The sequence below is a fragment of the Lithobates pipiens genome, unplaced genomic scaffold (assembly GCF_037356315.1).
Source record: "Lithobates pipiens isolate NorthernLeopardFrog02 unplaced genomic scaffold, aLitPip1_a1.2 Scaffold_19, whole genome shotgun sequence".
Taxonomy (NCBI): Eukaryota; Metazoa; Chordata; class Amphibia; order Anura; family Ranidae; genus Lithobates; species Lithobates pipiens.
The window spans coordinates 553,979,935-554,124,113 of record NW_027507764.1 but is presented as its reverse complement, the minus strand read 5'-3'; the positions used below and the strand labels follow the sequence as shown (position 1 = coordinate 554,124,113).

Here is a 144,179-nt window from a genome sequence, read left to right as displayed (position 1 = left end):
CAAACTATTAGGGAACCCAATGTTTAAATGCAGAAAGGCATTAGAACAAGTAGTACACCTGGGAGTAAAGAAAAATATCTTGAATAAAAAGGAGGCTAGATATCTAATACCCGACTCATGTCGTACACCAATTATATATTCGCTCCCGAAAAGTACACAAAAGTAAAACAAAACCACCCTTTAGGCCAATAGTGAATGGAATCGATTCTCTAACATCAAGGATGGGCCAATACATAGATTCCTTCTTGCAACCTGCGGTTCAAAAAACAGAAGCTTACCTGAGGGATACAAAACCGATGCTTCAAACCCTTGATAATATCTCGGAGAAACAAGGTCAATGGACTATGGCCACTGCGGATGTATCCTCCCTTTACACAATCAACCCCCATCATGAAGCATATGAAGCCACCAAATGGGGCCTGAGGACACATACTCAATTACCATGTACACAAAGAAAATTATTTTTAAAATGCCTAGACTTTTGCTTAAAGAACAACTACTTTTGGTATGATAGAAGAAAATTATCACCAACAAACGGGAGTTGCGATGGGGGCCAAGTTCGTTCCGAGCGTAGCAGGCCTATTTATGGCTAAATGGGAAGAAGAAGCAGTTTTTAGTGATAAACCTCCTGAATTGATAATTTACAAAAGATACATCGATGATATCTTTATATTATGGAAGGGTGATCAAGATAATTTGAGAATATTTTTAGAAAAACTTAATCGGAATGAAAAAAATATAAAGCTATCATGGGAGATAAGTAAAGAAAAAGTGACATTCTTAGATTTGGAAATTCTACAAGAAGGAACCAAACTAAGAACAAAAATACATTTTAAAAACGTAGCTTCCCACTAAAAGCTGTCTTCACAAGAACTGGATTTGTAACATACCAAAAGGACAATTTATGCGATTAAGACGGAACTGCTCAAATATTGATACATTTTTAGACTAAGCAGAGTCAATGGGAGAAAGATTCATCTCCAAAGGCTATGACAAAGAATTTATAAAGAACAAGATTGAAGAAGTACAGAAAATGGACCGCGCAATTTTAATCCAAGATAAGAAGAAGGAGAAACCCGAAAGAAAAAAATAACAATCACCAATTATTTTAGACTTTAATATACAATATAAGAAAGTGGAAAGAATAATAAGAAAACATTGGCACATACTATTGGCGGATAAAGAATTGAGTGGGAATCTACCAGAACATCCAAAATGTATATATAAAAAAGCACCGACGATACGGGATAAATTAGTAAAGAATATACCAGACCCCCCAAAGAAGCTATTTACTTTTTTCCCTGGAGGTGTTTTTTTCCCTTGCAAAAGGCGTTACGCCTGTACGAGAACAAAATACCCGAAAGAAAATAAGTTTGAATTTAGCTCAGCAAGCACAGGAGACACATATAAGATAAAAAATTTCATCTGCTGCAATACAGAGGGAGCAGTGTATGTGTTAAAATGTAGTTGTGGCTTACAATATGCGGGTCGAACGAAACGGCCCCTTAGGGTACGCATTAAGGAGCATGTCCAGAATATTCAGAAAGGATATGACAAACATAGCGTATATAAACATTTCCTTTTGCACCATAACAAGAATCCCTCAGATCTAAAATTTGGGGGAATAGAACCGTATATTAAACATTGGAGAGGGGGACATAAGGTGAGGACATTAAGTCAGTTAGAATCAAGGTGGATTTTTACATTAGATACTTTCTCACCTAGAGGTTTAACCACTTGCTTACTGGGCACTTAAACCCCCCTCAGTCCCAGACCAATTTTCAGCTTTCAGCGCTGATGCACTTTGAATGACAATTGCGCGGGCATACAACACTGTACCCAATTGAAATTTTTATCATTTTTTTCCCACAAATAGAGCTTTCTTTTGGTGGTATTTAGTTACAGCTCGGAGTTTTATTTTTTGCTAAACAAACAAAAAAAGATGCAAAAAAAAAAAATCATGTTTTAATAGTTTGTTATAAAATTTTGCAAACGGGTCATTTTTCTCCTTCATTGAAGTGCGCTGATTAGGCGGCACTGATGGCTGCATTGGTGGGCACTGATGGGCTGCATTGGTGGGCACTGATAGGCTGCATTGGTGGGCACTGATAGGCTGCACTGGTGGGCACTGATAGGCATAGTTAAGGCGGCACTAATAGGCACAGATAAGGCGGCACCGATGGGCACAGATAAGGCGGCACTGATGGGCAAAGATGGGCACAGATAAGATGGCATGGATGGGTGGCACGGATAAGTGGCACGGATGGGTGGCACGGATGGGCACTGATAGGTACCACTGATAGATGGGACTGATGGGCACTGATAGGTGGCACTGATAGGTGGCTCTGATAGGTGGCACTGCTGGGCACTGATGGGCGGCACTGCTGGGCACTGATGGGCGGCACTGCTGGGCACTGATGGGCGGCACTGGGGTGCAGCACCTTTGAGGCACATTGTGGGCACATTGTGGGCACTGTGGGTGGCACTGTTGGTGGCACTGCTGGATGGCACTGTGGGTGGCACTGTGGGTGGCACTGTGGGCACTATGGGCACTGCTGGGTGGCACTGCTGGGGGGCACTTACTTTTATTCAGGATGGCACTGCGGTGGGCAGGTGGGCACTGGCAGGGGGCAGTTGGTCAGCTGTATTGCTGGCCGTGATCGGGACTGATGTCCCGATCACGGCCGCCGGTGATCGGCTTTTTTTTTCTCTCCTCGCGCTGTCAGCGCGAGGAGGAATAATAGCCGATTACCGACTCCGTTCTATCACATGATCAGCTGTCATTGGCTGACAGCTGATCACGTGATAAGGGGTCGGGATCGACCCCTTGCACGGATCGGTGATCAGGCGAGTCTCACGGACTCGCCGATCACAGAGCGCGCCGCGCGCGCCCCTCAGGGCGCGCGCAGGCCGCTCGTACCCGGAACGACGTCAATAGACGTAGTCCCGGAAAAGTAGATCCGCGCTAATGCCGTCATTTGTCAATAGCGCGGATCCCAAGTGGTTAAATATAGAATTTGATCTTAATTGTTTCCTTAGCGATTTTTAATAGATTGTAAAGATATACAGTGCCTTGCGAAAGTATTCGGCCCCCTTGAACTTTTCAACCTTTTGCCACATTTCAGGCTTCAAACATAAAGATAAAAAATTTAAATTTTTTGTGAAGAATCACCAACAAGTGGGACACAATTGTGAAGTGGAACGAAATCTATTGGATAATTTAAACTTTTTTAGGAAATAAAAAACTGAAAAGTGGTGCATGCAAAATTATTCGGCCCCTTTACTTTCAGTGCAGCAAACTCACTCCAGAAGTTCAGCGAGGATCTCTGAATGTTCCAATGTTGTCCTAAATGACTGATGGTGATAAATAGAATCCACCTGTGTGTAATCAAGTCTCTGTATAAATGCACCTGCTCTGTGATAGTCTCAGGGTTCTGTTGAAAGCGCAGAGAGCATCATGAAGACCAAGGAACACACCAGGCAGGTCCGTAATACTGTTGTGGAGAAGTTTAAAGCCCGGATTTGGATACAAAAAGATTTCCCAAGCTTTAAACATCCCAAGGAGCACTGTGCAAGCGATCATTTTGAAATGGAAGGAGTATCAGACCACTGCAAATCTACCAAGACCTGGCTGTCCCTCTAAACTTTCAGCTCAGACAAGGAGAAGACTGATCAGAGATGTAGCCAAGAGGCCCATGATCACTCTGGATGAACTGCAGAGAACTACAGCTGAGGTGGGAGAGTCTGTCCATAGGACAACAATCAGTCGTACACTGCACAAATCTGGCCTTTATGGAAGAGTGGCAAGAAGAAAGCCATTTCTCAAAGATATCCATAAAAAGTCTCGTCTAAAGTTTGCCACAAGCCACCTGGGAGACACACCAAACATGTGGAAGAAGGTGCTCTGGTCAGATGAAACCAAAATAAAACTTTTTGCCCACAATGCAAAACGATATGTTTGGCGTAAAAGCAACACAGCTCATCACCCTCAACACACCATCCCCACTGTCAAACATGGTGGTGGCAGCATCATGGTTTGGGCCTGCTTTTCTTCAGCAGGGACAGGGAAGATGGTTAAAATTGAGGGGAAGATGGATGCAGCCAAATACAGGATCATTCTGGATGAAAACCTGTTGGAGTCTGCAAAAGACCTGAAACTGTAACGGAGATTTATCTTCCAACAAGACAATGATCCCAAACATACAGCAAAATCTACAAAGGAATGGTTCACAAATAAACATATCCAGGTGTTAGAATGGCCAAGTCAAAGTCCAGACCTGAATCCAATCGAGAATCTGTGGAAAGAGCTGAAAACTGCTGTTCACAAACGCACTCCATCCAACCTCACTGAGCTCGAGCTGTTTTGCAAGGAAGAATGGGCAAGAATTTCAGTCTCTCGATGTGCAAAACTGATAGAGACATATCCCAAGTGACTTGCAGCTGTAATCGCAGCAAAAGGTGGCTCTACAAAGTATTAACGCAAGTGGGCCGAATAATTTTGCACGCCCCACTTTTCATTTTTTTATTAGTTAAAAAAGTTTCAAAAATCCAATAGATTTCATTCCACTTCACAATTGTGTCCCACTTGTTGGTGATTCTTCACAAAAAATAAAAATTTTATATCTTTATGTTTGAAGCCTGAAATGTGGCAAAAGGTTGAAAAGTTCAAGGGGGCCGAATACTTTCGCAAGTCACTGTATGTTAGGACTATATAAATATCGACAATCTCCATTAATATCCTCATTAACTTACTTTTGAATCAAGTTTGAATTAGTTATATTAAGTTTTTCTAAAAATATTCTCAAATTATCTTGATCACCCTTCCATAATATAAAGATATCATCGATGTATCTTTTGTAAATTATCAATTCAGGGGGTTTATCACTAAAAACTGCTTCTTCTTCCCATTTAGCCATAAATAGGCTAATATAATATAGAATATGGCCGCCTTTTTCTTGAAGCCTGAGTCAGCGGTGTATCAATTGAAATACTAAATTTTATCGAATAATTCTGAGATTTTTAACTTTTTTTTTTTTTACATTTTTCTAGATGTGTTCTTTTATCTTATTTTAAAAATTATATTTTTAGTTATTTAATGTATGCACCAGCATGGGCATCCTTCCACCCCCTAAGTTTTATACTTATCTCTCTTTTTAAAAAATAAAACCCTGCTTTGATACCAACTCAGCTTGAGCAGAAACATTATAGGCTCATCTGACCCAGTACTTGATTCAAAATGCTCATTTATTTTTAGCTTTGCAAAATTTCTATCTTATGATAACCAAAAAGATGGGGCGTCCTTAGTGGCAACGGGTCCGGTGGGAACACGCCCTCCTTATGTGGGATGCTCATTTATTTTTAGCTTTAAAAAGTTCTCTATTTTCATGATAACCAAAAAGATGGCGGCGTCCCTAGTGGCGACGGGTCCGGCGGGAACCCGTCCCCCTTACGTGGGATGGGCGTCTCTGAGAAGGGACTACCTACAGAACAATTGGTTTTACCCTGAGAGACAACCTGACATTAAAAAGGATAAATACCATCGGTTGCGCTCTATAGACGGAATGTATTAGGGGGCTTAATTCTCTGTTATCTGTGATAGCGGAAAAGTGATGCCCGTGACGGCGGTATGCAAACTAGGAGCCTGCTCGGCAGACAGAAGGGGCGGTGCTCTGAATGAGAGTCTATTTTGCCTAGTGATATACTGAGACCAGCGGCGTTTGAGGGACATCACATACACCGCTGACTCAGGCTTCAAGAAAATGGCGGCCATAGACATGTGTATTGGTATAACACAAAATGGCCGACCAATATTTATTTACTCATTGATAGACTATGTATATGTAAATTACGTCCTTTCCCAGCATCCCCTGATGAAGTCACGAGGTGTGACGTCACGCGTAGGGACAGGGAAGGATGCGGTATGCTGATTTTCATCACACGAGTTCGCTACTCGTTGGATATATGTTGTTTTAAAGAGACCTCTTTTGTGAGTACCTTATGCTTATTGTTAATAAAATTGGATATTTTTTAAAAACCTACTACACTATGGTCTGATTTAAATGGGCTCTATGGAGATAAATTAAAGGAGAGTGGAGCTGGAGAGAGGAGCCTTAAAGGGACCTGCACCTGTGCTGTGACCATCCTCTTACCATATGTGTTTGTATAAAGAAAGTGAAAGAAAAGTGTGGATCCAGAAAGAGGAGCCTCATTTATACGCTCCTGTCCCCTTGCCTTGAGGTAAGGGGCCATTACTTACTTAAGTGTGTGGACACAGTGAAGAGAACACTGGGAAGTGGTTACTGGATTCGCATGCACATTGGTTATCACAGAAAAGCACGTGCACTTTAAGGGACGCTCTTCCCCTTCCTTTTATTTGAACTTTGGTTTCTATTTTACATTTTTTTACACACCCCTGTTTTTCACTGGCTCTGTAGTGTGTTTATTTATATATTTTTTCATATAATTTATAACAGATATTTTTTGGACTTTTATTAATATTTTTAACATATCAGATGTTTTTCAGTTTATGATCAGCACATTGGACCATTTTATACTCACCATTGAAGTTTTCACATATACAATTTGTCTTTGGAGTGCATTCACTTTTGTTTCAATTTTCCTTTTTAAAATATTTGATATATTTTTTTTTATGTAGATCACTTTATGGGACTTCTATTTTGAGTTTGATACTTAATATTTCACATTAATATATCTTTAGGATCATCTAATACTTTTGTGTGTTAACACCTCTGTAGGGTGTTTACAATCTGTCACTTTGAACTTTATATTTATTTTTGGCACTTTATTTATTTATTTTGAATGCTGCTATATACCACTATTGTTTACATTATTAGCCAATACTAGGCAATATAGCATGTAAGCAGAAAGTCTCGGGTTTTGTCTAGTTGATTGAAGCAGCTGCACCCACCATATGAGCACTTGGTATCTTCTTTCACGGGATATTAATGTTATTGAAACACACATAGTTTAACACTTATAGTGTCATATACATACTTAGACCGCCTCTGTGGTGTGTTTATTTATGTATATTCGTTTATTGTCTATATATATTGTTTTTGCCTTTTTTTGTTTCCTTTGGATTTCAATGTGATAATATTTAATACTAATACAGCCTTTGGGAATTCGCATACACCCAGCAATATTGGGGGTTAGTACCTCTGCAGGTGTGTTTACAGATTCTCATAGTGGATTTTACTATCCTTATTTTTCTGGCACCTGATTTTATGATATTTCCTTTATTAAATATCCGCACTAGAATTATTTTTTAATCAGATAGAACCCTCAAGAGTTGATTGCAGACTCAAATATTATATTTGCCTTATATACTATTTGAGGGTTATTTTTATTAGATAGAGCAGAAGGTGTAATAGCCCCTCTCCTACAACATAGTAAGAATATCGCGACACCAACCAAACCAAGCTTTGAACTTCTCATGAAGCTCTGTTCAATTTATCCTCCAAAAATGGAAAGAGTATGGCACAACTGTAAACCTACCAAGACATGGCCGTCCACCTAAACTGACCGGGCAAGGAGAGCATTAATCAGAGAAGCAGCCAAGAGGTCCATGGTAACTCTGGAGGAGCGGCAGAGATCCACAGCTCAGGTGGGAGAGTCTGTCCACAGGACAACCATTAGTCGTGCACTTCACAAATCTGACCTTTATGGAAGAGTGGCAAAAAGAAAGTCATTGTTGAAAGAAAGCCATAAGAAGTCCTGTTTGGTCAGATGAGACCAAAATTGAAATTTTTAGCCTAAAAGCAAAACACTATGGTGTCCGTTTATGAAGGAGTGATCAGTGGAGATCCAGAGGATCGCCGCTGATCACAGCCCATAAACAGTATATAAACCAGAGATAATCGGGGGAGAAGTGTTTGAACTTGTTCTCCCGCCAATTTTCTCCACACACTGAGAATCCTCATAGACTGACACAGTAACGGTCACTTTATGAAGCTGTGATCTCAGCGCTTCACTGGTGATCTGTGTCAGAATTCACATTCCCCAATTCACCAACTCAGAGGTGGAGAACCGGGGAGTGAAGAGGGAATGTGGGGGGATCTGAGGAGGAAAGAGGAAGATAATTAACTTCCTTATGCCTCGTTCAGACCCCCCAACACTGTAACCATGTCCCCCTGTCATATGTATGTGTATACATATATATACATATATATATATAATGTGTATATGTATATATATATATATATATATAATGTGTGTGTATATACATGTATATATAATGTCTGTGTGTGTATACATGTATATATTATGTAGGGGGACGCTTTATTTCACTAACATTAATCACACCGCGTGTCAGTGTATTGAGCTGTGATAATTTATCACTGCTTAATAAATTGACATCTGTGTGTATCTGTGAATTTCTAGTACTGTAATCTCGTAAAGTCTCACGAGATTCCAGTATTAGGGGCCGTTCTCCAGTGTTAGAAGCGTTTGTAGATCGCTTCACACCTCCAAGGGTGAAGCGATCTACTCCGCTTCATAAAGTGGCACACAGAGGAGAAAGATCTCCTATGTGAATGCCGGAGAATGAAGCAGTGAATAGATTTCACTGCTTCATAAAAGGACACCTATGTGTGGTAGAAAACTAACACTGCACATCACCATGAACACACCATCCCCACCGTGAAACATTATGGTGTCAGCATCATGTTGTGGGGATGCTTTTCTTCAGCAGGGACAGGGAAGCTGGTCAGAGTTAATGAAAAGATGGGTGGAGCCAAATACATGGCAATCTTAGAAGAAAACCTGTTATGGGTCTGCAAAAGACTTGTGGGTGGAGGTTTACCTTCCAGCAGGACAATGGTCCTAAACATACAGCCTATCTGTGTCGAAAGAGTGGAGGGGTGGATTTTACTCAGTGAATGTTGCACTATTCACAGCGATCATGTAATTGGGAGTCAGGCTTCTCCTAAACCTTGTGGACAGCCTTTCCAGAAGAGTTGAAGCTGTTATAGCTGCAAAGGGTAGGCCAACTCAATATTTAACACTACGGACTAATGCCGCGTACACACGACCGGTCTTTTCGCCGGACAAGGTCCAACAGACTTTCAGTGAAGTTCCGATGGACTTTCCAAATGAACGGACTTGGCCACACACAATCACACCAAAGTCCCACGGATTCGAACGTGACGACGTCCGAGCGGACTAGAATAAGGAAGTTCATAGCCAGTAGCAAATAGCTGCCCTAGCGTTGGTTTTTGTCCGTCGGACTAGCATACACACGAGCGGATTTTTCGATAAGAACTGGGTGCGGCAGAGTTCTGGCGAAAAAATTTGAAACATGTTCTATTTCTAAAGTCCGTCAGATTTTTGGACAGCAAAGGTTCGATGGGCCCACACACGATCAAATTGTCCGACGGATTCGTTCTATCAGACCTTTGCTGACGAAAGGTCCGGTCGTGTGTACGCGGCATAAGACGCCATTAAAGTTTATGTGTGTGTAAAGGCAGGTGTCTCAATACTTTTGACAATATAGTTTATATGCAGTGTCTCAAAAGAAAGGCCCACCTCCATGATGCCGCACACAGTGCTCACAACCTGGAATTAACATGAATTGTTTGAGGATTTGCATCATTTAATTTACAGAACATGCCCACAACTTTGAATATTTTTTTCTTTTTTTAATGTGAAGCAAACAACAAATTTACATTTACATTTACATTTTTCCCCTTAAACCGCTAAAGTGTTGCTTTAGTAGTGTGTTTGGGGTCATTGTCCTGCTGGAAGGTGAACCCCCGTCCTAGCCTCAAATCACACAGAGTGGTACAGGTTTTGCTCAATAATATCCCTGTATTTAGCGCCATCCATCTTTCCCTCAACTCTGATTAGTTTCCCATTCCCGAATACTGAAAAACATCCCCACAGCATGATGTTGCCACCACCATGTTTCACTGTGTTCTTTGGGTGATGTGATGTGTTGGGTTTGCGCCAGACATAGTGTTTGCAAAAGAACTCAAATACCGATTGTTCAGCAGAGGTACCTTAAGGAATTACTCCAGTTTGCCACAAAGCACAATTACTTCTGGTTCAACAATCAGTACTTTCTGCAACAGAAGGGAGTGGCAACGGGGGCGAGGTTTGCCCCCAGCCTTGCCAATTTATTTATGGCTTTATGGGAGGAGGATGTCGTCTATGCCCTACAAAGGTGCGAACTGGCCCTGTGGGCTAGATACATTGATGGCATCCTCTTCCTATGGAAAGGGGATGAAGAGTCCTTACATGATTTTATGGCCACCCTTAATGATAATGAGAGAGGCATTAAGCTAAGCTATGAGACTAGAGAGACTTCAATACACTTCCTTGATTTGGAAATTTCTATTATCGACCATAGGCTTACCACTTAGCCCTTGTACACACGGTCGGAGATTCCGACGGAATGTTTCCTATCGGAGCGTTTTTGTCGGATATTCCGGCTGTGTGTGGTCTGCATCGGACTGTTTCCGTCGGAGTATCCGATGGACCAACTGTTCCAACTTGCCGGTAAAATTTTCCGACAAAATGCTCCGATCGGACATACTCCGATCATGTGTAGCCTACTCCGACGGACAAGGTGCCACGCATGCTCACAATCAAATTTGGACACGGAAGTGCTCGCTTAGGTAAAACTACTGCTCGTAATCGATATAGCACATTCGTCATGCTGCAATGTTAAAAATTCTTTCATGAAGCGCATTCTCTTGTTCTTTACAATGCTGCAAGAATGAACTTCTTTTGATGCTCATAGTCACACACACTTCTCCCGAACGTATTTCTTGAGTCTTTTTTACTCATTTCAGCAATACAATATTTTAAATCGTCCCATCTACACATTTTTTTTTTTGTTTGTTTGTTTTTTTTGGGGAATTTTGTGGTTGGTTTTTTTCATCAACATCTACTTTTTTGGCTGATTGCTCATCTTTGCATTTTTTGGGGTGTGTTTTGGGTTTCAACTTACCACAACACCATTATTATCTTTTTTGGATTTTCTTTTTTAATCTACAGGAGGTTGTTTAGTGTTGGTGCCCCTTGTTATTCATTTCACTTTGTATTTTTGAAATGTACCTGCCTGCTCACAAATAAACTGTCCTTTTTGAAGTAAAACACATACGCAAGTATTTCTTCAAACAAAAAAAAACTTTATTTAGGTCTCAAACAACTAAAAAGAGGAAGGCAGCGCTGGAGAAACTTGTCAATTTGGCGAAGCCTTTGGCCCCCCAGGCCAGACATGAACTAATTCGAAAAAGAAAAATTGGTGGCCTGAGGAGTACATATCTCAGGGAGAGAAGTCTGGTCCAGAAGTCCTAGAGATCAGGAAAAGCAGATGCCATCTATGTCCCCAGGATGTGGTTCTTCAAGAGGCTGCATCTTCTGTCAGACCAGACTGAACCCAGGCCATCACTCTCTCGTCTTCCTTAGGCACTTCCCGCCAGGCATCCTTCGAGGCTGTGGCTGGGCTCCTGTAGTTGTGGCAGGAGGAGGAGAAGGAGGGCGATGGTCGACCTCCTGGCTGCCACTTGCCACAGCCTCCCCCCCGGCTGAGGTCTTCCTGTGTATGAAAATGGGATATAGTTTTAGTTTTTTGTTTTGTGCTCATCAATCACACCATTTTGAGCTCATGACTGTTGCAAATTGAATGTTACCAAATAGAACAGACTATCATTCTTTGCTCACTACTGTCTATTGAGATGTAAACCACTTTGTTAAATCACAACTTACTGATCAATAAGAACATCTAGTTAACATCATTAAATGTACGACAAGAAATATGTTCAACAATGCAATACCTGTCTCAAGCTGGGCCCCTCCACATGTTGTTGCCTGGAAGGCCCAGGTTGGACGTTGGAAGCCTCAGCTGGGGGTGAAGGAAGTCTTGAAGGAAGACGGTCGAGTGGTGGCCTGGGTTCTCCCTGATCTACCAGAAAATGCAGCCTCTCGAAGTACAACATCCTGGGGTAAAAAATGGCATCTTGATCTCCTGATCTCAGGAACTCCAGGTGCTTCTTTCTCTCCCTGAGATATGTAATCTTCATGGCACCAATTTTAAACTTCACATAGGTCATGTCAACTTTTGTCTTTTACAAAAAGCCAAATTTGGAAGATGCACAGAGTGTGTAAACATGCGCTATCTCCCATCATGGGGGATCAATGTACGTGTTTTGTGGAAAGTGGCTGAGTTGAAGGGGTTGCAGCCCCAAAACATGTACATTGATCCCCCATGATGGGAGATAGCACATGTTGACACACTGTGTGCATCTTCCAATTTTGGCTTTTCCAGGGGTGACACCCCATGTGATGAAGGCAATATCAGCCCAGTTTGTACATACTCATGTCTGATATTGTCTTCACTTTTCAAAGTTGAACTTTGTAAGTTCCTGTGTTCTGTATGTTACGCTTTGATACATGCCTGTTTACACAAAAACACCAAGTTACCCAAAAATTACCTTAAATAATGTTTTTGATACACCCAATATGTTGGTTTGTTGTAAACCCCTTTTCTAAATGCACATGTGAATGTGCTTTGATTAAAAAGTGAAATTATTAAAAATGTGTGGCTTCCTTTTTCAATGCGCAAAAGCAGTATTTGGAGTAAAATTGTTGTTTTCGGTGACAATGGGTGTTATTTACTAAAGGCAACTCCACTTTGCACTCCAAGTGCAGTTTCAGGTGCACTTTTGCAGTGCACTTGTAGTGCCTTTAGTAAATAACACCCACAGTGATGTGTTAATTTTCACAATCATGCCATTTTCCTGACCTCACATATTTCTGCCATGGTGCTGAAAATGAGCAAGATTTTGGTCAGTAATGCACTACATACATTAGTTAACAAAAACAAGGTGTGTGTGTGTAGCAGACCCACAACATAATAAGATTATCTGAAGAAAAGACTGTCCCCTCATCTCGCTCAGAACTTGGGTTTGCACTGTTGTAGAAAAAAGCACAACAAAAAACAAAAATTTACCTAGGAGACACCTAAAACCAAGCCAAGCAGTATATGAAAACAAAGATTATTGGAGTTTCAAAGAAAAATGTATTACAAAAATGCGGCTCAGACATTATCTGGCATATCAATGGCCCCCCTACCCACAAAGTACTCCATGTATTGGGTTCGGACCTCACGGGCGCCTTGGGGGGGCAAGCCAGGATGAGCAGCTTCAAGGCCCGTGAGGTTCTCATTTTCAAGCAAATCTGCATCTTGGCCAACTGAGACCGCATAGTTTGCTGAATGTCTTTTTAAGAAATTGTGCAGAACACAGCAGGCAAGCACTATGTGCTTTATTTTATATTCCGCCATGTGTATAGGCGTTAAAAAAAGGCGGAACCGGCTGGCCAGTATTCCAAAAGTGTTTTTCACCACTCTTCTGGCTCTGGACAGCCGGAAATTAAAAATCCTCTGGTCCGGGGTGAGGGTCCTCATCGGGAAAGGCCGCATCAGATGGTTTGCCAGGGCAAACGCCTCATCCGCGACGAAGACGAACGGGAGTCCTTCCTGATTCTCCTCTGGGGGTGGCAAGCCCAGACTGCCCTGTGGAGACGCCAGTAGAATTCCGTCCGTGCGAACACTCCACCATCTGACATCTGGCCATTTTGCCCCAGGTCCACATACAAGAAGTCATAGGTCGCAGACACCACCGCCAACATCACGATACTATTAAACCCCTTGTAGTTAAAATAGTACGACCCCGAGTTGGGGGGTGGGACGATGCGGACATGTTTCCCATCAATTGCACCTCCACAATTGGGAAAGTCCCAACGACTGGCAAAGTGGGAGGCCACAGTCTGACATTCCTGTGGCGTTGAAGGAAACTGTGGAGTGAAACAAGACAAAAAATTTGTAATTTTGCAAATCAACATTGCAAGCAGATTAGACACCAACATTTTTGGCCAAGATCAGTATATGACTATTTAAAGCCTAAAGTATAAGGTCCCCTTATCAGAGTCACCCCCCCCCCCCCCATCTGATGGGCCCTTGCTAAAAATGAGAGGGGGGATGTTTGGGAATTGGGACAGGTAATCCTCTCCACTTGATTGAGAGCTGAATGCCTAAATAATGTGTGATACTTTGGGAAGCCCCTCCTTACTTACACTATTGGCAGCCCACCGGACAGGTCAGAAGTGTCATAATACCAAAAATTTTAAAAAATTGAAGCACATTTTGACATTCTGCTGATACATATCAAGATAATAAGAGGGAAAAAAAATAATTATAGCATTTGAAAGTTTTGAGGCAGGCCCTTGCACTACATGCTTTGGTGAACTCGTCCATAAATGTGACCATCAAAAAGGTAGGTAGAGTGTGTATTGGGTTTGGTAAAGTCAGCAGATAGAGGATTGCTAGAAGCTGACCTAGCAGTTGGGGGGAGGGGGGTTCCTAATGAGTTTGGCATAACCAAAAAAAAAAGTCACTCTGCATGAATTGAAGCACACACATAACATTTGTAGACATTTTAGGGGGTGTTTAGGGGAAAGCAATACTATGGAGCTGACAAAAGACATTGGTAAGTGACTAGACTATAGTTTTATGGGCCAAGAAGAGCATGGTGGAGAAGTTAGTGAGGCAAATCTGCATGAGGACAAAGGGACAGAGTATATGAATTAGAGCATATTGCAATCATGGTAATTAGGGAAGGAGGAAAGAAATGCAAGACATTAGCAATCATTAAATACATAGAATGTGATGTTAAAGGATAAAACTTACCTTCATATAGTCCTTCTGCAGGACCTGAATGATGGCAGAACAGGTCTCTGGAATATTGATCCCCAGAGCCTGGGAGTAGATGCCTGTAGAGAACTTCAGGTCCTGAAGGCTTCTCCCTGTCGCCAAGTAGCGCAACGTGGCGATGAGCCTCTGCTCCGGAGTGATGGCTTGCCGCATGCAGGTATCCTGCCTGGTGATATAAGGGGACAGCAAAGCCAGGAGACGGTGAAAAACGGGGTTCCATCATCCGGAGAAAATTCCTGAAATCATCAGGATTATTCTCCCGGATCTCACGGAGCAAAGGCATGTGCGAGAACTGGTCACACTGGAGCAACCAATTCTTGGTCCACAAACGCCTCCCCTCCCTGTTCATGGACTGGGCTTGTGTCAAAGTAAGAACCCCAACATGAAGCCCCTGCACAGCACAAACTCTACGACGAGTACGTAGACGAAACATGGTTTGAAAACGGTCGGCTGGTCAGAACGGACAACAGAAAGCACCGATAAACAGCAAGGCCTGAAAGAACGACCTGAATAGCAGAAACAAGCAGACAATAAGCAATGCAAAGAAAAGCGTACTATACCAAGATATAGTCCACAATGAGAAACTAATGCTTACTGACTACACGCACTGATTATCAGATACGCAAAGACAAGCAGAAACTGAAGAGTAGGGATGAGCCGAACACCCCCCGGTTCGGTTCGCACCAGAACTTGCGAACGACCCCCGCGTTCGGTACGAACGTTAGAACCCCATTGAAGTCTATGGGACTCGAACGTTCGAATTGGAAAGTGCTAATTTTAACGGCTAATATGCAAGATAGTGTCCTAAAAAGGGTTTGGCGACCTGCCTCCTGCCTCAGGGGACATGGGTCACTGCAAAAAAAAGTTTTAAAAACTACCGTTTTGGTGGGAGTACTTATTTTAATGACGATTAAAGTGAAAAAAAAAAAGTGAAATATTCCTTTAAATATGGTGCCTGGTGGGTGTCTGTAGTATGCCTGTGAAGTGCCACGTGTTTCCCGTGTTTAGAACAGTCCCTGCACAAAATGACATTAAGCGGAAATAATACCATTTAAAACTGCTTGCGGTTTTAATGTTATATCTGGTTCCTGCAATATGGTTGCAAATCATTCAGAAAAATGGCATGGGTAGCCCTCCCTGCCCATTACCAGCCTATTTGGGTCTTGTACGCATATTAAGGGGAACCCTGTACCCATATTAAAAAAAGGAAATGCGTGTGGCCCCCAGGCCCTATATACTCAGAACAGCAGTATACAGGCGGTGCAAACAAGACAGGGACTGTGTAGGTTTGTTGTGTTAAGTTGAATCTGTTTGTAATTTTCAACTGGTACATTTTTAAAGTGTAGCTCCAGTCAAAAAAAATATTTTTACGTTTTTTGGAAAACATAGGGAAGGGTTATCACCCCTGTATAATTTGTTTTGTCGTCCATCTTTTTTCATCTCACTTGCTGTTGTCTCCTTCCGTTTGCAAGTAGGAGATGTTTGTAAGTTGGATGTTTGAAAGTAGGGGCCTGCCCTATATGCTCTGCAGAAATGGCGGAACAAGGTGTTGGTTTTGCAACAACATTGTAAGCCCTCAAAGTGACTCTTGGTGGGCGCTGGAGCGCCCTGCTGTGAACGATTATATCAATAATTGTAATTACATGCCATTGTTGAACAGTGGTAGAAAAATTGACCTTTGGTGGTTGTGGTGCTGGTGCCACAACACTATAAGTCCTCACAGTTACTCTGGGTGGGCACAGGAAGGGGCCCTCCTGTGAAATATTATATCAAGAATTGTAATTACATGTCCCTGTTAAACAGGGGCAGAAAAATTGGGCCTTAGGCACTGGTGCCATCACACTGCAACCTCTGCCATACACTATAGTTTTATTGCAGGAATTAGCCCTGCTGCAAAGCATTGCATCAAAAATTGTACTTAAACGCCCCTGTTAAACAGGGGCAGAAAAATTGGGCCTTAGGCACTGGTGCCATCACACTGCAACCTCTGCCATACACTCTAGTTTTTTTGCAGGAATTAGCCCTGCTGCAAAGCATTGCATCAAAAATTGTACTTAAACGCCCCTGTTAAACAGGGGCAGAAAAATTGGGCCTTAGGCACTGGTGCCATCACACTGCAACCTCTGCCATACACTCTAGTTTTTTTGCAGGAATTAGCCCTGCTGCAAAGCATTGCATCAAAAATTGTACTTAAACGCCCCTGTTAAACAGGGGCAGAAAAATTGGGCCTTAGGCACTGGTGCCATCACACTGCAACCTCTGCCATACACTCTAGTTTTTTTGCAGGAATTAGCCCTGCTGCAAAGCATTGCATCAAAAATTGTACTTAAACGCCCCTGTTAAACAGGGGCAGAAAAATTGGGCCTTAGGCACTGGTGCCATCACACTGCAACCTCTGCCATACACTCTAGTTTTTTTGCAGGAATTAGCCCTGCTGCAAAGCATTGCATCAAAAATTGTACTTAAACGCCCCTGTTAAACAGGGGCAGAAAAATTGGGCCTTAGGCACTGGTGCCATCACACTGCAACCTCTGCCATACACTCTAGTTTTTTTGCAGGAATTAGCCCTGCTGCAAAGCATTGCATCAAAAATTGTACTTAAACGCCCCTGTTAAACAGGGGCAGAAAAATTGGGCTGCTGGCATCACCCAGAACCAAAAATGTTCTTCCAACATATCAGCGGAGGAGGATAGACAATCAACATAACAGGACAGTCACTCAGCATCAGCATAGGCAGTCTTGAAGGGATGTGGTATTTCAAAAAAAAATTATTCGGTTACATCAGCTTCAGGTGCTTGGTAGCTGTGGGTGATCCAAGACTGATTCATCTTGATGAAGGTCAGTCGATCAACTGATTCGGTGGACAAGCGCACCCTGTGATCGGTAACAAAGCCACCAGCAGCACTGAAGGTGCGTTCCGAAAGAACGCTGGATGCAGGACAGGCCAGTAGCTCAATTGCATACTGTGCAAGCTCTGGCCAGTGATCCATCCTCAAGACCCAGTAAGCCAGAGGATTTTCAGTGGGAAAGGTGTCCAAGTCTGACCTTGCCCCTAGGTATTCCTGCACCATGTAAATTAGACGCTGGCGATGGGTGCTGGAACCAATCATACCTTGGGGCTGCGGACTAAAAAATTGTCTGAAAGCATCAGTCAGACGGCCACCTTCTCCACCGCTCCTTCTGACTGATGCCTCAGCAACACGTTGTCCAGGACCAGGAGTTTGTGACCTCCCAGTCTCTGGGAACGCGTTGCACAGAGCTTTCTGCAAGGCCTCCCGGAGATGTCTCATCCTCTGCTCCCTCTGCGATGGCAAGATAAGGTCGGCAACCTTACCCTTGTACCGTGGATCAAGGAGAGTGGCCAGCCAGTAATGGTCCCTCTCCTTGATCCGAAGAATACGAGGATCCTTCCGCAGGCTTTGCAGGATCAGGGAGGCCATGCAGCGTAGGTTAGCTGAGGCATTCGGTCCGGAGTCCTCTGGGTCACTAAGGACAACATGATCCGCAGCTACCTCCTCCCAGCCACGTACAAGTCCACGTGTTTCTTGGGACTGTAAATCATCCCTATAAGACTGCTGCTGCTGATGCTGAGTGCCAGCCTCCACCTCCATGCTGACACAATCATCCTCCTCCTCCTCTTCCTCCTCCTCACCCTCTTCCTGTGTGATGGGTGGCACAGCAGGAACACTGTCTGGATAAAGGGGGCCTTGAGAGGCAAGGAAGTCCTCCTCTTCCTGCCTCTGTTCTGCCTCAAGTGCCCTGTCCATTATTCCACGCAGCGTATGCTCCAAGAGGTGGACAAGAGGTATAGTGTCACTGATGCATGCACTGTCACTGCTCACTATCCTTGTGGCCTCCTCAAACGGTGACAGGACAGTGCATGCATCCCTGATCATGCCCCACTGGCGTGGTGAGAAAAAACCAAGCTCTCCTGACCCTGTCCTGGTGCCGTAGTCGCACAGGTACTCATTGATGGCCCTCTGCTGCGTGTGCAGCCGCTGCAGCATGGCCAATGTTGAGTTCCATCTGGTGGGCATGTCACATATAAGGCGGTTCTTGGGCAGGTTCAACTCCTTTTGGAGCTCAGCCAGCCGAGCACAGGCATTAAATGATCGGCGGAAATGCACACAGACTCTCCTGGCCTGTTTCAGGACATCCTGTAAGCCGGGGTACCTGCCCAAGAACCGCTGCACCACCAGGTTAAGGACGTGAGCTACACAGGGCACATGGGTCAGTTGTCCCTGTCGGAGGGCGGAGAGGAGGTTGGTGCCATTGTCGCAAACCACCATTCCTGGCTTAAGCTGGCGTGGCGTCAACCACCTCTCGGCCTGCCCCTGCAGAGCTGACAAAACATCCGCCCCAGTGTGGCTCCTGTCCCCCAAACAAACCAGCGCAAGCACGGCATGGCATCGTTTTGCCTGCGTACTTGCGTAGCCCCTGCAACGCCTACGGAGCACCGCTGGTTCTGAGGACAGAGCACTGGAAGAGGCCATGGAGGAAGAAGAAGAGGAGGGGGTGGAGGAGAGAGGTGTGTCACAACCAATAGTAGCATTTTGGAGGCGTGGTGGCGGAACAACCTCCAATACTACTGCACCCTGTCCTGCATCCTTCCCAGCAGCCAGAAGAGTGACCCAATGGGCCGTGAAAGACAGGTAACGTCCCTGTCCATGTCTGCTGGACCATGAGTCAGCGGTAATATGCACCTTACCGCTTACCGCCCTGTCCAGCGAGGCAAGGACATTGCCTTCCACATGCCGGTAGAGAGCCGGAATTGCCTTCCGTGAGAAAAAGTGGCGTTTGGGGACCTGCCACTGAGGAACCGCACATTGTACAAACTCACGGAAGGGGGCCGAGTCTACCAACTGAAAAGGCAGCAGTTGAAGTGCTAGCAATTTAGCCAAGCTAGCATTCAACCGCTGGGCATGTGGATGGCTGGGAGTAAATTTCTTCCGCCGGTCCAGCAGCTGGGGCAGGGACATTTGTCTGCTATAATCGGACGTGGATGTACCACTAGCAGAGTTCCCGGAAGCACTTGGCTGTGACACACCTAATTCTACACCTTCATTCCTCTCAGAGCAGGTTTCAGAGAGGACTGAAGGTCTAGTGGGGTTGGAGATGCCAGCTGATGAGGAGCAAGGAGAGGTCCGCTTTGTTCTTTGGTGTGGGTCTTTGAGGTATGCTTGCCAACGAGCTGCATGGCAGGTCAACATATGTCTGGTCAAGCATGTGGTGCCCAAGCGGCTGATGTTTTGGCCACGTGAGATACGCTTGAGACATATGTTGCAAATAGCAGCGGTGCGATCTGATGCACTCGTCTCAAAAAAGGCCCACACCAAAGAACTTTTAGAATAACGCGCAGAGGAAGCGCTCTGCGCAGAGGAAGCGCTCTGCGCAGGCGGAGCTCTGCGGTGTGATTCAGTCGGTGTGCTGCCCCTAAGCTGGCCCCCGGAGGGCATCCTGCCTCGTTGGACATGTGCCTCCTCCTCCTCCTCCTCCCTCCTTCCAGGCACCCACGTGGAGTCAGTGCCCTCATCATCCCCTCCCTCTTCATCGCTGTAGCAAACCTGGCAGTATGCTGCAGCTTGTGGAACATGACTGCCAGATTGCTGTCCTTCTTGAGCATCCCCTCTCTCTGTGCTCACGCTACTGCCTTCCTCTAGCTGAGTGTCATCATCAGAGCCCACCAAACACTGGGCATCCTCCTGGAGCATGTACCCAACACTGTGCTCAAAGAGTTCAGGAGACTCCTCAGGAGGACGTGGTGGGTCTAGGGAAGGAGTCACTGATGATGACATTGAGAGGAGGGACGACGATGTGTTGGCAGCTGCTTTTCTACTACCCTGAGACTGGGTGAGAGAGGATGAGGAGGATGAAGAGGGCTTGGTCATCCACTCTACCAAGTCGTTGGCATGTTGCGGTTCAACATGTCCAGCTGCAGAAAAGAAGGACAAGCATGTCCCATGGCCACGTGCTGATGACAATGCACCGCGTCCACGACCAGCACTGTTGTCTCTAGACACAGAGCCTGCTTGCCCTCTTTTATCGGCTCGCGCCTGTCTGCCTCTCCTTGCTGGCCTTCCAGACATGGTAAAGGCCTGAAGGGAGTTGGGTAAAACAGTAGTTGGGTAGTTTATATTGTGCTGGAGGCACACACAACTTCCAATAACTCCAGCAGATGCCAATCGGGCCCAAATAGAGAACAGCTATGTAGGTGGATAATAGCGGTATGTACTGGGTACAGAGCAGGCACACAGCACGCACTATCTCCTGAGTGACACTGCTGACTGCAAGCTCTATTGTTAAAGATGGACCACTAGCTATATAGGTGAGGTGAATATCACGGTGTATACTGCGGTCAGGGCACGCAGACAATAACAAGAAAACAGCAGAGTTAAAGGGGTATATACAGATGTATACTGTGCTGTGCTGGAAGCACACACAACTTCCAATAACTCCAGCAGATGTCAATCGGGCCCAAATAGAGAACAGCTATGTAGGTGGATAATAGCGGTATGTACTGGGTACAGAGCAGGCACACAGCACGCACTATCTCCTGAGTGACACTGCTGACTGCAAGCTCTATTGTTAAAGATGGACCACTAGCTATATAGGTGAGGTGAATATCACGGTGTATACTGCGGTCAGGGCACGCAGACAATAACAAGAAAACAGCAGAGTTAAAGGGGTATATACAGATGTATACTGTGCTGTGCTGGAAGCACACACAACTTCCAATAACTCCAGCAGATGTCAATCGGGCCCAAATAGAGAACAGCTATGTAGGTGGATAATAGCGGTATGTACTGGGTACAGAGCAGGCACACAGCACGCACTATCTCCTGAGTGACACTGCTGACTGCAAGCTCTATTGTTAAAGATGGACCACTAGCTATATAGGTGAGGTGAATATCACGGTGTATACTGCGGTCAGGGCACGCAGACAATAACAAGAAAACAGCAGAGTTAAAGGGGTATATACAGATGTATACTGTGCTGTGCTGGAGGCACACACAACTTCCAATAACTCCAGCAAATGACAATCAGGCTCAAATAGAGAACAGTTTTGTAGGTGTATATAGTGGTATGTACTGGGTACAGAGCACGCAGACAGCACGCACTAACACTACTGACTGCAAGCTCTATTATTAAAGCTAGATCACTAGCTATATAGGTGAGGTGAATATAGTGGTGTATACTGCGGTCAGGGCACAGACAGTAACCACTACACAAGAGCAAAATAGTAAATCAGCCAAAAACGATTGGTGTGTAACTGTGTTGAAGGTACACAGAACATTCACTGCTTCAGATGCTAACAAACACTACACGAGGCCGCCTGAAAGGCAGCTTTATATAGTGTGGGGTGTGCACTACACAGTCTGAGCTATGATTGGCCACAGGCAGGATGCCTGTGGCCAACCATTGCTCTCCTCGCTACTGGCGCTGCGATTGGCCAAGCATGCGGGGTCACAGTGCATGCTTGGCCAATCGTGAGACAGCAATGCATTGCGCCATCGCAGTGCATTGTGGGCCACACGAATTTTGCCGCGAACGGCCCAAACGTTCGGAATTCGGCGAACGCACGAACGACCGATGTTCGAGTCGAACACGCGTTCGACTCGAACACGAAGCTCATCCCTACTGAAGAGCAGTACCGAACTGAAGCACAAATCTGAAAAGCGTGAATCGTCTCTCACCAAACTTCTACTAACACGCGATAGACACGAGATCAGCAGAAGGAGCCCAAAGGGTGCCGGACGTGGTGCTGAACTTCCTTTTTCTAGTGCCGCCGTACGTGGTTTACGTTACCGCGTTCTTGGCAACTGTAAATTCCGACAACTTAGTCTGACCGTGTGTATGCAACATCACTTCCGGACCTCTTCCGGATTTAATCCGTCAGAATAACTCCGACGGATTTGGTTGTCGGAATCTCCGACTGTGTGTACAAGGGCCAAGACTTTTTTTAAACCTACCAACCTGAACGGTTATATTCCGGTCGATAGTTGCCATCACAGTTCATGGCTTAAATCAGTCCAGCGTAGCCAACTACTACGTATCAAACCGAACTGTACTGATCTATTTGATTTTCATCAACAAGCCCTAACTCTGAAGTCTAAATTTTTCAAGAAGGGATATCTCCCAATGGTTATTGACGAGGAGAGTGATAGGGTTTAGATGATTGATAGATGTACATTAACTGTTGAACAATCTAAACGTGCACCTGACACCAAGTTTAAATGGTCCTTCATTACTGAATTCTCTGCACAACATAGACAAATTTAAAAATATTTTTAATCTCCACTGGAGGGTACCTAAAAACGACCTGTTGCTAGGTCCTGCTCTTCCAGATATAGCAGAAATGGTTTATAGGGGAGCTTCATATCTTTAAGCAAACAGATTGCCCTGAATGTAATAGACCCACTCGACCTTCTTGAAACCTTTGAGTCTATTACCACTTCTGTGATCTAAAGGATGAAGCACTTCACCACCTGCGTTACCCGCTATATTGTGTACCTCATTACATGTATTGCAAACAGAAATATGTGGGATGGACTATTAGATCTTTTTCAGTTAGGGTGAACAAGCATATTGCTAGTATCAAGAAAGGTTGCGTTAACCACAGCGTGCCTAGGCATTACTTGAACCATCACAATAAAAACCCTTCAGGTACTAAATTCCAGGTCAAATCTGTCCCCCATTGGAAAGGTGAATCCTGCATGAGGGGCGTTTCACAATTAGAGACATTCTGGATATACCAACGCAGGTGTTACTCCCCTCACAGGATGAACATTGATTGGGATGTCAATGCATTTAATAACAAAGCTTAGGTTACACTCTTTTATAATTTCCTTATCACTGGTGAGACTTCTGTGTGCTTTTCAGTTACGGCATATAGCAGTACTAGCTATATTACTGGTTAGTTTCCTTACTTACATATAGTGGAGGTCCATGCATAGGACTGTCAATAGTACATTGTTTTTGTGGTTTTATTTACATACCTTGGTCATTCCCCCTATTAATGAATCATATTTCATGTCATCAGTTACTCTTTCTGTGCTAGTATATGTGGGAAGGGTTCCATATGTATTGTTTTTTATTTCTATTTTCATTTGAATCAATTTAATAGTTTTTAAATATCAATGGTTCCACACTATGGTAGCCTGACTATAAAAAAAAAAATGATTTAGTCCCCAGCATGAGCGTGCTGTCAGTGCACCCTAAGCGATGTTATTTTCCATTTAAGCCAGGCAAACTGAGGAAAGGGGTTCTCCCCAGAAACGTGTCAGCCGTTTACGTTGGGGTATTCATCAATCTATCTGACATCAGATCTGGATGTGTCGATGTTCGGTGCGATGGATCCAATTGTATTGATTATGCCTTTTATCAATACTCGTTTGTGAGTAGCCATTTTGCTATATGTTCTGTTTTCAATAAAGCTCTTTTTATGGTAATGCACTAGGTCAGTGCGCCTTCCCTTTTTGTTTTGCTTTTCTCCAGTATTTGAATACCCAATATTCTAAGGAGGGCTGCAAGACCTTTTTTGACACTACCATCTCAAACTGTCGGTATCACACTTTGAAGACCGAGACACCAGAGCGCAGGAGAAGTTGTTTTTTTCTTGTATGTTTAATAGCGTAGGTCATTGGCTCACGTTGCCTAGCTACATGGTGTATCAGCGCAGGTTACATTTTCCGGTCATATGACTATGTTCATGTGAAACGATCACTGATTGGTTAACCTATGTTAACTTTTGGTGCTGGTTTGTGCCTATGACCTATTATTAACTGCATAATTTCATCACGTGACCATTGAGCTTCCTTAATGGTGTGGCTCTGTCGAGCTGCCATTCGTGAGCCAGTTAGCCACACACTTTTGGCTAGTACAGGGGAAACACTGTTGCGTAAATGTGCAATACAGCGAAGGCGTGACGCCGCTGAGCGTCAGTTGACTGGCCATGCTTTTTTGGTCCGTATGGTCAGGCGGTCCATACACTGCTGTGTGTTGATATAATACAGCAATGGGTTAACGTGGCCTCTATGCTCAGCTCCCCTGATAGGCTGGACTGACCAGAGGGAAGTGTTGCTGACAGCTATTCCTCCAATCCTAATGAGACGTGAATTTTTAAATATATTTGTATTATATATATATATCTATATATATATAGCGTGGCAATACTCTGCAGGTTTATGCCACAGTTGAAGTACTTTTGTACAAAACATGTCGGGTACATAGCCTGCTCTTAACTTCGTATACCACACTTTGTTTTGTGATCACTTTTTGTATGCATCAGAAGCGATGGTTGTACTTTAATTTAAATACATTTTTTAATATTGGATTAATTGGCACTATGCGGAGGCTTTCTTTTTTCCCCCATATGATCTACGCTGTTCCTCTGAAGTACTACATATACCAGGAACATCATCACTGAGGCTTGAGTGTTCATGCTACTTCCGGCCTGATGTACGTGGATGCACGCCAGTCCATTTGAAGGCGCTCGGGCTGGAGAGCGATTTTGGCACATCATCCATGCTTGTTTGACTCACCGCCGCTGGCGTGTGGGTCCACGGCTTCGGGAAAGAGTACGCCCCCCCCCCTTTACCTGGTGATGAAGACACGTTCCAGGGTGTCATGTGAATATCACCTTGTTTTGCATCCAGTTCCATTGCGGTTTCCCATGAGATTTTTCATTGTGTGATCTAGGGCTGAAACAACTAATCGACAACAAATAAATTATGAAATGAATCCATTACTATTTTCATAATCGTTTAAGCAACCAGTAACATAATGGGGTTAAAAAATAAAAATAAAAATGTAGCCCTTTATAGTACAAAGAGCAAATAATCACTACTGTATATATTACTTTCACAGTTCTACAGTAAGAAAATGAACCCCTTACAGTAACGATTATTTGCTTTTTTTTGTACTATAAAGGGCTAATTTTAGTTTTTTTAACCCCATTATGTTACTAAACGTCTTAGGCCTGGTTCACATCTCTGTGTTTTTTGGTGCTTTTTGCAGAAACGCACTACAGTTCATTTACATGGTTTCCTATGGGACACATTCACATCTATGCTTTTTTTCAGCCGTTGCATATTTGGAAAGGGTCAGGGACTTTTTCTTAATGCAAAACGGTGCTATTTTGGTTCTATATACTTCAATGGAAAAGCTTCAGAAAAGCATGTAGTGTGTTTTTGCAGCAATTTGTGTTTTTTAATCTGCCCAACAACAAATTGGCCAAAAAAACCCGCCATTTGCAGTAAAATCACGTGCGCAAAAATCAAAAACGCACTGCAGAAACAGATCAAAAGCAAACTGCATAGGTGTGTACCGAGCCTTATGCTGGTCTCGTGGATCAATTTTCAGATGAGAATATTCAGACGAAAAATCTTGTTTGAAATTTTCACTTGTTTTTAACATTCTGTTTTAAAAATTTATGTAATTTCTGAACGAAAACCACATACACTGTCTGAAAATTCCTTTGACCAAGTTTTCTATTTCCAAATTTTCCAGTTGCTGCAGTTGAAAATGAACGTCGATTTGACCCCACTAACGATTAGAAAATCTAACGAACATTCTAAAAATTTAATTTTTTGGAGGGAAGACATTGTTTTTTAAATAAAAACATTTGATCTCAGAGTCTGACGATTTTTACCAGATTTACCCTCTAATAGTATATCTCTCCTCTAATAGTACATACAGTATATCTCCTCTAATAGTTTATACAGTATATCCCTCCTCTAATAGTATATCTCTTCTAATAGTATATACAGCATATCTCCTCTAATATTATATACAGTATATCTGTTCTGTCCGTTATTCTCAGAGTGGATTCGATTTTTTGCTCCCTAACCATATAGTTGTTTATTTATATTTACCACTGCATATATAGATATTTAACTGCTTTGCGCCGGAGGGACATCCTGGGACGTCCTTGACTTTCCGGGGTTATATCTGAATGATGCCTGCAGCTACAGACATCATTCAGATATCGGCTTTTTCAGCCGGCGATTCCCTACACCATAAGAATGATCATAGTGGCTGTTCCACCACTTGATCGTTCTTACAGGTGGCGGGAGTCCACCCCCCTCCCGTCGCCCTCCGGTGCTTCGACCGACTCACTGCTTCCATCGGCGAGTCGGACACAGGATGGTGATCATAGAGATTTCCGGTGGACCAGATGGTCGCCGGAGTCTCTATGATCGTTCAGAGGCCGGGCGTGATGTTATGACGTCATGCCCGGCCTCTGCATTCAAAAAAACGGCGCCCCCTCAGCTGGGAAGCCATGATCGTTTTTTTGGGATTTCAGGCTTCCCAGCCTAGAGGTGAGATGTGAGGTCTTATTGACCCCATATCTCACTGTAAAGATGCCATATTCCTATTACAAGGGATGTTTACATTTTTTGTGTCAAACTAAAAAAAAAAAAAAAAAAAAAAAAAAAAGTAAAATTAACAATAAAAACTAAAATTTAAAGCGCCCCTGTCCCGTGAGCTCGTACACAGAAGCGAATGCGTACGCAAGTCCCACCCACATATGAAAACGGTGTTCAAACCCCACACGTGAGGTATCGCCGCGAACGTTAGAGCGAGAGCAATAATTCTAGCCCTAGACCTCCTCTGTAACTCAAAACATGTAATCAGTAAAAAAATGATAAAAGCGTTGCCTATGGGGATTTCTAAGTACCAAAGTTTGGCGCCATTCCATGGATGCATGCAATTTTGAAGTGTGTCATGTTGGGTATCTATTTAATCGGCGTATCTTCATCTTTCACATTATGCAAAAATATTTGGCTAACTTTACAGTTTTGTTTTTTTTAAAGCATGAAACTGTTTTTGAAAAATTGCTGCGCAAATACCGTGCGAGATAAAAAGTTTTAACGACCGCCATTGTATTCTCCAGGGTGTTTGCTAAAAAAAACATATATAATGTTTGGGGATTCTATGTAATTTTCTAGCAAAAAAATTATGACTTTTTTTTTTTTAAACGTTACATATTAAAGAGGAAGTAAACCCTTACAAACCACTTTGGCCTACAGGTAAGCCTAGATTAAGGCTTACCTGTAGGTCCAAGAAATATCTCCTAAACCTATATGGTTTAGGAGATATTTGCCCGAAAACGGGCACCGCTGTCTACGGCGCATGCGCCGTAGACAGCGGCGCGCAGGCGCACTAAACGCGGCAGTTCCAAGAATGGAGCTGCCGCATTTGTCGACTCCCGTGCGCATGCGCGGGAGTGACGTCATCGCGGCTTTGCCGAATGACAGCGGCGGAGCTGCGAGACGCCACTCCCGTGCGCATGCGCGGGAGTGACGTCATCGCGGCTTTGCCGCTGTCATTCGGCGGAGCTGCGAGACGCCACAAGCAAGATGGATGCGGCGGACTACAGGGGACAGCGGCGACTTCGCTGGCTCCTGTGTCAGGTAAGTGACACATAATGGGCTACTATGCGATGCATAGTAGTCCATTATGCTTTACCTTTGCAGGGAAAAAAAGAGGAAGTAAACTCATCAGGGTTTACTTCCTCTTTAACTAAATTATACACCACACTTTTTTTTAAGGTTATTAACCGATTAATTGAAACAATAATCGGCCAACTAATCGATTATGAAAAAAATCGTTAGTTGCAGACCTAGTGTTATTATGTTCAAGGGATCGCATATGATATGATGAACTTTATTTTTATTTGAGTACTTACATGTTGCCATTTTTGACTTTATTCCTTACTTTAGATGGTGTCATTTATGAAATATTTTGTGGCCATCACAGGTCTTTATATTTTGGTTTGAGTATCATATTAGGTTTCACTGCCTATACACCGTTAGGATTACTCCTCGATTATATATGCAATTAGCACTGTACATATGATTATGTCACCATTTTGAACGTTTTTTTAATATTATTTTTCTTCTCAGTTCACCTACCGATTGTATATGCACTTGGCACTTTTTCCTTAACTTGTTATAGTTTGGATCACATTCCAGGGTTTATATATACACATTTAGTGCTGCATCTCTTCTGTTTTTATGGTGAATACATACCCACATGCCAAGTATCTGTTTTTTATTTCTGAAAAATTGTTTTATGTATATATTTTTCTAATTTTACTTCACCAACTTAGACTATTGTGTTCTGATCCATCACATATAATTCAGGTTAAAAAAAAACATTGAACTAAAGGCTGTAATGTAACAAAATAAGTAAAAAGCCAAGGGGGGTGAATACTTTTGCAAGGCACTGTATATGTGTGTGATGACAGTCGCAATGGGTTAAATGTCATTATATAAGAAGTAACACACACAAAAACAAACCATCCTTTGTACAGGGGAAATTTAATAAACTATTCAACAGCTTTCCTTTCAGATTTACAGTATTATTCGACAAAAAGCACATGCCTTTTGTGGTTTTTTTTTGTTTTTTTTTAATTGCGAACATCCATTAATTGGAAAGTGACTAAAATGTACATGTAACCAGTTTGAGGAGAATACTTCACAATCATTGTAATAAATTTACAAAATATCATTAACATATACGGTCAATTTCCTTTAAATGTTAAAAATCTTATTATCGAGATCAATGCTTTTGAATGGCTTTAATAGATAAACTTTTGTTGAAAGGGTTTTTAATAAATAACCATAAATTTGAATTTTTAACAAAATCTTAGTTTACGACAGATTTAGGTACTCGGTGGATCTGGTAGAACTACAAGGCCCAGCAGGCTTTATGAACAAAAAAAAAAAAAAAAAATGATAAAAGTTTGGTCCGTGGATAACTGGCATTCACAAGTGGCTCTTGTAAGACGTTTAGTCATAACTTGATGCACTCTTACTGGGCCTAGAAATGATTCCAATTCTACAAAAAGCATCCTAGGAATGTAGAAGAATTGTGGGACGTGCCACGGGACAAAGAGTGACCAGCCACTGACTCTAGAGTCACGCTGCTAAAGACATAACCTACACAGCAGCAATAAATACAAACACCAACAGGGCAAAGGTTTGACAAGATGGCGGAGTTCTTGATCGCTGTCAGGCCTGCTTGTTTGGCATGTGCACGTGGTGATTGGAGACCCGGGCTCGCCCATTCCACTCAGAGAGGATGCCATCTTGAAAGATTAAGTTCTTGGAAGGCAGTGGTACTCCGGCCTCTGTCAGGCTTGGTTGTCCCATCAGGCTTGATGTTCCAGTCTCTGAGGTATACTCCATGGCAAATCCGCTTTCCTATGAAAAGTGAACAACAGATTCAGTCCAGTAGTATGTGCACAACTGATAAGCGGTCAAATCTGGTCAGTAGGTCCAGTCACCTGTGGGGTAGATTTTCCCTTTAAAGTTAAACTCCAGAAATTCAGCTACTTTGTACAATGTGCTGGATTACTATAGGTCAAGTCCAACAAGGTGCATGCCACCTCGTGGACTTATCTCTTTAATTTATAGCTAACATTTTTACTGAGCACTGACAGCATAGCTAATGCTACAGTTCCAGTGCTTCAATGCTGGACCTGCTGGTCACATAAAGCTCCTGTGTCCACAACTTCTCACCTCCTGCCCAATGACAGAAGGCTTTGTATTATGTGAACTCACAACTCGAACTTGTGCTTGCTGTCTGCCAGTTGGTCCAGCACTTAACCCATCTTCAGGGGGGTGGGGCGGTGACAGGCAGCGGGCTGCGGCTCCTGTGTCCTCTGCTCCATTATGGTGGCTTTCACCGTGCATCTCCTCTCTCTTCTTAGGCAATCCAACAGGATTGCCTGTCCTTTCAGCCAATTGGGTGACTGGTCTCATGACCCGCTTCCTGATTGGCCGGGGGGAGGATTAGTGCAAGAATAGCGAATATTCATTTGCTATTGTCACACAACTGGGTGAGCCCACCCTTTTTTGAAGCCTATTGGAGCCTCCGATCACGTGCTTCAAACACCCCTATTGTCTGGTTGGTGCCCTGGATGTAGTACGGGTGCCAGACGCACTGGATAGGAGGGGTGGAGCCCGTGCATCTCTAATGCACAGGCCACCACTGTTTTCCACTGAAAGGTAAACTTGGACTGCGCCTCCTGCTCTATAAGCCTCTGTATTGGTCCTTAAAGCAGAATTAAACCCATTGATTTGACAGTTTAAAAATGGGATTGTTGACTTACCGTAACATCCATTTCTCTGAGTTCATTGACAGACACAGTGCTCCATTATTCAGAAGCATAGGGTAATATTGCCCCCTACAGGAGTAGGACAATAGGCAGAAAAAAGACTTGGCTACACCTACAGGCAGTCCAGCGACGTTCTATGTGAGGGAATCAGGAAGTAAAGGGCTGCAGCTTAATTTCCCGGTTCCCTACTGCGCATGCGCAAGTCGCACAGCGCAATAGGAATGGTCCACGCTGTCTCTAAGACCTGTGTGTGTCCCAGCAGACAGCGCGCCGGGACAGGAAGAGGCATAGACTCCCGTGGGAGTCTATTCCTGGAAGTGGGTGCAAATACCTGTCTTAGACAGGTATCTGCACCCTCCCCCCCCCCCCCCCCGCCCGAAAGGTGCCAACTGTGACACCGGAGGGGGGGAGGGTTTCCGATGAGTGGAAGTTCCACTTTAGGGTGGAACCCTCGCTTTAAATGCAGCCTTTGGCTGAGCTGTGTTGCGGTAATCTGCAACATAACAGCATTTTTTCTTTCCCCCGCTGCAGCTCCGTGTCTGTGTTTCTATGCGCTGCAGTTCAGGTGCATACAAAATAAATGAAATGGCACACTTAAAAATAAAAAGGAAATTGTGTTGTCCCCTTTAAAAAGGCGCAAGGCACAGCGGACCAGAATCGGCACGGTAAAATCTAGTGTTTGTGAACGGACCTAAAGCCCTGGTTATTACTGAGCTGCGGGAATGAAGCTCACGCATGTCAGTCCCGATTTTGGCGGTGATTTCACAGACATCTGTGCGGGTATTTGCACAGATGTCAATGGAAATCGCACCCCGAAATGGCAAAAAGTAGTACAGAAACGACTTTTTGAAATCGGTGCAGTGCCGCAAATGCATTGTCGCCCCGATTAGGACGGTGCGATCGCCTGCAACTGCCACCGATTTGACATGCAAATTGCACCAATGTGAACCAGAGCTAAAAAATATCAGAAGTCACCTCAAAGGTCAACAAGTTTTATACTATATTACCAATTTAGATATCACTAGAGTTTACTGGAGTTCTAGCGATGCTATAGTCCTGTGTCTAGGAGAACATAGACCAGTGATGGCGAACCTTGGCACCCCAGATGTTTTGGAACTACATTTCCCATGATGCTCATGCACTCTGCAGTGTTGTTGAGCATCATGGGAAATGTAGTTCCAAAACATCTGGAGTGCCAAGGTTCACCATCACTGACATAGACGATGGTAAACGCTAAATATTTGATGATGAAGAGAATAGAAGAGCTTACCTGCAGTGATTGCACAAAGCTGAGGACTTTCAAAGACAGTTTTCGGCTGGAATGGAGGAGATGTTGAAGGCTGTAGAGACACAGTGAGCACAAGAAAAAGCTATTATTCCACATAAACCTTCATCGCTTTAACTGTGCCACAATAAAACATGCCCATGTGCAGTATGGGACAAGCTAGGTCATTTCAACATCAAAAGTCAGCAGCAAAAGTTTATGTTATGTGCTGCACTATTACTGAACAGCGGACAGCAGTGGGGGCCTTTACCTGTCTTTGCTGCACAGGCCATGACCAGCAATCTTCTTGCACACGGTTTGATTGAGTCTGGAGCCGAACAGAGGGATTCCATAGCACAGTTCCAGCGGGACCCAGTCTGACTCCACAGCTGGTACTACAAGGAATGCAGTCTATTAATGATCACCGTTCACAAATGTTAGGAAGAATATCACATGATTTGGTTTTCTTAGTAAAACGGAAACACTTAAAAGCTTTGCTCTGGCCTGGCCCCAAAAAGTAAACATGAGCGTTCTTAGATTTCCAGATAGCTGTATATTCAGTAAATAATGCAGGTTTTGTCTAGGGTTAGGCAACCTCTGCATTTCAGCTATTGTGGATCTTCAAGTCCCATGAAGCCATTGCAAGACTGGCAGAAAATGAAAAATGAACGGCCGCACTCCAAAATAATCCCTTTATTAAATAAAGCTTAATCCAAACATCAAACAGAGACACAGGTCCAGATCATAGTTGACACCTTTCGCACTGTTAATGGCGCTTAATCATAGCAGTAGCTATGATTAAGCGTCAATAATGGTGCGAAGCGCGTCAACTATCATCTGGACCTATGTCTCTGTTTGATGTTTGGATTAAGCATTATTTAATGAAGGCATTATTTTGGAGTGTGGCCGTTCATTTTCCAATTTCACTTTGCTGAGCCGTATCGCAAAAAATGGCCTGGTCATTTAGCAGCCAAACCTTCCGGGGCTGAAGTGGTTAAAGCCCACCATACATGGATCGAAATTCAACCGGTTCAGCAGGGAGCGGACGAACTTCAATCCATGTATGGGCAGGGTGGTTGTACAGAAGTCACTCCACCGATTCGAATAGAATGCATCAAGATAAACAAAAATTTCTGCCTTTACAACCCCTTTAAAAAGATCAACCGATGAACCATTTCCCAGAGGCTCAGAAAAACAGAAACTGCTGTTTTAGGCTGGGTTCACACCGGAGCGATGCGGGAACGCCGCAAATCCACAGCGTTTTCCCACATCGCATGCCTCCCGCCGGCAGTTCACACTGCCCTATGCGGACTGCTGGGAGTGTCAGTGAAATCTTAATGACACCCCCAGATCAGTTCGCATATCGCAGTGCGATCTGCAAACTCGGACATGAATCGGATCGCATGGTGTGAACACCCATGCGATCCGATTCTGCTGCGGACCAAAAAAAGGGTCCTGTGTGAGTCTGGAGCGGGTGCGATGCGAATTCAGCCATACTATCTGTATGGCTGAACTCGCATCGCACAGAGATCGGATGTGATTTGCACTGCAGTGCGGTGCGAATCACATCCGGGTCTCCCAGCCGCAGCGGTGTGAACCCAGCCTAAAGTGGAACTTTACCAATAATAGTTGTTTTTTTTAATCAAATGTTCAGTAGCAAGGAACATACATCCCACAATAATAATCATTATACCAAAACTAGTACATGCTGTAAATTGCTTCCAGCGCTGCTCCCGTTTCTTCTTCCTGGAGGCGGCCATTTTGCTGAAGCCCAGAGCCCCAGAACAGCAGTACATTTTTAGGCTGGTAGCAGATTGACCTCTACAAATAATGTCACAGTGCCTAAAAATAGACAGCAACTGAGCATGTGCAGAGCAGGGTGAGACAGTGCATTACTGGATTTTAAACAGTATAGCCAGCCACTCACTTTTAATGTATTAAATATTTATTCCTGCAAAAGGGGCAAGCCTGATGTGATCTATCAGGACTTCATTTTCTGACTAATGCTAGTGAAGGCTATATCATATACAGCAGTGTTTCTTAACTCCAGTCCTCAAGGCGCCCCAACAGGTCATGTTTTCAGGATTTCCATCGATTTGCACAGGTGATTTGATTGGTTCCACTGCCTTAGTAATTACCACAGCCGTTTTCATCTGGGGGAAATCCTGAAAACATGACCTGTTGGGGTGTCTTGAGGACTGGAGTTGAGAAACACTGATTTACAGTATGTGTTTATTTTATTTTGGAAAGTTACAATTTAAAAAAAAATAAAAAATTCAGACTTAGACCCCATACACACGATTAGAGTTTCTGCAGGTTTTTGTCTTCAAATTTACCAAAACATTGAGTGGAAGGGCCTGCCTGATTGCATACAAATTGAAACTCCTAAGGTTTGACCTCATATTATATGGTTTCGACAAATCTGAAGACAAAAATCTGCACAAAATCTAATAGCGTGTACGGGGGTCTACTGTCTAAAATGTATCCACTCAAATTTAAAAGCTTCTTTTGTACAATGAAAAATGTGTGTTGCATGTGCTTGCTATAGTTATTTGGCCAATCTGTTATAGGCTGGATCTCCTAAAGTCATGCTGGAGGGGTGTCAGGGGCCCAAAACTGCCTATATATGCGCAGCTTTACTGTCACACAAGACTCACATTTTATGTAAGACTCATAAATAAAGTGTTTAGATCCACTCATATTTACCATCAATGGCCTTCTGTCCCAGGTCTACAGCAGCTTCTTCTACAACAAGCTCAAATGATTCTGTGCTACCATCAACATCAGGGCCCAGTGCCAGGCCAGATTCATCTGTATTAGGCAGACAAGAAGAACAATATGAGAAATCACACTATAAAAATAAAATAAAAAATAAGAAAAGCAATAACATTGACCAGAATTAGTTTCCCTTTTAACAAGTCATCAGGAAGTAAATCAGAGCCTTAGTCTAGTTGTACATATCTGCAGTCTGCTATGTTGTGCCTTAAAGTAGTTGTAAACCCTTACAAACCACTTTGACCTACAGGTAAGCCTAGATTAAGGCTTACCTGTAGGTCCAAGAAATATCTCCTAAACCTACATGGTTTAGGAGATATTTGCCAAAACACAGGCACCGCTGTCTACGGCGCATGCACGCGGGAGTGACGTCACTGGGGCTCCGATGAATGACAGTGCCGGAGCAGCGAGACCCACCAAGAAGATGGAGGCTCGGACTACAGGGCACAGTGGTGACTTCGCTGGCTCCTGTGTCAGGTAAGTGATGCATAGTAGTCCATTATGCTTTACCTTTGCAGGGAATCAAAGAAGAAGTAAACCCATCAGGGAACTCATCACCCTCTTTAACTGTAGAGATGGTTTTGCCATTAGAAAACGAAGATGGGCTCAGTAGCATGATTGGCACCACGTGACAGACTCCCGATGGGCATGGAGCTGTGTCAGCTTGTCTCTGTACAATATAACAAGGCTACTGATTTTGACAAGTCAACCCTCAGTGGTTTTCTTTGGAAGAGTCTGTCCATCTATTTCAGAGCTCACAGAGGCAACATTACCACAATGGATATGCCATGGCCTGTGTTGACCAGCTTTGAGTTTGTGTTGATGGCATCAGGCAAAAAACCCCAAAAAACCTGTAAGGCAAAGGCATAATGAGCTAGTATGCACCGCATAATAGCTAATTATGAAATGCTTACCTTCGATCGAGGCGTTGGAATCGGATCCCGGTCACAGCCGAGGGAGCTGACATTTTACCCTTGGCGTGCCTTCTGGGTTCGCGGTTACGGCGCGGTGAGTGGCTGGAGCCATAATGACATCTGGCAGTTTACAGACTGAGCTCAAGTCACATCCAAGTCAGACCAAAGTAGTACAGGGACTATTTTGAAGTTGCTGTGACCTGACGTTGCACAGATATGAATGGTATTCATAGGAAATCATGGGATACGACATGTCATGTGACTTTGCAGTCACAGGACAAGTCACACAAATGTGAAAGGGGCCTTAGTGTTTTTGAAGGCATCCATTTCAAAATACACTATATTATTAAAAGTATTGGGACGCCTGCCTTTACATGAACTTTAATGGAATCCCAGTCTTAGTCCGTAGGGTTCAATATTGAGTTGGCCCACCCTTTGCAGTTATAACAGCTTCAACTCCTCTGGTAAGACTGTCCACAAGGTTTACGAGTGCGTCTATGGGAATGTTTGACCATTCTTCCAGAAACGCATTTGTCAGGCCAGGTCGGGCACTGATGTTGGGCGAGAAGGTCTGGCTTGCAGTCTCCACTCTAATCCATCCATAAGGTGTTCTGTTGGGTTGAGGTCAGGACTCTGTGCAGGCCAGTCAAGCTCCTCCACCCCAAACTTGCTCATCCATGTCTTTATGGACCTTTCTTTGTGCACGGGTGTTCAGTCATTTTGGAACAGGAAGGGACCACCCCCAAACTGTTCCCACAAAGTTGAGAGCATGGAATTGTCCAAAATGTCTTGCTTTGCTGACACCTTAAGAGTTCTCTTAACTGGAACTAAGGGGCCAAGCCAAACCTCTGAAAAAAAAAAAAAAAAACCCACACCATAATCCCCCCCCCCTCCACCAAATGATTTGGACCAGTGCACAAAGCATAAAAATAAAGTGCACAAACCTTGTGGACATCCTTCCCAGAAGAGTTGAAGCTGTTATAGCTGCAAAGGGTGGGCCAACTCAATATTGAACCCTATGGACTTAAGCCTTATACACGATCCGATTTTCAGAAGGTCGTCCGTTTTTTTGTTGCATGCTAGTCTCACGTCGAAAGTGAAGAGGTTACTCACAATTCTCATACGATAGAATTCAACTTCAGAAGTGACGTAATGTGTTTAATAGTTTTGTAGGTGTTCTTTTTCGTTTCTGAGCATGTGTAGTCTTTTGGGGCGAAAACTGTACTAATGAAACGAAAATCGGATGTTGTGTTCACATCCGACAAAAATTTTAGTCTGCACTTCCAGCTTTTGTCGTACGGAAAATCGGAATCGGCTGTGGAAAAAAAACCATACTAAAGATTCGAAAATCGGCAGATTGTTCATCGGACGAAATTTTACTTACGATTTTTGTATCGTGTGTACGGGCCTTAAGTCTGGGATGCCAATAAGGTTCATGTGCGGGTAAAGGCAGGCGTCCCAATACTTATGGAAATATAGTGTATATTCAGTTAGCCACTCAAAAGGAATCACATACATTTTTACATATATATATATATATATAAATGGGGATATTTATGAAATCGTAAAAAAATATTGCTTTTTTTTTTTTTTCAAAAGTGTCACAAATTTTTTTGTTTATAGCACAAAAAATAAAAACCGCAGAGGTGATCAAATACCACCAAAAGAAAACTCTATTTGTGGGGAAAATTTTGTGTGCAATGCCGCACGACTGCGCAATTCTCAGTTAAAGCGACGCAGTGCTGAATTGCAAAAAAAATGGCCTAGGCATTCAGCAGCCAAATCTTCCAGTTTATTGAGATGTCACAAAAACATCTCAAAGTTCAACTGTCAACCACGCAGTGTGAGGCAGTGGATTGTCTCTCACCGCATACAGTCTGTTTTATAAGCACACTGTACCTGCACACCACCACAACGCATTGCTGTAAATGGGGCACATAGGAAAAAAAGGCATTTTGCCTTATCCATGTGATGGGACTGCACTGGAATAGACTGGAATAGATACTCAACACAGTTTTACCATATCTCGTGTGAATGGACTCTTTAGGAGGAAGTAAACCCTGATGGGGTTTACTTCCTCCTTTGTTCCCTGCAAAGTAAAAGCATAATGGGCTAGTATATAATGCAAGGAAAAGGGCGCACCTGTCTATTACACAGTGCTGATGACTGAGTGCACTGGGCCTACCTCTGGTACTTATTAGACTGAACCATCATATTTGGACACTCTGCACAAGTACTGTAACAGAAGACTGGAGGCAAGACTATAAACATGAAAGATGTTAGTACAGCGGAACCTTGGATTACAAACATAATCCGTTCCAGGAGAATGCTTGTAATCCAAAAGCACTCGCATATCAAAGCGAGTTCCCCTATAGAAGTCAATGGAAACTAAGATAATTTGTTCCGCATTTGCATGCACTACCGCATGTGTCCAGAGGTCGGGGGGGAGTGCCTCAGAAATACTCGGCTCGGTCTATACTCAGAAACCCTTGGAAAGGCTCAGAAACACTTGGGAACAGAGTATTTCAAACGGCTCTGAACGGTTGTGAGTGTCACCAGCGCCCCTGCACCTCTGCCCATATGTGGTACTGCACACCACATTAGCTTGAATCCTGCTCATTTTGTGAGACAACACTCGCAATCCGAGTAAGGATTTAAAAAAAAAAAAGTTGCTCGTCTTTCAAAACGGTCGTTAACCACATTACTCATTAACCAAGGTTCCACTCTATCGTATTTAGTCTAAGTTCAACTGGTGAAATGCTTGAATCAGGAAGGCTGGCAACTCAGATGCTCTTGAATAAAAGTACTTTATTTGTTACATGGATACACGTGCACAGGTTATAAACTGACGCATTTTGGCTATGAAGCCTTCATCAAAGGCTTCGTAGCTGAAACGCGTCAGTTTTTGGCCTGTATCCATGTAACAAATAAAGTACTTTTATTCAAGAGCATCCAAGTTGCCAGCTTTCCCGATTCAAGAATTGCACCTGTGGGGCCTGATCGCCCTGGCTAGAGCACCGGATCACAGTTCGTGAACTCTTATATTGGCAGTGGAGCTGGGGCAACATTTTGTTTCTTTACGTTCAACTGGGCTTTAAATGTGAACAGAGCTTAGCAGATATCTTTCAGTGTTTGCTAGAACGGCTCTTAAACCACAGGAACAAACCAGCGGATCACCTTTCCCATCAGACGCGTCGCTCAGTCTCCTCTGGATGACATGTTGGCTCCTGGGGTTCAGCATGGTAATGTATCCACAGAAGTGCTCCAGATCTATCCTTTCCCTCAAGACCTTTAAGGCTTTATGGGCTCCCATATTGAGGCTGGAGAAGTCTGATGATAAAGAAGAAATAGTTTTTATCAATTGCAAATTTGTGAAAATTTAAAAGAGGAATTATAGTAAAAAAAATAAAAAATAAAAGTCAGCAGCTACAAATACTGTAGCTGCTGACTTTTAATAAACACTCACCTGTCCAGCTATTTCCTAGATAGCTGCAGCATTGATCTAATGCTGCATCTGTCCCCCCACTGGCTCTATACTGAGAACTGAGAGATCAAAGACCGCTGATCGCTCAGTTCTCAGGTCTTCTTTGAGCACAGAGCGGTGAGGAGGCATGCATTGATAGTTTTAAAAAAAACATTTTATCAGCGAGTACCAGTATGGATACTTTTGGTCACGTACTCGTCAATACCTTTGTGGTGCAATTTGAGCCCGTAAATGAATGGGCTCAAATCGCACCAAAAAGAATTGCATGTGCGATGTGATTCCTGTCCCAATCGCATGCAATTTCCCCCACTACTACTCTTGTGTGTGTGTGAACAAAGTATAGAAAGGGAAGCACCATCTAGTGCAGTAATAGGCAGTTTATAAAAATTTTATAACAACTCTTATTAAAGTACATATCTCGTCAAATCCAAATCTGCATAGTGTCCCGGGCCAACAATTACAGATAACAAGTGCTAGAGATGTCCTGGTCTTCCCGGCCGTCACTCGGGAGCCGGTGGGCGTGCCCAGTGGCCCCGGTGTCCGCGATTGCCGGGACGTGGATCTGTAAACACACAGATCCACGTCTTGTCAGGGGAGAGGATACCGATCGAGTGTTCCCAGTACAGAGGAACACTGATCGCTCTCCACCTCTTGCAAGTCCCCCCCCCCCAGTTAGAATCCCTCCCTAGGCAACACATTTAACTTCTTGATCGCCCCCTAGTGTTAGCCCATTCCCTGCCAACGACATTTATACAGTAATCAGTGCATTTTTATAGCACTGATCACTGTATAAATGTTAATGGTCCCAAAATAATGTCAGAGTGTCCGATGTATAAAAATCGCAGATCACCGCCATTACTAGTAAAAAAAAAAAAAAAAAAAAAAAAAAAGCCATAAATCTATCCTCTATTTTGTAGGCACTATAACCTTTGCGCAATCCAAAAAATATAAGTTTAATGCGATTTTTATTACCAAAAATATGTAGAAGAATATAAATCGGCCTAAACTGAGGAAAAATTGTGTTTTTTTTTTAAATTAGGATATTTATTAGCGCAAAAAGTAAAAAATATTGCGTTTTTTTTTCCTCAAACTTGTCACTCTTCTTTTCTTTAAAGCGCAAAAAATAAAAACCACAGAGGTGATCAAATACCTCCAAAACAAAGCTCTATTTGTGGGGGGGGAGGGAAAAAATGCTAAAAATGTAATTTGGGTACAGTGTTGCATGACCACGCAATTGTCATCCACAATGCGACAGCGCTGAAAACGGAAAACTGGCCTGGGCGGGAAGGGGGTGCAAATGCCCAGTATTGAAGTGGTTAACCACTTGAGACCCGCACTACGTCTATTGACGTCATGGGGTTTCGGTGGTTATATCTAAATGATGCCGGTGGCCACAGACATCATTCAGATATTGCCGTTTTCAGCCGGCGATTCCCTACACCATAAGAATGATCATAACGGCTGTTCCGCCGCTTGATCGTTCTTACGGGCGGCGGGAGGGGACGCCCCCCCCCTCCCTCCGGTGCTTCTACCGACTCACCGTTTCCATCGGTGAGTCGGTCACAGGATCCGCCGGCCCCAGCAAGTAATCATAGGGATTTCCGGTGGACTAGATTGTCCCCGGAGTCTCTATGATCGTTCGGAGGCCGGGCGCGATGTTATGACGTCACGCTCGGCCTCGGTATTTAAATTAACGGCGCCAATCTGGCTAGGAAGCCATGATCGTTTTTTTTTTTTTTTTTTTATTCTTCCCAGCCTAGAGGTGAGATATGGGGTCTGTAAATAGGTCCGATCGTGCCATATTCCTATTACAAGGGATGTTTACATTCCTTGTAATAGGAATAAAAGTAATCAATTTTTTTTTTTTTTTTTAAGTGTAAAACTAAAAAACTAAAAATTAAATTAACAATAAAAAAAAAAAAATATTTAAAGTGCCCCTGTCCCCGTGAACTCGCACACAGAAGCGAACGCATACGCAAGTCCCGCCCACATATGAAAACGGTGTTCAAACCACACATGTGAGGTATCGCCGCAAACGTTAGAGCGAGAGCAATAATTCTAGCCCTGGACCTCCTCTGTAACCCAAAATATGTAACCAGTAAAAAAAATTGAAAGCGTCGCCTATGGGGATTTTTAAATACCAAGGTTTGGCGCCATTCCACGAGCGTGTGCAATTTTGAAGCGTGACATGTTGGGTATCTATTTACTCGGCGTATCCTCCTCTTTCACATTATGCAAAAAAATTGGGCTAACTTTACTGTTTTTTTTTTTTTTTTTTTAAGCACGAAAGTTTTTTTTCTGAAAAAAACGCGTTTGAAAAATTGCTGCGCAAATACCGTGCGAGATAAAAAGTTGCAATGACCGCCATTGTATTCTCTAGGGTCTTTGCTAAAAAATACATATATATAATGTTTGGGGGTTCTATGTAATTTTCTAGCAAAAAAATTAGGAATTTTACATGTAGGAGAGAATTGTCAGAATTGGCCTGGGTCCGAAGTGGTTAAAGAGGAGGGCCGGTTAAAAAAAAAAAAATAAATTTAAAGTCAGCTGCTGCAAACACTGCAGCTGCTGACTTAATAAGCCGACTTACCTGTCCAGGGCGCCCGCGATGTCGGCCTCCTGAGGCCGACCCGTTCCTCGGCTCTCGGCGCCGCCATTCTTTCTAAGGGAAACAGGCAGTGGAGCCTTGCGGCTTCGCTGCCTGTTTCCTACTGCACATGCGCGAGTCGCGCATCGCTTTGTGAATGGGACGCGCTGTGTTCTGGGACACACAGTTCCCAGAACACAGCGCGACCCATTAACCAGAAGACAACGCGACGAGGAGAGAAGAAAGAAGATCTCCGCGGAGTAAGAAGAGGCAGATTAGGATGATGTGCCTAGCAACAGGTATTTCTGGTAAGTAAAAAAAAAAAACTTTTTTCATTTTTTTTTTTTAAGATTTTTTTCAAATTTTTAATGTATTTTTTTTTTGAGGATGGCCCTCCACTTTAAGCACTGGGCTGTACAGAAGGAAGGAGCAGCTGTCAGGCATCTGGGATGATCCCCGCGTTATTGTCGGTATTCCTGCAGAGCCTGGACCTGCTCCATGATGTCAGATAACATCGGTCTTTAGCCCGCTGTCAGCTGAACCTGGTTCACAGGAGTGAAAAACTAAGTACACCCCTGTGACTCACAAGAGAAGCATGGCCATAGAGAGTTTTAGCCATACTTCTCCTTTAACTACTTTTAGCTCTTTGGCCGTATGTAGTATGACCAGGGAGTGAAGGGATGAACACAAGCTGATGGACGTAGTAGCAGCATGTGATCAGTTTGGTCAGCCGGCTCCCAACTATAAAGTAAAAGCGATTTGAGCGGCTGTATAGCACCGGGTGTACACGTGTAGGTAAACTTTGAAAGCATCACCTATGGAGATTTTTGGATACTATCGTTTTTTTTTGCAATATCATGGGTGCACACAATTTTAGGAGTTTACATGTTTGCTATCATTTTTTTTTTTTTTTAAAGCTTTGTAAAGCTTTGTAAAGATAGCCTGGGGAATGAACTACATGCCATATTATAGACAAGACCTGTTTGAGACCAAGCGTCCCTGCCGGCTGTATTTGTTTCAGAACAGACAGGGATAGTAGGAAACAATTTATTATTTGCAGGGGGAACGACAGAACAGCACTTCACAGCTATACTGTAACTTAACCTGCTTTGTTTGGTATCAATTTACTTGCCGGAACCCCATCTTTAGAATTAAAATTTTACAAAAAAATTGGGTTTTATATTGTGCATTTAATTTTATTATAATTTCTTCCTGAAAATATGCATTTGATAAGCATCAAAGCAACGATTGTCTAAGGCCTCGTTCATACATGCTGCCTTTGTTTTGGTGTCAGCCCTGAGCTGCATGCAGGCAGCGTATGGAGGTGGACGCAGGCGCATGTAAAAATGTAACAGCTGTGCAGGAGCGGCTGGACAACCCTAAATGCAGACTGCCGGGTCTCTCACTGGTTCAGGGTGGATGCAGACACCAAAAGAGCCTGTACAGAACAAGGGTTTCCAGAGGATTTTCCCTACTATGGAAGAGATTTCATCTTCATTTTCGGTTATCTCTGTAGCACTGAAAAAGGAAGACATACCTCCTCCAAAGGACAGAAACGGCTAAAAATATATGGCAGTGCTTTTAACCATTTAACCACTTACGGACCGCCTCACGCTGATATACGTCGGCAGAATGGCACGGCTGGGCACAAGTACGTTGCTGTAAGTTGCTTTTTAAGTGCCCAGCCGTGGGTTGGGAGCGTGCCGCCGGCGGCACGCTCCCGACCCGGTCCTGTGACCCAGTCCGTGACCGTGGTCGCGGGACCCAATTGCCGCTGGTGTCCCGCGATTGGGTCACAGAGCTGAAGAATGAGGAGAGGTCTGTGTAAACAAACCTCTCCCTGTGCTTCCTAGTGTGGCTGTCACCGATCGTCTCTTCCCTTTTATAGGGAAGGACGATCAGTGACATCACATGCAAGGCCACGCCTCCCTACAATAAAAAAAAACAAAAAAAACACATAACGTCATACATAACCCCTACACTGCCCCCTAGTGGTTAACTCCTTCACTGCCAGCGTCATTTACACAGGAATCAATGCATTTTAATAGCAATGATTGCTGTATAAATGACAAAGGTCCCAAAAATGTGTCAAAAATGTCTGCTGTGTCCGCCTTAATGTCGCAGTCACAATAAAAAAAAAACGCTGATCGCCGCCATTACTAGTAAAAAAAAAAATTTATAAAAATGCTATAAAACTATCCCCTATTTTGTAAACGCTAACTTTTGCGCAAACCAATCAATAATCTGAGTTTTTTTTACCAAAAATATGTAGAGCCATGTCGCACGACCGCGCAGTTGTAAGTTAAAGTGACGCAGTGCTGAATCGCAAAAAGGGCCTGGTCCTTTAGCTGCAAATTGGTCCGGGGCTTAAGTGGTTAATACTCATTCAAAAACTACAAAAAAATAATTTTTGGCTTTAGGTATACTTTAACCGATTGCCAACCAGCCGCCGCAATAGTACTGCGTCAACATGGCTCCTCTGCGCGAATCGCAGTCATGTTACTTCGGTAACATATTCAGCTACCAGGGGGTGCGGTGTGCGGGCGCCCACTGCTCGTCCATGGAGCCAATGCTCCGCGATCGCTCGGGGCACACCAAGAACCAGGATCTGTGTGTGTAAACACAGTTTCTGGTTCTCTGAGGGGAGGACAGATCGTCTGTTCACACAGAGTATGAACAGCCATCTGTCAACTCTCCTACACAGTCCCCTCCCCCCTTCAGTTAGAACACACCTAGGGAACACAGTTAACCCCCTTGATCGCACCCTAGTGTTAACTCCTTCACTGCCAGTGACATTTATACAGTAATCAATGCATTTTCATAACACTGATCGCTGTATAAATGCCAATGGTCTCAAAAATGTGTCAAAATTGTCCAATGTGTCCGCCATAATGTTGCAGTCCTGATAAAAATCGCTGCCATTACTAGTAAAAAAAAAAAAAAAAAAATTATAATAAAAATATCCCCCATTTTGTAGATGCTATAACTTTTGCACAAACAAATCAATATACGCTTATTTGCGTTTTTTGTTTTTTTACCAAAAATATGTAAAAGAATACATATAGGCCTAAACTGAGGAAAAAAAAATATTTTTTTAATATTTTTGGGGGGTATTTATTATAGCAAAAAGTAAAACATAATGTGTTTTTTTCAAAATTGTCGCTTTTTTTGTTTATAGCGCAAAAAATAAAAACCGCAGAGGCGATCAAATACCACCAAAAGAAATCTCTTTGTGGGGAGGACATCAATTTTGTTTGGGTGCAACATCGCACGACCGCGCAATCGTCAGCTAAAGCGACGCAGTGCCGAATTGCAAAAAGTGCTCTGGTCAGGAAGGGGGTAAAATCTTCCAGGGCTGAAGCGGTTAAGATTCCATAAGATTTATTACCTCCTTGTAGTTCTGCTTCATCAAACGGAAAAGGAACATGTGCAGTCTCTCCCATTCCATGTATGCCATGTCCCTGTGGAGGAAGAAATAAGTAATAACGTGAGCGCCTCCTAGTGGCTACAAAATGTCATCACAATTTCTAAAGAAGTATTTTCAGGATACCAGGGAAGAATATAAAAATGAATGCAGGCAGCAGAGCTCAAACTTGTGGATACTGAAGTCATCCCATAGCCTGTCTGGGTGACACCCCATTCTAGGGGAGCTATAACAAACCTTGGAAATGAGAAGCTGACAATATATGTGGGGAACTGTGTATAGGGAAAACTACTGTCTATTTTTTGATATGTTTGAATGATCTCCAATTTAAGAATTTATACAGTTTATAGCATTTACCCCAAAACTTCTCCATCCATAAAACAGTCATACAGACACACAATGGGGTTGTCACTCTTCTTTTGTTTATAGCGCAAAAAATAAAAACCACAGAGGTGATCAAATGCCACCAAAATAAAGCTCTATTTGTGGGGGGAAAAATTATAAAAATTTAATTTGGTTACAGTGTTGCACGACCGCGCAATTGTTATTCAAAATGCGACAGCACTGAAAACTGGCCTGGGCAGGAAGGGGGTGAAAGTGCCCGGTATTGAAGTGGTCAAGCACTGGGCTGTACAGAAGGAAGAAGCAGCTGTCAGGCATCTGGGATGATCCCCACATTATTGTCGGTGTTCCTGCAAAGCCTGGACCTGCTCCATGACATCAGATAACATTGGTCTTTAGCCCGCTGTCAGCTGAACCTGGTTCACAGGAGTGCAAAACTAAGTACACCCCTGTGACTCACAAGAGGAGCATGGCCATAGAGAGTTTTAGCCATACTTCTCCTTTAACTACTTTTAGCTCTTTGGCCATATGTAGTATGACCAGGGAGTGAAGGGATGAACACAAGCTGATGGACGTAGTAGCAGCTTCTGATCAGTTTGGTCAGCCGGCTCCCAACTATAAAGTAAAAGCGATTTGAGCGGCTGTATAGCACCGGGTGTGAACGTGTAGGTAAACTTTGAAAGCATCACCTATGGAGATTTTTGGATACTATCGATTTTTTTTGCAATATCATGGGTGCACACAATTTTAGGAGTTGACATGTTTGCTATCTTTTTTTTTTTTTTTAAAGCTTTGTAAAGATTGCCTGAGGAATGAACTACATGCCATATTATAGACAAGACCTGTTTGAGACCAAGCGTCCCTGCCGGCTGTATTTATTTCAGAACAGACAGGGATAGTAGGAAACAATTTATTATTTGCAGGGGGAACGACAGAACAGCACTTCACAGCTATACTGTAACTTAACCTGCTTTGTTTGGTATCAATTTACTTAACGGAACCCCATCTTTAGAATAAAAATTTTACGAAAAAAAATTGTGCATTTAATTTTATTATAATTTCTTCCTGAAAATATGCATTTGATAAGCATCAAAGCAATGATTGTCTAAGGCCTGGCTGACTACTCAATCAGGGTACTGGACTCTGGCTAGGCTTTGACTACGCTTACTCTACCTTTTTATTTTTATTTAATAAACAAGTGTGATTTAATTGTACTTCCGTCTCGGTCTGATTCATGGTTTCTGACACTCGCAAGACCTTTACTATATTTTTTTGTCACAATGATTACTACTGGCAGTTATTTGGTAAAGGGTGCTAAATAGTGAACTAAATGGAGAGTTACACTGACCCACATCCCGGAGTATACATGAAAAACAGGAAAATTCCTCTGGATGGGACTTTGGAGGGACAGTGAACAACTGAAGCGATCACAAGGAAGTACAAATAAAAAAAATATAATTTTAATAGCTCAAGGTTAAAAGAGATACAGTACATAAAAAATCTGTTTTGTGCAGCACCTGGGACCACTCCACATACCGGCCCCTGACTCAGGCCCTTGTCTCCCGAGCATATCCGGGGATAATCTTGTCTAATGGTGGCGTCTAGTTTTTTGGAGTGGCTCTCACGTTCCCCTTTTTTCAGTCCATATGATAATCTGTTAAAGTGATTTGCCTGCCTTACACACGTTTTAGGACCACAGAGAGGATCTCATGGGACGTCCTTGTAGGTTTCCGTATCTGGGCCCTGATGCGCCTTGGATACAGCCGCACCTGTCTGAATTTGAATCTGGGAGGACCTGTGATCGGAGTCTGTGCCCAATATTTTAAATTGGATGCAAGATGCTGAAAAAGGTCTATGCAATGTTTATGACGTATTAACGTCCTGTTAGCCTCCTACCCCTGAAAAAGAGCCAATACCGTAAACTTGAAACGCGCTGGGTATCTGTTGCTTATATCATTTTTTCAAAAGACCAATAAATGGTGGTTGCCAACTTTTGTCATTCCATTGCATATACCTGTATTTGCATCCAAAACTAATTTTTATGTACTGTATCTCTTTTAACCTATTAAAATTATATTTTTTGTACTTCCTTGTGATCGCTTCAGTTGTTCACTGTCCCTCCAAAGTCCCATCCAGAGAAATTTTCCAGTTTTTCACTGCTGGTAGTTATAGCCGCCAACAGTAATGGTATGCAATAAAACACAACAGGCTGGTTGTACTGAAGCCAATCAATGGACCAACTTCAGTACAACCAGCCTGCCCAGAGATGGATTTGATCTTGGCTGTTCCCTGCTGAATCGGTCAAGATTCAATCTATAGATGGCTTTACATCTGTACCATATATGTATTACATATAAAAATTCAGTGTCTCTATATGTATCTGTAGGTCAGCACTATCTGCAGCCTTGCTGAATGAGTGTCAAAGACAAAAAACTGATCTAGAGAAGAAGCTGCTCAGAGGTACCATTCATATCTATAGGTGACTTATTTGTATGTCATCACTATTACTTCTTGACCAATAACTGCTGAAATAAAACGGAGCAGAAAACGCAACTTTCACAAATCCTAAAAGAAAAAAGACATTTTGGAAAGCAGTTCATAACCAACAGTTGCATGAAGACACATTTCACCAGAACCAAACCAGACTTACCTGAATAAGGACAGCGGAATGAGTCAATGCATCGTTCAGCATAACTAGTACGTTGGATGTTGGAACGACTCCGGGATCATGACCCCATGATGTGATCAATAACCGGTCATAGGCCTATGAAAGGAACATCTGATCAGTGTGACTAAACAAACAGCGCTGACAATCTGTTTACAATATTAGGATGGTTGACTTAGAGCTGAACACCAGGCAGATGTTAATAACACACAAATAATGCATCCTTAAGGCTGGGTTCACACTCACACTAGCGTGAACGCAGACATTGCATCATGCGATTCGCACTGCGGTGCCGATCTATTGGATGCAATGTTCAGCTTATCGTATGGCTGAACTCGCATTGGATTTTTACAAGAAAGGTGAAGGGACACCCCCCCCGTACTGGAATCAGATCGCATGGGCGTTCTCATCCATAAGATCTGATTCCTGTCCGGATCCACAGTTTACACTGTGATTTGTGAACCATTCTGGCGGTGTCATTACCATTGTATTGACAACCGCAGTAGTTCGCAGAGGGCAGTGTGAACTGCCTGCAGGAGAGATGTGGTGTGGGAACCGACAATGAAATTGCACTGGTTCCCGCATTGCTACAATGTGAACCCAGGCTAAAACTGGATCAACACTGACCGGTGTGCATCACAGAATGTGTGGTGAAAGGGGGGAGAAGGGGCCTTTTCTTTTCCCACTAAACTAACATCTCAATCAAATTTCTTCATAAATTTAGGCCAAAATATACTCTGCTCCATGTCTTTGGTAAAAAACTATAAACCCCAATAAGTTTACATTAATGGTTTCTGTGAAACATACAGCATCTACAAACTATGATATATATCTATATATATACTGGAATTTATGCAGCTATAGATGCTATACTGGTAATGGTGGAGACCAGCAACTTATAGTGTGACTGTCATAGTGTGGCGGACAATCTTGCACTAACAGACCCTTGCTGGGAGGTACACTGACATCAATAGTGACACTAATACAGTTATCAGATATAATACTGTACACCGTCACTGTACTAATGACACTATCTGCTAAGGGGTTAACATCTAGGGGCAATCAAGGGGTTAACTGTGTTCCGAAAAAGTGTAATGTGTGTAATATGTGCTGCTTTTACTAACAGACCTGGCTGCTTTTTACTCCCTGCTTTGCAAGGAGATGAAACAGCCAGATCGCTGATCTATGTACAGAGCCCTATGTGTCTGTAAACACAGGACTCTGTAATGTAATTGGCTATAGCCGATCAGCAGGTCTCAGCCATAAATCATTGCCCAGGACCTGCTGACCAAATCCCGTTGTAGCCAGTGACCCCCATGGATTAGCAGCAGGCGCGCCTCTATCCCAGAACAGGCTGATATACATGTACAGAATCTAGCCTGCCTGTACCGCCCTGCCCCATTAAATGTACTGTGGTTGGGCAGCAAGCGGTTAATTGTTATCAGACAGCAAAACTTGTACCTGGAAATAAAGTACTTACTAGGAAAGCATCAGGCAATTTCCGGAGTCTGGTTCCCTTTGACAGCAAGAGAGATGGGGGGCCATATCCAGAAATGTGGTAAATGTAGAGCTTGAACCATATGGAACTCACTTCTGGGATGGCAGGACCGATGTGCTATGTAAAAGAAAATAACACATTCACACTTACATTTGGCCTGGAATGAGTGAGATGACTTATAGAGAGAGAGAGAGAGAAAGAAAGAGAGAAAGAGAGAGAGAGAGTCTTTATCTATATTTATATATATACACACACACACACACACACACACACACACAGTACATACACACAGTGAATTCATAAAGTATTCAGATACCTTTCACATTTTTCAATTTTGTGATATTTAAATTATTATTATTTTTCCCCCCTCATTAATCTACACACAGTACCTCATAATGATAAAGGGAAAAAAGAATTTAGGAAATGTCTGTGAATGTATGTTAAAGGAAAAACTGAAATATGGGCTCTTTAACACTTATAGGGTTTTCCTGCGTTTTTACCCTGCAAGAAAAATGCTACCCTCTAACTCCTCTGGTACTCTTCACACCGCTGTGTTACAGGTGCTGTGCGTTTTTAAAAGTCCTGCATGCTGCATCTTTGGTGTTTGAAACTGCACTAAAAACATAGCTTGCCATTGAAATGAATGGAAATTGCTGTAAAACCGCACCTGCTATTTAAGTTTTTGGTGCATTTCTGAATTATGTCCATTTTTCACGGGTGCGGGCCACCCAAAAACGCACCAGAAACTCACAGGAAATGCATCTGAAACACAGTAAAATCGCATATGCTATAGAGCCGTGTGGGGCCCTATCACATTGGCATAAGTATTTAGACCCTTGAAATTTAGCTCAGGTGCCTCCCATTCTCCTCTTGATGGTTGCTCCTGTTTCTACTCCTTGATTGGAGTCCACCAGTGGTAAATTATATTGATTTGACATGATTTGGAAAGGCACACACCTCCCTATAAAAGGCCTCACAGCTGACAATGCATACTGTATCAGAGCAAAAGCCATGTGGATGAGGTGGCAACTCTAACCACAACTCTTCAACCAGCTAGGCGCCCGGCCAAACTGAGCAATCAGGGGACAAGGGCCTTAGTAAGAGAGGTGACCAAGAACCTAATAGTCACTCTGACAGAGTTCCAGAGATCCTATGTGGAGATGGGAAAAAGTTCCACAAAGACAACCATCGCTGTAGCCCTCCACCGAGTGCTTCTTCTCAGTGCAAAAAATATGAAATCCCACTTGGAGTTTGCAAAAAAAAAAAAAGACTTAAAAGGACCCCAAAGATTCTCTGGTCTGATGAAACCAAAATTGAACTGCTTGGCTTCAATTCTAAGGCCCCATTTGGGCATTGGAGATCGAGAGCGGAATCGGCATGATTTTGCCCATTATCCTGAAATACTCTGCAAAACTGACATATTGCACCATGCTTGTTCAGGTACCATTCATTACAATGCTGCCTAGAGTTGCACGATTAAAACGTTAAAAAATAAATAAAAATCACGATCTCGCTTCAACCCCCCCTCACAATCTTAATCCGGCATTTCCCCGATTCATGTAACAAGTGCTGAGCCGTTCTCTGCTCTGAGCTGTCAAAAAAAAAAGGCGCAAATGTTTATCAATATTCCTCAGTGCTGAGAGAAAGAGAAACGATACATTGTATCATTTGGTTCTTTTAGATCAAAGGTATAAACTTCGGTTTGTAAATGAGGTCAGTTTAACCACTTGAGGTGTAGGGCGTGCGGGGAGTGCGCTGTGATCGCCGAGTCACTGAGATTCGGGTGATCACTGATCCGAGTAAGGGGCCGGTCCCGGCCCCCATACCATGCGATCAGCTGTCAGCCAATGACAGCTGATCACATGATGTAAACAAAAGCTTGGCAATTTTTTTTTCCCCTCACGCTGAAAGCACGAGGAGAAAAAAAAAGCCGATCACTGGCTTATGTTATTCAGGGACATCGGTCCCGAAGAGGAAGGAACACAGGCAACTCATCTGTGCCAATCAGTACCCCCTGCCAGTGCCACCTGTTATTACCAGCTGCCAATGCCCACCAGTGCCACCTATCAATGCCCACATGTGCCACCTATCAATGCTCACCAGTGGTGCCAATCAGTGCCACCCATCAGGGTCAGCAATCAGTGCCCATTATTGCCACCCATCACTGCCACCTCATCAGCGTACATCAATGAAGGAGAAAAATTACCCGTTTGCAAAATTTTATGACAAAATAAAAAAACATATATATATTTTTTAATTCAGTCTTTTTCAATTTTTTTAACAAAAAATAAAAAACTGCAGAGGTGATCAAATACCACTAAAAGAAAGCTCTATTTGTGGGGGAAAAAATGATAAAAATGTCATATGGGTACAGTGTTGTATGGCCGCGCAATTGTCATTTAAAGTGCATCAGCGCTGAAAGCTGAAAATTGGTCTGGGACTGAGGGGGGTTTAAGTGCCCAGTAAGCAAGTGGTTAAAGACTAAGCCTTTTTTTCTGACACTTGGTGTTTGCAAGTTAAATATTATATCTATATATCTCTATATCTAGATATCTCTATATCTAGATATATATCTCTATATCTAGATATATATATATTTATTTTTATAGCAGAGACCCTAGAGAATAAAATGATGATCGTTGCAATATTTTATGTCACACTGTATTTGCGGAGCGGTCTTTCAAACGCAATTGTTTGGGAAAAAATACACTTCAATGAATTAAAACAAAAAATGAAACATTAAAGTTAGCCCAATTTTTTTGTATAATGTGAAAGATGATGTTACGCCACGAGAATCGTGAGACTATAATGATCTTTATTCATAGTATCATAGTAGGTAAGGTCGAATAAAGTCAATAGTCAGTCCAGTTCAACCTGTGTAGGTGTTGATGTCTTTAATTATTTCTCATATCCCTGTATGTCGTGTTCCTTAACTAGTTAAGGACCGATCCTATTTTTCAGACTTGGTTTTTACAAGTTAAAATATTTCTTTTTTGCTAGAAAATTACTTAGAACCCCCAAACGTTATATATTTTTTTTAGACACCCTAGAGAATAAAATGGCGGTCGTTGCAATAGTTTATGTCAAACCATATTTGCGCAGCGTTCTTACAAGCTCAATTCTTTAGAAAAAATACACTTTTTTAAATTAAAAAATAAGATAATAAAGTTAGCCCATTTTTTTTTTATATTGTGAAAGATAATGTTACGCTGAGTAAATTAATGCCCAACATATCACGCTTCAAAATTGCGCCCGCTTGTGGAATGGCGACAAACTTTGACCCTTAAAATCTCCATAAGCGATGTTTAATAATGTCTACAGGTTACCAGTTTTGAGTTACAGAGGAGGTCTAGTGCTAGAATTATTGCTCTCGCTCTATCGATCGCAGCGATACTTCACGTGTGTGGTTTTGTCACAGGCGCGACTTGCGTATGCGTTCGCTTCTGCGCATGAGCTTGACGGGGCGCTTTAATTTTTTTTCCTTTTCTTATTTATTTTACGTTTACACTGTCCTTTTAAAAACATTTTTTTTTTTGGGTCACTGTTATTCCTATTACAAGGAATGTAAATATCCCTTGTAATAGAAAAAAAAACATGGCAGGACCTCTTAAATATGAGATCTGGGGTCAAAAAGACATCAGATCTCACATTTACACTAAAACGCAATAAAAAAATTTGCAAAAAAAATTTCCCCTTTAAGACCATTGGGTAGAAGTGACGTTTGACGTCACTTCCGTCATCCAACGGTATGGAGCCGAGCGGTCGGCCATCTTTCCCTCACTCAGCATCCTTCCTCACAGGGGAAGAACGCAATCTCCTCCGGAGCGACCGGAGCTCAGTGGGTGGGTGGGCTCTCTTCTGTCCCCGATAAAAGTGATCTTATAAGTGGTCTCTGCGGAGGATTCACTACATCTGAATGAGGAACGTTCCCCGTTGAAGAGGATAACCGGGTTATGCCAGCTATCTGCTGCCATAACAACGGTATTCCGCTTCAAACAGCTGCCGTGTAATGACAGCGGGTGGTCCACAAGTGGTTAAGATGCACATCTAAGCCCTTGTACACACGGTCGGACATTCCGATGGAAAATGTCCGATCGGACCGTGTTGTCGGATAATCCGACTGTGTGTGGGCTCCATCGGACTGTTTCCGTTGGAATATCCGACGGACAAAGTTTTAGAGCTGGGCTATAAAATTTTCCGACAACATGATCCGATCGGACTTTGTCCGATTGTGTGTAGAGAATTTCGATCGGACAAAGTGCCACGCATGCTCAGATCAAATTCCTAGACCAAAGCTATTGGCTACTAGACTGAGCGTAGTCCCGTCCTAACGAAATAACGTCGTCACGTTACCTACGATCAGATTTTCCGACAACTTTGTCCGACCGTGTATATGCAACACAAGTTTCTGACAAAATCCGACAGATTTTGTTGTCGGAATGTCCGACCGTGTGTACAAGGGCTAAGAGTCTCTTAATACTATCAATACTCCCAGCAGTCACCACCAATTGTGGAAGATCCTTATTGCCCTGACAGTGAACCCCCCCCCCCTTTGCAGTTTAAGGTTACACCACTTCTCCCCCAATCTTGATGTGTGGCCTCATGTCCTATTACACTCTTTGAAACTGAAACATTTTTTTCCTATGCTGGGATCGCCATGGAGGCATTTGTAAATCGCCATCATATCTCCTCTCAAGCGTCTTTTCTTTAGTGAGAATGAATTTAATGATTGCAGTCGTTTCTCGTAATTGAGGTCCTCCGGTCCCCTTATTAGTTTTGTTGCCCTTCTTTGGACTCTCCCCAGTTCCAGCACATCCCTTCTGAGGACTGGTGACCAGAACTGGACAGAATACTCCAGATGTGGTCTAACCAATATTTTATAAAGTGGTAGGATTATAGATTTACCCCTGTAGTATATCCCTTTTTCATGCATGCTAATATTCTGCCTGCTTTGGTAGCTGCAGCGTGGCATTGTATGCTGCTGCTCAATCTGTCATTTACTAGGACCCCCGGATCTTCTCTATCCTTGATTCCCCCATCGGTTGTTCTCCCCGTAGTGAGTAGTTTTCAATTATGTTTTCTGCCCCCAAGTGCATTATTCTAAGCAAAAAAAAAAAATGTTATCCAAAATCGTGCATCTCTAATGCCGCCTAAGCGTGTGCAGTTCTGCCACGATTGTTGTGCGATAAATTATTCTGCAATCATGGCAAAAAGCATCGCGCGAAGCCTGTTTCCAAAAAGAAACTCCTGTTCCTTTTCAGCAATAAGCTTCATGCGATGCAGTTTACTTGATTGCAGAGCAATGTATCGCATGACATTTGCAGCAGAACCGCATCCACGTTTAGATGCCATTGAAAATGAATGGAACCTGAACAAGCGTGGTGCGATGTCAGTTTTGCAGAGCGTTTCAAGAACGCAGGCACAATCACGGCAATCCTGCCAGCGATCGCAAATGCCAAGATGTGATCAAGGCCTAAACGTTACGTCTGGAAACCAGGCACCGCTCATCACCTGACCAATATCATCCGAACAGTAAAGCATGGCGGTGGCAGCATCATGCTGTGGGGGGTGTTTTTCAGCAGCAGGGACTGGGAGACTGGTCAGGGTTGAGGGAAAGATGAATGCAGCAATGTACAGAGACTTTGTCATTATCGGGTACTAAGTGCAGATTAATAAGAAAAAAAATGTATTAAAACAACTGAAGTATTAGTGGTCGCTCCACAGAGGCGCAGAACGGGAATGTAAACAAGGCAGATCTGATTCGGACAGGGAGGTAAAGAGATATTCTGGTTCTAGTAATCAGGAACAGCAATCTCTGTTCTTCCTGTCAGTCCATCCCCCACAGTTAGAAAACACTTGCAACTTAACCCTTTCAGCGTCCCTGATTTTAACCCCTTCCTTACCAGTGTCATTTATACAGTGATCAGTGCATTTTTTTTTTAGCACTGATCACTGTATTGGTGTCACTGGTCCCCAAAAAGTGCGACTTAAGCCCCGAACACACGATCAGCGTTTTCATCGGAAAAATCTTGGATGATTTTTCCAACAGAATTCTGCTCAAGCTTGACTTGCAAACACACGGTCACACAAAAGTTCTCTGAACGTTTGACCGTCAAGAACGCGGTGACGTACAACACTACGACGAGCCGAGAAAATTAAGTTCAATGCTTCCGAGTATGCGTCAAATTGTTTCCGAGCAGCGTAGGAATTTTGCTACAGATGATCGGAATTTCCGATTGGAACTTTTTCCGCCTGAAAAATGGAGAACCTGCTCTCAATCTTTTGCTGGTGGAAATTCCGCCAGCAAAAGTCCAATGGAGCATACACACGGTCGGAATTTCTGACCAAAAGCTCTCATCAGACTTTTGCTGACGTGATTTCTGATCGTCTGTACGGGGCTTCATACTTGTATTTGTCCGCCGCAGTCCCGCTAAAAATCGCTGACCACCGCTATTACCAGTAAAAACAATATAAAAAAAAAAAAAGTCCATAAATCTATTCCATAGTTTGTAGACACTATAACTTTTGCACAAACCAATCAATATACGCTTATTGCGAAATATGAAGAAGAATACAGATTGGCCTAAATTAATGAAGAAATTCGATTTTTTTATTTTTTTTTGATCAAATACCACCAAAAGAAAGCTCCATTTGTGGGGAAAAAAAGGACATTGATCTTATTTGGGTACAGTGTCGCACGACTGCGCAATTGATAAAGTAACTCAGTGCTGCATCTCATAAAATGGCCTGGTCATTAAGGAGGTAAAGCCTTTCGGGGCCTGAAGTGGCACTTAAACCCCCCTCCTGTCCAGACCAATTTTCAGTGCTGATACACTATGATTGACAATTGTGCGGTCATACAATACTGTACCCAAATTTTTATTTTTTCCCCACAAACAGAGCTTTTTTTGGTGGTATTCGATCACCTCTGCGTTTTTTTTAATTAAAAAAATTCAAAAAGATCAAATTTTAAAAATTATATATATATATATATATATATATATATATATATATATATATATATATATATAGTCATAAAATTTTGCAAACAGGTAATTTTTCTCCTTCGTTGATGTACGCTGATGAGGCGGCAGCGATGGGCACCAATTGCTTACACTGATAGGTGGCACTGATTGGCACCACTGGTGAGAATTGATAGGTGGCACTTGTGGGCATTGATAGGTGGCACTTGTGGGCACTGGCAGGTGGCAATAACAGGTGGCACTGGCAGGGGGTACTGATTGGCACAGATGAGGTGCCTGTGTTCCTTCCTCTAAGGGACCGATGTCCCTTTAACATAAGCCGGTGATTGGCTTTTTTTTCTCCTCACGCTGTCAGCGTGGGGCGAAAAAAAACAAAAAAAAGACAGACTACCAAGGTTTTGTTTACATCATGTGATCAGCTCTCATTGGCTGACAGCTGATCACATGGTAAGGGGCCAGGACCGGCCCCTTACTCGGGTCAGTGATCACTCAAGTCACGGTGATCACAGGGCACGCGCAGGGAGCGTGCACAGGGAGGACATCCTACGATGGCATCCCAGAAATTGAGGTTTTGCGCTGTAGCCATCATTCGGCTATGGCCCGGACCTCAAGTGGCTAAAGCAGAGTCCTACCCAAAAGTGGAACTTCTGCTTTAGGCTGGATTCACACCTATGCATTTTTAGTGCTTTTTGCAGAATTGCACTACAGTCCATTTAACATGGTTTCCTATGGAACACGTTCTGTAGTGCAAATGTGCAAAAAGCATTAAAAATGCATAGGTGTGAATCAAGCCTAAAGGCCTCCTTCCCAACACATGTTTATGAAACAGAGCTTTGGGGGGGGGTGCAGGTACCCAAATTTGACAGGTACCCGCTCCCACTTCCGTTCTGGACGCCTAAGCGACCGGAAATAGAAGCTCTCCCTCCCGAAGTCTTCTGGGACATATGACGGGTCAAAGAAGACTTCGGGATCAGTCACAGACCACAGCGCCGCTCATGCATGCACAGTGTGCACCTGGCTGTGAAGCCTGCAAAATGTCACAACCGGGTGCCCATAGTAGAGATGGCAGTGCCTCTGAGGGAAGACAAGGGGAGAGGGGAGAACATCGCTGGACCGTGGAACAGGCCAGTGTCTGTTTATTAAAAGTCAGCAGCTACACTTTTTGTAGCTGCGGACTTTGAACAAACAAATGTCTGGAACTCCGCTTTAACCTCTCCTAGAGAAACCCAATAATTATTTAATAGAACAGTTTTACCTGTGGAGTGCAGCTGCTGATGGGCCGTATCTCGTTGGTGAGAGGTGCCATAGACACCAACAGAGAATAGTTCTTATTTAATACTCGGCTGCAGGTTGCTGGGTCCAGACCCAAAAGGCTTTCACATCGTAAGAGGTCCAGTGGTAGGCCTGTTTATACAACAGAAGATCGTTACCATCATCCAAAACTGAAATCTTACTACTAGAGGTCACTGAACATCACCATTCATTGCACTATAGTACTAAACAGAACCTTTTCAATGCCAGAGCTGCGTTTGCGTTTTTTTTGCACACGTTTAAAAAAAAATATATAATTTTAGGCCTGAAGATTAGTTAAAAACCCCCCAAACATATTCGGAAAGCAGACACCCTGGAGAATAAAATGTTGGTAGTTTCCAATTTTTTATGTCGCACGACGTTTGTGCAATGATTTACCAAGTGCAAAATTTCAATTAAAAAAAAATACACTATTATTTTTAGGGCACACAGACACAATATATTGTCAAATTTTTGGATACATTTTATATATATATATATATATATATATATATATATATATATATATATATATATATAAAAAAAATAGGTCATGCTGATTAAATAGATGCCCAAAATGTCAACCTATAATTTGTACATGCCAGCAAACGAAGATGAACTTCAGTGCCCTATATTTTCCATAGGAGACACATTCAAATTTCATACAGGTCATCAGTTTAGAGTTAATAGTGAATATTGGCCCTAACATTTTTGTTCTCACTCCTGCATAGAAATATAAATATGTATCGCGTATCGCAAGCGTCAGTTTCGTAAGCAGGCACCCTCAGAGGTTGTATTTACATCTGAGTATGCACGTAACATGGGGGTGGGGCAGGCTAAATATTTTTGGCGGTTTTTAAGTGCTTGGGTGTAACTTTTTGACTTTCACTTAAACATTATTTATATCACTTAGGGACAATGTACCGTATATACTCGAGTATAGGCCGACCCGAATATAAGCCGAGGCCCCCAATTTACCCCCAAAAAAACTGGCAAACTTATTGACTCGTGTATAAGCCGAGGGTGAGACATGCCTGTCCATCCCTGTGTGTGTGTCCGTCCATCCCTGTGTGTCCGTCCATCCCTGTGTGTCCGTCCATCCCTGTGTGTCCGTCCATCCATCCCTGTGTGTGTGTGTGTCCATCCATCCATCCATCCCTGTGTGTGTGTGTCTCCATCCATCCATCCATCCATCCCTGTGTGTGTGTGTCTCCATCCATCCATCCATCCATCCATCCCTGTGTGTGTGTGTCTCCATCCATCCATCCATCCATCCCTGTGTGTGTCTCCATCCATGTGTGTGTGTGTGTGTGTGTGTGTGTGTGTGTGTGTGTGTGTGTGTGTGTGTGTGTGTGTGTCCAGCCTACCTTTGTCCCGAGCCTCCGTCCCGTGCCTTGCCTCCTTGCCTCCGTCCCTTGCCTCCTTGCATCCGTCCCGTGTCGTGCCTTGCCTTGCCCCCGTCCCGTCCCGTCCCGTGCCGTGCCGTCCCGTGCCCTCTTCGTCGGCGGCCATTGTAAAGTTCAAAAGCTGCGCCGCCGCCTTCGCCTGTGATAGGCGGAACACTGAATTTCCCAGCAGCCTGTGTTCCGCCTATCACAGACGTCGTATCATCCTCGTCCGTAGTACGAGGATGATACGACGTCCGTGATAGGCGGAACACAGGCTGCTGGGAAATTCAGTGTTCCGCCTATCACAGGCGAAGGCGGAGCCGGAGGCGCGGCTTTTGAATAGAATGGCCGCTGTCTGTCTGCTCGACACGCTGATCGAGCGGGCAGACAGCGATGACTCGAGTATAAGCCGAGGGGGGCACTTTCAGCCTCAAAAAAGAGGCTGAAAATCTCGGCTTATACTCGAGTATATACGGTATATATATATTTTTAAGACAGGATTCTTTAATGAGAAATCAGGGGTCTTTTAGACTCATGATATCACACCTGTGCTCCATTAGGTTCTTTTCTGGCTGTGAGGCCCAGGGAAACAGACAGACAGAGAAGCAAACAGAAACTGGGAGGTAACATTTAACACGTTGCTTCTGGGTTCATACTAGCTAGGGGAGATTAGTGAATGGTTGTTCACTGGTCTCCCTCTCCTTCACCCAACCACATTCACCATGTGGGTCCCAGGTCTGCAGGTGATACCAGTGGGGCCTGGGAAGTGGGCCAGGGGGGAAAGGGCAAGGGGGGAAAGGAGGGGAAGGGCAAGGGGAGAAAGGAGGGGAAGGGGAGGGGAGAAAGGAGGGGGAGGGGAGAAAGGAGGGGAAGGGGAGAAAGGAGGGGAAGGGGAGGGGAGAAAGGGGGGGGAGGGGAGAAAGGAGGGGAAGGGGAGAAAGGAGGGGAAGGGGAGAAAGGAGGGGAAGGGGAGAAAGGAGGGGAAGGGGAGAAAGGAGGGGAGAAAGGAGGGGAAGGTGAAGGGAGGGTCACAGAAAGTTATCAGGCCGCTGTACAGCCACCCTATCACTTTCATTAGAAAATCAACAGTCAGCATGTGGAGTGTACACAGACTTGTGTAAACCCCCACCCCCCACTGCTACCACTGTAAGACATACAGCGGTGGCAGTAAAAGGGTTAATGTTGTGAATGAAATTGCCTACAGTGAGGGGAAAAAAGTAATTGACCCCCTGCTGATTTTGTACATTTGCCCACTGACACAGAAATAATCAGTCTATAATTTTAATGGTAGGTTTATTTTAACAGTGAGATACAGAACAAAAATCTCCAGAAAAATGCGTTTAAAAAAAAAGTTATAAATTGATTTGCATTTTAATGAGTGAAATAAGTATTTGATCCCCTATCAATCAGCAAGATTTCTGCCTCCCAGGTGTCTTCTATACAGGTAACAAGCTGAGTTTAGGAGCACTCGTAATCTCAGCTTGTTACCTGTATAAATGACACCTGTCCACAGAAGCAATGAATCAGATTCCAATCTCTCCACCATGGCCAGTACCAAAGAGCTGTCTAAGAATATCATGGACAAGACTGTAGACCTACACAAGGCTGGAATGGGCTACAAGACCATCGCCAAGCAGCCTGGTGAGAGGGTGACAACAGTTGGTGCGATCATTCACAAATGGAAGAAACACAAAATAACTTAAATCTCTCTCGGTCTGGGGCTCCCTGCAAGATCTCATCTCATGGAGTTTTAATGATCATGAGAATGGTGAGAAATCAGCCCAGAACTACACAGGAGAATCTTGTCAATGATGTCAAGGCAGCTGGGACCAGTCACCAAGAAAACAATTGGAAACACACTATGTCATGAACAAATTAAATCCTGCAGTGCCCGCATGGTCCCCCTGCTCATAAAGCTCTGTAAGTGCCCATCTGAAGTTTGCTTATGAACATTTGAATGATTCAGAGGAGAACTGGGTGAAAGTGTTGTGGTCAGATGACACCAAAATCAAGCTCTTTCATATCAACTCAACTTGTGTTTGGAGGAGGAGGAGGAGGAATGCTGCCTATGACCCCAAGAATACCATCCCCATTGCCAAACATGGAGGTGGAAACATTATGCTTTGGGGGTGTTTATGACAGGCCCTCGTAATCAACAGGACTATGGCCGCTGTAAATGCTTTCTTTGTCCAGAACCAGCACTATCCAAGACCCCTTAGCTCACTCAGTCATTAGCCGTAACTCAATGTAGGGTGAAAAACCTCAAACTGTTTATTCAAATACAGGAACACAGGTATACACTCAGGGAACAACTCCCCCCCCCCCCTATGATTCAGGCCGGGGTAAACTGTCCTATCCAATCAATAGGGAGAGTTGTTGGAGGAATTCGCCCCCCCTCCCCTCTCCATCCTCCCCCCAGTCCACATGCCAAGAACACAAATACAAAACATCCATCCCAGAATACATTTCTCCTAAGGCAGACAGACACAACAGAACAATGGGACACAGCCACACCCCAAATGATCCCAGAAAACGGTACACAACAGCATGACAATATTCCAGTGTGGCTGTACAGTGAGTCTGAATAGCACAGATCAGACCTGTCACCCTGTTCCCCCAATAGACACAGGCTAATTTACACATAGGAGGGGCTGGGGGAGCTGGATACGGAGTTTCCAGAGTTCTCCAAGGTAAGCTGGGTTCCACAAGCCCCCTACCCATAGTGACTCCCGTCAGTGTTTTTCTTAAAGGGGACAGGATAACTTCACCGTAAAGGGAAGATGGGCGGGGTCATGTACCATCAAATCTTGGGTGAGAACATCCTTCCTTCAGCCAGGGCATTGAAAACGGGTAATGGATGGGTATTCCAGCATGACAAAGACCCAAAACACGCGGCCAAGGCAGCAAAGATGTGGCTCAAGAAAAAGCACATTAATGTCCTGGAGTGGCCTAGACAGTCTCCAGACCTTAATCCCAGTGAAAATATGTGGAGGGTGTGGAGGAAAATTATTACCAAACGTCAGTCTCGAAAACTTTAATGACTTGGAGAGGATCTGCAAAGAGGAGTGGGACAAAATCCCTCCTGAGATGTGGGCAAACCTGGTGGCCAACTACAAGAAATGTCTGACCTCTGTGATTGCCAACAAGGGTTTTTGCCACCAAGTACTATGTCATGTTTTGCGAAGGGGTCAAATACTTATTTCACTCATTAAAATGCAAATCAATTTATAACTTTTTAGAAAATGCGTTTTTCTGGATATTTTTCTTGTTATTCCGTCTCTCACTGTTAAAATAAACCGACCATTAAAATTATAGACTGATCATTTCTTTGTCAATGGGCAAATGTACTAAATCAGCAGGGGATCAAATACAGTACTTTTTTTTTCCCTCACTGTATTATTTCTGGAACGTGCATCACTGAGTTCCAACTTAGAAAGATGACTGGTGAATAATTCTTAAAGCAGAACAACTTGATAAAAAATGATGTTCTATGGAAAGGAACATACATTCCACAGTAATAATTATGCTACCAAAATGAGTGTGTGCTGTAAATCGCTTCCAGCATTGTTCCGGTTTCTTCTTGCTGGAGGCTGCCATTTTGCTGAAGCCCAGAGACCCTGAACAGCAGTAAATCATAAAGTGGAACTAAAATTGATTAAAAGTTTAAAAAAAAAACTGTTAGATTTCTGGAATGCCATAATTGCTAACTGTTACATTTGCTTGTGTCCTCAACCAAACTGTCAAACTATCAAATGGCTGGTGTCATAACTGATCACATGTACAGCAACATGGCAGTTGCAGATCAAACAGGAGCAGCTTCCTTGGCTGTAAAGGATAGGTGGGTTTAATTCCACTTTAAGGCTGTCTGCAGATAGACCTCTACAAACAAAGCAGTGCCTAAAAATAGAGAGCAACTGAGCATGTGCAGAGAAGGGCGAGACTGGATATTACTGGATTTTAAACATATACAGTGGGTATATAAAATAATATGACCACGACACCTTTCCATGTGGCCTCGGAATCTTCAAGGTACATTTCAGGTGGTCAGATTAGACTAAAATTTTATGATTTGGCCTCAACACCAAACAATGTCTGGTGGAAATCAAATACAGCTCACCATCCAAATAACACCATTCCAACAGTAAAGCATGGCGGTGGCAACATCCTGTTATGGGGGTGTTTCACAACAGCAGGGACTGGAGTACTTGTCAGGATAGAAGGAAAAATGGATGGGGCAAAATACCATCAAATTCTTGAGGAAAATCTGCTGCCCTCTGCCATAAAGTTGTCAATGGGAAGGTGGTTTACCTTCCAACATGACAAAGACCCAAATCACACAGCAAAAATGAGCATACAGTGGTTGAAGGAGAAAAAGGTGAATGTCCTTGCATGGCCTAGTCAGAGCCCAGACTTAAACCTCATTGAAAATCTGTGGAATGACTTGAAGACTGCAGTGGTCACCATCACATTTAACTGAACTTGAGCAATTCTGCAAAGAAGAGTGGGCAAAAATTGCAAAGTCTAGATGTGAAAAGTTAGTAGAGACAAATTCCAACAGACCAAAGGCTGTGATTAAAGCACATGTTGGTGTTATATCTTACACTAGGATGTTATAAGTTGCACTTGTAAACATTGCTGGATAAAACAAAAATGTGTCTGTCTTCATTTCAGGCTGCAAAGCAAAAAAAGTGATTTTAAAAGTGGTGATTCTTTTCTATACCCACTGTAGGTGCTTATTTTTTATGTTTTACATACATTGCTATACCTGTATAAGGGGGCAGCCCGAAGTCATCTATCAGGACTTTAATCTTCTAACTAAAGTTCCAATTTAACCACTTAAGCTCCGGACCAATTTGCAGCCAAAGGACCAGGCCCCTTTTTGCGATTCGGCACGGCGTCGCTTTAACTGACAATTGCGCGGTCATGCGACGTGCCTCCCAAACAAAATTGGCGTCCTTTTTTTCCCCACAAATAGAGCTTTCTTTTGGTGGTATTTGATCACCTCTGCGGTTTTTATTTTTTGCGCTATAAACAAAAATAGAGCGACAATTTTGAAAAAAATGCAATATTTTTTACTTTTTGCTATAATAAATATCCCCAAAAATATATATAAAAAAAACCTTTTTTCCCCTCAGTTTAGGCCGATACGTATTCTTCTACATATTTTTGGTAAAAAAAAAAAAAAAAAATCGCAATTAGCGATTATTGATTGGTTTGCGCAAAAGTTTTAGCGTTTACAAAATAGGGGATAGTTTTATAGCATTTTTGTTAATATTTTTTTTTTTACTAGTAATGGCAGCGGTCAGCGATTTTTATTGTGACTGCGACAGTATGGCGGACACATCGGACATTTTTGACACATTTTTGGGACCATTGTCAGATATACAGAAATCAATGCTATTTAAATGCATTGATTCCTGTGTAAATGACACGGGCAGTGAAGGAGTTAACCACTAGGGGGCAGTGTAGTGTTATGTATGACGTTATGCGTTTTTTTTTTATCGTAGGGGGGCTTGGCCTGGCATGCAACGTCACTGATCGTCCTTCCCTATAAAAGGGAATAGACGATCGGTGACAGCCACGCAGGGAAGCACAGGGAGAGGTTTGTTTACACAGACCTCTCCTCATTCTTCAGCTCTGTGACCCGATTGCGGGACACCAGCGGCGATCGGGTCCTCTGGTCCCGCGGCCACGGTCACGGAGCTCAGGACCGGGTCGGGAGCGCGCCGCCGTCGGCGCGCTCCCGACCCACAGCTGGGCACTAAAAGAATCACGTACATCTACGTGATTGTGCCATTCTGCCGACGTACATCGGCATGAGGAGGTCCTTAAGTGGTTAATACAGGATATTATTGTAATGTCCCTAACTTTACGTTATGTGTAATGTGGATGGAGGAATTAGTCAGTTTCTATCATTCAGCCCAGGGAGTCAGCTTAGTCACTTGCCTACTAGACCAATTCTAACATTTCTCTCCCACATGTAAAAATCATCAGGACACTTTATCTCGCACGGTATTTGTGCAGCAATTTTTCAAACGCATTTTTTTCCCCCATTACAAAAAACAAAAAAACAAAAAAAACACACAATACAGTAAAGTTAGCCCAATGTTTTTGCATAATGTGAAAAATTATGTTACGCTGACTAAATAGATGCCAAACATGTCATGCTTCAAAACTGCACATGCTCGTGGAATGGCGCCAAACTTCAGTACTTAACCACTTCCCACCCGGCCAATGTATATATACGGCGGGTGGGAGCCGCCTGCTCCTGATAGGACGTTCAGGAACGTCATTCAGGAGCAGCGGGATCGCGCGCGCGCGCGCCCGCGCAGCGGCGCGATACCGATGTGCTCGTGTCACCCGGACACGGCACATCTCAGATCGGCAGGAGGGCTCTGTGATTGGCCCTCCTGATCACATGACGGCCGTGTCCAATCACGGCCGTCATGTGATGTAAACAAACAGCCGGTTGCTAGGCAATCGGCTCTCCTCTCCTCACACGGAAGTCACCGCTGAGAAGAGGAGAGCAGAACGCTGCAGCCGGCTGATGATCAGTGAGTATGGGCTGCTTTTCACAGCTTTTTACTCACTGATCATCAGTGTAGTGTAAACACACAACACACCACACAGTGAAAACACAGTCCCCACATATGTCCCCAAAACACACATGTCCCCAAAACATACATGTCCCCAAATAATAAAAACACATGTCCCTAATAATAAAAACATGTCCCCCACATATGTCCCACTAAAATCACATGTCCCAATGATTATCTGCACACATATGTACGTGATCACCTGCACACATATGTACATGATCATTTGCGTACATATGTCCGTGATCACACAAACCAATTATTATACACTTAACGGAATTTTTTTTACCAAAAACATGTAGCAGAATACATTTTGGCCTAAATTTATGACAAAATTTGATTTTATTGGATTTCTTTTCAAATAGAAAAAAGAAAATATTGTTTTTTTCCCAAATTTCCGCTTTTTTTGCGCTTATATCGCAAAAAAAAAAAAACGGAGTCGTGAATAAATAACACCAAAATAAAGCTCTATTTGTGCGAACAAAATGATAACAATTTCATTTGGGTACAGTGTAGCATGACCGCGCAATTGTCACTGAAAGCGCTAGAGCGCTGAAAGCTGAAAATTGGGCTGGGAAGGAAGGGGGTGAAAGTGCCCTGTATTGAAGTGGTTAAAAAATCGCCATAGGCTACACTTTACATTTTTTTTTTTTTTTACATGTTACATGTTTTGAGTTACAGAGGAGGTCTAGTGCTAGAGTTATTGCTCCAATGTTCGCGGCGATACCTCATGTCTGGTTTGGACATCGTTTACATATGTGGGCGCGACTTGCTTATGCATTCGCTTCTGCGAGCGATCATGCGGGGACAGGGGCACTTTAAAAAAAAAATTTGGTCACTTTTATTCCTACTACAAGGAATGTAAACATCCCTTGTAATAGGAATAGTGTATGTCAGGTCCTTTTTACAGTGAGATATGGGGTCAATAAGTCCCAGATCTCAACACTAGGCTAAGAAGCCTGAAATAAAAAAAAAAAAAAAAAAAAAAAAAAAAAAAAGGATCCTGGCTACCCAGCCGAGGCAGCTGCAGTTTTTAAAATGCAGAGGCCGGGCGTGACGTCATAACATCGTGCCTGGCCTCTGAGCGATCATAGAGACTAAGGTCAACATCTGATGCCTGTCGGTTTCTTCTCCGGTTCGCCGATCCGGGAGAAGCACCGGAGGGCGGCGGGAGGGTTCTTATGGTGAAAAAGAATCGCCGGCGCTAAAAGAAGATATCTGACTGATGCCTGTAACTGCAAACATCATTCAGATATCACCGATCAAAGTCGACGACATCATATGACGTTGGGCGGGAAGCAGTTAAAGTGATTGTTAACCCTCTTATATAACTTTACATAATCCTGCTGGTTCCCTAATGACAGCTGCTCCTGTTTCTGTGTTTTATTTTTTAAAAAAAAAGCCTCCTTTACCGGATTTCAGAGCTGTTCCTTGCAACCACATCACCGGCCATCTCTCGCCTCTGCCAGGCTGACAGATGCAGTGGGCAGAGCAGAGATTCTCCTGCTGACGTTAGCCGGGATGTGAGGAGGAGAGAGAGTCTGCCAATCACGTGATCGCAGGGAGCCGCTCTGAAACCCGGTAAAGGAAGCATTTTTTTTAAATAAAACCCAGAAACAGGAGCAGCTGTCATTAGGGAACCAGCAGGATTATATACATTTTAAACAGTTACGAGAGCATGAGGAGCGGAGGGGGCAGGAACTGACACAGGGGCAGACAGGCAGGGAGGGGATGGGTGAGGAGGACACAGGAGCAGAGGAGGACAGAGGAGAGAGTGGATGACGGAGGCACGTAAACTGACCACGGTGTCAGGGCTCACCAGCCATGATGAACTGTGGTCAGTTTATAGGGGGAGGGCAGAAACTGGCAGGATCAGCCATATATTTCAGGTGTTACAGGGGGGGGGGGGGGGGGCAAAATGACACAGCACAAGCACTATACTGTATACAATTCTTTAAAGGAGCAGGATATATATATATATTTTTTTTTTTTGGGGTTAACAAACGCTTTAAGAATAGGAAAAGTGCAAAAACTCCAGTGCATTTTTCTCTGACTTTATAATTACTACAAGACTTGTAAAGGCATACACACAGCAAAATACCATTACTGCACACAACATAGAATACATATTTCTCCAGCTTTAGGAATTACATTTTCAGAGAGTCTTGGAAAAAAACAAAAAAATAAACAAAACAAAAAAGACCCATCTGTAAGCAACCTTCAAAAGAAGAGCCATTATATTCACCTCAATGTCAGCCTGTCTCCCACCCTCCCTCCGTTTCAGCACTGCAGCTCCTGCCAGCTAATTCGGCATTTGACCTGACACTTTAGACCCCTGAATTCACTGCCCTACTCTGTGGCTCCATTTTCCAACCCCTACATCACTATGAGGATAAGGGATATGTCACCAGCACAGGTCAGGCAGGTCACATGCCTGAAGAAGGGGTCCTGCACGGATGCAAAGCGTCACAACTCTATGCTGGGATGAGATTGCTTCAATAAACTTCTAGACGCTATTTTAAAGATCCCGTGTGATAGGAACATATCCCTTAACCCTGTGTCAGTACGGTTCCCAGCCGGTGGACACTAAAGCATCCAATTACCATATGGCCATTTCCAGGAATGTGCGTGTTGGGAATATTTTACTGGACTACATCACTAAAAGACTTGACAGGGATGTACTGCAGGCCTGAGGAAGGAGCAAAGACAGACCACCAAAGTGGTTAGTATACCACCTCGTCTATTGCAGCACAGTGTGGGAACAATGATTTTTCTGCTCTTCTTTCAGACTTTATTTTTTTTAAATACATGTACAAAGAGAACGCTATAATTAAAGCGAGAGTCTGCCGGGACTCCGCGTTTTTTTTTTTTTTTTTTTTTAAAAGCCAGCAGCTACAAATACTGCAGCTGCTGACTTTTAAAATAGTGACACTTACCTGTCCAGCGCGCCCGCGATGTCGGCACCCGAAGCCGATCTCTCGATCGTCTCTCGGGTGCTGCCGCCGCCATCTTGGGTATGGGAATCAGGAAGTGGAGCCGTTCGGCTTCATTTCCCGGTTCCCTATTGCGCATGCGCGAGTCGCGCTGCGCAATAAGGATGGACCCGCTGCCTCTGGGATCTGTGTGTTTCCCAGCAGGCAGCGGGGGACTTTCGGAAAGGGGCGTAATCTACGCCCCTTTCCGCACAGAGCTATCCCGGAAGTGGGTGCAGATACCTGTACTGTACAGGTACCTGCAACCCCCTCCCCCCTGAAAGGTGCCAATTGTGGCGCCGGAGGGGGGGAGGGTTCCGATGAGCGGAAGGTCCACTTTAGGGTGGACCTCCGCTTTAAGCATTGTGTAGCATGAAATGCATAACACATTTTATCAGTTCTGTCTGTGCATGCCATCTTTCAAATAAAGACTGAAAGAACAACAATAATTCTAGAGTTCAATAATTTACACAGGAACAAGAACTGCACCCCAGATTCTGTACAGGCTCAAGCCGGGCATATATGGATTGAAATTCAGCTGGTTCAGTAGGGACTGGCCGAGATTCGATTTATATATGGACAGTCTGATTGTACCAAAGGTGATCCATCGATAGACTTGGGTACAACCAGCCTGTTGGATTTATATAGCTGCTAACAGTAATCATTGTATTCTGCCAGCCGTTAAGGCTCCTCGTGCTTTGTCCGCAGTCAGAACTATAATGCTGCGGGAGGAATTTCCCCATTAACAGACTGTTTTGATGAGGGAATCGAGCAATTTACTTTCCTTTCACCCGGAAGGATGGTGGAAGGAAATAAAATCAAATCATCCTTGGGTTGTTTAGGACTGGATTTGCCTGAAGCATTGATCACTGGCTTATCTTCATAGATTTATGTACCTGCAGCAGCTTGGTCTGGTTGTGCAAGAAGCTCCTTGTTGTGCCGCAGGAAGAGGATGGTGTTCCGGAGTGTGAGCGCATGATCAAAGTACCTCTGAGCTTCTCCTTCCCCTGTGCTTTGTACCTAGGCAAAAAACAGACAGACAATGTTTCCATCATGAAAAAAAAATAAAATCAGGGTTGCACAGATACCACTTTTTTAAGACCAAGTAGAAGACCAAGTGCTCACCGATACCAATTACCTTATACTTTTTTTTTAATGTCATGTGACAGCGGCACTAATATGCAGCACTGATGAGGTGTGGACTGTGTCAGTAGTGTTTTATTTACACTTTTATTTTTTACAATTTATATACCATATTTATGGGCGTATAATAGGCACCTTCATTTTAAGAGGGGAGTTTCAGGAAAAATGTTTTTTTTTTTTACATAAACAACTTTGAATTAAAATAAGGGTCAGTGCCCATCAATGCAGCCTGATTAGTGCCCTTCTGCAGCCTCTTCTCTCATCGATGCAACCTGAACAATGCCCATCTGAAGCCTGATCAATGCCCATCTGCAACCAATCTCATCAATGCAGCCTGATCAATGCCCATTTTTAGCCTCAAGGCTCATCTGCAGCATCTTTTATCAATGCAGCCTGAACAGTACAGGAAATCACCGAACCGTCATCTCCTGTTTACTTGGCTCTCAGTCGGCAGTCACACACACACACACACACACACACAGTCCCGCCCTCCACCATCGGCATTGGACCAGCTCCTGTGATAGGCAGAACACTAGACCAATGCCAGTGACAGAAGGTGGGACTGTGTGTGGTGTGAGAGCCAAGTTAGAGCCGGGTAAACAGGAGATGGTGGCTCTGAATTCCGGCGGTGCTCGTCCACCTCTATCCCCTCTGAGGTACACTTATTCGTGATTTGCCCCCTATTTTCAGGGGAAAAAAGTGTGTGTTATACATCGATAAATTTTCAAAGTATTTTTTGTTATTTTTTTTTACAATTATTTCTTTTTTGGGGGGTGGGGGACGGTGTCAGTGTTTTTTTTTATTTTATATTTTTTTAAAAAAAAGGTTTTTATTTGCCAAATGTACATACATGTCAGGTACAAAGCATAACATTGAAATACAGTATATTCCATGGATGTAAGGTGTTCACTGCTAATCCATTTAAGAGCGATGAGCTTTCTAACATAATAAAATAGTAGCATTAATAGTAGTCTTGTATTATTACTCATAACTTCATCCTATAATTCCCAGTATTTCATTTTATAGGTATTATTTTTAAAATCTAACCTTTAAATATTTATAAATTACAATTCTTTCTTTCTTTTTTTTTTTTTTTATAAGCCCTGTTGGTAGGGGCCTTGGCAAGATTTAGACCCCTGATATTTCCCCTTTGAGACAGGGAAAGGGACTGAGGACACAGATTCCTCAGTGCCTTTCTCAGCAGCCTCAGCTGCACTGAAAATGAATGGAAACACAGTTTACAATGCTCAGTGAGAGAGAGCGAGCGTGAGAAAGGAGGACGACAACAGGGGGAGACAGAGAGGGGGGAGAGAGAGAGAGGGCAACACCGGACAGCGAAAGAGGGCACCGGAGAGAGAGAGGACACCCGGGGGGGGGGGGGGGGGGAGAAGAGGAGGAAACTGGAGACAGAGAGAGAGACAGAGAGAGAGACAGAGAGAGAGACAGAGAGAGAGGGGGGGTAATGACCCAGGGAGCCAGAGGATACAGGGGACAGTCGGGGGTGATTGGCGCGGCGGTAGGGGCAGTAACAAGCACCGATCTCCCTGTATAGCTCAGCTCATAAAGCAGCCGACAACCGTGGGAGGGCGAGAAGCGGCTGTCAGCTGCTTTATTGAAAGCTATACAGAGAGATCGATGCTTGTAAATGCCCTGTTGCACCGATCACCTGTAAGACTGCCCCCCATCCCCACCTCTGAGCTGAGGATGCCTGACCCGATACAGCAGGTATTGGATCAAGCATCGGAGCATTTGTACGAATACCCATACTCGTGCAAATGCTCAGTATCTACACAAATACTGATATTAGTATCGGTGCAAATCTAGCCATGTACATTGGCACAAATGACCAGAACACCGAAAGTTCCTGCTACAGATAGAAGCTATAATTCTAACTTTTTAACACTGGAAAAATGAAAGCTGAGGAAAAAAAAAAAAAAAAAAACCTTGTGGATATGGGCAAAGGCTGCACTCTCTTTCCAATAACATGGACCACAGGCAAGGATTTTAGAGTCGAAAAAATTAAATAAATATTTAAGTTCACCATTAATGCTGTGCTAGATCAGACATTGCACTATCAATTTCTTACCTTTTCAAGTTCCACTAAGAAACTGTCCAAAGACTCGTCTGATAGTTTGCCCACTTCAAACATGGTCACCGCATGGCTCTTCAGGTTCTAGTACACAGAAATAAACAAGTAACAATGACACCCTGGGTACAGATAATTATTCCCTTCTCTATCTGCTAGAATGTTGCTACAGGTAACAGAACAAGTAACTTTCTACTGCCAGTGTATTATTGTCCCTCAAACCTAAACAAAGGGGACAAGTCATACAGCCAAGCTGTATTACTATGATTATAGAACTTGTTATCAACTTTCAAGTTTTAAGAGGTAGAGATTTAAAAACAAAGAGGCCGCAGTATATTAACAGGCCAAATTACCCTTCAATGGTGATGAAATAAAGTACAGAACCACTTTCCTAAACTAGACGATCACGATGTAAAAAGAAAACACAACAACTCACCTAGGTGGATGTCAGTCACTGCTCTGGCTCTCCAGTGTTCACTGGAGCGCTGGGCTGTGGAGGGAGCAGGAGTGGCAGTGCTTTGTGTGTTTGAACAGGAAGGGTCCATCCCCAAACTGTTCCCACAAAGTTGGGAGCATGAAATTGTTCAAAATGTCTTGGTATGCTGATGCCTTAAGAGTTCCCTTCATTGGAAATAAGGGGCCAAGCTCAACCCCTGAAAAACAACCTCCCACCATAATCCCCCCTCCACCAAGTGATTTGGACAAGTGCACAAAGCAAGGTCCATAAAGACATGGATGAGCAAGTTTGGGGTGGAGGAACTTGACTGTCCTGACCTCAACCCGACAGAACACCTTTGAGATGAATTAAAGCGGAGACTATGAGCCAGGCCTTCTCGTCCAATGTCAGTGCCTGACCTCACAAATGTGCTTCTGGAAGAATGGTCAAACATTCCCATAGACACACTCCTAAACCTTGTGGACAGCCTTCCCAGAAGAGTTGAAGATGTTATAGCTGCAAAGGGTGGGCCAACTCAATATTGAACCTTACAGACTAAGGCCGCGTACACACGGGCGGATTGTCTGCCCAACTAAGTTCGTCAGACAATCCGACAGACAGTCCGTTCAACTTTTGAATGAACGGACTTAACCACACACGATGAACAGACAGTCCGCTGAAAACTTGCACGATGACGTGTACAGCACGTACGACGGGACTAGAAAAACGACGTCCAATACACTGCAATGCAACCTTCGGCCGTGTAAATCCTTTCTGAGCATGCGCCATACTTAGTCCGTCCAACTTGCCTACACACGAGCGGACTGTCCGCTGAAACCAAGTTTGGACGGACAAAACCAAGTTTGGACGGACAAAATTACGGAAATTCCGAAAGACAAAGTCCGTCAGACTGTCCGCTGAAAAAGTCCGCTGAAGCCCACACACGAGTGGATTGTCCGCTGAAACACGGTTCAGCGGACTAAGTTGGGCAGACAATCCGCCCGTGTGTACGCGGCCTAAGACTGGGATGCCATTAAAGTTCATGTGCGTGTAAAGGCAGGTGTCACAATACTTCTGACTATATAGTGTTTGTGTTGCTGTAGCGAGGGGATTTCTGGTGACCAACATTTGCAATGTGAGAGCGAGACAAAAAAAAACAAATCGATTTCCAATAGGAACTATGAAATGTAAGAAAACAAAACTTTTGTGAGATAAAACAGTGTTGACAGAATAAATCACGATAAATAAGAGATGTTCATCTCCCTTGTCTTTGTAATGAAATTGCAGCCTAGAGAGAAGACAGATGACGTGTATATAAAAGGCAATAAACGTCTTACTGGTGACAGATTTCCCATCATCAGGAAGGCAGTAAGAGTTGAATCGAATAGGAAGGCGATCCGTTTGGTGTGTCCAATGGTTAGGTTCAGGCTGCTCACGCTGCACGTGTCTGCTGTCACAACAAAGAACGGTATAAAAACTCAAAAAGAATATTTAAAGTGTATTTGAACCCCTAAAAAAACACAAATTTAATATCCTGATTTTTTTTCAGGCTTTTATTCCTATACCGGCTGACCCTGCTAGAGTGACAATGGTGACTGTACTATGTTTATGGCGGAGAAGCATTGTTACCATAGTACAGAGAATGTTAGAACTACAGAACACCTTCAGCCTCTCCTCTGCAGAAAATGCAGGGGGGGGGGGGCGCTGGGCAATCTGTAGTCCTCAGAGGAGAACTGAGAAGGTGAAAAAAACTTTGTTTTATATTAAATGGGTTGTAAACCCTCAAGGTTTTTCACCTTAATCCATTCTATGCATTAAGGTGAAAAACCTCCTGTGATGCAGCTGCCCCCCAGAGCCCCCCTTTTACTTACCTGAACCCGGTCTTTCCAGCGATGGGGATGAGCACAGCAGCTCCAGCCGGTGTCTCGGGTCCTGATTGGATAAGATTGATAACAGTGCAGCCATTGGCTCCCGCTGCTGTCAATCAAATCCAATGATGACGCCGGAGCCTGGGCCGAGTCCTGCTGTCTGTGTCAACAGACGCAGCAGTAGGACTCGGGGGGGGGGGGGGGGGAGTGCCCGAGGGAGAGGGCTCTCCAACAGGGCACTCAAGAGGAGGAGGAGCCAGGAGCGCTGCTGAGGGACCCCAGAAGAGGAGGATCGGATGTGCAAAACCAACTACACAGAGGAGGCAAATATGACATGTTTGCTTTTTGAAAGAATCTTTAGATATCCTTTAAAGTTTTATTTTTTTGTCATACTTAATGGTTTTGCACAGAGCAGCCCCAATCCTCCTCTTCTTGGGTCCCCCACCGCCACTCCTGGCTCCTCCCCCTTGACCAGTGCCCCCAATAGCAAGCCGCTTGCTATGAGGGCACTGGTGCAAGCTCAATCCCGAGCCCCGCTCTACGCATCCAAAAGACACACAGAGCCACGTCACAGCCCCAATCTTTCTTCACTGGCTGTGACTGACAGCAGCGGGAGCCAAAAGCAATGAGAAGAGAGAGACCTGGGACAGCTGAGGCTGCTATATGCACATCGCTGGATCGAGATTTGGCTCAAGTAAGTATTGGGGGGGCTGTTGGGGGGAGCAGCACACAAAAGGTTTTTTACCTTCATACACGGAATGTATGATGGTAAAAAATCTTCAGCCTTTACAACCACTTTAACATTCAGTTTTAAAAAGAAGCACACTTTTGTCTTGCACTAGCTTTCTATAATATCCAGTAAATCAGGATCAAAGTAGGAGAGGGAGAGGTGTCACTGTTATCTAATAAGGCTGTACTACATTGACCAGTGGGGTAAATCTAACAGAGATGATCTCATCAATGAACTACTCCTTTGCTACCCAATGTTTGGCCAAGCCTTATTCGTTTAACAGCAGAGGAGATAAATAAATGGTAAGGACCTGAAAATGGGACCTAGATTAGAAAACATTTTGGCCCATGTGTATGTCAAACGAGCCTGCTGGAAAACCAGCAAACGGCCGCCTCCCGATCAGCGCTCTCAGCCAATGGCAGAGAGCGTTGATCGGAGTGTGCTAGCAGGGGGGCGTCCCCCTGGCAGAACACAACAGCTCAGTGAGTGAGATCACTGCACTAACTTTGGATGGTTAGTACAGCAGCTCCAAACAGAACTGACAAAAAAGAAAAAAAAAACTTGTAGTGTGTACCAGGCTTAAGAAAACCATCTGTTTTTCCACAATAAATGATGGAAGAAACCCATTGGTTGTTCTCCGTGACACATTTCTGCATCTCAGATGTGTTTGTATCTAGTATCTTAGGTCCTTTTCTCATTCATGTAATAAGCAATGGGCCTTCTTACCTTGGTCTTCCTGGCTGGTGGTATCCGTATCAGTGGCCGAAGATGCCAGATCTTGTACAGGACTTTTGTTCTCTGTACTCTCCCAGGACAAAAGCATCTTCTGAGGGTCTAAAGTGCTTCTGTGAATTATAAAATGCACACTCTGTAGTTCTGATCTCAGTGAACAGACTTGGGGGGTAGATTTACTAAAAAGCAAATAGACTGTACACTTTGCAAGTACAGTTGCTCCAGATCTTAGTAAATGAGATGAAGCTTCACTTTGAAACTACCCAATCATGTGCAAGGAAACAAGAAAAGAACTCCCCCCCCCCCCCCCCCCCCCAAAAAAAAATGTTTGCTTGCACATTATTAGATGATAAAAGTCAGCAGAGCTTCCCCTCATTTACTAAGCTCTGGAACAACTGCGTTTGCAAAGTGCACAGTCTATTTGCCTTTAGTAAATCAACCCCCATGGTGTCAGTTTAATAACATGTGAAAAATAAGATCAGACTTGCATTCTAGAGCAGCCCAAAGCAGTTCTACCAATAATCCAATGCCTTGATTTCAAGTGAACCTGTCTGATCTATCAAGGGTGTTCAAGAAAATTACACTTCTTTATATATTGCTTTATATTGCCTGCAAGTATGTAATGTAAACCTGACCATAGATGATCATAATGCGGCTGGTTCAGCAGGATCCAGCCAAATTTCAATCCATGTGTGACCGCTCCTGCTCGACAAAAGTCAATATATTGATAGATTGAATCTCGGACTGTCCCTGCTGAACCAGTCGAGATTCGACCCATCTATGCTCAATTTTAAAGTCTCTACTGCCAATTGAGGCTCTGGCACTGAACTGCTGGAATAGCTGGGGAGAGATTTAGTTTAGCGAATAGGAGGCACTTTGCTCAAAATCAGGCCTACGTTGAGGCCCTGTGTCTAGTATGTAGCTATGATCCAGGAGCTCTGCAGATTTAAAAAAAAAGATATAGGATTATCAAAAATATTTTTAGACACCACAGGCATTTGCAATATGATTTGTTTGAGCACATTTTTCATTTTACCCCCTTCCTGACCAGAGGACTTTTTACAATGTGGCAAAGTGTCGTGGCCTTTTTTTTTTACCAAAAATATGTAGCAGAATACATATTGGCCTAAATTAATGAAGGAATTCGATTTTTTTTTTGGCTATGTTTTATAACAGAAAGTAAAAAAAAATTGATTTTTTTTTTTCAAAATTGTCAGCCTTTTTTTGTTTAAAAATAAAAACTGCAGAGGGGATCAAATACCAGCAAAAAGAAAGTTCTATTTGTGGGGGAAAAGGTACAGCGTTGCACGACTGCACATTTGTCAGTTAAAGTAAGACAGTGCTGTATTGCAAAAAATGGCCCGTCATGAAGGGGGTACGCCTTCCAGGGATGAAGTGGTTATCAGAGGGCATGCCTAGGTGCCTGCAGGTCAGATATATCATGCCTAGGTGCCTGCAGGTCAGCTATATCATGCCGAGGTGCCTGCAGGTCAGCTATATCATGCCGAGGTGCCTGCAGGTCAGATATATCATGCCGAGGTGCCTGCAGGTCAGATATATCATGCCGAGGTGCCTGCAGGTCAGATATATCATGCCGAGGTGCCTGCAGGTCAGATATATCATGCCGAGGTGCCTGCAGGTCAGATATATCATGCCTAGGTGCCAGCAGGTCAGATATCATGCCTATTGAGCACACCAGAGATGGCAACACTTGGGCACTGTAACCTGCAAATATCAACCACCTCCCCCAGTCCTGTCTCAGCCCCGCCTCCTTTCTGTATTTCCTGTCTTACAATTGGTCCCAAGACTGCGATGGGTGGCTTGGCTGAACAACCGCGGTTTGTAACAAAGTGTCCTCTGTACTGTACTATGCACACTTTACTTTTTATACATTTTCATTCTACTGATGTCCCTTCACAATGAAATGCATAGAAACAGAGAGAGGGAGACAGTTCATATGCAGTGTAAGATAAATATGACAATAGTTACTTCAGTCTATTTACAGATGGGACATTCCTCCAGGATGGGTGCAGCTGATCCGGGTTTATCACTTGCCCCTTTTTAAGGGCGAACCCCAACCGGCAATACATGGAGACGGCATTCTAGAAACAAAAAATCAACAGTATACGTCAACATATTTGCAAGCATTGGATATTCAAACATTGCCTACAGAAAAAACTGATATACTAGAATAAGAACACAAGAAAAACATGCCACTGTAATCATTTATTCAACAAAAAATATTAGTAGATGTGATGGTGTAAAAAAAAAAAAAAAAAAACTAAGTACATGGTGGGCAAGTATAATCTTGGTCCTGAGGACAGAGAGGGAGTGACATTGGAGCATGCGATCAGGGAAGTGATTACCAATGCTGGGGGTTCAATTTCACTGTCACTGACCACCAATGTGGGAAGGAGGGTGGTTAGAAAACACTGTCTAGCAACTGAGCTGGGATGCAGGATGTAGAGATTTTACTCATCAGTGGAGGGGGGTTAATAGCACCGACACCAATGATGGGGGTTGTTTTATTAGTATCCACCGATACCAATGATTAGGGTTATTACTGAGCCCAGTAACACCCATGCTGGGGGTTATTACTGCATGCACTGACAGCAATGCTGGGTATTACTGCATGCACTGACAGCAATGCTGGGTATTACTGCATGCACTGACAGCAATGCTGGGTATTACTGCATGCACTGACAGCAATGCTGGGTATTACTGCATGCACTGACAGCAATGCTGGGTATTACTGCATGCACCGACAGCAATGCTGGGTATTACTGCATGCACCGACAGCAATGCTGGGTATTACTGCATGCACCGACAGCAATGCTGGGTATTACTGCATGCACCGACAGCAATGCTGGGTATTACTGCATGCACCGACAGCAATGCTGGGTATTACTGCATGCACCGACAGCAATGCTGGGTATTACTGCATGCACCGACAGCAATGCTGGGTATTACTGCATGCACCGACAACAATGCTGGGTATTACTGCATGCACCGACAGCAATGCTGGGTATTACTGCATGCACCGACAGCAATGCTGGGTATTACTGCATGCACCGACAGCAATGCTGGGTGTTGTTATTACTGTATGCACCGACAGCAATGCTGGGTGTTGTTATTACTGCATGCACCGACAGCAATGCTGGGTGTTGTTATTACTGCATGCACCGACAGCAATGCTGGGTGTCGTTATTACTGCATGCACCGACAGCAATGCTGGGTGTCGTTATTACTGCATGCACCGACAGCAATGCTGGGTGTCGTTATTACTGCATGCACCGACAGCAATGCTGGGTGTCATTATTACTGCATGCACCGACAGCAATGCTGGGTGTCATTATTACTGCATGCACCGACAGCAATGCTGGGTGTCGTTATTACTGCATGCACCGACAGCAATCCTGGGTGTTGTTATTACTGCATGCACCGACAGAAATGCTGGGTGTCGTTATTACTGCATGCACCGACAGAAATGCTGGGTGTTATTATTGCATGCACCGACAGCAATGCTGGGGGTTATTACTGCATGCACTGACAGCAATTCTGGGGGTTATTGCTGCGTGTACTGACACCAATGCTGGGGGTTATTGCTGCGTGTACTGACAACAATGCTGGGGGTTATTTTTACTGCATGCACAGATACCAAATTATGGGGGTTATTTTTGTATCCACTGACACTAATGCTAGAGGTTCGTGTTGTTTCCACTGACACCAACTCTGGGAGTTATTTTGTTTGCGTCCTCCGACACCAATGCTGGGGGTTTTTTATTCTGTCCACTGACATCAATCTTGGGGATTAATATTACGTTCACTAAGACTAATGCTGGGGGTTATTACTGTGTCCACTGACACCAATGCTGGGGGTTAATATTGTGTCCTCTGGAGACCAAGGCTGTTGGATTATTATTGTGTCCACTGACACCAATGCTGGGGGTTTTTTATTCTGTCCACTGACATCAATCTTGGGGATTAATATTACGTTCACTAAGACTAATGCTGGGGGTTATTACTGTGTCCACTGACACCAATGCTGGGGGTTAATATTGTGTCCTCTGGAGACCAAGGCTGTTGGATTATTATTGTGTCCACTGACACCAATGCTGGGGGTTATTTTTGGGGCCACTGACACTAAATCTGGGGGTTATTATTGGCACCACTGACACCAATAATAGGCATTTTGAATTTTTGAATGCAGCCACTTACACTAATGACGTGCCACATTTTACTTCCTTCCGTATGCATTAAAATACACTGCAAAAAATGCAGCAGGACTGCAATTTTTGGCCATTGAAGTGACATCTGAAAATTTTGACCATTCTCCATGCAAAATTACATCCGAATCCAGATGTTTTTCTCTTTGCGTCAACTTCTGGTTTTTTAAAATCTCACAACAAAATACAAATGGAAGTCAATAAGGGCTTTGACTAGAGCAGTCTACAACCCTCTATTTCTACTTTTTGAAATATTCCTCAGAGAATTTTCCAGAGTGCCTTGAATCATTATCACAAGATTGTATTGAAAGACTCGTTCCTGGTTCAACTTCAATTTTTAGACACATAACCTTCATCATACTAAACCAAAACACTTTCACTTGTATATTTATCAGATCAAAAGAGAATAATGGACAGGGTTTACATAACTTTAACAGGACCCCCTTAAAAAAGCTTATTTTTAATCATCTAGAGAGAGGAGAATCGGAATATTAAAAGCAATCCCGTTTTGGGGGACGCGGAAGGAGAACAGACAAGAATCACTAAGGCCCCTTTCACACTATGGCGGTGCGGCCGTCGTTTTAGCTGTGGTCTGCGGGCACTAGCGGGGTGGTTTTAACCCCCGCTTGCGGCCGAAAAAGGGTTAAAACTGCCCGCAAAGCGCCGCTTTGCCGGCGGTATTGCTGCGCTGTCCCATTGATTTCAATGGGTAGGAGCGGTTTAGGAGCGGTGAATACACCGCTCCTACACCACTCCAAAGATGCGGCTAGCAGGACTTTTTTTTACCATCCTGCCAGCGCACCGCTCCAGTGTGAAAGCCCTCCGGCTTTCACACTGGAGTGAAAGGGGCCAGTTTTTTCAGGCGCTACACAGGCGCTATTTTTAGCGCTGTAACGCCTGAAAACCGCCCCAGTGTGAAAGGGGCCTTAAGAAAGCCAAGGGGTGGCCTGAAAATAGGGGAAGGGGGGGAATGCAATTGCTGTCAGAATAACACCCTTACAGACAGCTAAAAAAAAAAAAAAGATTATTGGTGTCATGCTGATGGCTCTGCCAAGTATCTTTGGACCCAGAATTATGTAGACACCATCAGAAGGGAGGTCAAGCAGCCACAGCTCAAGGAACTCCTAGCAATCTCTGGAGGAACATAAGGGTTCTATAGAACCCTATTTGAGCATGGCTGGTCTAAAGGGTATATGCTATGGCACTTTTTATCAAGTCTGTTAAAACACATACTCCTTTCTGAAAACTGTTAGTAAGCCAATTACCCAAAATAATCCAGCACCCCGCAAACAGGACACATTTAATACAAGAACCACTTGGAGAAAAAGCTCCAATGGTTACAAAAATGTTTTGCCAGCATGCTTAGGAATCTTGTGAGTTCTTTTTACAAACTGTGTTTGGATGAAGACCACAGACAAAATTAGTAGGGGGTCCTACTGTGTTAAATTAAATAATTACCTTTACAAGAGACAGGTCAATCTCCAGGACATTTGCAAGCTAGAAAACAAAGCAGAATGTTCAAATAAAAAATGCGCTAATATGAATACAGAAGGCTGCATATTATTTAAAGTTTTTGTAACTGTAAAAAATAAAAATAAAAAAAAGATCCAGGTCCCTTAAAGCAAATTAAACATCACAGTGCTTGTGCTGTCTAACCTGTCCCTCACTAAAGTGTAAAAAAAACCTGCCTGATCCTGCCACTTCCTGTGTTCCCTCTCTGTGCTGACCACCATAATCAGGGCTACTGAGCCCTGACTACGGTGGTCAGTTTGCATTCCTCCGTCATCCGCAGATCTCCTCTGTCCCCTCATCCCCTTCCTCTCTGTCAGCTCTGTGTCTCTGTCCCCCCTTCCCCCACCCCACAATTAGTAGAAATAAAAGATTACACATTGTCACTGTCAGCCCCTCTTTTATAGCTAGTCGTAACACACAGGGTAAGTGTTTTATGAAAACAACGCCTTTTTAGAGCTCTCTTCAGGCTGGTCATGTGACTCCCGGCTGGTCTCCTACTCCGATCCAGAGCTACTGCGGGAGGGACTGAGCGGCCACATAACCTCCCCGGCTGATGTCAGAGGGAGATCTCGGCCCCTCCTGCAGTAGCCATGAATAGGAGTAGGAGACCGGCTAGGAGTAACATAACTGGCCTGAAGATAGCTCTAAAAAGGCATTTACAAGCTTTGTTTCCATAAAAAACACTAACCCTGTGTGTTATGGCTAGTTATAACACTGGCAGTAACAACCACTTTAAAGCTGAAGTTCAGGCAGATATAAAAGACACACATTAATGCAGCTCTGTATTCAATTATACCTGAATTTTACTTGGTGTCAGCCTACTTCAATTCCTGTACAGCAGAGCTCACATTTGCAAGGTTCACATGCTAACAAGGGGCATGCAGATTGGAGAAAAGGGAAAAGTGACAAAGAGATTAACTCATCTGTCTGCTGTTTCTCCTTTCATGGTAACAGACCGAGGGAGGGACAAGACCTGTAAGCGTACACACGGTCTGACTTTCCGGCAGAAAAAGTCAGACGGAAGCTTTTCATCAGATATTCCGATCCTGTGTGGGCCTCATCTGGCTTTTTTTTTTTTTTTTTTAATTCTGATGGACCTAGAAATGGAACATGTTTTAAATCTTTCCGACGGAATCAATTCCTATCGGGAAAACCGTTCATCTGTATGCTATTCCGAAGGACCAAAAATGATGCATGGGCCGCTATTGGCTACTGGCTCTTGAACTTCCTTTTTCTAGTCGCGTCGTACGTGTTGTACGTCACCGCGTTCAAGACGATCGGACTTTGGTGTGATCGTGTGTAGGCAAGACCGTTTCAGCGGAATTCCGTTGGAAAAACCATCAGAGTTTATTCTGACGGAAAAACCGATCGTGTGTACGCGGCATTATACTGAACTGCAGCAGAGAAAAAATCAGGTCTCCCGTCCAGACTGAGCTGTGCATGTCTCAGGTCTAGATGGCCAGAAACAGAAATCCTTTGTCAGGTCAAACGGTTCCCAAATATGTATTGTCTGTTCCAGTGACAATTGTAAAACGTAGGATTTTTTTAGTTACTGGGACAGAGAGGCTGAATCTCTGCGGTGGGGACACCAATGTTCTTTTCCTCCCGTAGGTCATCCAATGTATGAAAAAAATAAATAAATAAATGGCTAAACTAAGCCCTAATTTGTTTTCAAAACTGAAAGGAAGTCCAGACTAAGGCCGCGTACACACGCGCGGACTGTTCGCCCAACTTTGTCCGCTGAACAGTGTTTGGGCGGACAGTCCGCTCGTGTGTGGGCTTTCAGCGGACAGTTTCAGCGGACAGTTTGACGAACAAGGTTTTTCGGAAATTCCGTAAAACTGTCCGCTGAAACCTTGTTTGAGCGAACAGTCCGCCCGTGTGTAGGCTTGTTCGTCAAACTAAGTTCCGCGCATGCTCAGAAAGGATTTACACGCCGAAAGTTATAATGCAGTGTATAGGACGTCGTATTTTTCGTCCCGTCGTACGTGCCGTTCACGTCATCGCGCACGGTTTCAGCAAACTGTTCGTTCGTCGTGTGTGGCCATGTCCGTCCATGCTAATTTTGAGCGGACTGTTTGCCGAAACTGTTTGACGGACAAAGTTGGGCGAACAGTCCCCGCGTGTGTACGCGGCCTTACACAATACACACACGCTAACCAGCCACTTTATTAGCTACACCTTGCTAGTACTGGGTTGAACCCCCTTTTGCCCTCAAAACTGCCTTAATTCTTCATGGAATAGATTTAACAAGTTGTTGGAAACATTCCTCAGATTTCGGTCCATAGTGACATGATAACATCATGCAGTTACTGCAGATTTGTCGGCTGCACATCCAAGATGCAAATCTCCCGATCTGGTGAGTGTGGAGGACATTGGAGGACAGGGACCTCATTGTCCAGTGGTGAGATGATTGGAGCTTTGTGACATGGTGCATTATCCTGCTGGAAGGAGCCATCAGAAGATGGGGACACTGTAGTCATAAAGGGATGGACATGGTCAGCAACAATACTCAGGCAGGCCGTGGCATTTAAACGATGCTCCACTGGTAAAGTTGCACTAATAAATTAAACAAAAAGAGCATAGAAAAGTCCATAAATGAAATATTTTTGTAGTGAAATAATCCAGTGATCCTAACAAGTCTTCACCACCATCCAACACCTTGAAGAGCGATTCTGTGAATTAACACCACCACCAGAACCTGAAGGGCTTACTAGATTAAAAGGACCACTCATTAGAAAAGGCCGTAAACGCCTGTGGCTCCATAGCCAGCCAGGGACTTTAACTCCAGTCAATCTTCTAAACTGGGACATCAATCCTCCCCATAGGATGATCACAGGAGTACACCAAAATAGAAAAGAATCCACATAGTGTAAAATCTTTAAAACTTTAATATACTCGAATAAAGATTGCACTTACAAGATAGTGGTAAAAAAACGCCTAAATTCGTATGCATAGGCTGGCACACATACACAAAACCCGTCCTTCCACGACGCGGGTACAACGGTGACGTCAGTGCATTGCTCAATTGGTACTAAGGGGTCCAAAGTGTGCCAAGAAAATATCCCCCCCACACCATTACACCACCAGCCTGAACCGTTTATACAAGGCAGGATGGATCCATGTTTTCATGTTGTTTATGCCAAATTCTGACCCGACCATCTGAACGTCGCAGCTGAAATCAAGACTCATCAGACCAAGCTACGTTTTTCCAATCTTTTATTGTCCAATTTTGGCGAGCCTGTGTGAATTGTAGTCTCAGTTTCCTGTTCTTAGCCAACAGGAGTGGCACCCGGTGTGGTTTTCTGCTGCTGTAGCCCATCTGCTTCAAAGGTGTTGTGCGTTCAGGGATGGTATTCTGCAAACCTTGGGTGCAACGAGTGCTTATTTGAGTTACTGTTGCTTTTCCATCATCTCAAACCAGTCTGCCCATTCTCCTCGGACATCAAAAAAGCATTTTCCTCTACACAACTTCTGCTTACTGGATATTTTCTCTTTTATAAAACATTCTCTGTAAACCCGAGATGGTTCTGTGTGAAAATTCTAGTAGAGTAGCAGTTTTTGAAATACTTAGACCAGCCCGCTTGGCACCAATAACCATGCCACGTTCAAAGTCACTTAAATCCCCTTTCTTCCCCATTCTGATGCTGGGTTTGAACTTTAGCAAATCGTCTTCACCACGTCCAGATGCCTAAATGCATTGAGTTGCTGCCATGTGATTGGCTGATTAGCAATTTGTGTTTCCAAGCAATTGAACAGGTGTACCTAATAAAGTGACCAGTGAGTGTATAGTCTGCTTTGTTGAAAATTGCCTTGTTTTTTATCCTGGCCAGTTCCCAAACAGCTGACCCCCCCCCCCCCCCCCCTGCTTGTTTGCGGATATCTGCTTTAGCTAGCTGGCTTCTAAGGGGATGCACATGCATGCTTGTTCCCAGGCAAAGCTGTGTGCGTCCATTCAAACATACAGCACCCAGAAAGCCCCTCCCCTTCTCCTTCCTCACAGACAGCTGGAGGAGTCTCCCCTACCCTCACTGTTTCCTTTACAACCCAGATGCTCAGGGAATGGTGCAGAGTGTGAAGGACCCTTCGACGGTAACATGGGGCAGTAGACGTTTGGAGACAGAAAGGGTAAATGTACTGGTGTTTTTTTTTTTATCATTTGCTGGGAATGCAATGAATAGGGTAAAAAAAAAAAAATGTGGGTTTAGTACTATGCATTTTAAAAATGGAAATAAGAGAGAGAGTCAACCTACCTCTGCCACATTAGTATGTTCATCAATGGACACAAATATCTTATAAAGAAGAGTTTCAAAATAATCTCCTTGCAGCCGGTTCATCACAAACCCTTCAAGGGGAGGCACTGAAAAGACATCATCTCTGAGTTATTATTCTGAAGGAGACACTTGGCATTTCACTTTAAAGAATAAATCTAATTAAAAAAAAAGTCAATAACCAAAAAAAACACAAGCTGTGTTCAAGTTTCTTAGGCCTGGTTCACACGGATGAAAACAATTTAACGCTGCTCGCCATGGTGCCCGTTCACATCAATACAGTGCAGCTAGGATGCAACATTTGGAACATGACAATGACGGGCAAAGCCGGCAGGGAGGTCTGGGACAGAACAGCGCTGGTGTAAAGGCAAGCATAGTCCCACTTTAACCACTTAACCTTCAAACGATACCATTTAAGGCTCGGTTCACACAGGGGCGACTTGTCCAGGCGACTTCGCCGCCTGACAAGTCGCGCTCCGTTCTGTACTATGGAACCATTCTAATAGGAGCGACTCAAGTCGCTCCGACTTAGAAAAAAGGTTCCTGTACTACTTTTGCAGCGACTTCGGGCGACTTGCATTGACTTCTATACATAAGTCGTTTTGCAAGTCGCCGCTGATCGTGTGCAGGTCGCGGCGCTGCAAGTCGTGCCGCCCACTGTGTGAACTGAGCCTAACTGACAGTTGCGCAATTGTACGACACTGTACCCCCCAAAAAAATGATGTCATTTTTTTTCCCCACAAATAGAGCTTTCTTTTGGTGGTATAAGATCACCTTTGTAGGTTTTTATTTTTTGCACTAAAAACCAAAAAAAAAGAAAAGAAAAATACCAACAATTTTGAAATAAATGTAAAAGACTGCTCAGTGACTACAGATTAGGCTTAGTTTAATATACGGGTACCCTCATCCCAAAACATAATAGAGAATTGGAGTGAAGCAGGGCATCATCTTTAATTTGTATTTCAGTGTATTTTCCGCTCTTACACCCCTTTCACACCAGGGCCTTTTGCAGGCGCTATAGCGTTAGAAATAGCGCCTGCAATCCGCCCTAAAGAAGCTGCACCATTGTTTGTAGTGTGAAAGCCCAGAGGGCTTTCACACTGCTGCGGTGCGCTGGCAGGACGTCAGAAAAAAGTCCTGCCAGCAGCTTCTTTGGAGCGGTGAAGGAGCGCCGTGTTTACCGTTCCTCCACCGCTGCTCCCCATTGAAATCAATGGGGCAGCGCTGTAATGCCGACGGCAAAACGCCGCCATTGTGGCGTATTGCCGGCGGTTTTAACCCTTTCGCGGCCGCTAGCGGGGGGTAAAAGCGCCCCGCTAGCGGCCGAAATGCGCCACAAATCCGGCGGTAAAAAGACGCAAAGGGCGGTGTGGTGTGAAAGGGGTCTTAATCTCCTGAAGAAGTCGGCAACCATGAAACATGTTGAGAGCCCGATGGCCCACCCCTGCACTACTTCTTGAGGTGGCTCCCCTCGTGGGGGTGTAGGAACCTTCTGGGATTCAAACTTTCTATTTTTCATGTATTGTATTTTCATATAATCTTTTATTTATGGATTATTTTAATATGTATCATGTTTGTAATAAAACCTTTTGTTTTTAACACCATGAAATTTGTCAATGTCGTCAGACGGTACCATGAAAATCCCGCTGCCCCACTTCACCCACACTTCAATTTTTAAATAAAAACTATTTTTTTTTTACTTTCTGCTATAAAATATATCCCAAAAAAATGAAATCAAATTTCTTAATAAATTTAGAACACTATGAATTCTGCTGTATGCTTTTGGTAGAAAAGAAAAAATCCCCAAAAAAAAGGTATAATAATTGTAGACACTATCATGTGCGTAAAAACCAAATGATGGGAAATGTTTATGGAATTTTTGTTTTATTTTTTTACACTAGTAATGGCGGCAACATGCTACTTATAGCAGGACTGCAATATTCTGGCAGACAATTGGACACTGACACTTTGCAGGAACCAGTGAGGCCGCGTACACACGCGGGGACTGTCTGCCGAAACTAAGTTCGTCAAACAGTCCGCTCAAACTTTTGAATGAACGAACACGCCCACACACGGCACTTTTTGAGCGGACAAATACGGCAAACTTTGTTCGTCGTACTAAGTCCGCGCAACTTATGAAATGAACGGACTCGCCCACACACGAGGCAACAGTCCGCTCATTTCGAGCGCGTGTGCAGGTAGGCGGGGCCCGCGACGGAGACGTCGCGGGCTCCGCCGCCTGGAATGTACTTAAAGGGGAACCCCAACGCCGAAAAAAATCGGCGTGGGGGTCCCCCCAAAGTCCACAACAGACCCTTGTCCGAGCACGCTACCCGGCCGGCCAGGAAAGGGGGGCGAGCGAGCGCGCCCCCCTCCCGAGCCGTACCAGGCCGCGTGCCCTCAACATGGGGGGTGCCTTGGGGAAGGGGGGGCCGCGCGGCCCCCCCACCCCAAAGCACCCTGTCCCCATGTTGATGAGGACAAGGGCCTCTTCCCGACAACCCTGGCCGTTGGTTGTCGGGGTCTGCGGGCGGGGGCTTATCGGAATCCGGGAGCCCCCTTTAATAAGGGGGCCCCCGGATACCGGCCCCCCACCCTATGTGAATGAGTATGGGGTACAATGTACCCCTACCCATTCACCTGTAAAATAAAAGTACCCAAAAAAAAAACACAACACACGAGATAAAATATTTTATTGCACAGCTCCGGGGGTCTTCCGTCTTCGGGGGTCTTCTCGCCGGACTCCTCCGCTATCTTCTTGTAGCTCTTTTGCTAGCGGAGGAGTCCGGCTTTCTTCCTCCCCGCCGCCGGCCTCTTCTCCCGACTTCGGGGGTCTTGTCCCCCTCTTCGGTTCTTCTGCCGGGCCACCGCGCCTTCTTATAGCTCTTTTGCAGGCGGTGGCCCGGTCTTCTGTCGCCGAACTGTGCTGAAACTGTCCGCTGAAGCCCCACACACGAGCGGACTGTCCGCTGAAACACTGTTCAGCGGACAAAGTTGAATGAACAGTCCGCCCGTGTGTACGCGGCCTGACACTAATACAGTGATCAGTGCTAAAAATATGCACTGTCACTGTACTAATGACACTGTCTGGGAAGGGGTTAAACATCTAGGGCGACCAAGGGGTTAACAGTGTGCATAGCTAATGTTTTTGTGTACACTGTGTGCTGCTGTCACTAGGGGAAGAGATCTATTCTAGTACTTTGCAGGAACACAAATCCATCTCCCCCCCACTCCCCCCCCCCCCTGTCAAAGTATTCATACCCCTTGACATTTTCCACATTTTGTCATGTTATAACCAAAAATGTATTTTATTGGAATTTTATGTGATAGACCAACACATATTGACACTGTGATTTACTAATTAGGTGACTTCTGAAGGCAATTGGTTCCACTAGATTTTAGTTAGGGGTATCAGAGTAAAGGGGGGCTGAATACAAATGCACCCCACACTTTTCATATATTTATTTGTAAAAAAATTTGAAAACCATTTATCATTTTCCTTCCACTTCACAATTATGTGCCACTTTGTGTTGGTCTATCACATAAAATCCCAATAAAATACATTTACACTTTTGTTTATAACAAGACAAAATATGGAAACGTTCAATGGGGTATGAATACTTTTTCAAGGTACTGTAGCTAGGCATATCTCAGTTCTCTGTGCATTGCCGATGATAGGTGGGCACTGGAGGACATCGAGTGCCTGGCACTCACAGATCGGCTTCTGCTGTGAAATATCACAGCATAAGCCGCCCCCTGCAGGCAGAAGTCCACAATCGTGTATATACAGTATCTCACAAAAGTGAGTACACCCCTCACATTTTTGTAAATATTTTATTCTATCTTTTCATGTGGCAACACTGAAGAAATGACACTTTGCTAAAATGTAAAGTAGCGAGTGTACAGCTTGTATACTAGGCTACTTTCACACTGGGGCAGGGGTGTGTTAGCGGTAAAGCGCTGCTAGTTTTAGCTGTGCTTTACCATCGTTTTAGTGTGCTTTTTGGCCGCTCGCGGGGCACTTTTATCCCCCTCTAGCACCCCCGAAGAAAGGGTTAAATGTGCCCGTGTTGCGCACTGCCGAATCGCTTTGCATGCACTTTGGCAGCGCTACCCATTCATTTCAATGGGCAGGGCATTTTGGGAGCAGCATATACACAGCTCCCAAAATGCCCCAAAGAAGCTGCTTGCAGGACTTTTTTTCTCGTCCCTCAAGCGCACCATCCCACTGCACACTCAGGCTTTCACACTGGGGAGGCATGAAAGGCACTTTACAGGTGCTATTTGAAAATGAGTGAAAATGTCCAAATTGGGCCTAATTGGGCTCAATTAGCCTTTTTCCCTCCCAGGTGTCATGTGACTCGTTAGTGTTACAAGGTCTCAGGTGTGAATGGGGTACAGGTGTGTTAAATTTGGTGTTAATCGCTCTCACTCTCTCATACTGGTCACTGGAAGTTTAACATGGCACCTCATGGCAGAGAACTCTCTGAGGATCTGAAAAAAATAATTGTTGCTCCACATAAAGATGGCCTAGGCTATAAGAAGATTGCCAAGTCCCTGAAACTGAGATGCAGCACGGTGGCCAAGACCATACAGCGATTTAACAGGACAGATTCCACTCAGAACAGGCCTCGCCATAGTCGATCAAAGAAGTTGAGTGCACGTGCATAGTGTCATATCCAGAGGTTGTCTTTGGGAAAAAGATGTACGAGTGCTGTCAGCATTGCTGCAGAGGTTGAAGGAGGGGGGTCAGCCTGTCAGTGCTCAGACCATACGCCGCACACTGCATCAAACTGGTCCACATGGCTGTCGTCCCAGAAGGAAGCCTCCTCTAAAGATGATGCAAACAGTTTGCTGAAGACAAGCACACTAAGGACATAAACTACTGGAACCATTTCCTGTTGTCTGATGAGACCAAGATAAACTTATTTGGTTCAGATGGTGTGAAGCGTGTGTGGCGGCAACCAGGTGAGGAGTACAAAGACAAGTGTTTTGCCTACAGTCAAGCATGGTGGTGGGAGTGTCATGGTCTGGGGCTGCATGAGTGCTGCCGGCACTGGGGAGCTACAGTTCATTGAGGGAACCATCAATGCCAACATGTACTGTGACATACTGAAGCAGAGCATGACCCCTTTCCTTTGGAGACTCGACCCCCAAACACACCTCCAAGATGACCACTGCCTTGCTAAAGCTGAGGGTAAAGGTGATGGACTGAACAAGCATTTTCTCCAGACCTAAACCCTATTGAGCATCTGTGGGGCATCCTCAAACGGAAGGTGGAGGAGCAAAAGGTCTCTAACATCCACCAGCTCTGTGATGTCATCAAGGAGGAAGAGGACTCCAGTGACAACCTGTGAAGATCTGGTGAACTCCATGCCCAAGAGGGTTAAGGCAGTGCTAGAAAATAAGAGTGGCCACACAAAATATTGACACTTTGGGCCCAATTTTGACATTGTCACTTAGGGATCTACTCACTTTTGTTGCTAGCGGTTTAGACATTAATGGTTGTGTGTTGAGTTATTTTGAGGGTACAGAAAATTTACACTGTTATACAAGCTGTACACTCACTACTTTACATTGTAGCAAAGTGTCATTTCTTTGGAGTTGTCCCATGAAAAGATATAATAAAATATATACAAAAATATGAGGGGTGTACTCACTTTTGTGATCCGGCGCACAGCTACCGCCCTGAAGCAATAAAAGTGCTATAGGGCGGTCAGCAAGCAGTTAAATCATTTTAAAAAGGTATCAAAGGCAGCAGTCTGTATAACGTTCAAAAAATAGATCTGCGGTGGATTGCGTTTTAGAGGGCGATGGAGCAGTGGCTGGCAAGCATACAGGAGGAAATCCTACCGCCTGTTTTTGGCTTTTTTTTAATTTATTTTTTTTTGCGTTCAAAGTCGAGGGGGATTTTGTATTTCAATTCCGCACAGCAGCTGCAATCCAAGCATTTGGCTTACAGTTGCAGTGCGGTCACTTTGACCTCAAAAATTGGTGCTGCTTGTAAAACTGAGTCAAACGGTGTACAATCAATTCCAGCTGCAATGTTAAGATTTCTATGGGTGGCAAAAATGCTGAGCAATCTGCTTTTATCGTTCCCCATCAATTCCCATGGAGAGGTTGAAAGTAAATGAGTAATACAGACAAACAACATTTTCCAAAGACAAAGAGTTCAGCAAATAAAAAATAAACATAATTCTGCAATAACAAGATACAAAAGAACAAAGGCCAGACCTATGGAACAGTCTAGAGAAGAGGGGTCTCCAAACCGTGGCCCTCCAGTTGTTCAGGAACTACAAATCCCACCATGCCTAGTCATGGCTGTAAGTGTCAGTACATTGCCTCATGGGACGTGTAGTTCCACAACAGCTGGAGGGCTGCAGTTTGGAGATAATGGGACTAGGACATAAGATGAAATGAACAGTAAGCAGTATAACAAGTGTGTGTGCCCTGTCAGTTAGCTGGGGAGAAATCTGGCGTCTTGAGTTACCGCCCAAAATCTGGGCGCCTTGGGCAATCGGCAAAAATCTGGCGCCTTGGGTAATCACCCAAAATCTTTTCTGTTTTGGCATGACCGTGCCCCTGTGTACTAAGCCAGCTTCAAAAATACATGGAATGATAAGCTTGGTGTGAAGGAACTCAACCAGCCTTGCACAGAGCTCTGACCTCAAATCTATACTAACCCTAACCCTTCCCTAATGTGCATGATTTGACCATTTACTTTATGATCGACCAAAGAAGAAGGTTATATTGTATATTAGCAACAGCATTACATTATTCAAGTAGCGAAAGTATAGAAATACAATCCTGATTTAATTGGGTACTTACCAGCTATACAACTGTCATCTGAGATTGGTACATCAAGATATATGAATCCTTTATTATAAAGGCCTAAAAGACATGGAATGATGTTTGTTAACACCAAATAAGAGAAAGTACAGACTACAATTCAAAGAAAAGCAAAATTTAGCCCATCTCTATCAAAGACCACAGTCGCCGCTCACCTCCTGCTGTGCAGCCATCCCTGTGTCCCCTCTCCCAGCTCCTCCACCCACCCGGCCGACAGCCGAGCAGGGGGCAGGAGGAGCTGCAGACTGGAATGGAGTGGAGTGCCTCTCCCAGTGCAGTTCCCTTTATATCACAGTGCCCCGTTTACAATGCAGTTCCCTTTATATCACAGTGTCCCTTTTACAATACAGTTCCATTTATACCACAGTGCCCCTTTTACAATACAGTTCCATTTATACCACAGTGCCCCTTTTACAGTGCAGTCCTCTTTACATCATAGTGCCCCCTTTATAGAGCAGTCCTCGTTACATTAATGTAAAGGGGGCTGCACTGTAAAGGGGCACTGTAATCTAAAGGGGGGTGTTATGTGAAGGGGAACTGTGGACACTGATATAAATAAAAGGGGGGACCTGTGCTGTAAATGGGGGGTTGTGGTGTGAAGGGGTCCTGAGGAAAGACTCCGATAATATCCCATCCCCCAACCCGTTCACCACAACCACACGCCCCACAACCCTCCCCGGCAAAATTGGCTGCCATAATAGTTGGGAACCACTGCTTTAATGGGATGGGTGGCCTTATTGACCAATATTGTTCCTTGAAATTCAGAAAGAATTTTTTTTACCAAAAACATGTAGCAGAATACATTTTGGCTTAAATTTATGACAAAATTTGATTTTATTGGATTTCTTTTAAAATAGAAAAAAGAAAATATTGTTTTTTTTTTCAAATTTCCGCTTTTTTTTCGCTTATATTGCAAAAAATAAAAAACGGAGTCGTGAATAAATACCACCAAAATAAAGCTATTTGTGCGAACAAAATGATAAAAATTTCATTTGGGTACAGTGTAGCATGACCGCGCAATTCTCACTGAAAGCGCTAGAGCGATGAAAGCTGAAAATTGGGCTGGGAAGGAAGGGGGCGAAAGTGCTCTGTATTGTAGTGGTTAAAAGTCAGCAGTTATGCTTTTTGTAGCTGCCGACTGTTAATAAACTAAAAAACGGGTGCAACTCCTCTTTGTGGTAAAACATTTTTAGGCTTTAGAACCACTTTAAGCTTTTTATTAACCGGATGCCAACCAGCCACTGCAGTTATACTGCGGCAACATGGCTCGACGGCGCGAATCGCTGTCATGGTACGTCAGTACCATAGACAGCCACTAGGGGGCGCATGCGCGCCCCCATGCTCGCCCACGGAGCTGATGAGAGTGCCCGGCAGTCACGATCAACGCAGGGCTCCCGCGATCGATCAGGGCACACTGAGAACTGGACTGTGTGTAACACACAGTTTCCGGGTTCTCTGAGGGGAGAACAGACACATCGTCTGTTCATACAGAGTATGAATAGCAATCTGTCATCTCCCCTACACAGTCCCCTCCCCCCTTCAGTTAGAACATGTACTAGGACACACTTAACCCCTTCACTGTCAGTGACATTTTCACAGTAATCAATGCAATTTTATAACATTGATCACTGTAAAAATGCCAATGGCCCCAAAAATTTGTCAAAATTGTCCGACGTGTCCACCATAATGTCACAGCCCCAATAAAAATCGCAGATCGCCGCCATTACTAGGGAAAAAAAAAGAATAATAATAAAAAGCCATAAAACTATCCCCTATGTTGAGAAGCTACAACGTTTGTGCAGACCAATCAATAAACGCTTATTGCAATTTTTTTACTAAAAATATGTAGACGAATACGTATCGGCCTAAACTAATGTTTTTTATATTTTTTTGGGGGATATTTATTATAGCAAAACGTAAAAAATAATGCTTTTTTTTTTTTTTAAATGGGCGCTCTTTTTTTGTTTATAACACAAAAAATAAAAACCGCAGAGGCGATGAAAGACCACCAAAAGAAAGTTCTAAATGTGGGGAAAAAAAGAAATCACAAAAGTGCTCTGGTCAGGAAGGGGGTAAAATCTTCTGGAGCTGAAGTGGTTAATCACTCAACAGTCAGGCTGTAATGTATGTGACCATCAATAGCCTTCAGATAAGAATGCTGTAAAAGATGTTGAAGTTGTGATGCCAATACTTACTATGAACAACGTTATACTCCAGAGAACCAGCCAGCTGAGGTCCAGAGTCAATGATCTTATCAATAGCTTTTTTCTCTGGTGTGCTACAGACCTAGAGAAAAAGTGCAAATAAGTTAGGGTAAAATCTGCAATAGAGGGGAATAGGAAATATAAGAGTAGCCATAATTCTCAATTATTTCTTAAAGCGGAGGTCCACCCTAAAATGGACCTCCGCTCATCGGAATCCCCCCCCCCTCCGGCGCCACAATCGGCACCTTTCAGGGGGGAGGGGGGTGCAGTTACCTGGATAATCCAGGTAACTGCACCCACTTCCGGGCTAGCTCTCTGCGGAAAGGGGCGTACGTTACGCCCCTTTCCGCAAGCGCCCGCCCCCTTCAGCAAGTGCCCCGCTGCCTGCTGGGAAACACACAGCTCCCAGAGGCAGCGGGGACCGTCCGGATTGCGCCGCGCGGCTCGCGCATGCGCAGTAGGGAACCGGGAAATGAAGCCGAAAGGCTCCATTTCCTGATTCCCATACCCAAGATGGCGGCGGCAGGACCCGCCAGACGAGCGAGCGATCGGCTTCGGGTGCCGACATCGCGGGCGCGCTGGACAGGTAAGTGTCACTATTTAAAAGTCAGCAGCTGCAGTATTTGTAGCTGCTGGCTTTTAAAAAAAAAAAAAAAAAAAAACGCGGAGTCCCGGTGGACTCCCGCTTTAAGAAAGAAAAATTTACAGTGTTTATAAAGGGCAATTTCAAAATTGAAGCACATTGTATGAATAGCTCATCTCCCCTTGTTCCTCCCACTCTGAACATGAAATTAACATTTTCAATCACTTTAACAACTTTTTCTAATACTTGTTGCTTACAAGTTCAAATCTGTATTTTTTGTTGGAAAATTACTTAGAACCCCCAAACACATTATTTATATAAAAAAAAAATTATATATATATATATATATATATATATATATATATATATATATATATATATATATATATATATATATATATATATATATATATATATATATATATATATATTTTTTTTTTTTTTTTTAGCCGAAACCCTATAGAATAAAATGGCGGTCATTGCAATATTTTATGTCACACTGTGTTTGTGCAGCAGTCTTTCATACGCATTTTTTTGGGAAAAAATACACTTTCATGAATCAAAAAAAACAGACAAACTGTACAGTTAGCCCAATTTTTTGTAGAATATGAAAGATGATGTTATACCGAGTAAATAGATACCCAACATATCACGCTTTAAAACTGCGCACACTCGTGGAATGGTGACAAACTACGGTACCTAAAAATCTCCATGGGCGACGCATAACATTTTAAACGGTTACCTGTTTAGAGTTACAGAAGAGATCTAGTGCTCCTGCTCTAACGATCGTGGCCCCAAATCCCTAATTTACACTTAAAAGCATTCAAAATTGTAAGTTTGTCTGTTTTGAATACTGACTTTTTTTTTAAACTCAGAAGTGACGTCTTTGTTTAGGTCTCCAACCAGCCGGCGGAGATGCCAGCTGGTCGCTTGGGCCTCCCGGTGGGACGGGAGGGCTCAGGTTTAGTGGTGGAAGGCAGCAGGATGGGGGATGTCCCCTCCGGCTGCTTGTGAAAACAATCGAGCAGCTACTTAGTCGCATCAGTTGTTATCACAAGAAAACCGACCGTTGGCTCTAAAAAAAATATGGTACTGGGGTGATGCCTGCAGTTGCAAGTACAACCACTTGAAGCAGAATGATGTACAGGTATGTGATTTTGTGGCAAGTGGTTAAAGCAGAACTATACTCGCCTCGGTTCCAGCGATGCAGCGTCCTGTTTACTTTTATTGTTTGCTTTGACTTTAAGTGCACAAAGTGATGCTTCATCCCTGTCTCTGCACAGTACCATAATACTGCACTATGTCTGCACAGTACCATAATACTGCACTATGTCTGCACAGTACCATAATACTACACTATGTCTGCACAGTACCATAATACTACACTATGTCTGCACAGTACCATAATACTGCACTATGTCTGCACAGTACCATAATACTGCACCATGTCTGCACAGTACCATAATACTACACTATGTCTGCACAGTACCATAATACTGCACTATGTCTGCACAGTACCATAATACTGCACTATGTCTGCACAGTACCATAATACTGCACTATGTCTGCACAGTACCATAATACTACACTATGTCTGCACAGTACCATAATACTGCACTATGTCTGCACAGTACCATAATACTGCACTATGTCTGCACAGTACCATAATACTACACTATGTCTGCACAGTACCATAATACTGCACTATGTCTGCACAGTACCATAATACTGCACTATGTCTGCACAGTACCATAATACTGCACTATGTCTGCACAGTACCATAATACTACACTATGTCTGCACAGTACCATAATACTACACTATGTCTGCACAGTACCATAATACTGCACTATGTCTGCACAGTACCATAATACTGCACTATGTCTGCACAGTACCATAATACTGCACTATGTCTGCACAGTACCATAATACTGCACCATGTCTGCACAGTACCATAATACTGCACCATGTCTGCACAGTACCATAATACTACACTATGTCTGCACAGTACCATAATACTACACTATGTCTGCACAGTACCATAATACTGCACCATGTCTGCACAGTACCATAATACTACACTATGTCTGCACAGTACCATAATACTGCACTATGTCTGCACAGTACCATAATACTGCACCATGTCTGCACAGTACCATAATACTACACTATGTCTGCACAGTACCATAATACTGCACTATGTCTGCACAGTACCATAATACTGCACTATGTCTGCACAGTACCATAATACTGCACTATGTCTGCACAGTACCATAATACTGCACTATGTCTGCACAGTACCATAATACTGCACTATGTCTGCACAGTACCATAATACTACACTATGTCTGCACAGTACCATAATACTACACTATGTCTGCACAGTACCATAATACTGCACTATGTCTGCACCGTAGCATAAAGACTATACTATGTCTGCACAGTACCATAATACTGCACTATGTCTGCACAGTAGCATACTATGTCTCTGCACAGTAGTATAATTTTACACAGTCTCTGCACAGTAGCATAATACTACACTGTTGGGTTGATTTACTAAAACTGGACAGTGCAAAATCTAGTGAAGCTCTACATAGAAACCAGTCAGCTTCCAGGTTTTATTGTCAAAGCTAATTGAACAAGCTGATTAGCTACCATGCACAACTGCAACAGATTTTGCACTCTCCAGTTTTTAGTAACTCAGCCCCTACATTTCTGCACAGTAGTATAATACTACACTATGTCTCTGCACAGTACTAAACTATGTCTGCACCGTAGCATAAAGACTATACTATGTCTGCACAGTACCATAGTAGTATACTATGGGGGTTATTTACTAAAGGAAAATTCACTTTGCACTGCAAATGCACTTGGAAGTAAAGTTTCTGTAGATCCGAGGGGGACATGAAAGGAAAATAAAAAACAGTATTTTAGCTTGCACATGTTTGGATGATAAAATCAGCAGAGCTTCCCCTCATTTCAGATCTACCCCTTAGATTTAGAGCTGCTGCACTTCCAAGTGCACTTGCAGTGCAAAGTGGATATGCCTTTCTTAAATAACCTCCTATGTCTGCACAGAAGCATAGTACTGTACTATGTCTGCACAGTAGCAGAATACTAAACTATATCTCCACAGCACAATAGTACTACACTAAGGATGAGCTCCGGCGTGTTCGCACACCCCATGTGCAGAGCCCGCCAGGAAGTCGGCACTGTGCTGCGCTAATCACAGGCAGTGAGACATTGTCCCGATGTGCGGCTGCAGAGATCGGGAAATGTCTCACTGCCTGCGATTAGCACAGTAGCATAGTACTAAACTATGTCGGCACAGTAGCATAGTACTATACTATGTGGCACAGTACCATACTATGTCGGCACAGTACCATAGTACTATACTATGTCTGCACAGTAGCAGAATACTAAACTATGTCTGCACAGTAGCGTAGTACAACACCAAGGATGAGCTCCGGCGTGTTCGCACACTTCACGTTCAGAGCCCGTCAGGAAGTCAGCACTGCGCTGCGCTAATCACAGGCAGTGAGACATTGTCCCAATGTGCGGCTGCACAGATCGGGAAATGTCTCACTGCCTGCCATTAGCACAGTAGCATAGTACTATACTATGTCTGCACAGTACCACAGTACTATACTATGTCTGCACAGTACCACAGTACTATACTATGTCTGCACAGTACCACAGTACTATACTATGTCTGCACAGTACCACAGTACTATACTATGTCTGCACAGTACCACAGTACTATACTATGTCTGCACAGTACCACAGTACTATACTATGTCTGCACAGTAGGATAATACTACACTATGTCTGCACAGTAGCAGAATACTAAACTATGTCTGCACAGTACCATAGTACTACACTAAGGATGAGCTCCGGCGTGTTCACACACTCCACGTGCAGAGCCCGTCAGGAAGTCGGCACTGCGCTAATCACAGGCAGTGAGACATTGTCCCGATGTGCAGCGGCAGAGATCGGGAAATGTCTCACTGCCTGCGATTAGCGCAGTGCCGACTTCCTGGCAGGCTCTGCACGTGTGGTGTGCAAACACACCAGAGCCTATCCTTACACTACGCTGTCTCTGCACAGCAGCAAAGCACTTTTGCATTTCTAGATGTCCATGTGGTCACTGGTGTTTATCCAGTGTGGAAACCACATATACTGTGAACGAGCCCTCAAGCTTGGGAGTAACTTATTGGGAGTAAAATATTATAATATTACATGGCCAAAAGAGCCAGACTAAGTGCAACAACCTTCTCACGTTATGTTTCCTCCAATGTTCTGAAAAGCTGATCACATTTTTACGTTAATGCAATTTTATACATAAAGCACATAAAAAGTACTTGATTTAAACCTTCAGCTATAGTATTGTAGTCCATACCTTGATGTCATCCTCAGTGATGTACCCAGACTGCACCACCCACCATGGCTCTATGGTTATCTCTACAGGCTTCACTGGCAGCAAGTCACGAGCGGTTTTCCTCCTAAAGAATTTCTATTGTGGGGGAGACATACAAAATAGAGATTAAACTGATGATTAAAATCAATCACTCCGTGATACAAATAGGTGGAAACAATTTAGAATCACTTAGAATACTTAACCTTACTGTCATAGCCCTTCCACTCCATTTACTGCAACTGCTCTCCCAAATTCTCAGTACCTCCGAGTACACAGAAGTGTTAAATCACTCCATACTACACAGTGCTGGGGGTTAATGACCAGAGCGGTCAAATGGGAGCGTGCTACCCACTGTGCAATTGTTCACAACACTATGGGAGAGATTTAATAAAACTTGAGCATGTAAAATCTTATGCAGCTGTGCATAGATAACAATCAGCTTCCAGGTTTTATTGTCAAAGTTTCATTGAACAAGCTGAAGTTAGAAGCTGAGTGGCTGCCATGCGCAGCTGCACCAGCTTCTGAGGGCTCCAATTTTAGTAAATCTCCATATATTTATTTATTTTTCTGGTGACAGGCAGATTACATAAACCTTTCATGAATGATATAAGCACTGCCATCCCTCTGAACCTGATACTTGTCTGGTGGGCATGCCAACAATCAATTTGTGAATTGTTGGTAAGTACCTTGCCAAGTATGGAGTTTATCTCCTGCAGCCAGCTGGCAGACCCCCATGCACTCAGGAGGGACAGGATGAGGATCTTGATTGACACATAACATACAAGGCAATTTTTGGAGGTCTCTGGAGAGCAAACAAGACAGAAGGGGAATGCATTGAAACAGAAAGTAATTACAAGCACCAGGGGGCGCCTGCTATCCCTTAACCACTTTACGACAGCCCACCATACATATACTGCGGCAAGATGGCCGCTCTGCGCCGCATCATGTACCCAGTAGGTGATCCGCTTGCCAGGGTAGGAAGCATCCTCACGTTGACTGGTCACCGGCACCTGCCGATCGGCTCTGGACTTTACCTAAAAGAGCCCTGTGTAGGTAAACAAACACAGGGCTCTCTTCTGACAGCGGCAATGTGCTGTTTTTTTCTCCCTGCAAAGCATGTTGCTTAGTAAAAACAGCACACACACAGTAACACATAGTTAGGCACACATTTAACCCTTTGATCGTCCTAGAAGTTAACCCCTTTCATGCCAGTCTCAGCGCATACATGCCTTGAAAACGTATTCATATCTTTTGAAATTTTCCACATTTTGTCATGCTGCAACCAAAAACGTAAATGTATTTTATCGGGATTTCATGTGATGGACCAACACAAAGTGGCACATAGTTGGGAAGTGGAAGGAAAATAATAAATGTTTTTTAATTTTTTTTACAAATAAATATATGAAAAGTGTGTCTTGCATTTGTATTCAGCCCCCCTAAGTCAATACTTTGTAGAACCGCCTTTCACTGCAATTACAGCTGGAAGTCTTTTTGGGGATGTCTCTACCGGCTTTGCTCATCTACAGAGTGACATTTCTTGCTCATTCTTCTTTGTAAAATAGCTCAAGCTCTGTCAGATTGGATGGAGAGTGTCTGTGAACAGCAATTGTGAAGTCTTGCCACAGATTCTCAATTGGATTTAGGTCTGGACTTTGACTGAGCTATTCTAACACATGAATATGCTTTGATCTAAACCATTCCATTGTAGGGCTGCAACTAACGATTATTTTCATAATCGATTAGTTGGCCGATTATTGTTTCAAATAATCAAATAATCGGTTAATATCCTTAAAAAAAATAATTTTGCTGCAATTTGCATTTTTACATATTTGTTTGGCCAATTTTTTGTTGGGCAGATTAAAAAACACAAATTGCCACAAAAACGCATTATTACATGCTTTTCTGCAGCTTCTCCATTGAAATATATTGAACCAAAAAAACAAAATAGCACCATTTTGCATTAAAAAAAAAGTCCTTGTCTTTTCCAAATACGCAGCAGCTGACAAAATCATGGATGTGAACGTGTCCCATAGGAAACCATGTAAATGAACTGTAGTGTGTTTCTGAAAAAAAGCACCAAAAAACACAGAGGTGTGACCCAGGTCTGATATGTTTAGTAACATAATGGAGTTAAACTAAAATTAGTACAAAAAGAGCAAATAAATCGCTACTGTAAGGGGTTAATGTTTTACTATGGGACAGTGAAAGTAATATTTACAGTAGCGATTTGCTCTTTTTGTACTATAAAGTGCTAATTTTAGTTTTTTGTTAACCCCATTATGTTAGTGTCCGATTATTCGATTATGAAAATAGTAATCGATTAATCGATTAGTTGTTTCAGCCCTATTCCATTGTATCTCTGGCTGTATGTTTAGAGTTGTTGTCCTGCTGGAAGGTGAACCTCCACCCCAATCTCAAGTCTTTTGCAGACTCTAAAGTGTTTTCTTCTAAGATTGCCCTGTATTTAGCTCCATCCATCTTCCCATCAACTCTGACCAGCTTCCCTGTCCTTGCTATAGAAAAGCATCTCCACAACATGATGATGCCACCACCATGTTTCAAGGTGGGGATGGTGTGTTCAGGGTGAAGTGCAGTGTTAGTTTTCCACCACACATAGCGTCTTGCTTTTAGGCCAAAAAGATAAATTTTGGTCTCATCTGACCAGAACACCTTCTCCCATATATTTGTTGTGTCCCCCACATGGCTTCTCACAAACTGCAAACATCACTTCTTATGGCTTTCTTTCAACAATGTCTTTCTTCTTACCACTATTCCATAAAGAACAGATTTGTGGAGTGCACGACTAATAGTTGTCCTGTGGACAGATTCTCCCACCTGAGCTGTGGATCTCTGCAGCTCCTCCAGAGTTACCATGGGTCTCCTGGCTGCTTCTCTGATGAATGTTCTCCTTGCCCGGCCGGTCAGTTTAGGTGGACGGCCATGTCTTGGTAGGTTTGCAGTTGTGCCATACTCTTTCCATTTTCAGATGATGGATTGAACAGAGCTCTGTGAGATGTTCAAAGCTTGGGATATTTTTTATTTTTATTAAACTAACCCTGCTTTAAACTTCTCCACAACTTTATCCCTGACCTGTCTGGTGTTTTCTTGACATTTATGATGCTGTTTGTTCACTAAGGTTCTTTAACAAACCTCTGAGGGCTTCACAGAACAGCTGTATTTATACTTAGATTAGATTACTCACAGGTGGACTCTATTTACTAATTAGGGTTACTAATTGGTTCCACTAGATTTTTAGTTCAGGTTATCAGAGTAAAGGGGGCTGAATACAAATGCATGCCTTTTCAGATATTTATTTGTAAAAAATGTTGAAAACCATTTATCATTTTTCTTCCACTTCACAATTATGTGCCACTTTGTGTTGAGCCAATACATAAAATCCCAATAAAATACATTTATGTTTTTGTTTGTAACAAGACAAAATGTGGAAAATTCCAAGGGGTATGAATACTTTTTCAAGGCACTGTATTGTTTTAGCACTGATCACTGTATTAGTGTCACTTGTTCCCAAAAAAGCGTCAGGTTGCATCCAATTGTCCGCCGCAATATTGCAGTCCAGCTTTAAGTCGCTTAATGGCACCATTACTAGTAGTAAAAAATAAATAAATAAAAATATCCTGTAGTTTGTAGACGCTATAACTTTTGCGCAAACCAATCAATATACGCTTATTGGGATTTTTCTTTTACCAAAAATATGTATCAGAATACATAATGGCCTAAATTGATGAAGAAATTAGATTTTTTTACATATTGTTTATTAGATGTATTTTATAGCAGAAAGTAAAAAATGTTTTGTTTTGTTTTTAAACGATGGCGCAAAAAAACAAAACAAAAAATAAATAAAACGCAGGTGACGACCAAATGTAATCAGAAGAAAGCTCTATTTGTGGGGAAAACGAAATACATTTTATTTGAGTACAGCGTCGCATGACTGTGCAATTGTCAGTTAAAGTAACACAGTGGCAGAACGCAAAAAATGGCCTGGTCATGAAGGGGGGTAAAACGTCTGGAGAAGAAGTGTTTAAACCTGTTCCAGATGTACATGCAAAGTGCTTTGAACTGCCAAAATTCAGTGCTAAATAGGGGAAGGGAAACATCTTACCTTTGATGATCTACATTGGTTCATCAGGTCTATGTACTGGTTCCTTCCAATACCGAGAAGCCTAAGACCTTTGTGAAAGAAGAACAGCGATTTAAACTTCATTTGAAAATCCCACAATTCTTTTATCATGTCCTTAAATAAAAGCAATCCAATATTCAACATGTGATGAAAAGGCACAGTTGTATCACAATAAACCAGCATTACAGAGGCCTGGCATAAGGCCAGGATTTACATCGAACCGGCTCAGGCACCCATGTGCCAGATCCCATATACACACCGCAAAAGGCAAGCGATTTTATTGATCTTCTCAACAGAAAACAGGAAGCCTAGCCTGGAACTGGAGAGGCTCCAAACAGTTTACATTGGTCTGCCCAGTCCCTGTGCACAGGAAAAGTGTGCATCCTTAACCACTTGCTTACTGGGCACTTAAACCCCCCTCAGTCCCAGACCAATTTTCAGCTTTCAGCGCTGATGCACTTTGAGTGACAATTACGCGGGCATACAACACTGTACCCAAATGAAATTTTTATCATTTTTTTTCCCACAAATAGAGCTTTCTTTTGGTGGTATTTAGTTACAGCTCGGAGTTTTATTTTTTGCTAAACAAACAAAAAAAGATGCAAAAAAAAAAATCATGTTTTAATAGTTTGTTATAAAATTTTGCAAACGGGTCATTTTTCTCCTTCATTGAAGTGCGCTGATTAGGCGGCACTGATGGGCTGCATTGGTGGGCACTGATAGGCATAGTTAAGGTGGCACTAATAGGCACAGATAAGGCGGCACCGATGGGCACAGATAAGGCGGCACTGATGGGCAAAGATAGGCACAGATAAGATGGCACGGATGGGTGGCACGGATAAGTGGCACGGATGGGTGGCACGGATGGGCACTGATAGGTACCACTGATAGATGGGACTGATGGGCACTGATAGGTGGCTCTGATAGGTGGCACTGCTGGGCACTGATGGGCGGCACTGCTGGGCACTGATGGGCGGCACTGGGGTGCAGCACCTTTGAGGCAGATTGTGGGCACTGTGGGTGGCACTGTGGGCACTGCTGGGTGGCACTGACGGGGGGCACTTACTTTTATTCAGGATGGCACTGCAGGGGGCAGGTGGGCACTGGCAGGGGGCAGGTGGTCGCTTGTATTGCTGGCCGTGATCGGGACTGATGTCCCGATCACGGCCGCCAGTGATCGGCTTTTTTTTTTTCTCCTCGCGCTGTCAGCGCGAGGAGGAATAGCCGATTACCGGCTCCGTTCTATCACATGATCAGCTGTCATTGGCTGACAGCTGATCACGTGATAAGGGTCGGGATCGACCCCTTGCACGGATCGGTGATCAGGCGAGTCTCATGGACTCGCCGATCACAGAGCGCGCCGCGCGCGCCCCTCAGGGGGCGCGCAGGCCGCTCGTGCACGGGACGACGTCAATAGACGTAGTCCCGGAAAAGTAGGTCCGCGCTAATGCCGTCATTTGGCAATAGCGTGGATCCCAAGTGGTTAAAGTGATTGTAAAGCTTTGTATATATATATATATATATATATATATATATATATATATATATATATATATATATATATATATATATATATATATATATATATATATATATATATATATATATATATATATATATATATAAAAATAAAATAACAAACATGTCATACTTACCTCCACTGTGTAGCTCGTTTTGCACATAGTGGCCCCGAACCTCCTCTTCTGAGGTCCCTCTGCGGCTCTCGTGGCTCCTCCCCACATCAGACAACCCCCTATGAGAAGCTCTCTCCCGAGGGGGTTACCTTGCGGGCGTGCTCCCGAGTCCAGCATTCAGCGTCCATAGCCGCCGAATGTATGACTCGGCCCCGCCCCTGTGTCATTGGATTTGATTGACAGCAGCAGGAGCCAGTGGCTGTGCTGCTATCAATCTATCCAATCAAGAGATCCCAACCACGACACTACCTGCCTGGAGTTTGCATGTTCTCCCTGTGCCTGTGTGGGTTTCCTCTGGGTACTCCGGTTTCCTCCCACACTCCAAAGACATGCCGTTAGGTTAATTTGACTTCTGCTCAAAATTGGCCCTAGTATATGAATGGGGACTTTGGATTGTGGGCTACTTGAGGGTAGGGACTGATGTGAGTGTGCAATGTACAGGGATGAGGACATTTGTAGGCACTCACTCAGGTTGAACTGGATGGACTGGTGTCTTTATTCAACCTTACTAACTATTTAAGAGCCGAAAACCCCAGGCAGAGAGACAGTGTGCCCCAGCCGGGTCAAGTTCCAGGGCTCAGGTAAGTAAAACGGAGGGGGGGGGGGGGGCGCCAGGTGTTTTTTCACCTTAATGCATAGGATGCATTAAGGTTGAAAAAACACGAAGGTTTACAACCCCTTTAAGGGCTCAGCGTGACAGCAGCGATAAAAACGCGTTTAGCCGCATTTTTACATTAGCGTTATTGCGTGTTTTCCCTCGTTTTTTCATTAAAAACACTCCCTATGTTAACTACTTCCCGCCCGCCCACTGTCAAATGATGGTGGAAAGAATCAGCTGTTGTTCTGGGCCGCCGTCATATGACGCGATTTCTTTTGCAGGCCACTAGGGGGCACACGCACCGTGTCGCTAGGGATGTCCGCCAGGCACTCGCGATTGCCCAGTAACTGAACAGGACCGTGGATCTGTGTGTGTAAACACACAGATCCACCTGCTGTCAGAGGAGAGGAGACCGATGGTCTGTCCCTTGTACATAGGGACACCGATCGGTCACCTCCCCCAGTCAGTCCCCTCCCCCCACAGTTAGAATCACTCCCATAGGGAACATATTAACCCCTTGATCACTCCCTAGTGTTAACCCCTTCCCTGCCAGTCACATTTATACAGTGATCAATGCATTTATATAGCACTGATTGCTGTATAAATGTGAATGGTCCCAAAAATTTGTCAAAAGTGTCCGATATGTCCTCTGCAATATCGCAGTCATGATAAAAAAAATCACAGATTGTTGCCAATACTAGTATAAAAAAAAAAATAAAATAAAAAAAATGCTATAAATCTATCCTCTATTTTGTAAACGCTATAACTTTTGCGCAAACCAATCAATATACGCTTATTGCGTTTGTTTTTTTACCAAAAATATGCAGAAGAATATGTATCGGCCTAAACTGAGGAAAAAATTTGTTTAAAAAAGAATAAAAAAATAAAATTGGATATTTATTATAGCAAAAAGTAAAAAATATTGTGTTTTTTCAAACTTGTCCCTCTTCTTTTGTTTATAGCGCAAGAAATAAAAACTGCAGAGGTGATCAAATACCACCAAAAGAAAGATCTATTTGTGAGGAAAAAAATGATAAAAATGTTATTTGGGTACAGCGTTGCATAACTGCGCAATTGTCATTCAAAATGCAACAGCGCTGAAAGCTGGGCAGGAAGGGGGTGATCGTGCCTGGTAGGCAAGTGGTTAAATAATGCCTAAAAACGTCAATCGCGGACTTGACCTGTTTAGACGCATTTTTCGCTTTACAACTAGTTTTTACTGCTCCTGGAAGTACAGGCTGTTTTTTTCCACTGCCCCTAAACACGAATGCCTCTGACAGTTTATGTGTGCATGGACACATAGGCTTTTAGAGGCAGTTAAAAAAAAAATAAAAAAAAAATAAAAACTCCCCCAACAGCAGCTGTAAAAACGTCCTGTGTACATGAGCCCTAAGATGGGTCGACGGGTCATATTACTTTTTTTTACAGCTTCTATGAAAAGATTTGCTGGTGTGTTTTTGATGATTATGAGTCATAACTGCATATCATATCCTCCTAAATTGCACTTTTTTTTTTTGTTACACTATAAAGGGCTTGTTCCTTTTTCAGTGGCAATAAAAATTCACTCTTCAAGAAAATCTTTATGATGGTTGAATGAACTTCCCTTTTTTTGCAGAGGAAAGTGGCAGTCCTATGCAAAGTCAAAATGAAATATCCCAGTGATGAGGCAATCACAATGATACATGTACAAATTAGGGCTAAAACGACGAATGGATTCATCGAAAACTAATCGATTATGAAAATCGATGTCAACTATTTTCATAATCGATTAATCGGCCAGCCGATTAGTTGGCCTGCATCCAGAATGCATTATTTGTTTATACATCAGGAAATACAGTGCAGCTGCCATACAGCTCAGTACACCGTCCATACATGTCAGTAAGTGCCCGAGAACTTGTGAATGTGTGAGAAGCAATGCCTCATGGGACATGTAGTCCTGGGCAGGAAGTGAGGGGGTCTAAAAGGCGGACTTTTTTACCTTGCTAAAGGGGCACCCTAGAATTTGCAGCTTGCTATTGGGCACTCTGAAGGCAGGAGGAGCCAGAAGCATCGGTGGGGGACCCCAGAAGAGAAGAATCGGGGCTGCTCTGTGCAAAACCATTACACAGAGCAGGTAAATATAACATGTTTGTCATTTTAAAAAAAATAATACTTTAAAAAGTCTGTGCAGGGAAGATCAGCATCTGAACCTAGAGAAGGTGGAGGCTGATAGACTGCAGGTAATAGAAGGCATTATAATCACATTTAAAGTAAAACTTTTACATAGAGGCAGGGCACATTACATGAGGGCAGGGCACACACAAACAAGGCACATTATGTGGGAGCAGGGTACATTACATGAGCCCGAGTGTGAAAGGGATCTAAATAAAAAAATGTGATCTCTGATGATATTTACCAGATTCAACCTCAAATAGTATATACAGTATATCTCTCCTCTAATAGTATATACACTACAGTATATCTTCTGTTATTCTCAGAGCGGATTCGAGATTTTTCTCACTAACCACATAGGTGGTTATTTATATTTACCACTGCATAGAGATATTTAACCACTTGCTTACTGGGCACTTAAACCCCCCTCAGTCCCAGACCAATTTTCAGCTTTCAGCGCTGATGCACTTTGAATGACAATTGCGCGGCCATACAACACTGTACCCAAGTGAAATTTTTATCATTTTTTTCCCACAAATAGAGCTTTCTTTTAGTGGTATTTAGTTACAGCTCGGAGTTTTATTTTTTGCTAAACAAACAAAAAAAGATGCAAAAAAAAAAAAAAAATCATGTTTTAATAGTTTGTTATAAAATTTTGCAAACGGGTCATTTTTCTCCTTCATTGAAGTGCGCTGATAAGGCGGCACTGATAGGCTGCATTGGTGGGCACTGATGGGCTGCATTGGTGGGCACTGATAGGCTGCATTGGTGGGCACTGATAGGCTGCACTGGTGGGCACTGATAGGCATAGTTAAGGCGGCACTAATAGGCACAGATAAGGCGGCACCGATGGGCACAGATAAGGCGGCACAGATGGGCACAGATAAGATGGCACGGATGGGTGGCACGGATAAGTGGCACGGATGGGTGGCACGGATGGGCACTGATAGGTACCACAGATAGATGGGACTGATGGGCACTGATAGGTGGCACTGATAGGTGGCTCTGATAGGTGGCACTGCTGGGCGGCACTGCTGGGCACTGATGGGCGGCACTGCTGGGCACTGATGGGCGGCACTGGGGTGCAGCACCTTTGAGGCAGATTGGGTGGCACTGTGGGGTGGCACTGTGGGCACTATGGGCACAGACGGGGGGCACTTACTTTTACTTTTATTTATCCTTCAGGATGGCACTGCGGGAGGCAGGTGGGCACTGGCAGGTGGCATGTGGTGCCTTGCATTGCTGGCCGTGATCGGGACTGATGTCCCGATCACGGCCGCCGGTGATCGGCTTTTTTTTTTTCTAGCCGATTACCGGCTCCGTTCTATCACATGATCAGCTGTCATTGGCTGACAGCTGATCACGTGATAAGGGGTCGGGATCGACCCCTTGCACGGATCGGTGATCAGGCGAGTCTCATAGACTCGCCGATCACCGAGCGCGCCGCGCGCGCCCCTCAGGGGGCGCGCAGGCCGCTCGTAACCGGGACGACGTCAATAGACGTAGTCCCGGAAATCTAGGTCCGCGCTAATGCCGTCATTCGGCAATAGCGCGGTACCCAAGTGGTTAAGAATAACTTGCCTTTTTTTAAACTTTACATATTAAATTATACACCACATTTATTTTTTAAGGTTATTAATTATCCGATTAAACAAAACAATAAATCGGCCAACTAACCGATTATGAAAATAATCGTTATTTACAGCCCTAGTACAAGTCAATTCCATTCCAGTCAAAACTGTTGTTTTTTTTTATTTGTTTTTTTTTGTTTTTTGGGGGTAAACTGGGAAAGATGAGAACCTACGTTAAGCTTTTATTGTTGACCTGATTCCGGTAGGGGAGTTTTCCATTAAATTCCCATCAAGGCAGGGGAAAGGGGCAAAATTCAGTTTTATCACGGTGAGGAAGGGTTAAGTCTTCCAAGAATGCTTTTATTGTGGTCTGGGTCCCGGTGACAACCTCTTCCCCCCCATTTCGTTTACTGGCATAATAGACACAAGAATAGAGGGAAATGTCAACTCTTATCCCTCCACTTTACTCCCAACCACTCCTTCCTCTGTCAGACCCCTTTCACACTGGATCGTCTTTCAGGTGCTACAGCGCTAAAAATAGTGACTGTATAGCGCCTGAAAAAAAGTGGCTCCATTCACTCCAGTGTGACAGCCCGAGGGCTTTCACACTGGAGTGGTGCGCTGGCAGAGCGTGATAAAAAGTCCTGCCAGCAGCTTTTTTTGAGCGGTGAACTCACCACTCCTCCACCACTGCTCCCCATTGAAAGTCAATTGGGCAGCTGCCGGAGCGGCGTTTTGCCGGTGGATTTAACCCCTTTTCGGCCGCTAGCGGGGGGTGTTTTAAAACTGCCCCGCTAGTGGCCGAATAGCGCCGCTAAAACAACACTATGACACTCCTTTCACATCGAGCTGCCTAGGGCGTCGGCGGTAAAGATAACAAACGATAACACTTACTTCTGCATTTTTTCTGTAACATGACAGGCAGAAGAACGGATTGGTCATTGACAAAATAGAAAGGGTAAGCCCTTGTACACACGGTCGGAGATTTCGACAACCAAATCCATCGGATTTTGTCTGACGGATCTTGTCCGAAACTGTTGCATACACACGGTCGGACAAAGTTGTTGGAAAATCAGACATTTCAGAACGTGATGATGTAATTGCTTTACGATGGGACTACGTTCAGGCTAGTAGCCAATAGCTTTGATGTAGGAATTTGATCTGAGCATGCGTGGTACTTTGTCCAATCGTAATTCTCTACACATGATCGGAGTATGTCCTATCGGACCAGTTTGTCAAAAAATATTTCCAGCAAGTTGGAAAATTGGGTCCGACGGATATTCCGATGGAGACAGTCTGATGGAGACCACACACAGTCAGATTATCCGACAAAACGGTCCGATAGGACACATTCCATCGGAATCTCCAACCGTGTGTACAAGGGCTTACAGTGACGCGTATCAGCCAGCCAAGCTCTGCAGTTCTCTGCTCCAGGACACATGTAAAAATTCTAGGCACTGTTCCCTGTGATGACTCTTTCTGTAACAAGGGCATCACAGGTAACATGGGGGGTCTAAACTCATTTTTTTAACTTTAGCTCCACTTTAAGCAATAAGAAAAGAAAAGCCATAGACTAGAGAGTTGTACTCACAATCTGCGGCGGTAAAGTTTGGCAAGGAATCATAACTTTTTTCACTGTTCATAATGTCCTGTAAAGTAGAGGAAAGAAAATTTTAACAGTGGCTCTACACATAAGAAACCCCTAACTGTATATATAAAAGGATACCTGACCCCAATCAATCATTCGAATTAAATTCACTTTTGCGAATTTCAATCCTGCACCTAAGAATGTGCCTACAGCTAGTGCATCGGTGTTTAGCTGAACATGCGTGTACAATCCACTTCCTGAACACAAATCTTACACGTATGGGCAATAAGTCATGCACACTAAGGTAAATGCAGATGCACAAAAGCATCTGCATTTACACGAGTACAGGGGCGTACATTCACTTCTATAGCTGACTATACACCCCACCTGTTGCACCTTGGGCACTGGAAAATGCCTAGAATTTTACCCTAGGCATATCTAATGTCTGCAAATGTGTGAGTGAATAAGTCCGTATTTTCATGGTAGCCTACCAGCCTTCTAATGACAACGTTTTTAGCTTACAGTATACACTCTAAAACCCAACTTCAAACTTGTAAATTTGTAATTCCAGGATTCTTTTTTTTTTTTTTTTTTTATACCCTTGCCATGGTGTTTCCCACGGTTAAGTCTAGGGGTGGAGGAATAAGCTGTAATACCTAATTTCTTGCTGCAGCAGGTGACACTAGGTGACCAGTCCACCCAGAAACCTCTTCATCAGCACTCCAACCAGTGTTTACACTATGACATAATCATGTACAATGCAGGATCAGTAGTCCTGCATTGTATGCGAGGATGGAGAGGGCCTGCAGTGTGCCCACAAGCCAGAGCAACAGAGAGAAGAGGCAGAACAGCGTATTATACCTTATTCCCCTACCCCTACACTTAAAATGGTACTAAAGCTAAAACAGTTTTTAACCTTAATGCATTCCATTCATTAAGGTAAAAAAAAAAAAAAAAAAAAAAAAACATTTACCACTTGCTGTGCCCCCCTCTGCCCCAATACTTACCCGAGTGCTGAGCCCAACTGCCGGTCTCCTCTGCCCTTTCCTGCTCTCACAGGACAGACTGATTGCAACAGGATCCATTGACTCCTGCTGCCGTCAGTCAAATCCTCAAAGCAGAAAGCAGAGGGGTGGGGCCAAGCTGTGTTGTGTGTGTCTATGGACGCACACAGCCTGGCTTGGGAGCCAGCCTGCATGTCTGCCCCCATACCAAGCGGCTTGCTATGGGGGAAGACACAGAAGACGAGGAGCCAAGATAACCAAACGGGAGACCCCAGAAGAGGAAGTTTATTTTAATAAATAATTTTTGCTTTAAAAACACTTTAATGATCATTTATCCTTGTAGTGGGGGGGTAACCCCACTGGAAGGGTATTACGAAAAAAAAGAATTCTGGAGTTCAGATTTAAAGTCCGTAGTCTGGGCACAAGTGCACTTTAAAGTCCTTGAGTGACCTAACCTATGGGCCTGAGACCTGCGCTAAAACTTTCCTCACTAGATCCTTTCACCAAACCTGGGGAGAATTATAAAAACCTTCCCAAAACCTTAACTTCAGGGGGGGGGGGGGTGGAGGGGGTTGGCGGGTTGGGGGCTTCCATTAGAAGCTTGGAACAAATGAGCAAAAATAGAGGCAAGTCCCCCAATGGAATGGGAGAAATGGCCACTGGACACACATGGATGTATTCAGTATAAATTTCAGGAAATACATGGACCCTGTAAACATTACATATTTATACAAAGAGGGCTGCTGTTTTGTGTAAAGTAGAACTGTGACCTGGCAATGGACATGCAAATATTTAATATTAACCACTTTCCGAACAGCCGCTGGAGTTACACTGCATCAGAATGGCACGGCTGCGTGAAACTACGTTATGTATCGTTGCTTCGCCCTGTGGCCACTAGGGCGAGCTGATACGAGTGCCCAGCATTCAGGACCACCGCCGGCTCCCGCGATTGCCGCTGACACAAGGAGAACTCGGATCTGTGTGTATAAGCGATCTATCTCTTCCCCTACATAGTCCCATCCCCCCTTCAGTTAGAACACATTAACCCCTTGATCGCCCCCATCTTGAAACAAAAAAAGAGGACCCAGGGCTGTTACACAATTAGAATCCTATATTAGGCAAGAATGGGACAACATTCCTCTCCCAAAACTCCAGCAACTGGTCTCCTCATTTCCCACATGTTTACAGAGTGATGTTAAAAGAAGAATGGAATGCTACAGCGTGCTAACCATGGCATGGCTCCAACTTTTTTGAGATGTGTTGCTGTCATCAATTTCAAAATGATCTTTTTTTTTTTCTTTGCTAAACTTGTACATTTTCTCAGGTTTAAACATTTGATATGTTTTCTATTGTGAGTAAAATATGGACTTATGAGATTTGCGAGTCATTACAATCTCTTTTTATGTCGATTTTACAGAGCGAAGAATTGGGGTTGTGTGATTATACATTATATAATATATATATATACACATACATATACACACACACACACATATATACACACACACCTACCTCCATTATTCCTATATAGTAGGAGAAGGGTGTTATCCGGAGGCCCTTCACCATGATGTCGGACAGATGGTAAGGATAGAGCATCAAATGCTCCCGGCTGTATTTCAGGAGTTCTTCATAGTATTTCCGCTCATCTTTCTTCACATGTTTCACTGTACACAAAAAAAATAAAAATAAAACTGTTATATGTCATTAATAAGAAAAGACCACAGTATAGACACTGGCGTCACAAAAGCGTTTACTTCCACAGACTGGATGTGGTTTTGACATAGGTTTCGAAAAATACAAAACATATTGTTTATCAATACTCATAAATCATCAAAATATGGCATTATTTGTTACACCTACACGTAGTAAAGAGAACGCCGTCATAATGCACGAGCCAGATTCAGACATCAAGATGGCCACAGTAACAGCTAATGGCAGCCAATGGGCCTATAAGTCCGTCCAAAATCATTACAGGGGGTCCCCGGGGTTACGAACCCGCTAGGGACTTTCCTCCTGTTTGTAATCGGGAAACGTTCGCAAGTCAGCCGCGCATGCGCAGAACGACAGTTACGGACATTTCTAATGTTCCGTCGAATGCCGTTCGGCGCATGCATGGAAAAATACGGACATTTCCGACATTTTCCGAGTCTCCGTCTGGCCGTGCATGTGCAGAACGGCAGATGGTCCACGCAGAACGGCAGGGGGTCCCTGCAGCGCCCTGTTCATAAGTAGGAGTGGTTCATAAGTCGGGGACCCCTTGTATCAAGTGGTAGTAACCTTTTCTGATACATTGTCAAAATCGGTAACCCCGAGCCACACTCAGGATTGCATTGCAGGATCCAGGTAAAGTTACTTACCTTGTCCCCAGGATCCTGTGATGTCTCCCTGCTGTGTGTGCGAGCCATGTCTCTGCTCCATCCATCACAGCGCCGAGCTCTGTTCCCTTCGAGCGTTGCAACACACGGGGACAGAGCACGGTGCCAAATTCAAAAAGTTAAAAACACACACAATACATACAGTACACTGTAATCTGTAAGATTACATGACTATCAAATGTGATAGTGATGGGGAGGGTGGATCTGTGATGGGAGGGATCTGCGACGAAGAGGGATCTGCGACTGGGGGGGGATAATCTGTGATGGGAGGGATTTGTGATGGGGGGGTCAGTTATGGGGGGCTTTGTGATTGGAAGGCTGTGATAGGGGACTCTGTGATTGGGGGGGGGGAATCTGTGAGTGGGAGGAGTCTGATGGGGGGCATACGTGATGGGGGGGGGCTTTGTGATTGGGTGGAGTCAGTGTTTGGGGGGCTCTGTGATGCAGAGGAATCTGTGATGGGGGGGGGGTCTTTGTAATGGGGGTCCTGTGATGGGGGGGGAAATTCAGTGAAATACTAACGTTGCATCCGCCCTCCCATGCCATGGAGCCGATCAGGGGCCATCTTCCCCTCAGTCGGCAGCCAGGCATTCACAAGCGAGGATGCGATCATCTCCACCGCTACCGGCGGGTCCGGTAAGCAGCAGAGACGACCAGAGGCTGGAGGGTACCTCCAGCCTCTGGTCGTCTCTGCTGCTTACCGGACCCGCCGGTAGCGGTGGAGATGATCGCATCCTCGCATTTCTCACTCCACCAATAAATGTGATCTTGCGGCGAATCTGCCGCGGAGGCCGCTTTTAGCTTAGCTTAAAGACAAACTCACCCCGTTCCCGAAAATACCAGGGTTATGGCAGCAGCTTTTTGTCATCAAAGTGCCAACGTATGGCGATTTGCATGATCTGGATAGAGGAAATGGATAGTGTGCAGCACACTGAGCACTTTATTTTGGACGTAATAGTATTTGAACGTTATCTGCACGTTTTTGGACTATTCGCACGGGGTTAATGTATTAATAATCCAAAATATTTATGTATTATGAGATTTGTGTACTAGGCTATTCTTATAGTTACTCACTTTATTAAATTGTATTTTTTATTGAATAATTTTTTTTATTTATTCATCTATTCACTGGTTGGTCTTAGCGCCACAAATATTGTTATTCAATTCAGTATAAATTTACAGGCTTCTCCATCTGATAAAAAAAAAAAAAACTTCAATCCTTTAAAAAAAAAAAAAAATGACTCTGCAAGTTTGAAATAAAAGTTGTGCAATCTTTCCTCTGAACGTTTCCTTTCACACACCCCTGGCTGCAGCTCCAGGCAAAAAAAAAAGGCAACACTCCAGCGGTTGAGGAGCTCCATGTCATCGCTTGCTGCATATTGTAGTTCCTCAGCCTTGTCCCCGGCTCTACATCGTCTGTGTGCCGAGAAGCAGATCTTTGTAAAATCAACGGGAGATCAGCGCCCCTCCACTCTAGTGCCGCATGGTCCTTCCCCATGGCGAGTCACGCTCAGGAATTTAGCACAACGACAACATTGCTTCCTTCTTTATAGGCCAACCACAGAGCTGGCAAACACACAGCTTAATTGTCTGGCAACAAGAACCGAATCCCTACAGCTCCTCTAACAGCGCAGAACATAATCCTCGGGCAGGTGGTACATTAAATGGGTTTTCAGTCGGCTGTTCTTATCAGGAGAGAGGGGGAGCCTCTCTACTGGGCCACAAAGGACGGATTACTGTGGAGGGGGGGGGGGGGCTACTGTGAGCACAACAAGCTGGAAGAAAGCTCATGCCAGGCTGGTGACGGCGAGGCTGGACAGGACAGCAGTGGCGGCACTATATGATCAAATGCAGCATGAAAAATTGTGCCAGTCATAGCACAGCCTAAAAGATGAAAGTGTAAAGCAGATATCCAGCCAGGGTCGATATAAAACAATGATTTAATTTTTTTTTTTTTTTTAAATACAATTTATTTTGGATTTAAATCGATTTTTGGGGATTTTTATCAAATTTATTTTAATAAAATGCTTTTGGAGTAAAAATCTAAATATAGTTTTCTATTTATGATATATTAATGATTCCGCTTATTCAGCATGAAATGGAGTTAAATAGCATGAGGTTGTATATTCTGCAACATTTACATTTTTAGTAAACTCATTCAATGAATCCAAGCTCTGCAAGCTGAGATAACATGCGCTGCATTGATGCATTCATACAATTTCGCAGTAACCATGAGATAAAACAAAGTTCAGGACTATTCTTTTATCCCATTGTTTTGCAAATCTATGTACAATACAAACTGTATGATTGAATCGGTTCTGATATCGCTGTTTTACTAACCTGACAGCTTATTATTCTAAATAGGAAACCTTCATTTTGTTTGCAAATATTAGAAGATTCTAACTACCAGCAGGAATAAGTCCTTACATTTAAAGAACACCTGTCATTTCAGATCCATCATGGCAGCGCCCGTCAGCGGGCATCCACTCACTTGCTGCCACATCACCAGCCATCCCATTAAAGTGAATGGAACTGTTGGTGAGTCAACAGTGGATCAGAGGAGGAGCCTCTGCGGGACAGAGATGACAGTTGCTCTTTAAAAATTATGATTAAATTATTATTAAAATCAAATCCATATATAGTTTAAATATTCTATTATAAAATGTAATTTTTATATATATATATATTACATTTTATAATAGAATATTTAAACTATATATGGATTTGATTTAAATCAACTAAATTTAATCATAATTTTTAAAGAGCAACTGTCATCTCTGTCCCGCAGAGGCTCCTCCTCTGATCCGCTGTTGACTCAACACACATATATATATATATTTTTTTAATTTTTTTATTATCGGCCTAAAAGAGCTTCGAAAACGACGGTAAGGCGCCTCTAAATCTAGCGGCGCTTTACCGCCGACGCCCCCACTTCCTGCTTACAAGTTAAAAATCAATATTTTTTGCTAGAAAATTACTCAGAACCCCCAAACATTATATAGATTTTTTCAGCAGAGACCCGCCTAGGGAATAAAGATTTTATGTCACACTGTATTTGCGCAACGGTTTATTCAAACGCAAGTTAAAAGAAAAAAAAAAGAAAGAATACACAGTAAAGTTAGCCGAATTTTTGTTGTATAATGTGAAAGATGATGTTACGCTGCGAGAATCGTGATCTTTATTATAAGCCAATTTGATTCTCATTTTAGCCAAAATCGTGCAGCTCTAATTTGGACTGGTGTGGAGTTGCTTCTGTTTCCTGTATAGTTCCCCAGATCTTTATATCTGATGTCTGGTGTTCTCTTAGATGCCCTCTGAAGGCCTCCAATTATTTATTCAAATTGCAATTATTAATTAAAAAATTACATACAGGGTCCAAACCATTTACTGTGAGACATTGTCACAGAAGGGATTATTAGAAGAAGAAAGGATTATTAGATAAGAATGTTGCAGTAGTGGCAATGGAGACTGTGTGGATATTGTGTGAGCTGTTTGCAGGGTGTTCAAAGCAGTAAAGTAAACACGGCCTGCCCTTGAACATGTTGATTCAGGCTTGAAGCAAACCTGTAATGGGGACAACGCCAAGCTAAATTCCAGCTAGACACTAAGGTTCACAATCATACCTTGATTACAGTAAGCCTCCTAAAAATTTGCCTGGAGCCCCCCCCCCCCCCCCACACACACACAAATAACCAGATTTCTGGGGTACAGGGGAGTACTACCCACATCAGACCCCCTCGTAACAGCTCTGCACCTATATACCGCATTTATCGGGGTATAACATGCACATTTTAGGAGGGAAGTTTCAAGGAAAAAAAACTTTAATTTTAAATAAGGAACCTAGAAGCAAAATAAGGGTCAGTGCCCATCTGCAGCCTCCCCATTGCCTTCAATGCAGCAGCCCCCCCCCCCCCCCCCATTGCCTTCAGTGCAGTAGCCTCACCATTGTCATCAATGCAGCAGCCTGCCCGTTGCCTTCAATGCAGCAGCTCCCCCCCCCCCCCCCCATTGCCTTCAGTGCAGCAGCCTCACTATTGCCATCAATGCAGCAGCCTCGCCATTGCCCGTAATGCAGCAGCCCCCTCCCCCCATGATCAATTCAGCAGAATCCCCATTGCCTTCAATGCAGCAGCCCCCCCCCCCCATTGCCTTCAGTGCAGCAGCCTCGCCATTGTCATCAATGCAGCAGCCCCCCCCCCCCATTATCAATTCAGCAGCCCCCCCATTGCCTTCAATGCAGCAGCCTCACCATCAATACAGCTGTCTCACCATTGCCATCAATGCGGCAGCCTCGCCGCTGCCTTCAATGCAGCAGCTCCCCCCCCCCCCCCCATTGCCTTCAGTGCAGCAGCCTCGTCATTGCCCGCAATGCAGCAGCCTCGCCATTGCCCGCAATGCAGCAGCCTCGCCATTGCCCGCAATGCAGCAGCCTCGCCATTGCCCGCAATGCAGCAGCCTCGCCATTGCCCGCAATGCAGCAGCCCCCTCCCCCCCATGATCAATTCAGCAGCATCCCCATTGCCTTCAATGCAGCAGCCCCCTCCCCCCACTGCCTTCAGTACAGCAGCCTCGCCATTGCCATCAATGCAGCAGCCTCGCCATTGTCATCAATGCAGCAGCCTCGCCATTGTCATCAATGCAGCAGCCCCTCCCCATTATCAATTCAGCAGCCCCCCATTGCCTTCAATGCAGCAGCCTCACCATCAATACAGCGGTCTCACCATTGCCATCAATGTGGCAGCCTCGCCGCTGCCTTCAGTGCGGCCTGATCGATGCCCATCTGCAGCCTAGAGGGGACAAGGAGGGGGCGGGGATGAGCACCGACAGATTACATACAGTGAGAATCTCCCATGATATACAGAACAGTAGTCCAATGGATTCCCAGGCGACAGGACTTCCTATTACAGAGGCCGCCAAGTAAACAGGTGATTCTCACTGTATGTAATCTGAAGGCGCTTGTCCTGCCCCCCTCCCCATCCCCTCTGAGTCAGCTAAAATTGAAGTATCAGTATATAACAGGCAGCAGAATCAGAACTTAACATATCTTTGTGGATAAGTGGTGATGTGATGAGATTGTAACATGAAATGTCAAACCTGGTAAAATATAGTGCTATTCGCCTACAACTGACGAAGAAGGTTGACAATGGGGATGCGCTTTTTCCGCCCTGGCTCACACCAATATGGTGCAGCGATTCCTGTGCGTTTGCCGCACTGCATAGCAATGGAACTGTGTTCATATAATCTGCTGCGGGTGTCAATTAAAAGTGAAAAACATCCTTAAAAACAGGTCTTAAAGTGCAGCGCGTTTGCCTGAACCAGATAAACACCCATGTGATCCGGTTTCAGTGCAAACCTGCCCGCACCTTTTTCATGCGGATGTGGTGCGATTTGAGCCATAATTGAATGGGCTTAAATAGCACAGCAGAGAATCACATGTCGAGGTGCTATATGCTGGGTGTCCAGTGCCTCCCTGTGCCTTTAAGGAAGGGTGGGCTCCCTCCAGGCTCACCTGCCCTCTGCCTATCCATTATAATGCATGTGCTTCCACCATGGGGGCTCTCAAAATTTTGATTTAGGACTTTAGAAAATGGGGAGCCTTGGCATGGGCTGCAGCTTACCCATATATTTCCAAATGTGTGCAGACTAAACCCCTGTTTTAACAGATACTGTAAGACAGGATAATTGGGTTGGTTGCAGGCTGTCCGGCAAGTTCAGCTGGGATTTTTCTTTTGTTTTGCACAGGAATGCGGTGCAATTCCTGTGCAAATCACAGGCATTGCAGTGTGAACCAGGGCTCACTATTATCTTTCATAAGGCTGCATTTTAATAAATGTCCTTTCTCTTGTGCTTTGCATTCTCTGGAGTGGCTCTGGCACAACCTTTATGGTTTTCTGTCATTTATTTCTTGAAGGTTAAACCTTCCAATCTTTGCTGCGCATGCTGGCAACCTTGCCCTGTCATGACTGCACGGGCCACACTCCCAGACTCCGCCCACTAAAAAGTAGTGGAATTGGCCATCAATCAGTTAAAATCATTTTACATGGGGCTTTATGATTAAAGTGTTACTAAACCCAGGAGCCTGCATTCACTATATCTGGTCTCCCACAGTACACAGAACATGGAAATGCAATTTTTTTTTTTAAATATAAACTTCTAAATACTTTTTCTCATCAGCGTCCGCTCCAAGCACTGGTTAAAGCTTATAGGAGGAGTTTCCCTTCTCCTGTGACTGTCCTATGAGGCTGCACGAGCCCTGACCCTCTTGTCTGGACAGTGCCGATAGGACCTGTGCTGATCACATGCACCCCCCCCCTCCCCCTCTCCCAAAAAAAAAAAATCTCTTGCAATACACACCAAACTGAGAATGTGCAGAGTGCCCCCAAGGCTCTGTTCTATAAGGAGATGGATTGGAAACAATGGAAGAAAGGAAGGATCAGAGAAGACAGGATCAAAAAGCCTTTTTACACCAAAGGGCAGGACCCCCTAGGTTCTACAGTGAGTATAACAAGCATGCTTTACTGCATATAAAGACTGCTTTTAGTGTTGTGGGTTTAGTAACACTTTCAGGCTGCTTTCACGCTGTTAGCGGTGAAGCGGCACTACACCACTGTTTAAGCAATGCTTTTCAGCCACTAGCGGGGTGCTTCTGTGTTGCAGCGCCTTCCAATCACTTTGAGTGCCAAGGGCGTTTTGGGAGCGATGTATACAGCGCTCCCAAACTGCCCCAAAGATGCTGCTTGCAGGACTTTTCCCGAACGTCATGCAAGGGCACTACCTGGGTGTGAAAACACTGAATGGGAGGCAGTTTTCAGGCATTTTGCAGGCGCTATTTCTAGCTCTAAAACCCCTGAAAACTGCCTCAGTGTGAAAGGGTTCTAACTTCTACTCCTAAAAGCATTCTTCATTTACAGCATTTTTTCACACCTGCCTACAACTTTTGCACAGTATGTACTGTATGTCTTTACTCCAGGCTGACAAACAGTGGTGTGAGTAAAAAAGGGTGGCAAGTATATACAGAAGTGCGGAGCGGGCTTTTAAAGCGCAATGCACCTCACCTCCAATTATGGAAAGTCTGCAAGCTCCCTCGCTGCTGCTAACGTCTTTGCCTGGCCTTCTTCTGCCTTCATCCTTGATTAGTGTGACTGCTTTAGCAGTCCCACTATTGTCATTTGTTTTTTATTTATTAATCTTATTATTATTCCGTACGTTTTTTGGCTCTGCGTAACTTCTGAAAACTTTCAGCTATTAAAGCCATTCAACTTTTAAAATGTTCAGCTCTTTCAGCTGATGATGGGTCTTCTTCAACTTTTTTTCTACCATTTATACTTTTTAAAATATTAAGCTTTTTTTTTACACGTTTTTTTAACATTGAAGTCAATGAGAGCATGCTTAAAATCCTTAAAATCCTTAAAATCACCAAACAAACTTTAAAATGTTCACAAAATATTCAGCTATCTGGCTATATTTTTCAGTTTGATATCTTTTATCGTTTTTGTGAAAAAGCGGTTTAAGTTTAGTGATCACTTCAGAAAATGTCATTAAATTTAGGGCATCTAGGCTTTTGTTGTCTGTTTTGTTTCCATGGTTACCAAAGCTTCTTACACACAGTGATGGGCAGTGGGGGAGAGCACAGACACACCATGTACTGATTTATAATAGAGGAATATGATGGCCAGTTTTGATGGAGGCAATATGATGCTATTCAGCATTCCCACGCATTTTCTCCAGAAAATGCATTTTCTAGTTATTATTATACAGGATTTATATAGCGCCAACAGTTTATGCAGTGCTTTACAATATAAAAAGGAGACAATACAGTTATAATACAAAAAAATACAAGAGGGTTAGGAGGGCCCTGCTCAGAAGAGCTTAGAATCTAATAAGGTGGAGCAGGTGGTACAAAAGGTTGTAACTGTGGGGAATGAGCTGATGAAAGTGGTAGGAGATTATTTGGAGACGTGATAGGCTTTCTTGAAAAGATGAGTTTTCAGGGTATGCCTGAAGGTAGCAAGAGTAGGAGATAGCTGGACAGGTTGAGGTAGCGAGTTCCAGAGGATGGGAGAGACTCTGGAGAAATCCTGGAGACGAGCATGGGAGGAGGAGACGAGAGAGCTTGGGAGTAGGAGGTCTTGAGAAGAGCGGAGAGGACGACTTAGGTGATATTTGGAAACAAGATTGGTGGTGTAGCTCGGGGCAGATTTGTGAATGGCTTTGTATGTTGTGGTTAATATTTTGAATTTAATTTGTTGGGTGGGTTGGGAGCCAGTGTAGGGATTGGAGGAGAGGGTTGGCAGACAGTGAGCGGTTGGTAAGGTGGATAAGTCTGGCAGCAGCATTCATGATAGACTGAAGAGGGGATAGCCTATGGAGAGGCAGGCCAATGAGAAGGGAGTTGCAATAGTCAAGGCCAACAAGAACAACGGAGTGAATGAGGAGCTTGGTGGTTTCATTTGTTAAAAAGGGGCGAATTTTAGAGATGTTACGGAGGTAAATTCTAGAAACTTTTGACAAGGATTGGACTTGGGGCTAAAAAGACAAGTCAGAGTCTAGGATTACATGGCGTGAGGGGAGGGGCCAATAGTTGCATTGTTGATTTTGATGGAAAAGTCATGAAGGTGGGAATATTAATAGCTCAGTTTTAGAGAGATTTAGTTTAAGGAAGTGGTACGACATCCATGCTGATGTCAGTTAGTAATGCGAGAGGAGACTGAAGGAGTGAGGCGAGGAGTAGACGGATAGATTTGGGCGTCATCGACGTATAAAGTGGTATTGGAAACCGTGGACGGTTATCAAGTGACCAAGGGAGGAGGTGTAGATAGAGAAGAGAAGGGGTCCAAGAACAGAGCCTTGGGGGACCCCCACAGAAAGGGGCAATGGAGAGGAGGAGACAGAGTTTTAGGTGACATTGAAGGAGCGCTGTAATAGATAGGCAGAAAACCAGGATAGAGAAGAATCTCGCAAGCACAGGGTGACATAAGCTCCCATGCCATGTTCACAGGAGTTTATTAATTCTGGCACCTGGGGCATGTCAAGACTGTACATCACACGGCTCAATGTACAATCTTTGGAGACTTGATAGCAGTAAGCTAAGAAGCTTTTATTACAGAGGAGACATATCATCTGCAATAAAACCTTCCTGCTAGCATTTTTTTTCTATACTAAAGTTCCTCTTTGAGTGAACATGTTGCAGTTTCAAATTCAGGTACACTTTAAAAAAAAAAAAGGGACTTTGCATTTATGGTTAAGTGGCCTTTGAAAAGAAACAGGAAGCAGCAGATTCAATTATGAAAACCATTTCAGGCATTCGAATCATTTCATTCTGTTCAATAAAATTAGAATCAGCCTCTTTATTCCGGCATTTGTGACTTGAGCCGGATCCGGCACAGGCTGTGCTGTGTTCTCAGAGTACATGGTCTCCTTACCTAAATTACTGCGGTACCTCAGCTGGTTCCGAATACTGTACAGGATGACGTGCTTCTCATAGTCCTTCTGTGAGTTTCCTAAGCTCTGCAGAAACAAAACGTTTAGAAAAAAGGAATTATTTGATATAATATTGTGTTTTCTAAAAAAGGTACAGATGTGAGTTTGACCACTTTCACACTGGGTCAGGGGTAAAATGCTGCTGTTTTTAGTGGCGCTTTACCGCCAATTTCGCAGCGCTATTCAGCCGCTAGCGGGGCGCTTTTACCCCCGCTAGCGGCTGAGAAAGGGTTAAAACCACCATAAAGCGCTGCTGCAGCAGCACTATGCCAGCGGTATAGCCACGCTGTCCCATTGATTTCAATAGGCAGGAGCGGTATACACACCGCTTCTTCACCGCTCCTAAGATGCTGCTAGCAGGACTTTTTTTTACCGTTCTGCCAGCGCACCGCTCCAGTGTGGAAGTCCTCGGGGCTTTCATACTGGAGACACAGCAGCGGCTCTTTCAGGGCGCTTTGCAGGTGCCATCTTTAGCGCTGTATCACCTGCAAATCACCCCAGTGTGAAAAAGGTCTTATAGATTCAGATTGGATCTGATAGCCGTCACAGACTGCAGGAATGAAATGATCAGAGGAGACCAAAGATCTAATAAACAGGAGAGGAGGAAATACCCAGTGTACAATAATTTATTCATCGATATGGTGGTAAATGATCTCACAGTACTCTGCAGCGTACACCAAACCATTCCCATCAGTCCCGGTCATCAAAGCACAACCCACTGCAGTCACACAGCCATAGGACTCCTAGAAGTGAACATGTAAAAATAGAATTCCAGGATAAACTTAAAGAAAAACAAAACAAAAATGGAACTTCCGCTTTAAGCATTCATCGCTCCCTTACATGTCACATTTGGCATGTCATTTTTTTTTGGGGGGGGGGGGGGGGGGGGAGCGGGTACCTAGTTTTGACAGGTACCCAGCTCCCATGCCCTGGTCTCTTCGCCTCCTAGGTGACTCCTCCTCTCCCTCACTACAATCTTCTGGGAAACATCACAGGTCCCAGAAGATTGCCTGCCCACTAAGAGAGCGCAGTGCGACTTGCACATGCGCGGTGTGCACCCAGCTGTGACAGCTTCGGCCCACACTTACAATGCCAGGGCCGTGGAGAGGATGGGTGGGAGAGGAGCGAGGCTTCGGGCGGCCGCATTGCTGGACTGCGGGACAGGCGAGTGTCTGTTTATTAAAAGTCAGCAGCTACACTTTTTGTAGCTGCTGACTTTTAATTAACTTATAAACGAGTGGAAATCCGCTTTAGCTAGTCTTAAAAAAAAAAAAGGTTCCTCCCCCCTCCTGACACCTATACTGACTAACCAGTGTAAGAAGGATGTATATACTTACCTATTTACATGCCACTCCAGTCACGCGATCCAGCTCCCCTGTGTCAGTTAGCAGCAGCAGCAGCAGGGGAGGGGAGGAAGTGTTGACAATGGATGGGCAATAGCAGCTTAAGGTGTTACTAAACCCACAACAGTAAAATCAGTCGGTATATGCAGCATAGCATGCTTGTTATACTCACTGTGGAACTTAAGGGGTTAATCCTCTGCATTGTGTAAAAGGGCTGTTTGATCCTGTATGCACAGATCCTCCCCTCCTGCACTGTCTATCTGGGGGAGGCCAGCTAACAGAGGCAGAGTAGCCGACCTGCACATGCTCAGTTGTGTCTTTTATGCTGGAGAGAACATTTGCTTGTTTTCAGACCTAGCCAGGTCACATGATATTGGCATCACACTGTGTACCACAGGCTGTAGTGGAAATCTCCTCCTTCCTGAACTCTCAGCACTGGAGAAACTGTGCAGTTCATCACTGACAGTGGTATACAGATCAGCCAAAAAGGTATATAGTGGCAGTACTTTCACGTAAAAAAGATTTATAAGGTGTGGGCACTGTGTCCGGGGGGGGGGGTGTTGGCGGATGAACAATTATTTATTTTTAAATAGCCAAAAATGCTAATCGCAATGTGGTAACTCGTGTCTTGCCGTTTCGTTTTTTTTTTTTTAAAGAAGCATTTGGTGCTTGAAATGCCTCTAAACTCAGCGTCTGAACTCATTTTTTTGCGTTAGTGCCAGCCTCTAAACTCAACATTAAACAACCCTGATAGTTCAGGAGCAGCTGAAAAAAGCATCCAAGTGCCTTTGAACGTTCGTTTACCTGCAGCAGTGTACATGAGGCCTAAGGGTGATGCCAACGTTTCCAACCATTACCAGCTGTTGTCGGGTGCTCCCTCCTCTCTCCCGCTGACTGCCACAGGGGATCTGGATCACGCAATTGGGCCAGAGCGGCCCAAAAATAGGCAAGCACATACATTCAACGGCCACTTTATAATAAATAAATAAATATCCAGTAGGCGGCCATTGTGGATAAAAATGCCTTGTTGATGTCAGAGGAGAATGGGCAGACTGGTTGAAGATGATAGAAAGGCAACAGTAACTCAAATAACCACTCGTTACCACCAAGGTATGCAGAATACCATCTCTGAACACACAACACATTCAACCCTGAAGCAGATAGGCTACAGCAGCAGAAGACCACACCGGGTGCCACTCCTGTCAGCTAAGAACAGGAAACTGAGGCTACAATTCACACAGCATCACCAAAATTGGACAATAGAAGATTGGAAAAATGTTGCTTGGTCTGATGAGTCTCCATTTCAGCTGCAACAATCAGATGGTAGGATCAGAATTTGGTTTAAACAACACGAAAGCATGGATCCATCCTGCCTTGTATCAAGGGTTCAGGCAGGTGGTGGTGTAATGGTGTGGGGGGGGGGGGGTATTTTCTTGGCACACTTTGGGCCCCTTAGTACCAGTTGAGCATCATTTAAACCCCACCGCCTACCTGAGTATTGTTGCTGACAATGTCCATCTCTTTATGACTACAGTGTCCCCATCTTCTGATGGCTCCTTCCAGCAGGATAATGCACCATATCACAAAGCTCCAATCATCTCACCACTGGACAATGAGGTCCCTGTACTCCAATGGCCTCCACACTCACCACATCTCATCCAATAGAGCACCTTTAGGATGTGGTGGAAAAATTTGCATCATGGATGTGCAGCTGACAAATCTGCAGCAACTGTGTGATGCCATCATGTCACTATGGACCCAAATGTCTAAGGAATGTTTCCAACACCTTGTTGTATCTATGCCATGAAGAATGAAGGCCGTTCTGAGGGCAAAAGGGGGTCCAAGCCGGTACTAGCAAGGTGTACCTAATAAAGTGGCCGGTGAGTATTTCTTTCTTACACAGGTAAGTCAGAATAGGTGTGTGTGTGTGAGTGTGTGTGAGTGTGTGTGAGTGTGAGTGTGTGTGGGTGAGTGTGGGTGAGTGTGGGTGAGTGTGGGTGAGTGTGGGTGAGTGTGGGTGAGTGTGGGTGAGTGTGGGTGAGTGTGGGTGAGTGTGTGGGTGAGTGTGTGGGTGAGTGTGTGGGTGAGTGTGTGGGTGAGTGTGGGTGAGTGTGTGGGTGAATGTGGGTGAGTGTGTGTGTGGGGGTGAGTGTGTGTGTGTGTGTGTGTGGGGGTGAGTGTGTGTGTGTGTGTGTGTGGGGGTGAGTGTGTGTGTGTGTGTGTGTGGGGGTGGGTGAGTGTGAGTGTGTGTGGGGGTGGGTGAGTGTGAGTGTGTGTGTGTGTGTGTGTGGGGGTGGGTGAGTGTGAGTGTGTGTGGGGGTGGGTGAGTGTGAGTGTGTGTGTGTGTGTGTGTGGGGGTGGGTGAGTGTGAGTGTGTGTGTGTGTGTGTGTGGGGGTGGGTGAGTGTGAGTGTGTGTGGGGGTGGGTGAGTGTGAGTGTGTGTGGGGGTGAGTGTGGGGGTGAGTGTGGGGGTGAGTGTGGGGGTGAGTGTGGGGGTGAGTGTGGGGGTGAGTGTGTGGGTGAGTGTGGGGGTGAGTGTGTGGGTGAGTGTGTGGGTGAGTGTGTGGGTGAGTGTGTGGGTGAGTGTGTGGGTGAGTGTGTGGGTGAGTGTGTGGGTGAGTGTGTGGGTGAGTGTGTGGGTGAGTGTGTGGGTGAGTGTGTGGGTGAGTGTGTGGGTGAGTGTGTGGGTGAGTGTGTGGGTGAGTGTGTGGGTGAGGGTGCGGGTGATGGGTGCGGGTGATGGGTGCGGGTGATGGGTGCGGGTGATGGGTGCGGGTGATGGGTGCGGGTGATGGGTGCGGGTGATGGGTGCGGGTGATGGGTGCGGGTGATGGGTGCGGGTGATGGGTGCGGGTGATGGGTGCGGGTGATGGGTGCGGGTGATGGGTGCGGGTGATGGGTGCGGGTGATGGGTGCGGGTGATGGGTGCGGGTGATGGGTGCGGGTGATGGGTGCGGGTGATGGGTGTTAAGCTGCGCCTGGATTTCAGGCCCTGCAAAGCGGCAATATTACCCATTCAGCACCGCGCTGCTCCATGCATTATTTATAAGCCTGTCTCAAATTCTCGCAGTGCTGAACAATTTACAAACTGAGCAAACAAACCCTAGGTGTCATCTACCTAAAAGAAGAAAGAAATAAAATGACAGATGGTGGTTAAAGCCTGGAATACATGAGGAAGGGTGCAGCGTACATCCAGTGTAATTGTTGGGGGCGGGGGTTGTTACCGCTGAATGAAAATGAAAGCGTTATTAATCCCCAAACATGTATTATATTGCAGCCAATTCTTAGATGGGATGGCAGCATTTGTGTTCTTTTTTTAGGCTATTTTCATCTGGTGATCTGGCCAGCAAGTCTTTCACAGCACAAAATCTCCAGTAGAATGTATCAGTTCACATGGAAGAGACCAATCAGTTAACACTGACGGGGGTGCTTACAATGGTCAGCTTTAATTTATACATGTAAAAACTTTCTATCCAAAAAGGAAAAAAAAAACAAAAACAAAAAAACTGTTTGCTGTAACTGATTATGAAGTGTGAGCTGGAGTTTGGCTTCAACTTGTTAGTGTATCTAAATCTGCTAAACATTTAACACAGGTTTCCTTGAGCAATAATAAACGTCTCCCTCTCAGATAAGTTCCCACGGACACCACTGATCTTTTTAGCTATCTGTAGGGTGGAAATTCTTCCCAATGACCACAAGTGTGAGGAGGATTCTTCCCACTGATCATCACACGGATGTATCACGAGTTGTAGATATAGTCATTATTAGCAGGAGTTTACTGCAACGGGAAAGTTATTTTAACCCCTTCAGATCCGCGCTACAGTCAAATGACGGCTACAGCGCGGATCTGCTTTGCCGGGAGGCCGCCAATAGGTGTCCTCCCCTGCAGGCTCGCCACGCCCCCCTGAAGGGCACACGCTGTGATCACAAATCAGAGTCAGGGGTCGATTCCAGCCCCTTACCATGTGATCAGCTGTCAGCCAATGACAGCTGATCACGTGATGTAAACAGAAGATCGGCAATCGTTTTTTGTTTTGTTTTTTCTTCTCACGCTGACAGCATGAAGAGAAAAAAAAAGCCGATCACCGGCTTCTGTTGAATGGACATCGGTCCCGAAGAGGAAGAGGCGAAGCCGCCTCATGTGTGTCCACCGGTACCTCCTGCCAATGCCACGAATCAGTGCCCACCAGTACATAAGTGCCAGCAATCAGTGCCACCTATAAATGCTCACTAATGACACCTATCAATGCCCACCAGTACATAAGTGCAAGCAATCAGTGCCACCTATCAATGCCCACCAGTACATAAGTGGCAGCAATCAGTGCCACCTATCAATGTCCACCAGTGGTGCCCATCAGTGTCACCTAGCAGTGCTGCCTATCAATGTCGCCTACCAGTGCCCATCACTGCCACCCATCAGTGCCCATCACTGCCACCCATCAGTGCCCTACAGTGCCATCCAATGCCCTTCAGTGCCACCCAATGCCACCTATCGGTGCCCACCAGTGCCACCTTATCAGTGCCCAGAAAGGCAGCCTATTGGTGCCCATCAGTGTAGCCTCATCAGAGCACATCAATGAAGGGGAAAAATTACCTATTTGTAAAATTTATGAACAAAATATAAAACTTTTTTTTTTTTTGTTTAAATCTGTCTTTAATTCTTTTTTAACAAAAAATAAAAAACCCAGAGGTGATCAAATACCACCAAAAGAAAGCTCTATTTGTGGGGGGAAAATGATAAAAGTGTCATTTGGGTACAGTGTTGTATGACCGCACAATTGTCAGAGTGACAGCGCTAAAAGCTGAAAATTGGTCTGGGCAGGAGGGGGGTTTAGGTGCCCAGTAAGCAAGTGGTTAAGGGTTTCTCTTTGTTGAAAAAAGTTGCCCTTATGTGCCCCCCTGTGCTCCTTCATCCAGAATGGGGGCACTCTAACACAGGAGGTGTGTTACTGGCCAGATCACCAGGTGAAACAGAGGGGGGGGGGGGGGGGGAAGCCAGACAAAAGAAAAAGGAATGCAGCCATCACATCTATTGATTGGTATGCCGCAATATATTACATTTTTGGATGTAATTCCGCCTGATATATAATGTTGCTGTTCCCTGCATTAGGGTTGCACTTTGCCTTCGTTATCTCAATGCAAATCTGTTAGTCTCCTCCTGAGGCATATTTATAAATCAGTGGACGATCTCTGAACTTTGGCCACACATCCGCCCACTGGGTCAATCTCCAGACAACGTCCAATTTACAAACCATCTAGACTTCATATTCATCAATGGAACATCCAGGCGTTTACAATTTCACTGTATAGAGCAAATTTTACCATCAACCCCCTCCCCCCCCCCCACCCAACCACCTGTGCCCACAGCTTATAAATTTTCTTTTTACATTAAAATATTGCCACTAGGGGTGCAACGGATCGTCACCGATCCGTGATCTGAACGGGTCACCCCGCTCGGATCGGCAAATGCCCCAATCCGCGGTCTCAGCCTTAGGAAGCGGCGGCCATCTTTCTACACCCGGGCTGTTTACGCTGTGATCGCTCCGACTGAGCAATCACTTGTAAACAAACCGGCATCATGACATGACGCCGGTTCCTCTCTCCCCTCTCTGTACTAATCTGTACAGTGGAGGGGAGAGATCCAGAGATGGAAGCAGCCATCCCTCCATACCCTGCAGTTCCCAGCAATACCCTGCCAATACCCTGCCAATACCCCGCCGTACCCAGCAAATATTACAGTGGGGGAGATTGTGGATATTACAGTGGGGACTATATGCTGGTGGAATTTTTACAGGTTTTTGCTAATTATTATTTGCTGATCTGAAAAATGATCCGATCCGTGACTCTGATCTGAGGAACGATCCGATCTGTGAGTTTTTTGATCCGTTGCACCCCTAATTGCCACTATATACCTTTCTGGATGATCTGTATACCACGGTTACATGATGAACTGCACAGTTTCTCCAGTGCTGAGACTTCAGGAAGGAGGAGATTTCCACTGCAGCCTGTATACACGCCCACATGTGTGATGTCAATATCATGTGACCTGGCTAGCTCTGAGAACAAGTAAATGTTCTCTCCAGCATAAAAGACACAACTGAGCATGTGCAGGTCGGCTACTCTGCTTGGGTTAGCAGGCCTTCCCCAGATAGACAATGCAGGAGGGGAGGATCTGTGCATTAGAGCTGCATGATTCTGGTTAAAATGAGAATCATAATTTTTTTGCTTAGAAGATAGATCATGACTCTTTCACGTTTCTCACGGCGTAACATCCTCTTTCAAACAAAAAAAAAAAAAAAAAAAAAAAAAAAAACAGTAAAGTTTTTTGTTTTTGTTTTATTCATTGAAGTGTATTTTTTCCCCAAAAAACTGTGTTTGAAAGACCTCTGCCCAAATACAGTGTAACATAAAATATTGCAGCAATTGCCATTTTATTCCCTATGGTCTCTGCTAAAATATATATAATCTTTGGGGGTTCCAAGTAATTTTCTAGCAAAAATATTGATTTTAACTTAAGAAAGAAGTGTCAGAAAAAGATTTAGACTTTAAGTGGTTAAACTTCCTGCATTAACACCTTGTTAAAAACTTGGCAGACTGCCCGATTTTTTCTTTACACACAGAACTTTATCCCTTTGATCTAAGAAGGAAGAGTTAGTTACACTGTTTAATTTTGAAAACTTGGCAGACTGCCCAGATGTTTTCTTTTGAGCCAGTGAGCAGATAAGTCTCTCCACTTGTTATATGAATTGGCAGACATCTTCAGAGGGGTTGAATCCAGATCATTATTTTTTTTTATTTTTTTTTTTTTTTTTTTAACAATTAATTGTGCAGCTCTACAGTGCATACAGGATCAAACAGTCTTTTTACAAAAAACAGAGGATTAACCCTTTAAGTTCCACAGTGATTATAACAATCATGCTATTGTGCACTGATTTTACGGTTATGGGTTTAGTAACACATTAAACCCATCACATTCAACGGCCAATACGGCTACCAAAAGTGACCCAGTCAAATAAATGGGGTCATGCTGCACCCGCTCTGCCATCATGTGTAATACTGTGAATCGGCCTTTTCTAGGTTAACCACTTGATCTCCAGAAGATTTAACCCCCCCCCCCCCACCCCCACCCCCACCAGGCTGTTCTTTTTGCGATACGGCACCACGTTGCATTAACTGACAATTGTGCGGTCGTGCGGCGCTATACCCAAATAATATTGATGTCCTTTTTTACGCCCCACAAATAGAGCTTTTTTTTGGGTGGTATTTGATCTCCTCTGCAGTTTTTATAAACAAATATAGACCAACAATTTTGAAAAAAGAAGAAGAAGAAAAAAAAGATTTGTTTTTACTTTCTGCTAAAAAAAAAATTTTTTTTAATCTAAATTTCTTTATAAATTTAGGCCAATATGTATTCTGCTACATATTTTTCGTAATAAAAAAAAAAAAAAAAAATCATAAAAATCGTATATATTGATTGGTTTGAGCAAATTTTATAGCGTCTACAAACTATGGGTTATATACTGGAATTTTTATTTATTTTTATACGAACGATGCCAGCAATCAGAGACTTATAGCAGGACTATGACATTGCGGTGGCCAGTCTGACACTAACTGACACTTTGTGGGAATCAGCGACACTAAATACAGTGATCGGTGCTAAAAATATACACTGTCACTGTACTAATGACACTGGCTGGGAAGGTGTTAACTTTTAGGGTGACTAAAGGGTTAAATATGTTCCCAGCCAGTGTTTGTGTAATGTGTGAGGTGCTGCCACTAAGGGATGTGATGAATAGGTAGGTAGAAGTGCAGAATCACATATATACACATATATATATATATATAATATCATGATTGGACACGGCTGATCACGTGGTAAAGAGCCTCTGTCAGAGACTCTTTACCGAGATTGGTGTGTCAGACTGACACGACGCAACAACAATCGACGTGATGTGCGCCCCCAGGGTCCGGTGAGAATATCGCAACCATTTTGCCGACATCATTTTGTTATATGGCGGGGAGGCAAGTGGTTAAACAAAAGAAAAAAAAAAAAAAAAAGTCATACTTACCTGCGCTGTACAAGGGTTTTGCACAAAGCAGCCCCGAGCCTCTTCTTTTTGGGTCCCCCATTGGATAGTTCTGGCTCCTCCTCCCTGCCAAGTGCCCCCAATAGCAAACCTCTTACTTTGGGGGCAATCAGCAGGCTCGCTCCTGTGAATGGGCATGCTCCATTCACACATAGAGCATGGCTAGCCCCCCCCCCCCCCGCTCTCCTCAATAGCTCACCGGCTGTGATTGACAGCAGCAGGTGCCAAGAGCTCCTGCTGCTGTGTGAGCCAATGAGGAGAGAGAGACCTGGGAGAGCCGCTGCTCTCATGCACATGGCTGGATGGAGACGAGGCTCAGGTAAATATAAGGGGGAGCTGCACCCGGGAGGTTTTGTTACCAGTAATAATGTTCTATCTAGGTACATACTGTACATTATCATCAATGCCAAAATACATTAATTCATAAATAAAGCGTAACACAGGTCTTTTCCCTCCCCCACCCTGTAACTGAACTGTGAAAGAAGAAGAGTGATAAGGTCTCCTCTCTGCTCTCTCCTCCAATCTTATTAGCACTGTGCTACAACGGTGCGGCCTCTTGTACAGCGCCTCCCCCGATCTCACACACCCCTCATCTCTGACCTCTCCAGCTCCTTGTGATGGGAACTCATTCATTCTTAAAGACTCTCACAGATCACAACAAAGGTGAGTCGGGTCTTAGGCTCGGTTCACAGTCTCGAACACCCTCAAAAAAAGCGATCCGCAGTGGATAGCTTTTCATAGGGTGGTAGAGTAGCGTCTAGCAGGTGATCCTGGGTGATTGGGAACAGAGCTTGGTGGAGGGGACTGGGTGATGGGGACCAATGTTAGCGGGAAGGAATTGGTGAGGGGGTGGGGACATAGGTTGGGGGAGGGGATTAGGTAATGGAGGTAGGAACACAGCTTGGGGAGGGGACAAAGGTTGGGGGGGGTTGGGTGAAAGTTAGGGGGAGGGAGTTGGTGAGGGGTGGGGACATAGGTTGGAGGAGGGGACTGGGTAATGGGGGTGGGGACACAGCTTGGGGGCGGCGACTGGGGACACAGCTTGGGGGCGGCGACTGGGGACACAGCTTGGGGGCGGCGACTGGGGACACAGCTTGGGGGCGGCGACTGGGTGATGGGGGTGGGGACACAGGTTGGGGGAGGGGACTGGGTGATGGGGGTGGGAACAGAGCTTGGGGGAGGGGACTGGGTGATGGGGACCAATGTTAGGGGGAGGGAATTGGTGAGGGGGTGGGGACATAGGTTGGGGGCGGTGACAGGGTGATGGAGGTGGGGATATAGTATGGGGGTGGGGACACAGGTTGGGGCGGTGACTGGGTGATGGGGGTGGGGACAAAGGTTGGGGGAGGAGACTTGGTGATGGGGGTGGGGACAAAGGTTGGGGGAGGAGACTGGGTGATGGGGGTGGGACAAAGGTTGAGGGAGGAGACTGGGTGATGGGGGTGGGACAAAGGTTGAGGGAGGAGACTGGGTGATGGGGGTAGGGATATAGCATGTCGGTGGTGGACACAGTTTAGGGGAGGGGACTGGGTGATGGGGTGGGAACACAGGTTGGGGGAGGGGACTGGGCCATGGGGTGGGAACACAGGTTGGGGGAGGGGACTGGGTGATGGGGGTGGGACAAAGGTTGGGGGAGGAGACTGGGTGATGGGGGTGGGGATATAGCATGGGGGTGGGGACACAGGTTGGGGAGGGGACTGGGTGATCGGGTGGGGACAAAGGTTGGGGGCGGTGACTGGGTGATGGGGATATAGCATGGGGGTGGGGACACAGGTTGGGAAGGGGACTGGGTAATGGGGGTGGGGACACAGGTTGGGGGCGGTGACTGGGTGATGGGGTGGGGACACAGGTTGGGGGCAATGACTGGAGACACAGCTAGGAGGCGGTGATGGGGTGGGGACAAAGGTTAGGGGAGGGGACTGGGTGATGGGGTGGGGACAAAGGTTGGGGTGGTGACTGGGTGATGGGGATATAGCATGGGGATGGGGACACAGGTTGGGGGAGGAGACTGGGTGATGGGGGTGGGACAAAGGTTGGGGGAGGAGATTGGGGTGGGACAAAGGTTTGGGGAGGAGACTGGGAGATTGGAGTGGGACAAAGGTTGGGGGAGGAGACTGGGTGATGGGGGTGGGACAAAGATTGAGGGAGGAGACTGGGTGATGGGGGTGGGACAAAGGTTGAGGGAGGAGACTGGGTGATGGGGTTGGGGGAGGAGACTGGGTGATGGGGGTAGGGAAAAGGCTGGGGGAGGAGACTGGGTGATGGGGGTGGGACAAAGGTTGAGGAGGAGACTGGGTGATGGGGGTGGGGACAAAGGTTGAGGGAGGAGACTGGGTGATGGGGGTGGGACAAAGGTTGAGGGAGGAGACTGGGTGATGGGGGTAGGGATATAGCATGGGGGTGGGGACACAGGTTGGGGGGGGACTGGGCGATGGGGTGGGAACACAGGTTGGGGGAGGGGACTGGGCCATGGGGTGGCAACACAGGTTGGGGAGGGGACTGGGTGATGGGGGTGGGACAAAGGTTGGGGGCGGTGACTGGGTGATGGGGGTGGGGACACAGCTTGGGGGCAGTGACTGGAGACACAGCTAGGAGGCGGTGATGGGGTGGGGAAAAAGGTTGGGGGCGGTGACTGGGTGATGGGGATATAGCATGGGGTGGAGGACACAGGTTGGGGCGGTGACTGGGTGATGGGGATATAGCATGGGGGTGGAGGACACAGGTTGGGGGCGGTGACTGGGTGATGGGGATATAGCATGGGGGTGGGGACACAGGTTGGGAAGGGGACTGGGTGATGGGGGTGGGGACACAGGTTGGGGGCGGTGACTGGGTGATGGGGGTGGCAACACAGGTTGGGGGAGGGGACTGGGTGATGGGGGTGGGACAAAGGTTGGGGGAGGGGACTGGGTGATGGGGGTGGGACAAAGGTTGGGGGCGGTGACTGGGTGATGGGGGTGGGGACACAGCTTGGGGGCAGTGACTGGAGACACAGCTAGGAGGCGGTGATGGGGTGGGGAAAAAGGTTGGGGGCGGTGACTGGGTGATGGGGATATAGCATGGGGGTGGGGACACAGGTTTGGAAGGGGACTGGGTGATGGGGTGGGGACACAGGTTGGGGGCGGTGACTGGGTGATGGGGGTGGGACAAAGGTTGAGGGAGGAGACTGGGTGATGGGGGGTGGGACAAAGGTTGAGGGAGGAGACTGGGTGATGGGGGTGGGACAAAGGTTGAGGGAGGAGACTAGGTGATGGGGGTAGGGAAAAAGGCTGGGGGAGGAGACTGGGTGATGGGGGTAGGGATATAGCATGGGGGTGGGGACACAGGTTGGGGGGGGACTGGGCGATGGGGTGGGAACACAGGTTGGGGAGGGGACTGGGCCATGGGGGTGGCAACACAGGTTGGGGGGAGGGGACTGGGTGATGGGGGTGGGACAAAGGTTGGGGGCAGTGACTGGGTGATGGGGGTGGGGACACAGCTTGGGGGCAGTGACTGGAGACACAGCTAGGAGGCGGTGATGGGGTGGGGAAAAAGGTTGGGGGCGGTGACTGGGTGATGGGGATATAGCATGGGGGTGGGGACTGGGGGTGGGGACTGGGGGGTGGGGACACAGCTTGAGGGCAGTGACTGGGTGATGGGGATATAGCATGGGGGTGGGGACACAGGTTGGGGGAGGGGACTGGGTGATGGGGTGGGGACAAAGGTTGGGGGCGGTGACTGGGTGATGGGGATATAGCATGGGGGTGGAGGACACAGGTTGGGGGCGGTGACTGGGTGATGGGGATATAGCATGGGGGTGGAGGACACAGGTTGGGGGCGGTGACTGGGTGATGGGGATATAGCATGGGGGTGGGGACACAGGTTGGGGAAGGAGACTGGGTGATGGGGGTGGGGATATAGCATGGGGGTGGTGACACAGCTTGGGGGGGAGGAGACTGGGTGATGGGGTGGGGACAAAGGTTGGGGGAGGAGACTGTGTAATGGGGGTGGGGACACAGGTTGGAGGAGGGGACTGGGTGATGGGGTGGGGACAAAGGTTGGGGGGCGGTGATGGGGGGAGGGGGACAGAAATCAGAGGTGATAACAGGTGATGGAGTGATGACACTTGGGGGACAGGTGATGGGGGTGGGGCCAGAGACAGAATGGGGGTGTGATGAGATGATAGGGGTGGGGCTAGACGAAGCTCCTCACCTGTCTGACGTTGGCTGGTAGTTTGGCCCAGGGGTAGTTGTGTCGGATGTGGAACTCCACGTCAATGTTCATGGTGTCCGATGTGACCCCCGGCCGGTCGGCCTGCACATACCGTGTCACCACCTCATGTCCCCGGACCCTGCCGCCCCCTCCTGTTTCTCCCGAACTTGCCCTCAGCGATAAACTACTTCCTCATTGGCCGGTGTAGTCTGACCGAATCCATTACGTCACTTCCCGTCAGACGGCGCTTCAGAGAAGTCTGTCGGCCAGAGGCCGAATCTCCCCGGACACCTTGTCTCCTTTTATGTGGGCGGCCATCTTGTTGTAGACCTCAGAGTGACAGGACACTATAGGGGTTGTATAGCTCCCAAATGTCCCTCTTTCCTTCTCATGTGTCCCTCATTTAGGTCTGTTCCATATAGTTGTATATAAAATGCACTTTTTATCTTCCAAAAAGTGTTTCCCAGCGCTAAACCTTTCATCCAAATTATAAATTGCTGCATTTGTAAATTTTAAAAGCCAATATAAAGGAATAGTAGTGGTACAAAAAAAAGCACTTGTAGATTTAACCTTTAATTTGTTTTGCTAAAGGGGTTGTAAACCTTCGTGCTTTTTCACCTTAATGCATCCTATGCATTAAGGTGAGAAAACACCTGGCACCCCTCAGCCCCCCTTTTACTTACCTGAACCCTCAAAACTTGACCCGGCGGGGACGCGCTGTCTCTCTACCCGGCGTTCTCGGCTCCTGATTGGCTAGATTGCTAGCAGCGCAGCCATTGGCTCCTGCTGCCATCAATCAAATCCAATGACGCGAGTGCCGCAGGGCGGGGCCAAGTCTTGTACTGGGCCTCTATGGACGCCGAATGCTGGACTAGGGGGAAGCGCTTCTCCTAAGGGGTTATCAGATGTGGGGAGGAGTCGCGAGAGCCACCGGGGGACCCCAGAACAGCAGGCTCAGGGCCACTCTGTGCAAAACGAGTTGCACGGTGGAGGTAAGTATGATATGTTTGTTTTTTTTTTTTGTTTTTTTTTACCTTTACAATCACTTTAATTCTCCTTTAAGGGGGTGTGGCAGGGGGTGTGTCCAATGCCTACATACATTTGCTAGTAGGTGTCCCTCATTTCCATCTCAAAATGTTGGGAGTTATGAAGTTGCCACCATTTCTTCATGAAAACAAGGCAGTGCAGAGGTTTAATTGGCCATCAGCCTTTAGGCTCCCTTTAAATTTAAGCTTTCCATGAACACGCGCCATAGTGTGCATCTTGGTGCAAATTCATGGAGCACATGAAAAGGCGTGTCATGCTTGTCTTGCCTTCATTGTTAATGGCACCCCAAATGCGGCCAGCAGACGTGTATTCACACATGTTAAAACGCACGTTTAAATAAGACAGGTGCGGAAGCTTCTTTGGTGGGTTTGTGGTGCGGGAGCTCACTTCAATGAATAATCCGCACTCATGGCTACAGTCACATCTGAGCACGGGGGGAACACACATTCCTCCATGCTTTCTGTGCGTGTTTTTGATTTGAATGAGCAGCCCTGTGTACGACAAACGCACCAAAGAAGCTCCCGCACCTTTTTTTTGGGCATTGAGTATTGGTCCACGGCCTCGCTGGGTCTAATGAGAACCTCCAGGGTCATAGATAGTTGACACCCTATGGTGGGTTGTGAGTAGGGATGAATCGAAGACCCCCCAATACGGTTCGCACCAGAACATGCAAACATGCAAAAAAGTTTGTTCGAACACTGTTAAAGTCTATGGGACATGAACGGAAAAAAATCTAAAGTGCTAATTTTAAAGGCTTATATGCAAGTTTTTCCCTTAAAAGTGTTTGGGGACCTGGGTCCTGCCCCGGGCAGGGCTGTCTTTAATATCAATTGGACCCTGGGCAAACGTTTTCTTGCCCCCCCCCCCCCCAATACAATTTCGCTCTCCACCTGCTCTGAGACATACAATAAATAGCAGCTAGACTTAAAATCAGTTTACTGTATCAGGCATCGATTGTGATTGGTTGCCAGAGGTTGCAATGTATCGTTACCGATTCCTGACTGGTAGCTAGAGGTTACAGCACAAGTTACGGCTCACTGATTAGTTGCTAGATGTACAGCACACAATATCTGCTTGTTGATTGGTTGCTAGAGATTAACGTACATCAATACTGCTAACTGATTGGCTGCTAGAGGTTGCAGCACATAATCTCCTCACTGCAGGGGGCAAGATATACATATGAATGCCACCTTTATTTACATATCTATGCCACTGGATGCAGCTATTTACATATGAATGCCACCCCTATTTACATATGATTGCCAGTTATTTACATGTAAACACAGGGTGTGCAGGTGAGTCATCTGTACACAACAATAGGGCAGAGCTGGGCAGTATTAGTAGCAGAACTTTACACAGAGATATCAGGACACAGCATGGGACTAAAAGTTCAAGGGATGAGGGAATTTAAACTAGGATAGTTGGCAAGTATGAGCTGCTTTGGGCCCCACCACAATGACAGGGCCCATGGCAGCTGCCCCTTTTGCCCTGCCTTAAAGATGGCCCTGGCCTGGGGGACATGTATCAATGCAGAAAAAAAGTTTTAAAAACAGCCTTTTTTTCGGGAGCAGTGATTTTAAGAATGCATAAAGTGGGAAAAAAAATATTCCTTTAAATATTGTTCCTGGGGGGTGCAGTTTTCACATGTTTAGAACAATGCCACAGCAAAATGACATTTCTAAAGGAAAAAGGTCATTTAAAACTGCTCGCGGCTGTAATGTATTATCGGGTCCCAGCAATATAGATGAAATTCATTGAAAAAAATGGCATGGCCCCACCCCCGGGGGCAGAAAAATTGGGCCTTTGGTGGTGGTGCCACAACACTGTAAGCCCTCACAGTTACTTTTGATGGGCACAAGAACAGGCCCTGCGATGAAATATTATATCAACAGTTGTAATTACATGCCCCTGTTAAACAGGAGCAGAAATTGTTTGCCTTAGGCAGTGGTGGTGGTGCCACAACACTGTAACCCCTCACAGATACTCTTGCTGGGCGCAGGAGCGGGCCCTGCTATGAAATATTTGATCATAAATTATAATTACATTCCCCAGTTAAACAGGGACAGAAAAATTGGGCCTTAGGCAGTGGTGGTGGTGCTCTAAACCAAAAATATTGTTGGAAGCTAGCATTATCAAGATTGAGGAAGAATAGGATAATCACTCAGTATAGGCAGTCTTCAAGGGATCCCACATCCATAGAAAAATCAATCAGTTACATCAGCATCAGGTGCTTGATAGCTGCTGCTAATCCAAGACTGATTCATTTTTATGAATGTGAGCCTATCAACGGAGTCTGTGGACAGGCACACTCTATGATCTGTTACAAACCCTCCAGCAGCACTGAATGTGCATTCAGAAATAATGCTGGATGCAGGACAGGCCAGTAGCTCAATTGCATATTGAGCAAGTTCTGGCCAGTGGTCCATCCTCAAGACCCAGTAACCCAGTAAATGGTTTGTTGGAAAGGTCTCAGAGTCTGCTCTTGCCCCAAGATATTCCTGCACCATGTAATGCAGACACTGGCAATGGTTGCTTGAACTGATCAGACCTTGGTGCTGAGGACTAAAAAATTGTCAAAATGCATCAGTCAGCGGGCCACCTTCTCCACAGCTCCACTCTTTCTCGGATTGACCAAAGCCTCAGTAACACGTTGTCCAGCACCAGGAAATTGTAACCTCCCAGGGTCTGCAAACGCATTGCACAAACCTTTCTTTATGGCCTCCTGTAGATGTTTCATCCTCTGCTCCCTCTGCAAAGGCATGATTAATTTTGAAACCTTACCCTTGTAACATGAATTAAAAAGGGTTGCCAGCCAGTAATGGTCCCTCTCCTTGATACCACAAATCCTAGGGTCCTTTCGCAGGCTTTGCAGAATCAGGGAGGCCATGCAGCACAAGTTTGCAGGCGCATTTGATTGCGAGTCCTCTGGGTCAGTGAGGATGAGTTATCAGGAACTACTTCCTCCCAACCACGTACAACTCCTTGGGTTTCTGGGGACTGAAAACCATCCCTTGAAGACTGCTGCTGAGTGTTATCCTCTACATGCATGCTGACACAATCCTCCTGCTCTTTCTCTTCTTCCTGTGTGTTTGGCAGGCCCACAGGAATGCTATCTGGATAAAGAGAGCCTTGAGGGTGCCATTAACAATGAATGACACCACAAGTGTTTTTCACACGTTCTAAAAATGCGTGTTTTTGGTTGATATCCTATAATTTAAAATACACCTATGATAAAAAAAAATTATAGACCCTTCATTTCTTTATATTTGGGCAACCTTACAAAATCTGCAGGGGATAAAATACCGTAATTATTTTCCCCACTGTAGGGCAGAAAAATGCTTAATGTGTGTAAACGTGTGTACAAAACATGCCACATTTAGCACTTGAGTGTTCATTCATTCCAATGGCCAGAATAAATTATTCTGGCCAATGGAATCCTTTAACTACTTCAGCCTCGGAAGAATTGGCTGCTCAATGACCAGACCATTTTTTGCGATACGGCACTGCGTCGCCTTAACTGAAAATTGCATGGTCGTGCAACGTTGTACCCAAACAAAATTGATGTGTTTTTTTTTAACCACGTATGCTTCGAGGGACCTCCCGGGGGCTCACTTGAAGTCGGAAGTGAAAGAGAAGATTTGGAAGGGTGAGTATATCGAGATTTTCACCCTGCTACCGCTGGAGAAATTCAACCTGGATAGGGTGAAGCCGGAGGAGCGGAAGATGAGGAGAAGCGTAGGTACAGGTTAATCCCTCGTACCTTCTCCAATTGGCTGCAGGCGTTTGCCATTTTGGCGAGTGTCGTGGGAGAAAAGGCGCCGGAACATTGCTCGGCATTGTTCGTGTATTTGGAGGCCATTAGTGAGGCGCCCCGGACGCACGGAGGTACGGCGTGGCTCCGGTATGATGAACATTTTCAGCAGCAGATGACGGTCCGACCTTCGCTTTGCTGGGACCACAAGGACATTAGCTTGTGGATGAAGCTGATGACGGCGGCGAGGGCTCCTAACCAGTTTTTTCAGCCGGGGGTCGGAGGTTCGGCTACCTCAGGACAACCGACTGAAAAGCGATGGGGTTATTGCTGGCAGTTCAACGAGGGCACCTGTAAATTCGGGTCGAACTGTCGTTTCAAGCACATGTGCTCAGGCTGCGGGGGGTCCCACGCCTTTGCAAAATGTTTTAAGAAAAGGAAGGGGCGTCCCGGAGATTCTGTTAACAAAAGGGACGACTCCGGTTTGGGTGGAAAGGATGCGGCCTTTCCTCAATAGGTACCCCGACAGGGCGGGGGCGCAATTGTTGGAGGTGGGGTTTACTTCAGGCTTCCGAATTACTTGTTCCTTGACGTCGGCTCCCCCCTTGGCCAAAAATTTGAAGTCGGCACTACAACATTCGGTGGTGGTGACGGAGAATTTGGGCAAGGAGGTTGCGTTGGGCCACATGGCCGGCCCATTCCGGGAGGCACCCCTCCCTCACTAGGTGGTTTCTCCGCTAGGTGTTGTCCCAAAAAAAGGAGCCCAACAAGTTCCGGTTGATCCATCACCTGTCTTTTCCTAAGGGGGGATCGGTAAACGATGCCATTGCGCCAGAGGTCTGTGCGGTCACGTACACTTCCTTCGATGCAGCTGTGTCGTGGGTCTGGCGGTATGGCCAGGGGACCCTTATGGCTAAGTCGGACATCGAATCTGCGTTCCAGCTCTTACCATTGCACCGGATAGTTTTTGGCTCCTGGGGTGCACTTGGGAAAGGGGGTTTTACGTGGATCGTTGCCTGCCCATGGGTTGTTCGATTTCATGTGCCCTATTTGAACAATTCAGTT

General features: G+C 44.6%; 1 protein-coding gene and 2 non-coding genes across 4 annotated transcripts; all 3 read right to left on the bottom strand.

Annotated features, from left to right (window-relative positions):
* Positions 1 to 29,039: 29,039 nt before the first annotated feature.
* FAM91A1 (family with sequence similarity 91 member A1) lies at positions 29,040 to 138,538 on the bottom strand. 2 transcript variants are annotated; one of them, XM_077493302.1, is made up of 24 exons: positions 138,317 to 138,538; positions 124,641 to 124,725; positions 114,356 to 114,507; positions 111,843 to 111,900; positions 104,220 to 104,287; positions 100,082 to 100,195; positions 95,091 to 95,181; positions 92,875 to 92,937; positions 86,029 to 86,135; positions 81,722 to 81,760; positions 78,027 to 78,139; positions 76,032 to 76,150; positions 74,045 to 74,157; positions 72,272 to 72,358; positions 69,939 to 70,062; positions 58,052 to 58,200; positions 49,796 to 49,930; positions 48,301 to 48,414; positions 45,273 to 45,345; positions 38,991 to 39,143; positions 34,831 to 34,935; positions 32,396 to 32,519; positions 32,131 to 32,200; positions 29,040 to 29,943 (listed from the first exon to the last, which is right to left on the bottom strand). In XM_077493302.1, exons 1-24 carry the CDS (start codon positions 138,386 to 138,388, stop codon positions 29,752 to 29,754), a joined length of 2,520 nt encoding a protein of 839 aa, XP_077349428.1. In that variant the 5' UTR covers positions 138,389 to 138,538; the 3' UTR covers positions 29,040 to 29,751. The 2 variants fall into 2 exon arrangements, with proteins under 2 accessions (XP_077349428.1, XP_077349429.1); XM_077493303.1 differs by having other exon boundaries at positions 74,045 to 74,154.
* Positions 42,864 to 42,994, bottom strand: LOC143999841 (small nucleolar RNA SNORA63). The gene has a single exon (XR_013278162.1). It is a non-coding gene; the product is annotated as a small nucleolar RNA SNORA63 (small nucleolar RNA).
* On the bottom strand, positions 46,493 to 46,623 carry LOC143999842 (small nucleolar RNA SNORA63). Its single transcript, XR_013278163.1, has one exon. It is a non-coding gene; the product is annotated as a small nucleolar RNA SNORA63 (small nucleolar RNA).
* Positions 138,539 to 144,179: the final 5,641 nt, after the last annotated feature.

What these genes read in the sequence shown, in the direction of transcription:
- FAM91A1 (XM_077493302.1), bottom strand. Translation starts at nt 138,388, where the DNA reads ATGAACATTGACGTGGAGTTCCACATCCGACACAACTACCCCTGGGCC. An exon ending in TCACTGAGGATGACATCAAG is followed by an intron (nt 95,182 to 100,081) that starts GTATGGACTACA and finishes CTTTTTCTCTAG; the next exon opens with GTCTGTAGCACACCAGAGAA. An exon ending in ACCAGACCAAGCTGCTGCAG is followed by an intron (nt 58,201 to 69,938) that starts GTACATAAATCT and finishes TTGTATAAACAG; the next exon opens with GCCTACCACTGGACCTCTTA.